Below are 141,130 nucleotides of genomic sequence, written 5' to 3' on the forward strand. Positions count from 1 at the left end.
TAATGGAAGCTTTTATGACTGCAACCAGAGTGCCAGTGCAGAAAACCCAGTGCCATAAACACGGTGGATTAGCCAGTGCCACCTCCCAAAAGATAGAGCAGGTGAGATAAACAAGGTTTATGTTTTATTTGTAAGATTTTGAAACTCTGCTTGGCAGGAAAAGAGCCTCCTGTCTGCTCTCAAACGTATCAATGAGTTGTTGAGTGTGTCAGGGATTAAGAGGTTGAAAAGGAGATGGCAGAAAAATTGGTGACAAGCCTTATGACTCCTTTGGGTATTTGAAGGTATCATCAGACTATCATAGATACCAGTTTTCATATCCTTTGAGGTATAGAAACTCCAGAAAGACCTCATGCCATGGACTCTTGTCCATGAATCAGACTTGGCACCAATTTTGACTTAAAATTTTCTGGAACTGGTTCCTTTTAAGATGGGAAGGCAATAAGGCATCTGGACCTTAAGAAGATCAAGAAGATTTTGACATGGTCCCTTTACCCTGCACTCAGTGATCCTATTATCCATACAACCTTTCTTCCATCTTTTTCTCATTGTATCTTGTCCTAAAAGCTCAAGTTGGTATCCTCTGAATGAAGCAAGAAGTAATACATGTTCATTTTTAACTGGGCACAGCAGTCTCCAGCCAGTTCTGTATCTGCTAAAGGGGCAGAGCTAATCTCATGGTAAAACTGCAAATGTTTCTTTTAGCAGCACAGAGCTTAAAAGTGTAAGAAAGTTCAATCAGGACTGTCTGAGACACTTAGCAGCCTTTACCAAGTCACATGGAAAACTTTTCAGGGGAAAAGCTTATCTTGAGTTACCTTCAGATAAAGATGGTGTCTTCACAGTCACCACAGAAATCCCCATCTGTGTTGCCTCTGTGAGAGGGAAACCTGTTAGGGTCTCTGAAGAAAACATAACACTTCAACGTGAGGATTTTGGAATTCCCGATTGAAAGTACAGTTTTGTCCCTGGCTTCATTTGCCTGTTCTCACCCAGGATCCCTGCTGTAATAACCATTAGTAGATAAAATGTAGAGTCTGCATCTTCCCTGCCAGGAGGCACACTGGAAGGATAACCTGAGCCAGGGGGTTCTCCTTCAGATGCTCCGAAGGAAGTCATGTAGCTCATGTAGTCTAGGCAAGCACAGCTACTAAGACAGAAAACTTCAAGGACAACAAAAGAAGGAGTTAGTATTTCTCCAGTGGTACAGAAATGCCACAGTGGGGCCCCAAGAAGCTGAGCAGATGGCAGTGTGGACGTCACCTTTGGCTTTGCGTGCACTTGCACGCAATTAGTGGGGTTGCTTATAGTGGTAAATTTTTACAATTCTGGAGAAAACACATTTTAATGGATGTGTAGACTCACCAAGCACACACACAAAACAGATTAAAAGGGAGACATATGTCATTTGAGGCCTCTTGGCTCCCAACAGTACACGTGCCCTCATTTTTAGTTCAAACTAAATTAATCTATTAAGGTACAGGAAACCTAATTTCACATCTGTCTCTTCTCAGGCAGACGCTGGAATACCAAAAAAGGCAGATAGGTCTTTATCACAATGTACAATTCAGGGGAAGTGAGAGGTATTATTCATGTGGGTGTGACCTGATGGCCATGCTGATTCACTCTTCCACTCCAAAGCCCTCCCTGTCCTTCCTAAGCTTTGCAGCACTCGGGGCCGCCTTTACAAGGGTCCTTATTTGGTGAAGAGGGATACATATTTTGGCCTACCCTCTTTCCTCCCTGCTACAAGTTATTGTTGTAGAAATGGCTCACAGAGGGGTAGTTTTTGGTTTTTTTGTCCTTAAAGATTAGGCTCCCCGCAGCTAAGAATAGCTTCTGCTGTTATGTGAGCAGCAGCAAAAAGTAAAAAAGAGTATCAACAAAGTGAATGTCACCGGAGGCGAAAGTCCCACTCCACCCGTCGTGACAGCAGTCCACTTTTGGAGATCACCGGGTGGCGCTTGGCTAATTTTGAAGCCTTGTCAGTGAGATCCACAGTTGGTGTGACAAAAGGGGTAGCAAAGCTAGGGCAGTCGTTCTGCATCAAGTAATCCCTGCAGTACTGCAAACATGCTGATAATCAGACACCATCAACCCCAGTGAGTTTTGAACTGCAACAGAGCTAGGTGTTTTGTTTCCACAACAGATGGCTTGATATGAAGTCCCCAAAATCTTGAACTGATGTATTTATCTCAGAAGATAGCTCTTGGTGTAGCCTTGCTTGTTTTGCCCTCTAACTGTTTGGGAGAGAGAACAGGGTGGATGGGCTCCAGGTATACACCTTTTCCCCATTCGCTTTCTTTTTTTTTTTTTTTTCCAGACCTTTTTTTCCTATTTCCCCTTCAGGGGTCACTACCATCCTGACTGCTCTTGGTTTGCAGCAGTTTCTCAAAGTCATAGTGAGAGAGAGACCTCAAAGGAGCAGCTGGGAAGATGTGAAGGGAAGGCTAACAAGGCCACTTGGTTGTTATTCAGAGACTCATATTTCAAATACTATTTTTCAGGGAAGAGCGGGGTGAGAAAGGCTCTGACTGTTATCGCTACAAATAAACCCTTTAAAACATATCCCAAGTAGGATTAATAAAGTCCCAAAGCAGTTCATCTGAGATATGCGCTGTCTCGTCAGCTTCAGCGTTTTTTAACACAGATGCCTATAAGGACTCAATTTCTGTAGCCAAACTCAGAACCAAGTGGGCAAACTGGTGACCAGAGCAGAATTACAATTTACTGCAAACAGCTGGTCTCACCACAGTTTTGATATTGTTTGCTGAGGCGGGAACAAATGGGACAACGAGAAGGCAAGAGGAGTAGCAGTGTCCAACATCAATATTATTGCCAAACACTTAATAACATTAAGCCCCGAGCGTGATGAGTCACTGATTGAGGGTGATGTATATGGCAGGCATCACAAACCTTAAGCTGTTCAACAAATTTGTCTACCAGCAGTAGGGATCTTAAGCCGCTCGGTCAGCTGCGACCTGGACGAAGGTGTGTGCCGTGCCGGAGCTGCAGAGAACGTAGAGCGGGTGAGGATGCTTGAAGATGGTGACCTTTGGGAAGTAACCGTGTAAGAACAAGATAAAGCCATCCTTCGTGAACATGAAGGTATATAAGGACATAAAAACAGCTCCACTGGGTCAGACCAAAGGTCTGTCTAACCTAACATCCGGACCCCAACGGAGCCCGTTGCTGGAAGCCTAGGGAGAAGTAAGAACAAGGGCAAACGTATACAATACTTCCCCTCAGTTCTCTCCCAGCCTCCAACTATTTTCAGCTCAGGAACTTCCTGAGCCAGATACAGTTTCTATGTATTTAATAACTCTCAGTGGATTTCTCTTCCGTGAACTCTCCTTGAATCCATGTAAACTTCTCATCTCCACAACGTCCTTTGGTAAGAAGGTCCACAGATTTGTTACCTGTTGCATGAAGAGCCATCTCCTTCTGTTTGTTTTTCAGCATGGCTCCTACTAACCTGATGTAACGTTGCCTGCTCTTGTACAGAAAGAGACGACAAAGCTTGCCCCATCCCTGCTCCCATGCTGCTCGCAGGCTCAGAAACCTCTCTCATATACCTTCCAGTCGTTTCTTTTCCAACCTGAAGATACCTGGTTTAGTTGGTGTGGAAACTAAGCCATAAGGTGGAACTTGTGAAGGACTGGGGCTATTTTTATGTACAGCCTCACTTGCCCTCAGACTCCAGAGGGTCTCGTTGCATCCTGCAGTTGTGAATGAAATCCTCCAGCTTGCTCAGAGCTTGAGTTCCAGCTCTACTGCTGCAAGCGTCACGTGTTGGCAGAGCTGTGGGGATATAAATAATAGCCTGCACTCAAATCCCAGGGAGGAACAGTTCCTAACCATGCTGTACTTGTGCACAAGCCATTCCTGGAAGCCTCTTCATGCTCCCATCCTCCCTTACACCTCCTCAAATTTGCCAGTAACCCATACTCCCAGCTTCACTTCTAGGGGTCTTGTGAGGTGATTCATGTCTACAAGCTGCACTTTGTAGATGAACTCATGGAGTTTCTGGCAATGACCAGCAGCTTAGCCTTTTCTCTCATTGTGCTGGCGTGTAAATCTGCTGCAGGTGCCCAGGGAAACCAAGAGCCTGCTACCTGCATAAACTTTGCTGAGTACCTACCAAAAGCAGAGCATGCTCTCTGCTCTGTGTGTGTGTGTGTGTCACGGTGACCTCTGAGCACGCCATCTAAAATAACCCCATGCATGGAACCAGGAATAGAAAGAAAGGAAGGATGCATTTTATGTAAACGTAGTCAGAAAGTCTGCAAGACAAATTGCTTGAAGTGGTTCGAAAGATGAAGAAATATGACTCACTTCCAGAGGGAACTGTTTTTGCTGGGCTGAGCTAAGGGTAGTATTGTGTCTTAGGCAAGTACATGGTTGCCATTAGGGCTTTACTGACATCTGCTTGGATGGGATGGACATCCAGTAAACTGCATAATGGGCATGCAGAGCAGAAGTGTTTCATGGGCACCAGGGGAGCTCTGCAAGCGGGGGAGGCACCTGATCATCTGCAGTGCAGATTTACACATAACTTTTGCAACCCATGTCACTAACATAAGGATGCTTGCCATGCTTTCAGCAGACAAAAGTCTATGAGCCACCTTTGTCCGGGCAAGTAGGAGCAGTGGTGTATTTAATTAAATGCAGCTTCCCACAAAGCCAGTGGCAACGCTGAGGAGGGCGAGGTGAAAATGCTCAGCGCGGGCAGCCGTGCCCTCGCAAGCTGCCAGAAGTCTCCTCTGCCCCCCGGGCTATCAGCTCTCGGCTCCTCTGAAGCATGAGGGTTTAGCGATGTTTATCAACACTTCCCCTGTGAAACGTAGCTACGTGTACCCTTATTCATCACAGAGATAGCATTCTCTTCCCAGTGTTTTTCTTTCGCTAACTCCTTGCAGCAACAAGCAATTTCACTGAATTAATCTGTGGCTGTTGACGACATCGGGTATTTTATTTCAGACCCTCTTTCCTCTCCATGCGTCATTGCCTGCTGAAACCAGGGCCGCTGTTGCATGTAGGAGAGCTGAGAGAGGCTCCTCGCGTGCGGTTCCACGGCGTGCCCCAGCCCCACCGCGCCGAGGGGGCAGCCAGCAGTGGCAGGTCCTTCCCCCTTGGTCGGGCAGGCAGTTTTGGCAACATAGACCTACTGGAAGCGTGTTGTGGCCCACGTGCGTTACTGAGCAGGACCCAGCTATCGTTCGTCGCAGGTTGCATTGCAGCAGTCCACACTCTGCATTTTCCAAAGCCCTGCTCCCATCCACATCCACTGAGGACAGGAATGCAAGTTCACCCGGAAACCACCTTTCCCTTTTAAGTGAGCGCATTTCTGAGCGGGTTTGGTATTTCCCATCTCCAGACACCGCATTTTTTCCACTGACTCTGCAAGCAGCACCAGGAGCTTCAGCAGGCGCCTAAACCCGTCAGCGCACCAGGAAGCGCAGGAAGCCAAACACCGAAGCTTCCCATCCCATTTTCGGCGGAGGGGTCAGAGCTGTCTGTGCCCCTGCGGCGCGACGACCGATTTACCGTCATCCCTTTGCTGCCCGGACAGGAAAGCGCTCGCAGACGGGCTCCAGCCCTCGGCAGCCATCCCTGCCCCGGCGTGGGCGCACCCACCGGCCGGGGGCTTTTGCTTTCCCTCCGCCACCAATTCCTCTGAAGACGACGGGTGAGCCGGGTTCGCTCGCACATGCCGGGGCTGGTGGCAGGGGGGCACAAAGCCTGCATTGTGCGCGCTCGCCGCCCTGAGAAGCGATCTAATTGTCTTCCCCGGCTTGGAGCAACAATTTGCTGGCAGCCAGGCTTGTGTCATTATATAACTGGAGATAGTCCGACTTGTAAACAGATCTCCAGAACGTGTCCCTCTCCCCTTATTTTGGAGAAACAATAAGCTCGGGGATGGCTGACACCTTGATGCTCTTTGCAAGGGTACAAACTGAGCCTTTGCAGGGAGGAATTTGTCCAGAGCATCGCCTCCTCTCTGTGCAAGGCAATGGGGAGTCAGCAGGGCAATCCCGGGACAGGCAGGGGGTTTAACAACAAACCTGGAGACCCGCAGGGCTCCTTCAGCAGCACCTCGTTTTATGCAGCGGGCTGTCCTCGGGCTGGGAGAGGAGCTGTGCAGAGGAGGCTTTCCAGCAACGTGCCAGGAGGAGCACAGGGGTTAAAGAGCAGGAATTTGATTTCCATGCTCACTTTCCCTCCTCTCCAATGCCCAGCCCTGTCCTATGCTAAAGGACTGGTGAGGGAGAGGCAAAAGCAGTCCTCCTCTACTTCCATCCCTGAGGGAGTGCATTTCCATGAATGACTTCCAGGCTGGTGAGGGGTGCCCAAAGGCATCTTCTCCCAATGCCTGCCAGAGTTGAAGCTGAAGGCACCGTATTGTCAGGGTCATCTCTGCTCCTCAAGCTCCTTGGGCTTTCCTCCCCACGGGGGATGCTGTGCACTGGGGCTTGTATCCTCCTTGGGAAAGAAAAGAAACCACTCTCCCTTTTCGAGTTTCATCTTTCTATGTTTCTGCACATGGTAACACCAACGGACAAAATTCCTACTCTGGGAAACTGTTTCTCATTGACTGCAAGGGACAACTTAATGTTCACGTTAACTTCGATGCTGGGCTTCCCAGACAGCCAATTTGCTGCCTGAGCCTGAAACAGGGAGTGAGGATGAGGCATCAAAAGGAGAAATTATTTCTTGGGCTGGAATTTCCCTTTTATTTTTCTGTGTGAAGACCAAAGATGTTGAGAGGAAAGGGCTGCTAGAGCCTGGTCAGACCCTGCCCGAAGGCAAGTGTCTGCAGTGCTACCCTGGCTGCATAAAGACTGAACCTGAATATCCCGGCACCAGAAATGGGCTATTTTACCTTGTTTAGGTCCTCCCCATACCGTACCTTTCCTCTGCTCTCAATGCTAAGCCTGCTTTTTCTGTTTCTGTCTTCTGTCTCACTTTCCCTGGGCCTCCGAAGCTCTGGGCACCTCATCCCTCCCCCGTAAAGAGGATAGAAAAATATTGGGAGGTTGCTGCTCTATTATAACTTGGCAGCTGCGAGCTCTGCGCGTCCATCTTCCTCCTCTCCTCTCCTCTCTCCCCCACTGTTAGATTCAATTTCATAAATAAATACCCTGCGTATTGACGTCAGTGTAGGCCTTGAGAAATAATACTCCTGCCGCTTTCTTTGCTAAGCATGGGGAACGGCGGGGAGAGGGAGGAGGAACAGAAGCAACAACATCGTAGAAGATGAAGTCTTAATATTCTCTTAATTGCCTCCCTCCCTTTGCAGCTATGCCCCAGCTGCAAAGAAAACAAAGATTACCATTATCGGTGTGCCCTTCTGGCTTGAGACAGGAAAATCAAGTATCCAAAATTTCTGTTCCTGGTGTTTTGCTTTTTTTTTTTTAGTGAGGGGGGATGATGGAAAGATATTCTGTCCTAGAAGTTGGAGAGGTACCCTCAGAGCTCCCTGTGCCCCTCACATGGGCCTTAAGAAAATTGTACCCAAAATACTGGCAGAGCTTGGATTAGCACCTTGTGAAATGAAGGAGATGATTCCTCCATCCCAGGAGAGAAGATGAGAGACAGGGCTGTAATTAGAACAGACATCGTCATGGGTGGCTTTGTCTGGTCATTAGGTTATGGTTTCTAGCCACCAGAAGTGATAAGACACCGTTGGCCTGCCACTAGAGGCAATGAGGCAAGAAACCTGGGTGCTTTGGGGAAAGATCTCCATTAATAAATGATTTATTTTTTAAAAATAATGTTTGTTTGCAATAACAAGCTTTGTAACAAGACCCCTGCATCTTGACTGCCTTCCTAGATTGGCACCTTTCAAGTCTGACACAGCTAAAGGATGGGGTCTTGTACAGAAGGAGCATGGTCTTCATCTAAACAAACTGGTGGGAGACCAGGGAGGCAAGAAATTGTCCCAGCACTTCTCCCACGGAAAAGCATGCAAATACTTTGCTTTACGTTATAATCATTGGTATTATTTCATCTCACCATCCTAAAATTGTGAGCTATGCCCTTTCTAAAGCTGGCCAACAAAGAAGTGCAAACATGTCCATGAAATAGAAGTGAGCGCGTTGAAACGGCAGTACAAGCTGAATGTATCTCTAGTAATTTTGAAAAGTGAAGCAGGTATTTTATTGCTGGTGACAGGGTGCGAGTTCTATGCTTGCCTCTGCTGTTGACACCTGTGAATTACTCAGATACTTGAATAGTGTCTTTTTTCCATCCGAAACTGTGACATGCTTAATGCTTTCCCACCAGTGCTGCTCGCCACGTTGCTCTTTGGAGAACACATGGACATGGATGCTCTACTGTGGTGGTCACCTCCAATCACTGCTGCCTGCTGTGCCTGTCCTGGAAACCCAAACCCAGAGCTGCCTTCAGACCACCAGAACAGCCCATTTTGAGTGTCAAGTTTGACCTCCACGTGCTGCCCAAGCCAAAAAAACACCCTCGATCAGAAATTTCCTGCCTCCAGGCTATTGCTGGTCGCTGAGCCAGAGCCTGGCAGGTTGGAAGCCTCAGCTTTCAGTCCACCGTTGGCAGATACAAGGAGAAGGCAGGGAAAGAGGCTCTCGGAGGGCTCTCTGCAAACGCTGACATGGTTTTAATGAGCAAGTGCATTCCTCGGGACGTGCACAGCTGGGAGCGCAGCGGCGAAGCGGGCCAAGATTCCTGTGAGGTTCTGTGCCTTTCCGGCAGGTTGAAGTCATGTCTGCTGCAGCACGCTGCCCACTGACAGCCAGAGCATCCTTCAGCACCCTGGGGGGGGGGTGGGTGTGTGAGAGCCACCCCCAGCCCCTTTGTGGCAATGACAGACCCCTCCTAGGACAAACCCCCCTTTACAAACCGGGGTTCCCCCTTTGCCTGCACTGGCAGCTGTGGGATTGCTGTGCTACGCCAGCCTCGGGGTGTTTTGCACCTCACCTGCTCTTTAAAAAATAAATTAAGGGGGGAGCAGAGAGGGGGAAGAAGGAAGATATCAGATGCCAGAAGGTTGTTTTAACTGCTTTGCTTTATTGATACAGCATTCCAAGTGAGAAGTGCGGTAAGTGCAGAAACGGTCTGAGTCGCACCTACCACTGAGCGTGTGCAAGTGAAATAATCCACAATATAGCAACAACTCTCCCAGGGCTCCCCACAGCCACGTAAAACATCAGTGGACAGTAACATATGCAACAAGGAAATCAGGTGTATTCTGAAAAGCTACAAACATGGTTCTTCCCTTCATTTAGTGCAGCTAGGTAAGTCACTGAAAGACGGAGCTTTTGAGAGCAGGCAGAATGAAAGGGATGAAGCTGCTATTGAGATACACAGGTAGAGGAACCAGTCTGGAGGCTCAGTCCATCCCAGTGGCACTAGTACAACTCACTGAATGGCAGGAAAATAACTCAGCTGCTTTCTGGATTAAAAAAAAAAAAAAAAAAAAAAAAAAAAAAAGGCTAAGAAATAATGTAGAAGGGAAAAAAAGAGGGCAAAGTATGTGTTGGTTGGCATGGGGTTTTTTGCCTGGTATCTCCCCCTATCCAGACAAAGCCAGAGACGCTGATTTACATCTCTTGCAAAGACTGTGCCACTTCTGTACAGCAAGCTGTACCTTTGCTCTTTCCCAGTACCCCCGTGTGTATCACACTGGGAAAATGCCCTCTGAAGAGATGCTTTATGCAAAAACCATCTGCCCTGTGGTTCCTGTAGAGCTGTGTGATAATACTGAGACCCAGGGGCCAGAGCTGGGGCTGGGCGAGGACGAGGGGGTGGCTTTCCCTGTCCTTCCTGGGGCTCTAGGCAGCTTTTAGGATTTCTCTGCTGAAATTATGCTTTGCCTTCCTCACCCTCTTCCATGTCAGCAGAGCAGCAGGTGGAGGTCCCTGGGCCAGCTGGGCTGGACATGAAGGTGCCTTGGGTGCCCTGAGCTGGCGGTTATCCCTCCCCAAGGATCACTGCTACAGCCTCCCGTGCTTCTGTGATCCAGCAGCTAAACCCTTGGAGCTGTGTCTGCATGCAGAGGCATCAGGACAAAAATCGGAGTCAGTTCTGCCCATCTACCTGAGCGAACATGACATCTTGGGTTTGTTCTCAAGCCTGCAGTCTGAAATTTCCAAAATAAGGCCAGAATTTATCTGCTGACCTGAAAAGAGGCTTTGCAGGCAACAGAAGAATCTTGAGCCGAAGCAAAGGTCCAGTTTCACCCAGTCTCCCACCCACTGGCCAGGACGGAGCGCAGAGGTTCCCGTGGCTGCTTGGGTCTCTCCTTGCCAAGTGAAGGCAGTCCTTGCCAAACCAAAAGGCAGCGTGGCACGTTTTAAACTGTCTCCTGGTATCCAAAAAAAAGTGAGCTGCTCTGGTTTGGCCCCCTGGTGACCCGCAACAAGACAGAAAGGAGAGTTAAGGGTGAGCCATGCTTAGAAACAGCATCATCACCCTTCCAGTGCTTCCAGCATCGCTGCTTTGCTCCCTGGGGGGCGCAGGCAAGAGATTTAGCTGAAGCTTTGCTTGACTTTTAATCATTTCTAAATGCCCCCCCCCATGATGGCCATTTGCACAACAGCAAAGTGTACAAAGACCCCAAAGCTCCCAAAGGCAAAATTTCCAACAGTGGCCACCAGAAGCCGTGACCCAGGCAGGCCTCACCCTTCACAGGGGACACTTTTTAGTGCAAAGAAAACGTGAGGTCTGCGGCAGGAAAAAGGCAGGAAGGCAGATACATCCTTTCTTCACCTGCAATAAAGTACATGTCCAAAGGAAGCAGCCAGCCCTGCATCTGTACAAAAACTTTCCTGACCAACCACAAAAATCCCAAGAGGAAAAACACTTTGAGAATATATTTTTTTTTTTTTTAAATTTGCTTACAGATAAAACTTAAAATAAACTGGTTTTAAACATCCATTTTTAAGTGTCTAAATGAGCAACTCCACATTAGAGGTGGAGAATCTTTTCCAGCCCCAGCTGTGCGGGGCTTGCCTGGCCAGGTCCTTACTGGAGCCCCGTACCCCGCAGAGAGACAGAGGTCTTGGCCGTGCAGGGTCTGGCTGATCTGGGGGGTCAGGGGTGCTTGGGCACTGCTTGGCCCCGCGGTTGCGCTACTACCAAACTGGAACCACAGCTCCCATCCAGCTTTTGAGTCTCTGGCAACAACCCAAACCAGTAAAAGCTAAGCAAAGCCCCACAGCCCCTGGGAAACACCCCCAAATCTCGCCAAGAATGGCTGGGCACGTGTTTATCTTGGGGTTCGGGGGGGGGGGGGGCATCCGTCATGGGACTGAGGTTTCAGGGTTGTGTTTAAGGGCACTTCACCCTCTCTTGCAGGTTTGAGCCCCAGAAAGAGGAGCTGCAACTCGCTCTCTTCCTCCGCGAAGAGTGGCGCTTGGCGTGGCCGCCTTCCCACCCAACTCTCAACCCAGGAGCAAAAATAAAGGAAAAGTAAAAGAGAAAGTCAGGCTTCATATTCTGGATGGATATTTATTTGCTTAACAGATTTTCTTTTTTCTTTTCTTTTTTTTTTCATTTTTTTCTTTTTTGGTACAAAGCATCCAGGAAAGCTTTTACTTCTCTTTTTAAAAAATAAAAACTAGGTTTCTTTTAAAAAAAGACACATGAAAAGGAAAAAAAAAAAAAAAGTCAATTATTTGCAATTGCTCTGTTTTTATTCTGCCTTCCCCACCCCACCCACTTCCCTTCCCCCTCCCTCTTAATTTGGACCGATTTTCATTCTTTTCCATATATATTTAATAAAATAAATAAAGGAATTTCTTTGTCGTGTATTGCAGTGCCATTTTTTTCTTAAACAAAGGCTTCATGGCTCAACATTGCAAGGTAATAACAAACAAAAGGATTACACATTAAAATCCTCCCCCTCTCAAGATTCCCCCTAGCCCTCCCCTCCAAACCACGAAATAGAATACAATTCAAGTAGTCTTTTTTTTTTTATGTTTTAAATGTATGGATATATAAGACAAAGCAAGTACAGAACTGGTTAACAGAGTGACCCCATTTTATTAGCAAGTGAGAGTATATCATAGGGAGAAGTAATTGATTCCCCCCTTTTTACGGTTCCTAGACAGATAATATATATTATTTTAAAACCAACCTATTTTACAGCCCTCTGCCCACCTCTCAAACCCATCCGCTCACCGAGTCCTGAGCCTCAAGCCAGAGACTTGCCTTTTCCCCCCGCCCCGTCCCGTGCGGCGGTCCCAGCCCTGCAGCCGCCTGGGGTGCAGCCTTCATCCTCCTCCTCCTCCTCCTCCTCCTCCTCCTCCTCCTCCTCCTCCTCCTCCTCCTCCACCCCGGGGAAGGGGACGGCAAGGGGAGGAGGGTGGTGGGGCGCAGGGCAGGGAAGGGGGGGGTCCGGCGAGAAGGACGCAAAGGGCAAGAGAAGGAAAAGGTGGGGAGCAGGGCTGGTGCTTCTGCAGGGGCTGGGCGCCGGAGCATCGGCGCGCGAGCGAGCTGTCAGGGTGGGGGGGAAGCGGCTGGTCCCCCCGTGGCTCGGGAAGCCAAGCTCCGTCGGGGGGTCCGTGCAGAAGCAGGGCCTCGAGTTGTAACTGGCAACACCTTCACCATTCAAAATAGTTTGTCTCTAGAACAGTTCCCTTTTAGTCTAAATTGTGGCGGTTTTGTGGTGGTGGTTTTTTTTTTTTTTTTTTTTAACAAAAAAAAAAAAAAAAAAAAGGATGCGTGTCGATGTATTTCTGTGTGTGCGTGCATCTGTGTACATGAGTAACAGCCAACTAGCTCATATGGTCATGACCAAGCTATATTTCAGAAGAGAAAAGAAACACATTTATCACACTTTTCCTAAAACGAAAAGCTAAAATTTCAAGTTCAGTATTCGCTATCTTGTCCTTCCCTCCCCACCCTCCCTTGCTATTTCTGGGTTTTTTCCCTTCCAACTTACTTTAGCACCATAACACATTTTAAACATTACAATCCCTCTTCAGATACTACACAAAATGTCCCATAAAAATAGTGCTTTTTTTGCCAAAAAAGTTATATAATATATTATATATATAAATCAACTAAATCCGTGGCAAATGTGCAATGCAGACGCCTCCTCCATTTAAAGTGAGCATCAGCTCACTTTTTTCTTTTTTTTTTTTTTTCTTCTTTCCCCTTTCCTTTTTCTTCTCTCTTTCTCGCTTTCTCTCTCCTCTTCCTCTCTTTCTCACGTCATCGATGATTTCAAAAAGGTGCAAGTCGATTTGGAATCTTGTAATGAAGCACACACACAAAAATGCAGATGGGGGCTCCTCAGAACTTCTTCTCAGGTACGTTTTTCTTTTAAAGGTGCAAAAGAAAGTTATCAAAATAAGAAAACCAAAAGGAAAAAAAAAAAAAAAAAAAAAGAAGAAAAAAAAGTGGGGTGGGAATGAGGCGAAAAAATTATATCCCTCAATATTTCTCCCCATTTTATTTTTTTTTTTTCCACTTTATTGTCAAGAAAGACACGGAATGGACTCTTCTCGAGAAAAAAAAGATTAAAAAGAAGAATTTTAACTTCATATCCTTTTTCCCTCTTGCTCTTTCTTTTGTCTTCTGGCGTTGGCACCGGGGATGTCACGCAGCGCCCGGCAGCAAAAAGTTCAAGTGCCAAACTGTCCCTTTGCAAGTACAGGCTTGGAAATACTGGGGGCGCGGGGGAACGGATCAGGCCTGGGAAACGAAACAACCCTCCCCCCCCCCCCGAAAGGACGATGCGGCGGGAGCGGCGCTGCCCGCCGCCGCCGCCATCCCCTCCTTGCTGTGTCAGTTGTTGGGTTGGGGCCGGAGCGGCGTGAGGGTGCCCCCGCCGCCCCGCTCCTCAGCTCGGCGGCCCCGGGGACGGAGGGGGCTCGGGGGGCCGGGCCTCGCCAGTCCTCCCGCCCTCCCCCGGGGAGATCAAAAACCGAGACGGCTGGTCAGGGTTCATTTCTGGGGGCCAGCCGTTTCGGGGGAGGCTCGCGCCGCCGGGGGCCTCTGGCTGGGCAGGGAGATGAGGGGACGGTGCAGCGCCTTGGCCTCCTCGGCCGCTTGCAGCCCCTCCGCCTGCCACCGGTACTGGCGAGCCCGCAGGATGCCGGGCACCTCCCGCTGCAGCCGCTGCGAGCTCTTCTTCTGCCACACGTCGTACTTGGAGTACTTGGCGTGCGAGGGCTTCTGGAAGCTCTCCTGCGAGGGGACGGGACAGCAAGGTCAGCCTCGCCGCAAGCCTGCCCACCCCCTCCCCTCCCGGACGGGGGGGATCCCCTCTTTGAGCTCCATCCATCCCACGGAAACGCTGCCCCATCCCTGGAAACATTCAGGGTCAGGCTGGACGGGGCGACCTGATCCGGTTGGAGACGTCCCCGCTCGTGGCAGGGGGTTCGGACCAGATGATCTTAAACCCAACCCAAACCGGCCTACGATTCTCTGATCCAGCCCGCCTCGTTAAAAGCTGCTTTTCTGCGGGGTGTTCGCCACGAGCCGCCAACAGCAGGCCTCTCCTGAAGGCTCTGCAGAGCAGCAGACCTCGCAGCTGGGGTTTGTCCTCTCCCACCCACCGCCTTCCCGTCTCTTCTCCCGCTGGTTAGCTGGGAGCGGGGCCGCGCAGCCCCCCCCCCCCCCCCCCACCTTGCTGAGCGCCGGCAGGCCCCCCAGGGAGGTGGCTGAGAGGTCGCGCTCGGACTTGACGGACTTGGCGCAGTAGGTTTCCAGCAGAGCCAGGTCGCAGCTCCGAAAGCAGCACTCTTCCACGATCCCCCGGTTGATCCGCCGGCTACTTCGTCCCACTGGTCTACCTGCAAGGGCAGAGACGCCGGCGTTAGCCACCAACCCGGACCGGACCCTCTCCCCGCCGCCGCCGCACCCGTCCCCTCGCAGGCATCCCTCCACCAGCCCCCAGACACCGGTGGGTCCCACACGCTTCCAAAATAGCGGGCGCTCCGCCCAAACCGGCCGCCACGCGCCCACCAACCGGCCGCGTTTCGCGGCGAGACTTTCCCAGGCGAAGGCTGTTGATGCCAACAGGGCTCCCCGCGTGCGCGCGGCGCTAATTAAAGGCGCTGTACCCGGCGGTGATTTATCCCCCTCCTATGCCTCCGGCACGGGCGGCCTTTTTTGGGCGCAGCTAAAGCGAGGAAGCTCGAGCCCAGCCCGGCCGCCAGCGCTGCGCCGATTACTGCGACCGTCTCCGATGTTGATCCTGGCAAGCGAGTTTTATTAGAAAGAAGCAGCACGGCGTTGCGGCTGCCAACCTCCCTCCGTCGGGTCGACGCTCAGGCAGGTGAATCGAACCAAGGCGGCTAAATTTTACCAGATGGGACAGCTCTGAGACAGCTGCAGAAAGAATACAGGCTCCCGCACCCGCCAAGAATAGCTATTAAAGTTAATCTTTTAATAAGGGCTCCTCTCCCATTTCTGCCTGCAGAAGGATGCGAAAGCCCGCGTCCGGCGCAGCAACAACCGAGTGCATTTCGCATCACCGCTTAAGGATGGCCAAAGCGCTCCGGAGGAAAACCTCACACCAGTTTCACCGATTTTCCTCCCGCTCTTGAAATCAGAGAGATGGGCAAATTTGAATTTCTGATGCAGAACAAATTTGCTTGGGAATTGCGACTTCCAAAACGTACACCGGCCCGAAACGAAAGGATTTTCTCCGCGTTATTGGACGCGGCATGTTATGCGCTTGTGCCGCTGTGGGGTTTGCAGCCAGGGCTCTGCACGCTGCCATGAGCACCTCGTCCCAGCGCAAGGTGCTCCAAGGAGAGGGGAGCAGAGGCCAGCACCAGCCGGGCATGCAAACTGGATCCAGTGCCACCTCCCAGCCAGGAGAGTTTGGGCACAGGAAAAACAGAGTGAGCGGTGGATGCCCGACGCTGCTCACCGTGCCGCGCCGAGCCCCCACCACGCAGCCAGCTTGGGGAACACACAAAATGGTCCACGTTGGCCCCGTGCATGACCAGCCATCCTCCCCTGCACTCCAGGTGAAGCAGGCACTCAAGTATTTGGCCCTGGTGAAGATTTAAGGGCTCTGGCTTGCAAAGTGTTGACCGATTTCCCCATCTGGGTGCCCACCTAAAATGCCGTGGAACAAAGGGCAAAGCACAGGAGTTTCCTGTGCATGCAGTGCAACCCCACATGTGAAAAGGAGCCCCGCATATGTGCGATACAAACATGTATGTGCAGTGCAAATATGTATGTGCAATGCCGAGATGAGTGTGCAATGCAGCCCTCTGCATTCCCATGCAGCCCTGTGTGTTCAGTGCAGCCCTGTGTGTGCAACGCTGGCATGCAAAACCCCACGACCGTACCTCGCCACGGGCTCTGCACTAATGAAGCCCCTGGCAGCAGGGCACCCCCTCTCTATTAAAACCACCCGCCAGTGGGGAGCCCTCTGCTCCACGCTGCTGTGTTCCCGCCACGCTCGGAGGTCGCGGGAGCAAACGTGGCATCGGGACGCAGGGCGGTGGGGCGGCTGACTCCTACCACGCAGCCTGCCTTTGGGAGTCATTTCAAATGCTCCGTTTTCCACATTCGTCCCCCCCTGCACCACCACCCTCCTTTCCTTTCTCTTTCTCTCTGGAAAAAATTCAGGCACGACCTGCCGCCAGCCCCACAGGAAGGTGAAAAGGACGGTTCCCTCTTGGTAAAGGCTCAGCGAAGGGAGCGCTGTTAGGAGTTTAAATTTCTCTCTATAAATGCGTGGGGCCAGCAGGCACGCTGGACTGGGCGCTCCCTGTAAAGGCAGGGTGGGTGTGTTGGGTGCCTGCGGCCGTCGGAGCGATGCCGGTGTAGGCAGCCTGGGTGGCGATGCCCAGGGGAGCCGGGGGAGCGGAGCCAGCCTGGGGCCAGGTGCATATATTCCTCTATAGGTGTGTATTCTATACGCACGCCCAGCGAGGTCCATGGGAGACACGTGCTGCCACCGACATCCCACGCCGCATACCGTCCCCGCTCCGCACCTCTAAACCTCAGTGCCCAAACCTGCCCGCACGGCAGGTTGCTGAAGCGTTAGGCTGCTCCAGAAAGGCATCCTGCGCACGGGCAGAAGGAGAGTTTGGAAGGGAAAGAGAAAAAATTCAAGTCACCCCCTCTTGCTAGCACATCCCCAGAGGGCTGCATTCACACTCCCGCTGAACAGAAGGTTGCACAAGTGACGACACGCACGGTTCGGGGAGAAGTTGAGGTTTTGAAAGGTTATATGCCTCCTCTCGAAAACAGAAGTTGCCCACTTGCAGCTATGTGTTTGTTTGGAAAGAAGAGGAGGGGAAAGAAACCCAGCAAGCAAAGCGGGACCATTTTCACCCCCTTGCCATCAAGGGCACTTTCTAGCCGGGGGAGATCGCTGCAGCACGTGTTTGCAAAGGGCCAGGCGTGGCCCTGCCAGGGCGGGCTCCCGGCGGGGACCCGGTGGTGGCCCAGCCCCTTGGCCAGCCGGCGGGCACGGGCGCAGCCCCCGGCCCCGACGCGCTGCCCCTTGGCTCTTGTGGCGAGCTGCTGCGTGCCGTTCCCCTCGCTGGCGGCACTGCCAGCTCCGCCGCAACCGTCCCACAGGGCACATTTCCCATTACATAATAGTCCGTACGGATCTCGCCAAATGCCGACACAACCCACTGCGGGAGAGTTACTTTAGGGGGAAAAAAAATAAAATAAAATAAAAAAAAAAAATAAAATAGGCAACCATAACAAACAGGGACTTAGTCCCAGAAAGCACCTGGAGACAACAGCGCAGGGAAGAGATGCCAGGGCACTGCTGGTTAACAGCAATATCGCTGCTGACCTGGATTGAGAAAAGCGTTTGTTCCGTAACAACAATTTACGCACGGACTGAAATTTAAAATTCCTGGCTTTTGCCCATGGGTGGCATCTCACTTGACCGCCACTGCCAAACCCGGGGAGGGTTTTGCTGCTCCGTCCCTTGCCCGCAGGGGAGAGCTGTGCGGGCAGCGAGCTGCGGCGCGCGAGCCACTTCCCATTGCAGCGGCGCCCGCCTCCTCCTGAGGAAATGCACTTCCTCTTGGCCTTCAATGAATGGCTGCGCTCTCTTTTTTCCCCAAATTGTGCTCTACCAAAACCTCCTACAGCTCTGCTGAGGGGCCAAGCCCAGCGGTGCAAAGCCTGGCTATGCAAAGCCCGGTGATGCAAAAAGCCCGGTGATGCAAAAAGCCCGGTGATGCAAAGCTCAGCGGTGCAAAGCCCGGCGGTGCAAAGCCCTCCAGCTGCCTGGAGTCGTTCCCACCCAGCAGCAGGCTACCCTGACAGGGAGAGCTGGGCATCCTGGCAGCGGTGCAAAGCCAAACCTGCTCCTGGGAGAACCCGGAGGCCGCGTACCTGCAACTCAGCTATGCCTCCGTGCCGGCGGCGGTGACACCGCCCTGGCCACGGGGGGACAGGAGGGTCCCGTCCCCGGCATCACCACCCCGCTGCTCCAGGCTCCCCACCCTCATCGGGGCCGGACGGATGCTGCGGGGAGGGGTACGCGGTGCCGGTGCCACCCTGGTTGGGTCCCCTCTCCTCTGGTCAATCAGGCAGCAAGCCGAGTGGAAGGGGACTTTGGGTGTAAACAGTCCCCGCGCCCCTGTTGCAGGAATGTCAGGAGCAACAAGGGGGCCTTTGTGCGGCACCGGGCCCCGTCCCAGTGCCCCTGGCCTGGCCCTCCCCCACCCTGGCACCACACTTTCCCCCCTGCTTTTTCCTAGTATTATTCGGAGGAGCGGCGGGCGCGCAAGAATGTGCCCCGTCAGCACAAGCGGCTGCAAAGAGCTAAATTCTTATCAGCTGTTGGAAAGGAGGAAACAGGAGCTGTTGTTTACAGAGAAGTTGGACGCCTCTCCCATTGCAGCCCCTTCTCCCCTCCCTGCCAGCGTTGCATGACAGCAACTTCACAGCCGGGGCTTCATCTCGACCTGCCCCACTTTTTTCACCCGGGGCTGCGCTCAGCATCCCTCTGCGGGCCACGCTGCCGCCCCCGGGGTGGGTGCTGGGGAGCAGGGAGAAGGGGTCCTGACCCTGCTGCAGAGCCACGGCGGGGTGCCACCACCTGTGGGCCAGCCCCAAAAGCCACGGAGGGGGAGGAATCACGGCAGAGGCGGAGAGCAAAGCACGCACGGCTCCAGCTGCACCTTGGCCAGGCGACCCCGGGATGCGGCGCAGGGCTGGCGGTGGTGCACATCGCCGTGCCCACCCTGCGTCCCAAAGCCAAGCCATCCCTGCTCCTGCCCCCGTCGGTGCAGCTCTTTTGCAGCCCCAGCTCTCAGAGGCAGCTTCAACATCCTCAGCCCCGGGCACCTGCCAGCCACAGTGCACCCAGGGGCTGGGACCCGCTCCCCACACCAGCAGTCAGATGGGCATCCCACTTATTAGGGGGTGCCCCCCTCCTCAGGTTAGGCTGCGTATGCCCCCGTCGCCAGATGCCAGGGGGGTGAAGCACCATTGGTACACTGCGTCCCCTTGCATGGATGCAAGCAGTGCTGTATTTCAGAGCCAGCTTTGCTTAGCTGAAGTGCTCCCTTGGAAAAACGCAGAGCATCGTTTAAGTACTTAAATCACCACTGCAGCAGAAAACCGATAGCAGATTGTCATACCATTTTTGGTTTTCTTCTGAGATTACCAGCCGAATGCTTGCAACAGGCCCCGTCCAGCAAGCAGGGCTCACCTTTACCTGTGGGGCAAGGCTGCCCAAGTCATTTACCTCCCATACAAACGACTGCGTTAGCACAGGCTGCTCAGCAGGTCGCACATCCCATGCTGAGATGTGTTCGTGACAAACCCAGCCTGGTTTTAAGACATAAACACACGACCGTGCAACATAACCATGCCCTACTGAGCCTACACGGTGGCAATAGTGTAGCCAGGAGGGTTTAGGAGTGAAGATGGCTGTGGTCAGGAGAATGAATCACTTTATGAGGCCAACTGATGGAGGTAGAGGGAAAAAATCAGATGAGCTGGGGATGTCCCAACCCTTCATCAAGTAGAGCCGTCGCCCAAACATCTTCACTCCTGCACAGCACAGGCTGGTCAGATGCAGAAGGGGTTAAAATATGGGACTGGGGGGACTTTGCTTCATCCCCCAGCACCTGTGCTCTCCAGAAATATTCAAAAAGAAGAACCAGGAATGGGAGAAGACCAAAAAAAAAAAAAAAGCAAGAATCCCCTTGCAAGCACCAGACAGGCCACTTGGCACCAAGCGACTTCTCTGCCTTCAAAAGTGTTTTTATTTTGGCCTGGGCGGCTGGGTTATTTGAGGTGAAAGGAGGTCAGTTTGTCCGTAAAACAAAAGCCCCATTCCCTTTCATCCCCAGAGAGGGGGAGGAGGGAAGAGAAACCACGGGAGGGAGACGGATGCTCCTCTATATATAGAGGGAGAGGAAGAGGTGTGAGGGCAGGAGAGGAGCTCGCCTCCTTGCCACACCAGTAAGGCCAGTGCTGGACCCGCTGCCTCGGCCGAGCTCCAGCACAGGGCTCGTTGGCGGAGGAAAGGTGGAAGGGGGAGATGAGAAGAGGAAGGGCAGCTGACGTGCAAACCCTCGCCGCTTGGCTCGGCGAGAGGAAGGAAACGCGCCCAGGGCGTCCCCAAAAGCGCCGCCTGCCCGCAGCACCCCAGGGGACCGTGAAAACATCCTGCTGCTCGGCCGGGCTGGGGCAGGGTGGTCGCCCCCAGCTAGCTGCAAAGGCACCCGCAGCCCAACTGCACGCCCCAAATTACACAGCCCAAACCCTGGCTGCTGCTGGAGGGGGGGGATCCCTGCGCCTCTCCCCTCCCAACCTCAGCAGGCAGCCTCAGCTGAGCCTGGCTGAGCATCCAGGCTGGGAAGGGACGTCCAGGCTGGGAAGGGACGTCCAGGCTGGGAAGGGACATCCAGGGTCATCTTCTAACTTTGTAGTGCCCCGTTCCCTGCCCAGGCAGCCTGAGATGAGGGGGAGGCTGGCTCCCAACTCCACTACTCCACAAAACACCCTGTTACTTGAACATGACTTTTTAATTCCTTTTCCCAAGGCAGAGGCAAGACTGCCAAATGCACGGTACCATGCGCAGCTGGCATCTCCACCCTCTTCCCCCCTGCTTGGTTTTGCATCTCTCCTGTGGTCACTCTGGCTCAGTCCTCAGTGGGCACCAAGACAGAGGGGCTTCCCTCTCCCGAGCAGAGCAGGGGACCGAAACACCAGAACAAGGCGTCACGCTCGAGGCACCTTTACCCATAGATTACTGAGCATCCATCACTGCTGGTTACTCCTCCTCCTCCCTGTTTACCAGCTAAGCCGTTGTGCTGCTAATGCCAAGGGTGCAAACCCCCAAAGCATCCTGGTGGAAAGCCCGCTCCGGCCAACTGTCCTGCAGCCACCTGCACGCTGCGGACAACAGCAGCGCTGCATTTTTTGGCACTGCAAAAAGAGTAAGACATCACTCTTCGGCGACAGGTTCACCAGCAGGTAGCCAGGAGGCCACGAAGCGTATTTAGGGAGTGGCCTAGAAGCTGTTGTTGTACCCAAGGAAAGCCTGACCAAAAAGGGGGAGCGCTCAGCTCCCTGCTCTCAGGAGGCAGCACTTAGGCAGCAAGGTTTAAAAAGAAGCCAGGGCCCAAGCTCAGCAAAGAGCTGCCCGCAGACATCCTCGTTATCTTAATGACTTGCCCTCGTCTCCGATGAGCCAACCACCTATGGCTCCCTAGCGATGTTTGACTTTCCCGTGCATCAAATGCAGGACCCGGTTTCCCCCGTGGGGCTAGACAGTCCCCAAAATCGGCGCGAGGTGGGTGCGCGTCACCCTGAGCACGTCGCTTTTCTCTCTCCTCTCCTGGCCTACCGCCACGGGCGAGGCAATCCCAAAAAGCACCGACCGGGCTGGGAAACCCCTTCCTTTCCCTCCCGGCCCAGCTCCATCGAAGCGAGGGGTGCGAGGGGGAGGGGGGGGGGGGCAGCACCCTGCCCGCTGCCCGCAGCCACCCGGCACTTACTGAAGTAGAAGCCCCTGTCCCCGCAGACGAACTGCAGCGTGTCCACCAGCTCCCCGCCGCAGAGGGTCTCCGCCGTGCCGTACGCCGCGGCCGAATCCAGCGCGTAGGCCAGGAAGGCCAGCAGCAGCAGCAGCATCTGCCTCGCCGCACACATCCTCTGCACCTGGGGACAGAGGCACAGCGTTAGCGCGGCGCGCGAGACCCCTCTGCCACCTCCCCAGGCGATGCTCCCCCCCTCCCCAGCCCGCAGCACGCCGCGGGTTCCGTGCCCGAACGTGCCAGGCTGCTGCCGGGAAGGGCCGCCTGCGCTCGCCCTGCCGCTCCGGGCAGACAAGGTTTGCATTGAAGCAGTTTTTCCATTGGAAAAATCCCACTTCAGCCTCCCTCTGAAAGGTTTTTATTCCCCCTGCTCTTTCAGCAGCGTGATTTTGTATTTTTCCCCCCCCCCCCCCCTCTTTTACATGGGAAATCATTCAAATGATTATCCGGAGGTATGGGTTTTCCTTTCATTTCTGACGACAGGTTTTCGTGCCCTACCTGAACACGTGTTCCCTCAAAGCGGAAACAAATGAAGTTGCAAACTGTCCTAGAGCTGCTTTTGAGGAAAGCTGGGTTTTGCCAGGGAGCAGCGGCCTTCGCCCCGGGCGTGCGAGAGACTGGCCCGGCCAAGGCTCAGGCAATCGAGGGGCTGATTGCACAAGCCGTGTTTGCTGATGAGAGCCGGGACCGAGAAGCCATCCCTCAGGAGCGGAGCTGTCCCATGGGAAACACGCCTGCAGCATCACCAAGGAGGGCCAAGGCGGGGTATCAGCCAGCGTGGAGGAGTAAAAAAGAAACTCCCTGGATATTTGCTAACTAACCCAAAGATTTCCCCTGACTCATCTCTGGCAAACAGCTTTACCTCCGTGTTGGCTTCTGCAGGTGCAAAGCGAGGGTGCTATTGCCTCACTGGATGAGGCAAAACCCACGGGTGGTTCAAGGCATCATAGTCCCCCCAGTGATGAGCATCACTGAGTATATACAGCCAAATAACGATGGTGGCCAGACATGTCAGCTCAAAATGAAGAGGGGAAGTGTGGCAAAATAGCAGCCAGCGTGGGGCAGTGCTAAATCTCAAGCGAAGCAGCCCCTCTCCCTGCTAACGCTCAGCCAAGACACTGGGTTTCACAGCCAGCCTTCATCACCATAGCATCTGAGCAACTCGAGAATAATATCAGTTAATGAATATTACCTCACCCCCCCGGGATGCTCGGAGATGGAGCCAAAGCCCAGGATAGATTAAATGACTCGCCCAAGGTCACGGGGGAAGTCTGCAGCGCAGCCAGGAAATTAGCCCAGCTCCCCCGGGGCCCCGCTACGGTCCTGCCAGCAATAAACCCACCCTTGCCACCAATTTTTTACTAGCACGTAGCTCAAATCGTCGCTGCTAGAAATGTGCCGTGCTTACAAGCCGCGAGCTCTTCTGAGCAGCGGGAGGACAGGGATCAGCAGCAAGAAAAGCCAAAACGGAGGCTGAGAGGTCTGGGTGGGCTGAGGGGGACATCTCCCCCCGGCATGAGCTTCGATGCCCATCGTATCGCTCAGCCCGTGCTGGCAGAGACCAGCAAAATCCCTCCAAGGGCTCTGGCCAAGAAAGGCAGCAGCCCTGGGAACAAACTGGGATCAAACCAGCAAGTGATGGGACCGGGACCAGCTTTTCCAGTAGCACCGGTCCCTTCGGCTCCACCGCGGGGGTTATGGTCTATATTACACGAGGAGCAGAGGGATGGCACCAGGCTGTGATTGCACCACACTGCCAAGCTGCAGTGTTTTGCCACCAACACCTTTTCACCTTGATTTTTTTTATCAAGCGGCCGACAGGTTTTAGTGGGCCTCCCCAGCACGACCACAGTGTCACACTGGCTGCTTGACTCGTGCCCCCAGTATAGCAGCATTGGCAACTGGCTCTCCAAATGACAAGAGACCGATGATCCCGCTCCCTTTCCTTTTTTTTTTTTTTTTCCTCCCCCCTTTTTCCTCTTTTTTTTTTTTTTTTTTTTAAACATGCAGCTCCTGATTGCTGGTGTCCCCGGGGCGCAGGTAGCGCGGCAGCTCATTGCTGGGGCGGCAGATGCGCGCCAGCCAGCGCCGCCGTCCAAGCCGCTGATGTGGGACTTCAAGACACCCAAATAATCCCCCATCCCCAATTAGGCTCATGCTGGCTGCGAGCACTGTGGCTAACGAGTGGGCTGCGTGACAGCCCCCTCCAAGCCAGAGCCGGCCCCCCAAAAGGGGCTTCCTTGGTGGCACAGGTGACAAACGCAGTTTTTCCTCCCCGTTCGGTCTAAAGAAAGGGGTGAGATGCTCTGAAGCAAGGGGAGAGCAAGGTTTTGTTGGCGGGGCGATATCTGATGCTGGGGAGACCTGATACCTTCTGTGGAAAAGAACTTGTGCTCCTCGGAAAACACCCTCTCCTGCGCAACCTGCACCGCAAGCACAAGGTGGCCCCTGGCAGCCTTCCCTGCGAGCTCTTTTAGGTGCTCAGCACCCCGTAACCCCGGCCAGGAAGCCCCCCCTGAAGCTGCAAGGACAGGGACGGCCCCAACGCTGTCATCCCAAGCCGGGCTAACGTGGTGGTGTGCGATGCAATGAAGTCCCCCCTTTGCCCACGCATCAAGCGCCAGCCCTTTCCACCGCGGTCACCTTGGCGTCTCCCCACTCCCTCCAGCAGCCGTGTAACGAGAAACCGGGCAGCAAAGCAAAAAGCATCTTTATTTACTACCCAGTGCTGCAGTATCTCTCCAGCTTGATGGAGCCGCAGCCCAACCCAACCCCGTAAGCTCCCCCCCTCTCTCTTTGGCCCTACTGACCCTGCAGAGAAAAAGCCCCCAGGCTTCACCCAAAGGCTAGACAGGCTACCAGGGTGCCGTCGCCGGCTCAGCGCATCCCGATCACCTTTCAGCCAGTCCTTCCCCTCTCCTGCTCCTCCTTAGCATGGATGCTTAGCAGGCGCCGCTCCCCAAAACAGGGTGGCACGGCACAGCTGGGAACCCGCAGACCTGGCACAAGCACCATGCCGGCTGCACGGGTTGCATGTGGCTTCAGTTGTCATAGCCAAATCCCGCTCAGCATCATCAACCAAAGCCCTACGAACACCTCCGAGCCTTCATTCTCCACTGGAAATGTGGGACAGCACTGCTTTTGGTTTCTAGTCCAAGCCCTAGGACAGGGACAGGCCCCTCAGCTGTGGGACGGGAGTAAATTCACGCTGATGGGTGGAAAAGCCTTCAGGTTTTTATTGGAAAGCCTCTCTCACGTGAGATGTAACGGGAACAGGGCAGCGAGAGGTAAGCAGGGTGCTTCCCTAATGGGCCGGGTCCCGACTCTGCTAGGAGAGAGGCTATACCCACCCAAGTCTGATTCTTGCCAAAGTGGGTTGAATCAGCCGTGCCGGCTGCCGTTCCTCCTCACGTGCCGGCGGAGAGCTGACGCCTCAGGATGCGGTTTTCACCGGGGCGGTGGAAACGGCAGCACCGGGTGCCCAACAACCCGAGCGCTGAATTCCTCCTAACGAGGGCTCAGACCCCACACGGTGTGCAAGGGGGTGATGCAAGAGCAGTTTCTTAGTTGCACGGGTGCACCGCGCCGTCCTGGGAATCGCACCTGAAGCTCCCCTGATTAACCCGCATTCCAAGAGCGGCCTTCTTGGCGTGGGAGAGGCTCAGACAAGCCATTGGAGCATGCCGCTGGCTTCTCCTTGCCCGGAGAGGGTCTGCTTTGCCCTCCATCCTCCGTGTCCCTCTCCCGCCTGCCCCTGCATCCCCGGGTCCCGGCACGAAGCCAGGCTGCCGCTGGAGCCAGCTCGGCCGTGAGCTGCCGCAAGCGGAATGCTGCCGCTGCCTTGGGACTCCCGTGTATTCCCCCCCCCGTCCCCCCCACCCCCCCGCAGCACGAACTGCTGCACCCATGGCCAGGGACCCCCAAACAACCTCTCGGCAGCCCCCAGCCAGCGGGGACACACCAACAGAGAGGGTCCTCTCCGAGGGGGCTGCGGCACGCTGGGAGCCACCCTCCCGCCTGAGGCCACTAAAGGATTTTTTCAGGATTTGCTGCAGAATCAGCTGGATCGGCGATTTCTATCCAGCTGCTGGGGAGTCGGGGGCCAAGAGGCCACGATGTGCTAAACAGCCCAGTTGCCAAATCTCGGAGGACAGCTCAGGCATCCCTTGCATCCAGCCTTGTGCTGAGCCAACCAAACCACGGTGCCTCTCTTGGGCAACAACCATCTCCCCAAAAACAGAGACTAAAACCTCCTGTCTGACCTAATTCCTTCTTCAGTCTGGCCTTCATTACAGTTTAATATGAACAGAACAACGTAGGAGGGAATTGACAGATGGCCCAGTCTACAAAATTTGGATTTGGACAGCAAAAAGAAAAAAAAAAAAGAAAAAAAAAAAAAGAAAACAAACCAAAACCCAACAAACTTATTTCTGCGTAGAGCAGTGCAGCATTTAAAAGGAAAGGGAGCACGGCGAAAAGTCATCAGCCCAAACCCAGAGGCGTGCACAGGAGGGGAAAACCCCAGTTTGCACATCCCAGCCTCCATCACCCTCCACCCCTGCCCAAAAAAGCGGCCAGACTGATGCTTGGCTACTCCGACCATCGCCCGTGGGAGATGCTGAGCATCCCTGTCCCTGCGCTCCTCCTCTCGGTAGGCAGCCCCGGTGGGGGGGGAGCGGGGAGCTGAGCCAGTTTTAAGTGTGAAGGGGCAGGAGGCGGGAGCGTGCCAAGCTCGCACGTGCCAAGCTCACGCCGCCCCGGCCCACGGGCAACCTCACGCAGGGCGCCGGGCCACGGCACCCCGAGGGGCCGAGCAGCGAAGGGCTACGGGGAGACGCAGGTGCCTTGGCAGCCGAAAACCAGCCAGGGGCTGCGTCGTGGGCAGGGGCACGGGGGAGTACCCGAAGGGAGAGGAGCCACCCCGCGCTGTGCCGCAGAAGAGCCTCCCATTTCGTCTACAAGAGCAGGGAGGAGATTTCCAACCCACAGCCTGGAAGAAGCTGCAAAACACAAAACTTTCGACCGTCAGGCGAATAAAACCGACCCGGGGCCAGGGGTTTTGCTGTTTAGCTTGAAAAAAAAATAAAAACCCCTCCTGCTTCTTGGCACCTGGCTCGCATGACATTCATATGGCTGAGGTTGGCAATGCTGCCGCTATTTTTAGCCCTCGTTTTTTTGTCTTCTCTGCTTGTCCCCACCAGCAGCCCACTCCGTCCCAGGCCGGGGGTCACCTTCCCGCCTCCCATCCCGACACCTGCCTCCTCCGCCCGCGGGCCGGGGGCCGGGGCAGCGCGGCTGGACGTGCCGCAGAGAGAACCACCGGAGCTGTGGAAAAATCAAGCTGAAAAAGGTGAATGGGGTATTCAGTACCATTTACTCACCCCACTGGGGAGTAAGAGCGTATTGCACAAATTTTGGTATGCAGCCCAGAAACATTTGATTTATTGCAGAAAAAAAAGGAAATGCAATCTTGCTTAACTCTTCTAAAGACAGCTGGCAGGACCCAGTGAAGGGATTTAAGTCCATTTTAGTAGCCTCACTTAACTCCTTTCTTTATTGTTCCTCTCTCCTTTCTGCATTCCCATCCAAAACCTGGAATATATCAGGGAAAGTTAACAGCAAGTTAAGCTGTTAAATCAGAAATTGTGGTGACTGGAGCCTACTGGCAAGTGATATTCCCACAACACGTTGAACTTGCTTTATGTCTTGGCAGAGCGGCTTTAACCCTTCCAGAGCCGGGCTGCAACCCAAGGCAGATTTCCTCCCCCAGTGCCCCCCACCTCTCCGGACCCCTCCCGCAAACGCGTGGAGGGAGGCCGGTATCTCTTTGCCCCGTTAAGACACACAGCAGCCTTTAAAAGCGAAGACAATCCCAAGAAGGATGGGAGAGGTCAGTCCCAGGACACGAGCGGGGAGAGGGTGGGCCACTTACAGTGCTCATATGCACTGCTGGAAACACACCAACTCCTCGGTCCCTCTCAAAATAAGACCTCACCTGCTGTGCTTGCTTTATTTAAAAAAAGAAAAGTAGAGAAATGCTTTCCTCCGGTGCTCCGTGAGGCGAGCCGGGCTCGCGCCGAAGGCTACAGGAATCAGTGGGAAGACACGCACTGACACCTCGGGGTTGCCTGGTCAAAGCAGCGGCCCTCCAGCCGGGCTGCAAAAAGGATCACCTGTCAGAAAAAGCGCTGGGACACACACGCAGACACATTTCGGCTCTCAGATTTCATGCGGCGGTGGGAGGGGACCCGCGGTGTCAAATCTTTTATCCCTTAATGAATTTTCACAGGAGCCGGGATCGCCCCTTTGAAAGGCTGAGTGAACTTGTGTGGGTGTCGACAACATGGAGCAAGATTTACAGCTCTGACCCATTCACCCCCACCAAAATTGTCAAGTTGGGTCCAAAACAGCTCAGTGAAGCTCAAATCAGAAGTGTCAGTCAGTTTTATTCCTCCAGATGTCCTTAGCACAAAGTCACCCTCACAAAACCCCACGACCCGGGCTCCTCAGCTCCACTCTAAATCAAGGCAAGAGGAGGAATAAAAAAACCCAACACGCTGAACGCTGCGAAGTAAAAGGAAAAACCACACACACAGACACACACGCAGGCACACAACCTGACAACAAATAAACCCAAAGAAAACCAGGCCTCGGCCTCCCAAGCACATCCCGGCATTTGGAAGAAAACTACAGACTTTGTATAGGAAGCCTCGACTCAAGGACTGAAAGCAGCGGTTCTCCCGAGGTGTCTATTTAAAACCACCCACACAAACCTTGTTTTCACACTCGATTGCTCCACGCCGCCTGAGCGAGACCTGGCAGATCGGAAACCCTGCTAAAGTACCACTGGCTTGAGGCAAGGCAGCCACATCTGCTGGTACAGTTACGCTAAATCCGAGTTTCCTCATGTGCCCCAATTCCCTACTGCTCAACAGAGTGCTAAAACCTTTCCAAGTTGCGCTCTTAAAACAATTACTGTAGGGAAAAGCAATTGGGAAGGAAGAAGAAGAAGAAGAAGAAAAAAAAATAATACCAAAAAAAAAAAAAAAATCACACAAAGTCGAAGGCTGCATGCCAACCATTAACTCTCACTCCATTTTGGCTCTGCTTTCTTGTTTTTCCTCTCTGTATTTTTATCCCTCCGAGACCGAACGCACCGCAGTGTTTTGCAGAAGAGAGTTTAACAACCTCCCCGCTCTCCGGGGCGGGAGAACCGAACCGCCCGTCCCTCCCCGCCGCTGCCACCGGCTCCCCGCTCCCGCCTGACCCCGCGTAGCCCCGGCCCCTCCGCGGCTCCCCACGCGGGACCGCGCCGCGCCGGCTCCCCGCCGCCGCTGGGGCGCGCGGATTTGCGCGCAAGCGGTCCCGCTGCCAGCACACCCCCCACCCGCGCCTCCCCCCCCCCCCCCCCAACACACACACAGCAAGATGCTGGGGCGTGGGGTGTGGGTGTCCCCGCAGTCCCTGCCGCCGGGACGCGGGGCGCCCCCCCGGGGATACCCCCCGCACCCCACCGCAGCGGGCCGCCCCGCCAGCCCGCGGCTGGGCCGGCTCTCGGGGTCCCTCTAGTGACACGCGTGGGGGACGGCGCGGCGCGGCGCGGCGCGGCGCGGGGGGAGCCCTCCTGGCTCTGCCCGCCGAGGGGCAGCGCGGCGCGGCGCGGGGCAGCGCGGAGCGGCGCGGAGCGGCGCGGGGCCGAGCGGCGCTTACCTTGGCGCTGCCGCTGCTGCTCTCAACTTCGGGCGGCGGCGGCGGGCCGGGGAGGAAGGCGGGCTGCCGGCAGCGCTCGTCCGCGGGGGCCCCGGCGCTTGACATGCTGCTCTCCTGCCCGGGCAGCGATCGCGGCTTTGGCTCGCCTTCCCCGCGCCCTGCCTCGCTCTCCTCGCCTCGCCTTTTTGGTATGTCAAGTTCCTGCTTGATTTTGTCTGAAGGATGTTATTTTGTTACGATTAGGTATTTTGTTATTCTAGAGAGCGAGCGAGCGCTTTCCTTTTCTTTTTCTTTCCTTTTTTTTTTTTTTTTCCTCCTTTTTTTTTTTCCTGTTTTTCCCCTCCTCTTTTTTTTTTTTTTTTTTTTTTTTTTTCCCCCCCTTCTCTTTCTCTCCTCCTGCTTTGGCTGCCCCTTGGGTGGCTCTCACTTTTGTGTTTACTGACTGCGTCCCCCTGGCCGGGGCGGAGGGGCCGGCTGCCTGACTGCCCGCTGCTCCCGGCTGGCTGCCCCACGAGCGAGGAGACAGGCAGGGCGCTCCGGCTGCCCCCCTTTTATACCCCCCCAATGGGCATGCTCTGACTTCCCCAGCGAGCACCAGCCCGGCCACGCAGCCAATAATGTTGCAGAGCGGTCTAACCCCCTCTCTTCCCTCCCTCCCTTCCTTTCTTCCCTCCTTCTCCCTCGTAACCCTCCGGAGTCCAGCTCGGGGAGGGAAGAGGGCACAGAAAGTTTCTGCCGCACGCTTTCTTCGCAGGCTGCTCCCGAGTGGGGGGCTTTGACCCACCCCGGCTGGCGCGGGGGGGGGGAGGGGGTGGGGGGGAAAGAGGGGCTGCTCGCATCCCCCCGCCGCCCCCGCAGGTGAGGGGCGGAGGTGGGGGGTCCGCGCCCCGAGCCCCTGCCCAAAATGCTGGGGGGCACCCCCCGAGCACCCCTGGCTGCTCGACGGCGAGCCCCAGGCCCTTGGGGGGGGGGGGGGAGGAGAGGGGATGTTGCGCCCTCCCGGTGGGGGCCGGCTCCCGGGACACAGGTGTCCGCGGGGCTCCGCGGAGAAGCCGCGGCCCCGCAGGGTCCGGCCGCGCGCGCCCCCCCCCCCCGCCCCGCTCCCTCCCGCGCTCCCACGCCTGTTCCCGTCCCGCGTTCCGCGCCCCAGCGCGGGCAAACGAGCCCCCCGCCTCGGCACGAGCGAGCCCCTCGCGTCCACCCGTGCGTGTCCGCGGGTGCGGACGACGCGGACGCTGCCCCTCCAGAAAGCATCGGGTCTCGGGGTTCGCACCCCGCAGAGCCCCTTCCCGGAGCGGTTCCTCCTGGCCGGGTCGCTGCTGCTTCCCGTGGGCTCCTGCGAGCGAGCGGAGCCGCCGTGGAGGGACCGCGGGGACTTTTCCCAGGCACTGTCATGCGTGTCCGGCAGTGCCCGGGCCGGCCGCACCCCCGCGCTGCTGCACCTGGCAAAACTCGCCTTCTCCCCAAGAGGGGTCTGCCCCCTCTTGGAAGGGACCCCCGCTCGCTTCCCGGCCACCACCCGGGTGCCCACGGGCAGGGACACACAGCCCGCGGGGGTGCCCACGGACACGCACCCTCCTTTGGAGCCGAGAAGAGCAGAGCTGCCCGAGGGCAGCGCTTGCCATAGGTAGTGGCGTGAAAAGGCAAAAGGATGCGGCAGCCCTCACCCCAGCACGCAATAAAACTTTTTTTCTTTTTTCCCCCTCTTTTCTTCAAGTTGGCTCTTTTTTCTTTCAAGGATGGGGGGCTTGGCGCATGTATCAGCAGTCGAGATTGCCCTGAACATGCCCAAGGAAATGCGGGGAGGACTTGTCCTTTCTCACTAGGCTTTGGACATCCTTCCCTCGCCAGCATCCTTCTGTTCCCCGAGCCGGCCTCCGGGCTGTGTCGCTGCGTATCACACCCAGCAGACCTAGTGTCGGGGCTGCGGGCTTCAACTGGGACATCGGCACACCTGGGCGAGAGAGGGGATGCTGAGGAAGCGGTTCAGTGCACACCAGACTCAAACACAGGCATCAAATCTCAGCTCCTACACTGATGCTGAAGCACGTAAAGAAGTGGCCCGGCCGTCAAAGAGTCTGAGCATCTGCCGGCATGTGCCGGGGCTCCAGACTTCTCCCAAAAAGAAGCATCTCCATCACTGCTTACCTTGGGCTTTAGGAGTCTCTCCTAGATGCCCAGGACTTAGTAAATCCCAGCCGCGGGTCCTCGTAAGAGCTTGGTCTCCTTAACAAAGAACAACCGACCACCTTTCCTCACTGCAAAAGCAAAACCCCATCAAAGGAAAGGACCCAACCTTGGCAGGGGTGTAAGCAGGGCTGTAAGCTACTGCTAATAGCTGAAGGAGCCCAGCTCCCTTCCCTTCCCCCAGCTCACCACAAGGACCTCCTGAGAGTAGACAAAAGAAAGCTTGGAGGGTTAATCTCCCTGAGAAAAACAAGTGATTTTCCAGTAAACAACTGCAATAGCAAACAATGGGGGTGAAAAATAGCAATCATAAAAAAGTCTGCTCGGAGGAAGAGGCAACCCAGTAAGAGAGGTGTCTCTCCAGCTGGGGGAAAAACAAGGCAGCAGTTTGGTGAAGCTGCAGCAGCAGCAGCAGCAGCAAAATAAACCCCACAAGTTGCCACTGGATCTACTTGTGTTTGTGCCTTTTGATCTTTTAATTGCTTCTTAGTTATCCTTCAGTGCAAATAAATAGTGCATTGTGTCAAGAAAGAGGAGGGGGGCGGGGAAGGGAAGAAAGAGACACAAAAGAAAGAGCTGTTGCCCAGAAGAGAAAAGGAACAGGTTCTTTCCCCCCACCTTTAAAGGAGTGAATATATCTGTATTTGGGGGGGTGAGAAGGGGGAGAAGGGGATAGGATTAGAAATCAAAGCGAAACTGGAGAGAAGCACATTAAGCCTCGGGCATCCTTACAGTAGGAAGAAAAGAGGGAGGTGGTAAAACCCTCTGGGAGTTTATTCGGTGAGTTATGAGAGGATCCACGAGTGTAATATTGTTAAAGGTCAGCCTAAACCTAATTTAAACTAGGGATGTGTGACCTCCGCCCTTCATTTAATACAGTCACAAGGAACATTACACTGCAGATAGCTGGAACAATAGCTGCCTCCACCCCAAACTCCAGCCCCTGGCATTGCCTACAAGGAGGGCCTGTGAAGGAGAGCAGGAGGAGGACCAGTAAAGCCAAGGACGCGGCTAACCTGAGGATGGGGAGGCAGAAAGAGAGGGAGAGGAAGGCCTCTGGACCACAGCACTGGCCGCTGAGGGGCTTGCAAAAACACAGCATCCCAGGAAGCATTTTGGTTTGAAAGTGGAGGGGGCTGCAGCAAAAGCATCACCCGAAACCATTGGGAATGCAATAAAAATAGCCCAGCGCGTCTTGCATTTGCCTGACCTACGTGGTCATCGGCGCAGCTTGGGAGAGAAACCGCCGTCGTGGGTTCCCATTAAATTCACAAGGAGCAAGGACAGCGTTCACAAAACAACACCAGCCAAAGCGAGTGGAAACTAAATGAATCTAAAGCAGGAGCTGGAATAAAAACGGCATCTGAAAGGTGCCCTGAAATGGCCAGGGGATGCCCGGGACTCGGAGAGAAAACCTCGGCTGCTGCGGTGGCTGTGGAGGCATCCGGGCAGACGGCAAAGCCCCATGACGGCTCTGCCCATCTGAGCTGATCAAAGCGGCTCGTGGGTGGCCACCAACACGTGGCGATGGGCTGGAAAGCTTTCCAGGGAAAGGGGGAAGAACAGGAAAGCTTGGGCCAGCCTGGACCTTTCAGGCAGGGATGTGAGCTTCAGCAAAGGCAGAGGAATGTAAATAGCTGCAGAAGTGCAGTGGTCGCGAGCCAGGGTAGATGTTAAGGATGCTGCAGGGGAGCTGAGCCAAGCAGATACCTTCAGGGAAGGGGACATTGACGTGACTTTTCCTTTCCTCTCCACCTATAATCCGAAGAGGGGAGAGGTCACCTAATCCCAGCCCAACCAAGACACCCTGTGATGCTCGTTTGGCTTACTTCACAATTAAACCACAAACGACAAGGTGAGCAGAACAGGGATTTGAGGCGCATGGCTCGGGTGCTGTACTCACAGCATCACAAAGGTACCCCAGTTTGTGAAGCACCTCGTGTTCTTCACATGTCAAGGGTGAGGACGACCTGGAGAAAGCAGCCTGCTTTACTGACATGCTCAATAGATCTGGGCACTGCAGGTTGAGATGTCCAAGATGAGACAAAAGGAGGGCAAGGGAGGGACATGGGTTTGGGTCTCCGGTCACTGAAGACTAGGAGGAAAAAGTCATCCCTAGTGAGAATGGAGAGAGATTAGCCGGAGTCCTATACACAGCTGTTTAATGGCAGAGGAGTAATTGTACTTGGCCCAGAGCATTTTTCAGTGGCTTTAAGAAAGTGATACCTTTTGTTTTGTACAACCCAGGAACCTGGCAATAACACCGTGTCCTTGCATGCTGCTAAAATATATTGATCCTGGGGCACACTAAACTGTTGGAACAGGAGAGATTCATTGGCGAAAGGGGATGTGATATATAGAAGGTCCCTGCATGAAATTGAAGTCAAAGAACTAGGAGTGGGAGAGATAATTCACCTGGGCCCCCGGTCAACAAGGATCAGACAAGAGCAGAGGCTGGGCAGATCTGTTCAGGGCTTCTGGCACCCCTGTGTGGGAAGACCATCCTGGAGCCGTGATCCCAGACCAGAGGGTTTCTGCTGCAGAATTGTTATATGGGTAGGAGAAAAGCAGGATGCCCTTAGACATCAGCAGAGTATGGGTTTTTTGGCATGTTCAGAGCGAAAGAGGGACTCTTGCAGCAACTCCCGCACAGGTCTGCCGATGCCTTGGAACACTCATTGGACTTAGGCGTTCAGGAGGGGTGTTGGCAGCTGCATCCCGAGGACCTGGAGGGTGCTGAACATAGCAAAAATGAAGTTATTCCAAGGTAAGTTATTACACTGTGCCAGAGGAATTTGTGACAGCGGTAAAAAACACAAGTGTTTTCACCCCTGTTTATATGGAGGACAAACTGCATTTTTTGTGGGCTGGACAGACTCGGTATTCCTGTCGCGTCTTTTAAAATCCAGTGTCCGCAGTGATTAGAGAAAAGCTCCAGCCTGAGCAGCCTCGCTTGTCTCAAGAGGCTGTGGGAAGAAGGACTCAGGGTAGGGAGGTGTCACAGTGGCCGAGGGCGAGGTAGGAATTGAAAAAGCATGAATGATGTTCAGCAAGTGAAACTCGGTGGGTCTGGTTGCTGGGATGCTGTCTGCAGTGTGGCCCCAAGGAAGAAGGCCAAAGGGTCCCGGGGTCAGACGATCCCAGAAAGGGAGAGGAGTGTCTCTCCCCATCATCTGTGGAACAGAAAACATCTCTTGGTCATCCCCGGTCGCCAAAGTGGACTCCAGCTCAGCTAACAGCTTCCCAAATGGAATTTCCAAGAAGGGTGGAATAGGGTCGTTAAGGAGAAATGCCCACCTTCTCCCCAGCTTCTTTTCATTGCAGAGGGAGAGTGGAAGGCTCCAAGTTTTGTCTGATTATTTGTGCCAAAAATGTGCAACAAATACAGTAGCAAAGAAGGAAGATGAGTCTGTGCCTATATTAACAGCTAAGCACTTCACCATTTCCTGTTTTCCTTATTTATTTTTTTTTTTAAAAGCATTTCCATTAAAATACTCAGTGGAATGTCATGGGGAAGAAGAGGTCCAAGCTCATTTTAGGACCAATGAAAGCTCCAGCAGGTACAATTAGTTCTCCCAAGCACCAGGAGATGAAGTTGGCTCTGCGTAGCACTGTGCAAATATGGGTCCATCTGCAGAGCAAGCTCCGAGTCAAAACAGCTTGTGAATGAAAGACATTCGGGATGCGGTGGGAATCCCGTTGGACTAGAAGCTTTTGGGGGAAAAGCCTGTGCCCTGGCGCTGTGTCCCTGCGGGGACAGCCTGACGAGGATGCTCTGGGAAGGCAGCACCCTCGTGTCCCCCGGGGAGGAGCTGAGCAGCGGGAAGGTGGGCTGCAGGGATGCCACCCGCCTCCGAGCAGCAGCACGCCATGCCCTCTAAGGGTGTCTGTGTCTCACCCCCCCCAGCACGGCACCCTCACACACACTGCTTCCCTCTGCCCTCACTTGGAAAACACAGGGTTCGCCCTTAAAAATGTTTTATCCTGCTCCCAGGAGCATCAGTATGAACTGGTCAGTCTGGCTGCGTGATGCTTGATTCATGAGTGAAAGCAGGAGAGCTCTTAATAAATTCTTCTTCCTCAAAAAAAAAAAAAAAGAGACACAGCAGTTGTTGTTGAGCTCCTCTCCAGCAGCTCCAACAGAGCAGCCGTCGCTGAGTGGCCGGTGGCAATGCCTGCGACGGGCCGTGCCGGGGGTGGATGCTGTCCTTGCACTGATTTTCCCTTGGTGCAGCTTCTTGGAGAGCTTCCCTTCGGCCTGGTCGTGCGGCCAGCTCCCTCAGCAAAGCTGCCCAGGTGAGAGGGGCGGTATTTCCAACCCTCTGCCATGTCCTCCGGCGTTCGCTACTGATGCAGCTCACGTATTTCAGATGCGCTCTTTGGAGGCACGTGCTTTGAAAGCCTGTTCAATACCCTGCAGAAAATCAGACACAAGTGCCAGCTGGAAATATCACCCTGCGCTGGGTTATTTTTCCAAGTGCCCAAGAGAGGCGATGGCACTGAGCGCAGAGGGGGATGGATTTGGGGGGAATATACGCGGGGCCCTTATTTGCCACGGAGAGGTGGAGTGGTGCAGATATGTCTCTGTTGTGTAATTAATGGCTTTGAAAAAAAAAAAAAAAACCCAGCCTGTTGGCTAAGCCCAAATACCTCTGAGGGGTTCAGGAATCCCAGCTATGTATCTTTCAGGCGTTTCTTCCTCTGTTTTTTTTTTTTTTTTTCTTTTTCTTTTTTTTTTTTTTTTTTTTTTTTTTTTGCATCGCTGCTGTGCTTCAGTGCAGGTCTTTGTTTGCAGCTCTCATTGTCTTAGGGCAGAGGGTTGGGTGGCAGCATCTTCCCCAAGCCAGGGCTTCACACCTTATCCGGGACCCCCATCTCCACCTCTGGTTGCTAGCCTCGGCAGGGTCCACCCCATCACTCCTTAGGGGCTTTTTGGGCAAGATAAAAGGGCTACCGGGCCCAACCAGTGGTACCTTCAGGTCTGAGCCGAGCAGCAAAGACCCCAGAGGAGGATGTGGGAGTGGGGGGGGCCACAGGCAGGTGGCTGTGGATGTGGGGAGAAGGGGCAGGGTGGGATTCAGACAGGGCCTGAGTGCAGCCTTCCTCCGCCACTGCGTCCACACATCACCTTGAGCAAGTCGCTTAACTTCCCTCTGGTTTGCATCCCCATCCATCAGCTCGGGGCAGGAATAAACCTGTCCCCCACTGCCCCATTCCCTTAGGGACTGGGACTTTCTATACCTACAGCTGGCAGTGGACATATGGGCATTTGCATAAGGTCCCCCCTGCCTGCACCCTCCCCTCCTTCCCACTCCTGGAGCAGGTGACACGGGGACACCCTGTGCCCGCCTGTGCTGCCACCATCCCCTCCAGACCACGCTGCCCTTGCCACGGGTGATGGACACCCACGGGTAGGTAGGAGGTGGGGGCAATTTGTTTTCTCGCTTAAATAAAACCTCTCATAATCGTAACGAAGCAGGGGAGGCAACAGCACTTGGCAAAGCAACTTACGCTAAGTGCACTTCACCAGAAATGTTTATACTCCGCCGCTGACAAATCCGCCGAGCGCGGCGATAGTGTGGCACAGAGCAGAGGCAGCCGAGTTGGGGATTGCACCCCGAGCCACGTCCCAGCCAAGGTGGGCTTGGGGATGTCACCAGCTCGTCCTAGCAGGAGGCTCCTGGAGGTCTCTCACACGGGGACAAACGGGTGGAGGGACAGCAGAAAGTGCCCCGGGGACGGCTTTGGGCTTCCTGCGCCTGGCTCCACCTGGGCCCACGCACCCTCGGAAGCCTCATCTCTGCTGTCTCCTGTTGGCTCTCGGGGCTGTTTAACCTCCCAGGGCAGGTGTACAGATGGGGTTGGCATCTCCAAGTAGTGTCGCAGGGCGGAGAGGTATAATGCAATCCTGTGTGATGGGGGGAAGCTTTTTCATGGTGCCGGTTGCGCTCCAGAAAGGCTCTGGTGGGAGAAGAAAGGGGTTTGTAGAGATCCCAGCGCTGCTGGAGCAGGAGGCCTCACAAGGTAGGACCCTTGGGACTGCCAAGCTAATTACTAATTACTAGAAAGGTAACACCCCCCCCCCAAAAAAAAAAAAAAAATGCATGTAGCTTTTCAAAAGAGCAGCTGGTATGCTTGCATAGCACGTGCAGGCGTGCGTGTGTGTGCACACATGTATTTTTGTGCTGAGGGGGAAGCGAGTGCTGGGCTAAGTAGGTAGAGCCAAATGGCAGGTGATTCAGATGCTAGCCCCTATTTCTGGCACCACTTTGGTGGTGCCACTCGAGTCCCCATCGCTTCATCAGCCGAAGATAACAGGCTCCAAAAAAGGCCTTCCATGGTGCAAGCCCCAAAGTCAACAGGCAAAGGGTTAACCGAATTCCCAAGGCAGGTGGGAGCGCGAGTCAGGCTGGGTGATATCGCAGACATGTTATTTGAAAAGCTAAGAAATTGTGGAATTCCTCACCTAATCCAACTTCCCCACAGTTTAAAGAAAACTGCAACACAAGATATCACTATGGCCAAGGGAGACCCCCCACGAACCTTTCCCTGCATAATCCATACGTGGATATAAGCGCCGTCAGCCGCCTCCCATGGTGCTGGGCTTCTAACCCTCCGCGAGTTTGCCTCTGGTGAAGCTGGTGGGATGCAGTCCCTACAACCAACCCTCCAATGCCTTGACCCATACGAGCTGGAGGTGGCCTCTCCATCCCTTTGACATTGCTTGCGTGGGACGCATGGCCCTCCCTCACCCTGCAACAGACCCTCTGCCCCCGTCGAAGCTGAGTGCAGGGCAGCCAGAGAGCAGCTGAAACACCTGCATGAAAAAACATTCGATGAGACAACACAAATAGTAGGGGAAATAACGCTCTCAACTTCAGCAGCCCCCAGGTTAGGGCATCCCTAGTTATGCGAGGTGGTTGCAGCGAGTCTCTGTAGCTACACAAATACCTGGACATGATTAATGATTAGCAAGTGTAATTACAGCAGTGGAAATTGCATCCCTGGTTCAAATCTGCCTGCCACTCCTCCCTTTATTTTTCCAGGTGGGTCTCTCGCTGAGCCATCTCAGTCCATCAGGTAGATCTTCATGCAGAAGAAAAATTTTTTTTGCCTGGAAGTATGTTGCATAGATATTTGTTTAGATTTTTTTGCATTAAAGGCAACCATTTCAAATATGTACAGATCACACAGGTGTTTTTCAGTCAAAACAAGCACAGTAACCACAAGAGGTGCCAGACTGGAACAACCTCTTCTCCACTAACATAATCGGAAGGGGAAAAAAAAAGAAAAATATGTTTTCCAGAGATAGAATGAATTCCTTTGTCTCTGCGTGTGATATAAGGAAAGGGAAAAATCTAGCAACGGATAACGGACATCCCCTAAAAGGGACTTTTAGAGGAAACTTTATTCCCCTCCAAGAAACCTTAGTGCTGGGGCTGGGGAATGATTTTAGGCCAGATCCACTGGGTCCCAGTCCAGGGCTCACAACTGCTGTTTCTGATGAGCTGCCTCAATATCGCTTTCTGGGTGAACTCCTCTGTTTCCAGCGAGTCAGCCCAGGGGCTTCAGGCTCACTCGGGCAGGCTGAGTACTGCCGTCACTCCCTAATTAACTTACACGAGCATCATCTCGCATTTGCCCGAGTCACTGGGGTGTTTCAAGGGCTCCCATCCCAATTCCTTGTTGAGACCCCACTCGTGTAGTGCAGCAGGTCCTGCCCCACGCCAGAACCATCTGCCTCGGAGGGGGGCAAGATTTCTGGGGATTCCTCAGCGGTCCCCCTACACACAGCATCACAATCGGGGCACCAAACCCCTCCGGTGGCTGGTGCCTGTTTCTCGGCCGCTTTCTCCCACCCACCGCCGCCCTCGCCGTTCCCCGAGACCCACATGAAAGCAGTAATAGCACTGTCGGGGTATACAAAAGTAAGAGATGACTCACTGCAAGCCTTTGCTCCCACCTTCGGGAGGCAACTAGATAGGGAGCAATCTCCTGGGGAAGGGGGGTGGAATTTAAGTCAGACTGATTTTTTTTTTTTTTTTTCTGAAAACCTTTCTGCAAGCGCTTTAGTCTAAACAACTGGCTTGAGCTGTTGGCATTTGGCTTTTAAATTAAGAATGTTTTTCTGGGTGTGATTCTGCCAGGATGACAAGAGCTGGAGCCAGGTTCCGGTCTTGGGAGAGAAACCAGGACCCAGATCCCCAGAATAAAATGGGAAACCGACCCTCGAGCTTCACGAGTTCCTTTGAAGGGTCTGCTCTGGCTGATGGGTAACTCATGGGGAGGTGAGAGCCAGGGAATGGTGCTAGTTTGCAAGTGGGCTGTGTGATTTGCACAGGGCCACCGCAGAAGTCTGGGGCATGAGGAAGCGATTTCCACCGTGCTCGGAGGGGTTTGGTGGTGGTTCCCACCTTCTGGGATGCCCTTCTCCCTGCCGCTGCCCTGTGGCCTCCCGTTACCAAACATGCCAGTGCCTGGGACCTACCTCTCTCTTCCAGCACCAGGATTGATCCTGGGATGTTTTTAAAAGGCCACCTGCTAGGGGCAAGAGCACTGCGAGCTCTTAAGCCCAGAGGGAAGAAAGAGGGAGCGCGCTCGGAGGCAGCAGCATCCCTGCATCCCAAACCCGGCTGCCGCGGCACGGGGACGCCCGCAGCCGTGGGGTGGGAGGTGGAGGACACCGACACGAGGCTGCAAGAGCCACTCAGACCGGACACAAGGGGCCGTGGGGTGCGAGCACTTCATTTGGTTTAACCCGGCCACGCTCCAGCCGGCTTCGGTGTTCGGCGCCTGGCTGGGAAGGCACCGCTGCCACACCTTTACCCAGGCAGCAGCTATTTCTCACCTGCCTCTTCTCCAGCTTTGCTGTGGGGACCCAGCCTCTCAACAACAGCTTTTTTTTTTTTTTTTTTTTTTTTTTTTATAATAAGGGCTGCTTCAGGGCTCTCTGACAGACAACCACTTTCCCCCGGGGCTTCCTCCCAAGGGCTGTTCCCAGGCTCTGCAGCCGCCCTGCCGCCGTTTGCGACTTCATCAGGGAGGAAAAGCAAAGCATGCAAGCCAAGAACTCAAACGGAGCGGGGAAGGACAGCCCAGTGACAAAGTCAGGGGACCTGCAGCCCTGGCAAGAGGTTTCCCACAGGACCTTCACTGGTGCATTGAACCTCGCTGGGTTGCAGCATCTCCGGTGTGCTGGTGCTCACGTCTCTGCTGGGCTGCCCACAGGATACGTGCTTTGGCCATCAAAAATAGTCACATAAAATGGTTTGCAGCACAGATTTTGTTACAGAGGCACGGTGTGGTAGCCGAGAGGAAAGGCATCGCCTCAGAGCTCTCACCACTCTGGGGGATGAAGTTTTCTCCTACTTCTGCACCAGGCATTGGGTGTTGTCAGAAAGGGAATTTGTATTTGCACCTGTAGATGATATTATAGAATAAGACTGACTATAGAGGGCCGCTCATATTTAAAATGTATTTGTTGACAGCTTGCTTGTGCTTGCTGATTTTGAGCTAACTGTAACAAAAGTTTGAACAAATCTGCTTGAGCTATTTTGCACTGATTTTTTTTTTCCCTACTCCTTCACTGAACCCACTGCAGCTTTAGCCACCCCATTTTCCTGAAGGCCTCCTGGTACTGGTTTGCTGTGAGTGAGACAGGCTCAGGTTTTGAAGGACTCACCCACATCAATAGCAAGTGCTGGCTCTCCTCTTAGATTTTATTTTGAGTAGCTATAGACTGGAGATACCAGGGTGTCTTAGGTCAAGGCATCGCCAGCTAAAAGCTGGGACCAGCTAACAGCATACAACATAGTTGGTGAGACAGAGAGTGTCTTCTGCTGCAGAGCTGCAAGAGATTTCTCTCAGTCCGGGGTGAAGATTAATTTGAGAGCAAGTGCAGGGAGGAGGGAAATTTTCCTTCCTGGGGATTTATTCTCCTCATTTGATCCTGGCTTTGGGAAGGGAACAGTAACGTCAGCGGGCTGCCCGGGCTGGTGGCAGGGATCACTGCCTCATCTCAGCTGTGACAGGGGTATGGGCTGCAAAAGGGGATTGTTTTCCAGCAGAGATCTTCGCTGTTCATGGCTCTGCCCTCATCCATGTATTGCTTTGCTCTGCAGAGGAGCCCCTCGCAGCAAAAGCAACGCTCCCCAGTGGCTCCCACACCCTGTCTTTGTAGGGTAGGTAAATACTCACTGCCACCCCTGTCTTCTTCTCGGGGGACGAAGCAGAAAGAGGGGCAGTGGGTCTGAGGCACTAGCGAGAGCAGCAGGCACATGGTAAGCCTCAAACACAGGTTTTGAGTGGATAAGGGGGCATTTACTACATGCCATGGCCAGAGAATTGTACCCAGATGCTCCCAGAGCCACCACCTGATCCTGGGGTGAGCAGCCAGGTCCCACTGAACAAGCTTCAACTTCCACTGATTCAAGCGATGCAAATGTTTTGTGTCGATGGCTGAACTGTCCCACTGACTAGCTGCCTCTTGCCCACCAAACACCACGCCAGTCCAGACGGGCTTAACTTCACCTTCCAGACATTAAATCTCATAAGGCATTTGGCCGCTCTGCACCATGATGACTCTTCACACCCACCATCTTGGTTGTGACCAAGTCTCTTTCAACCTTTTTTCAAGATAAATAGAGCTCTCTAGTAGAAAGGCAGGTTTCAGGCAGGTCAGGTCATGTCATGTCATTCCTGCTGCTCTTTTCTGCTTCTTCCCCCAGCTTTCTTTCATCCCTGATGTATTTAGTGGTGAAAATGTGGCCCATTGTCTTTTATCAGGCTTGCAATAGGCTTCACAAGGGGTGTTAATCAGCTGGTGGTTGTGCTCACCATACACAACATCTTCCTAGCACTCAGCACTCTGCTTTCCCTACATAATCTCACTCTGCAAGTGATTTAATGATATATTTATCTCATCCACATCAGGATCCCCTTGCGGGCTTGTCCTAACTCAATCCCAGAGACACCTGACTTAGTTACTTTACTCTCTCTAGTTACTGATCTGCTTACAGACAAGTTGCAAAATTGCCCGTTGGTGCTTGAAGAGCCCCCCTTTAAAAACCTGGAGGACCCAGACAGTTAGGAGGGGACTGGGCACAAGTCTTTTCCAGTGTGCATTTGGGTAACTAATTATATTTCTATTATTGTATGTGAGTGGAGAGGTCGTCCCACCACTGAGGCATTTAATGGAGAATAATTTAGACCCTTTTCCTAAGGTAAGAGGCTGTTATAGATAGTGGCAGATGTTAAGTCTTTAATTCACTAATGTAATACAAATCAGCTGTGTGTTGTTCTGTTTGGCCTAAATTCAAATTAAGCTCTGCCTGGAATGCTTGACTGTTGGGCAGAGCTGAGCCTGAGCTTCCCACAGGTCCCAGCCCACCGTGTCCCTCCCGACTCTGGCAGTGACATGAGGCACAAGGACTGAGCAGGTGCGGGGATGGAGGTACAAATTGCTTTGGAAATAAAATGCTATAGGATTGATTCCTTAATAATTGAGTTGCAGCAACGACTTCAGTTGGAAAGCGATTGTACGAGTCCAAAGGCAGAACTAAATTAATGGGGGAATTTCACTTGACAGCTTGGAGCAGGCATGTCAAAATGACCCGAGTCTAAAAGGCTCGAGCGTGTCCCTCGCTGGGGATCCTCATGTCTGGCTCACCCGGCACCAGAGGGGTTTGTGGCAGATCCATTCCCCCATCCTCTCCCAGCTGAGCATCACCAGGCTGGTGGCTGAGCCAGGGTCCCATCACTCCGGCCAGGGTTTAATAAATTTTCCCGCTGTTTCCCAAGCCGTCCCGGTGCGTGGCTGGAGCTCTGGGCGCTCCCTCTGCTGGCTACAACATCATTTCATAAGCCCTCGTTAGGGCCTCGGCCCCGCCGGGAGGAGATGCGGGCTGGGGTCGTGGCTGTCCCCAACGGCACCAGCGCCGATCAAAGCCGCGTCGCGGCCGAGGGGGATGACTGTGATGCCATAAAATACTTCATGAGCCAGGAGGGAATGAGGATTTGAGCACCAGCCCCATGGTAATGCTGGGTGGGGAGACGTCCCAGCTTAGTTTGAAACATTAATATTTATATCCAGGATATATATCTACTCTCTGGCAGTCCTTCAGTGCCAGGGCGAGCCAGAAGAGCCCAGGGTTTTGTTGCACAGCACAGTCTCTTTGGGGCAGGAGGTTGCTGCAGACCAAAACCTAGGTCTGCTCAAAAGGGGATTTCTGGCTCAAAAAAACCATGCCCGTCTGACACTTCGTAGGTAAATGCTGCATCAGAGGAAATATTGGGCAGGTAAAGTTTCCCCAGAGCATATGGCACAGAGGTGCAGTGCAGGGTGGCAAGTGAACTGGTGGTGTGGGTGCTTCAGGGTGTGAGATCTGGGCTGGTTGGTGGCTCTGGCTTCAAGAGCTTGGAGGTTCAAAAAGGCACCCGGAATCCTCCTCGGAGAAATACTACCTTTAAACAAAGACCAGAGCAAGAGAAGCAGCAGCAACCCAACTCGTCATCACTCCAGGTCCCTGGCCATGACAGCGAGGGTTGGCATCACCGTCGGGAGCACCGTGGGTGGATGGGCTGTTTGCTCCTGTTGCTCCAGCCACCTCCTTGCTGCCCCAGCTCCGTTGGTCCCACGGCCTCAGTGCAAAGTCCTACTCCAGCATCACATCTCCAGCGAGTTTTTCTCCAGCATCTTGTATGGTCTGTGTTGCTTAATCCTTCCCTCCTATTTTTGGGGGTCCCCAGTGCCCATGCCACCTTGCCCTGCCCTGGATGGTGCTGGACCCAGCTGTGGGCTGCCCTGCACTCCATCCCCTGGCAGCAGCTGGGACTGCAGGAGAAGGGAAAGCCCACGCAGGAATCTGGCTTCAACAGATTCCCAGCATTTTTGTGGTGCCCTATTTGGGTGACAGAGCCACAGATAATTGCTTCGCTCTGAACAGATATGTGAAACCTCAGGATCTTTTCCAGGTTGTGAAGCCCAACAGGAGAGGATGAATTTCTCAGGAAAGGTTCCAGAAACTAAATCTGCACACAGGCTAAAAGGAAGAAATCAGGATGTAAAAAGCCTTTTTGGAGATGAAGAAGGCACAGCGCAGCAAGGTTAGCAGGGGCCAAGGTGAATGGTTTGAAAGTCGCTCCCTGTGTTCTTAAATGGGGAGCACAGCAAAATGGGGCAGTCAAAGCAACAGCTCCGTGGGGTGAAGATTAAGGGCAAGCATCTCGAGCATGACATCAGGGCTCTGTAGCCAAAACCATCAAGGAAAAACGGGCACGGCGTCAGTGCTTGGTGCTGCTCAGTGACCCCGGGCTGAGGTCAGCGATCTGGCAGGAGGAAAGGAGCTGCTGGAGGAGAGCTTTCCGAGAGGGGCTTCAGCCTTCGGCGGCCCTCCCACCTCCTTGGCGTAAGCCTGGCTGAGCCAGGTGCCCCCCCCCAACCCAGCTGCACAAGCCGAAGGGCGACCTCGTCCCCTCCCCGCCACCGCTTCCTCCCCACCGATGCTTCAGTCAGCCAAAACGCACGTGGGTGCACAGGGAAGCACTTTGGACACCTGCCTCATCACACCTGCACTGCGACCAGGACTGAAAAAATAATCTGTCTACATTTCATCAGAATTGTGTGGGGTCAGTTTTTTTCCCTCGTTTGGGGTTGAAATTCATTATTTCAGGACACGGTGTCAGCATTTGGTAGAATGAGGCCAGTTTTCGGTTGCAGACATTTAAAAAGTGACTAAAAAAGCAATTTCAGAAGCTTTTACTAGGCATGGGCCAGGTCTCGAGCTGTTGCACTGTAATTTCTCTCTCACCACTGGAAGCCTGTGGGCCAAGACAGCATTTAGTGGGGATAAGTTTTAAAAATCCCCCCAAACGTTCCCATACCAGGTAGGAAAAGCTGGAAAATTGGGTGTGAGAGATCTGCCGACATCTGCAGAGCCAGGACCCTGCTGGGTCCCAGACTCCAAAGTGGAGGAGGTTTCTGATAAGTGGAAAAAAGGCTAGAATTTTTTTCCATTGAAACTTCCACAGAATGGTTTATCATCGATGTAGGGTGGGTGGTGTCATTTATATTTGCTTTTCCGTTCTCTGATTAGAAAAGAAGAAGCTGCATCATTTTCTGACAAAAAAGTTACATTTCAGAAGTTGGCAGTTCTGCAAAACACACCCACCCCCAAAATCTAGCATTACAAAGCCCAAATGACAACAACCTGGAAATCAAAAGCCTACTTTATTTCTGTTATCCCCTTTCTACCAAAATCTGAAAACATTTTGTGAGAAATTTCAGTGTGAGCAACCACAAGCTTCCTGGAAATCCTGGCATTTACCGGGCAGGAAAAAAGTGCCATATTTTGGCCAGCTCTTTCAACAACAGAAAGGAGATTGGAGGAGCCCAAATGGTTCATCAACCTCTCTCACTGCTGCTCCTGAAGCTGTCTGGAGATGGAGGGAAAGGAGTGAGGCTCGGATCGTTTCCTTGTGCGCTCCTGTGGGCTTGCTTCATTTCCCGTTATTGTCCCGGGTCTGCTCCCGCCTGCTCTGCCCAACAGGGCCGGGGGGACGCGAGAGCCAGCCTGGCATTGGGCTTGGAAAAAAACGGCCTCCTTCCTCCCCCCGGCACGCAGGAGTAATTCACCCAGAGACAGTGCGCTGGCAATGACTTTCCAGATCAATTTATAGCCTGACCTAAAGCTCTCTTCCTGCCCAGGGTGAAAGGAGAAAGAAGAAAGGCTCTTTTTTGTTCAAAATATGTGTCTTTGGTGAGGTCGGTCTAAATCAGAGGGAATTTGAGGTGTTAACACTGAATCTGCTCAGCGCATGCTTTCCAACTCAGTCATCACTGCAAGTCAGTTATTAAGGAATCACACTGCAGATAAGGAGAGAGACTGTGAGCAGGTTTAAAGTTTCCTGAAAAGTTGATAAGATGATTACAAAAAAAACCCTAAAAATCCCAGGGTATAGTCTGGCTATTTCTTACATAAAGTGAATCTCTGAGTTCCCAGGGTAATAGACAGCATTCTTCTATCTGTGGCTTCCTGGAAAAGGAAATAATACAGTCGGATTAGCTCCGGGAAAGTGGCAGCCTTCCCTTCCTCTCCAGATAAGCTGGAGCAGCGCAGCCCATCCAGCAGCCCAGAGGACATGGTCTGTCACCCAGCCCCCCGGGACCCCGCCGGTCGGTGCCCCACATCCCCTCCATTCCCATTTCTGTGCACAACACTCCCCCTTTCCCTCAAACCGGAGCGGAGCCCTTTTTGGTGAAGGTTCACGCACACGGGAAACAGGGGCAACTTTGGTCCTTTCTTTTCTAGGCAGCGTTAACAACTCGGCAGCCCAAAGAATTTGTCTTGCAATCCCCTCCGCGTCTCAGCTTTCCATTCTCTATTCAAGCAGCATGAATGAACCGAAGCCTTTATTTGCATTCTCTTCAAATTGCCCTCCACCGCTAGCATGAGACCTTTGGAAGTTTGTTGCGAGAGCAGCAGAGCCAAGATATTTTAGCCGGGCATGATGCCCCACCGCTACCGCAAAAATCACTTCAAAGCAACTGCTGAGTCAGAATAAAGGGGGATGGATGCATTTGCTTCCCAAAGATCACAATGCAAAGCCTGGCAGGAGGAGGAGCGGGGAGGGAGGTCAATGGATGCAGCATTCCCTGTCCCTGAGTCACTTCTCCTGCAGGAATTCATAAGGTCTGGCATCTCCCAAGCACGTCTGAGAGCAGGGAATGACCTGGACAAGGGTGCAGGGGTTTGAGGGGGCCTTTATAAAGAAATTCCATCCTGGACCACAGTTAAGGACACCCTGGGCTATTGCCTATCCTCAGGTTTGTGTGGGGTAGGGGGCTAAAGCTGCCCGCCCTGCCACAGCGCAGGGTCAGCAAGCTGGCAGCATCACGTCAGCAAGCCAAGGAGCCGTGTGCTCCAGTGTGGAAAGTGCATAGGGTTGCCTTCAGGCTTCCTTCCCTGGAGTCCCAGAAAAAAGGGGAAAAAGTACCTTTCTTCTCCTTTGGTCTTCACCTTGCTGCAGCTTTTAAAAAGTGAAAAGATAGCCCTTTATGCTATTTTCAGTTCTGGAAAGCAAAGTGTATTCATAAGGACTTTTTTTTTTTTTTTTTTTTTTTTTTTTTTTTTTAAGGCTTTCTACAGCATTTAAATTGATGCAGTATTTTCTCCTGCACCTCCAGGAGAGCGGTGTAGCTCACTGTATGCCGTATGCCCCCGGAACAGCTCTCACTTTGGGGAAGAAGGGAGCAAAGGCAGCCGCATGTGCTCTGCACAGAGCTCAGAGTGCCTGGATCCCCAAAGCAGATGTGGGGCCACCCCTCCCTCCCCAGCCCTAGGCGGTCACCATTCCCTCCTCTTCCCTTCTCCACCAAGGGACCTGCCGACTTCTTTTCCCAGGAGGCACAAAGGCAGAGGAATGATGGGGAATGTCCATCACAGCTCCTTTCTGCTCCTCATCCTTCTCTCTTCTACTCCAACACTGGATAATCACTAGCTGGGCTGCTGGTGTGTCCAGGCCCCCATCTCACCCAGCATCCAAACCTGCCGAGAAAATACCAGACTGCATCTTGAGCTGGGTAGAAGAGGATGGTCCTGCCCCATCTTAAGATTTCAAAACAATTCCCACTGTGTTTGTTGAAACCTCCTGGAATTTTTCAGCAGAAGGAGATGAGTCCCACCCCAGGGTAGCCCAGAGCCTGGCAGTTAGCATGTAGTCTTGGGCAATCAGGCGCGGAGGGCAAAATCCCTGCTCTGATGCCCGCAGAGCGGGCACCTGAACCTCCCGCCTCCCTTCATCCCTTTGAATCTTGCCTTGTTAAAACCAGTCGGGTCCTGTGGGAAGTGCTGGTTTTGATGAATAGACATTTTCCGGCAGAAAACGTGGCATTTGCAGTTTCCCAACCAGTCCTAATTGAGAGCATTCAGAAAAAGCAAACAAACAAACAAGCAACCCAAACAATGGCAGAAGGCAGGAAGCGAGCTGGGCACCTCTGAAGAGCTGTCCTCGCCCGAGCATCGCTGCCCGGGCAGGAGTGCCAGCAGATAAACAGCTCGGGGGGGGGGGGGGGGGGGGATGCAGGAGCCAACATGCTCTGTTGCGGGATCTTGACCTTGCTGTAAGTTTCTGCTGGTCCCTTTGGTGCTGAACACATGTAGGCTATCTCTGTAATGCAAGATGCAGCTTTGAAATTATGAGTGAGGGCTCTAGACTTCTGCAGTCTGTGTCTGTTCTTGACATGACCCATGCTCCCCATTCCTAGGGAAGCCAAAGCTATCTCCACAGATTTGACTATATCATTCTTCTTTCAGCTGCTTCCATCACCACTGTTCAGCACTTGGAGAAGTGCTACGACCACTCTGGCAGTCAGGCACTTAAGGCTCCTCCTACACCATCTCTTTTTCTTCCAATATTCATACTTCCAACTTTTCCCATCAGCAGACCTGTACAATTTTGTCAGGTAGGTACAGAATTAAATCTCAAATTTACACTAGAAAGTCTCAATCTTGTCTCAGAAGAGCCTCTGCTCATTTGCTTTCCATGGACCCCTGATGCTGAGTGCAGGATCTCAGGCCTAGGTGTGCAGGACAAGTCCGGGTGACGCCAACAAACAAGTCTTGGTTTTTCAGCTGTGGAGGGGAGAGCTTCTCTTGGATGTGCTTTCCCTCCAGACCGTGCAAGTGGACCTGACGCTCTGCCTTTGGGCTCAGGACGGCACAGCCTTGGGGTGGGGGGATGTATAGGATTGCTGGAAATCCATTGAGTGCCTGAGTATGATGGTGGCCTTACCATGTGCAACAGCTCTGCTATTTTTACTGGAGTGACACCCGTCCTGATCTCATGGGGCACCAGCACAGGTAGGAGAATTGTTTCTAGAAACCACCAGAGCTATGTGCTGTGAGGCTTGGTGGGAGACAAGTAGCTCAGAAGCAGCAAACATCTTGCCATGCGTTCATAACCACAAGATTTTGGCCCAAGGCTGCCTGTCACAGTTGCAAGCTCTGCTGCTGGGAATATTCAGCAGGGCCGAGAGGAAGGGGTGATGGAAGGGGATGGAAGGGCGGTCAGGGGGAGCAGCACTGGTGTGGCAGCTGCAGGAGGGGGCTCCTGTCACGGGCTCTTGGATGCATCAAGGGAGCCCGTGTGGAGGCTCATGCTTTCTGATTTCCTATTTTATGGCTGTGTCTCCTTCTCAGCGGCTCCTCTGGCTGCTCTTCCAGCCCTTCAGTGGTTTTGCCAGTTTTGTGCTCATGATAGGAGGGGGAGCAGCACATCCTGGCAGGGATGAGATAGCAGCTTCTATCTGCTTGGCTCCGATGGAGGCAGTCAGATCTGGTTTGGGAAAAGAGGCTCTTAAAACCACAGCCTCCTCTCAGACCAGCTTTCAAAATCTGCTACCAGCAAAATGCAGTCCCAGCCACTGCTGCCACCTCTGCCAGGCTGCGCCCATCCCACGGAGACCTCCTTCCATTACACTGGTGGCATGGGAGTCCCTTGGCAGAGGGGACATGACCCTTCCCCACACTCTCTGCCACCCTGGCCAGCTGGCATTGCCGTGGCAGTTTTTCCTCCCAGAAAGTGGCAATTTAGGGACCAGGTGCTTGAAAGAAGTTTGCAGCAACAGGAGCAGGGATGCTGCTCTGAAATGCCCAGCTCTTGGCCGATACACTCAAAACTCCTTTTGGATTAAATCCACTTTCTGAATGTGACTTGTCAAATACTTGTGAACAACAAGCACGTCCCGCAGCAGGGACTCCGCCTGGACCTCCCACAAGCAGAAGGGGGAACTGGACACTCTGTCTAAATTGGTCGTGGCAGTCATTTTACCACGATTTTTCTGGGTACAATTAATAGGTGACTTAATTCTTTGCTTAATCCCAACTGTTTCCATTACGCAGCTGAGGAAGTTCAGTCTCCCAGCTGCCTGGCTATATTTGGGCTGTGAACTGCAGGAAGTTGATCAGCATGACATTGCCACAGATATTTCCCCCGTAATGTTTCCCTAGAAAGAGAAATCTCGTTCAAGCCTCTCTGCCCCTTCCTCCTCACCCCCCAGGTACTGGGGGTACTGGGTGCTCTGCATACCCGCTCTGGCGCTGCATAATCCTCCTCCCTCCTTCCCAGGAGGTTCATTTGGATGGCAGAAGGAGAGCGTGAAGTGATGGCTGGCCCCAGGACCCTTTAAGACTGCTTTACCCGAGCGCAGGTGACAACACCCTAAAGTAAACATCAGTGCCTCCTCCCCAAGACGTGGACGCATGAACCAGCACAGTTCTTCGAATAGACCCACAACATTTATTCAATTGCTTTGAAGGTGCAGTAGCATAAGTGCGTGTTTCTACCAGTGGCCCGCGAGCTCTCCGCCGCTGGCCTCGCCGCTAGTTGCAGTAGTTTTCCAGTTGGTAGAGGGAGCACGTGTTGTGGCAGCATTGCTCAACGATCCCTCGCTTCACTTTCTCAAACTCCTCCTGATGGAAGGGCAGCTCTCCTACCTCACCATGCAGGGGACCGCTCACTGCCAGGGAAGAAAAGGATAAGTTGTGGGACATCACACAGCATCGGGACTGGCTGTGGAGCCCTGCAGACACCCCCTTTGCAGACACCACATTTTTAAGCCAGAGTTGGCTGGAAAATGGGAAGTTGTAACTTGTAGCACCTTCAGGTTCTGTGTTTCCTCTTCCAAAATACTCATATGGTGCTCAGAAAGAGCCAAGCTGAGTGGATCTCAGCAGTGTGAGGGCCTAAGGGCTACAGGGCCTTTACTGAGGGAGGCGTGTGGAGAAGAAGAGCAACCCTGCACCCTCCCTGGGGTGAGCAGGTAGTAAGCAAGATGATAAAATGAGCTGGTCTGCTCCAGAGAGATGAGTTGCTTGGGACTGCAGCCCCTCCTTGGGCAGTTACCCACTCTCCTGGGAGCCTGGGCAAACAACTGGGATGTCCGTGGTATTACAAGGACAGTCCAGTCCTGGGGCTGGGTGCATTTGCCAGCTGGTCCTGAACAGCCTGCTCCTGTTGGCTGCCTGGATGTAGCCTTGAGCCGGCAGCAAAAGCATTCATGTGTGTCCGTGTTCACAGCTGGGGATGAGTTTTTAGAAGGAATTGGGGTATTCGGACACAGACAAAACTCAACAGAATGTCTCCTTTGCTGGTGGCAACTTGAAAACTTGTGGACAGAACTATTCAGGTTTTAGTTGCCCAATGAAAATATAGAAAATGGCAAATAAAACAGTGATTTTTCCTGTAGGAAGAAAAGATCCCCTAACAACAAAAAGAAAATGCCTGGAAAGTGAGAATGAGATGTGGTTTCTAGGGCAATATGAAAGTACAGCACAAGATGCAAAATCCCCAAGCCCCCAAAGCGTGATGCAATGAACAAGGCACAAGAGTAACAAGAAATCATTATGGTAGTGTGCTAGGAGGAAAATTTAGGAAAGCTTTAGTCCAACATTAAGTAGAAGAGGAAATAGCTAGTCAATGTTTTGTGATTTACTTGTCTTCATCCTTCAAGCCAGCTGTGAGCAAACTGTAAACAACCAGTTTGTGTGGCAAAGAGATAGCAGCTCAGGCAAAACTCCTGGAAAAAGAGGTGGAAAGTCCTCAGATGCTTTCAAACCGGTTGGCCCTGATGAAATTCTCCTTAGTATTTAGGGAATTTGGCTAACGACACTTCCAACCCATTTATGGCGGTCTTCAGAAATAAATAAGCAGAGAAAGGAGCAACTAACAGCCCAGCTGGCCACTCAGAACAAATCATGTCAAACCCTCTGCTATGACATTACCTTGCTTCACCTTCTGAAGACCTCTAAGACTATTTCATGGGATGGTTACATATGCAGGAGAAGGATAGGATAGAAATGAAACCAGTGTGTGATGGGAAGAGAAATGTTGGGAGAGGTGTATCATGGTCAGGGGAGGTTAAGTAGTGGTCCATCTTGAAGCGAAAGGGTAGAAATGGCTGGGATTTGGCAGGAGTCTCCTACATCTATTCACAGTCTCTATTAGTAGCTTGGAAGAGAGAAGAGGGAGTGTGTTTGCTGGGTTCATAGAGGAGCCAAAGCTGCGAGGAGCTACAGGTACCAATCTCCAGGGGAGACATCATCCTTGCCTTACAGCTAGAGTGTTACAGGTCCTGGCCTCACCTAGATACAAGCACCATGTTGAAAGGCAGCTCTCTGGACTGTCTCATCCCACTTGCATTACCATGCAGACACAAAGTGCTGGACCAGGGGCAATGACTCAGCACCGCAGGGTTGCGCAGGCAAGGCTGTCATCTCCTGCATCCTGGCTCTTGCACTCATCGGTGGTCCCCCCCTAAGGAGGGAAACCAAAGCAGCTCCACCAGCAATTCACCACCGTGAAAAAAAAAGAGATGATATAAATCTGTGGGGGCTGAAAACCTCTTGAAAGTCAAGATTAGTACTAAAAATTACCTTTGAAACTATAGAAACACTGAAAAGATGGGATGCTGTTCAGTAAGAAATGGGAAAGATGGTAGAGGTAGGCAGGAAGACTGTGTTACACATCCAGGACAAGGGTTTGACTGTGGTTGCCATCCTTCAGGGACTGCTGATCCACCCAAGGGAGGGCCAAGGTATCTGAGGGAGGCAGTGATCACCATCAATCAGCGGTGCAGTGCTGTTTGAAAAAGGCAAACCACCTGTGTAGACGTGAACATGGTATCAAAAACGTGCAATATTGTTCTTCCAGTCTGCTCACTGTACTTGGCACTGGCAAGGCCTCAGCTGGGGTCCCGTGCACTTCTTCAGGCATCACGAGTCAGTAAGGATGTGGACCAAATGCAGAACAATTTGCATGGACAGAGGTCTAGAAAATATGACCTAAGAAGGTAGTGGGGGGAGTATAGAGGGGATTTAGTTGAGAGCAGGTTAAAACTAGACACGGGAACAGTCTTCAAATATTTCATAAAGCAGCCATAAAGAAGAAAGGAGTAGACTCTTCCCCATGTCCACTACGGAGAAGACAAGAAATAATTTACAGCAAAGTATGTTCAGGTTAGATATTGGGAAGAAACACACAAGAAGAAGGTTAGTTAGTCATGGAAACAGGCAGTTTCGGAAGTCAGAAGAAGCTTTCTTACTGGAGGCTTTTATGAACATATCAAACAAGTATGGGTCAGGAATAGGATGGGGACAACTGATCCTGTCTTAGGGTGGAAGGTGGCTTCCTGGGCTCCTTCCACCTTCATTTTCTATGAACACTGCCAGGCTGGTGTAATGGCCACACAAAGAACTAGACAAGTTTGAGCGTTCAGGCACAATTCCTTTTGCCTCATAAATCCTCTTTCCCCGTCTGCCCTCCCATCTGCCTTTTTAACCTGCAGAGCTTTTCATTGGCAAGGCGATGCTGTTGGTATGTTAAAGGTATTCCTGGCATTCCCCATCAAGGACATTCCTGGTGTCACTGTCAAAGACAGGCGGTTGTTACATTTTGCATCGCAGAGCATGCGACGGCATCCACGGCCAGCCTAACTTACCTAGAGGCTGCTCAACGTCCCGTCGGGCTTTGGGGGAGTAGAAGAAACCCCTCTCTCCACACACCAGGTAGAGAGCCTCCACCAAATGGGAGCCGCAGAGGTGCTGGTTGGCAGCCGCGTGGCTGGTCCCGGGGTCGGACAGAGCGAGAAGGGCCAGGAGAGGCAGCGATCGGATCCAGAGAGCCATGGTGGGCAGGGTGAGGCCTAGGGTTAAGAGGCAGAGGAGACACAGGGAGGTCTAGGAGGGAGAAACAAGCTGTCATCAATTATCTTATGTCCTTCAGCTCCTTTGGCATGAAAATGGGACCAAAGTAGCAGACAGACCTTCTAAAGATGCCCCGGCTCGAGGGGGAAGGAGAGCTTTCTGCATCGGCTTTTACAAGTCACAGTAAATGACTAATGATTATAACCAGAACTCTCTCTCCGTCCACAAGCACACACCAGTCCAGGCCTCCCTTCTGCCTTCCCCCAAAAGGCCAAACTGGACTGGAAGAGCCATCTCACTGAGCCCTATGGCATATGTGCCCGGGAGAGGTGAGACCAGCAGACACCTTCAGAGGAAAAACCCTCTCTGACAAGTCAGAAGGGGCCATTATTTATGACAATGGACCCAAACCAGCACAACGTACTCAAAGACCTCATTTTCCTGGACTAACAAGCCAGCAATTGTCACCACCGTTACATCAACTTAAGAAAATAGCTCTGCAAAAGAGGTAGAAGCTAAAAGGGCAGCAGTCAGACTTACCCAAAGAAGTGGCAGCAGGAGATGGAGAGAAGTCTTCTCTGTCAGATGAAGACTAGTTGGTTGGTAGCAATATCCCCATTCTCTCTTTCCCATATTTATATGCTTTACACTAGCCCAAGTGACACAAGAGCTAGCGCAAGCCCAACCTCCTCGATGACACTCTAGCCAAATTTTTTGCTGCTTGTGCACATTAATTGCCCTCTACGTAGCATCCACAGGTCTTTATGCAAGTTAAGACAGAAGCAACAGTTTGCAGTTTCCATCTCATTTCATCTGACTTGTTTTTGCTTCCCAGAAGCTCTGTCCTGAGCCATCAGTGACCCTTTTAGCAGGAGATAATGGTGCTATTACAGCTGCAATGATTATTAATGACCCTGATGCTGGCAATAGGCACTGCTGGCATTGAAGTGTCTCGACAGCTGTTTCTAGAATGTAAAATTAAAGGCAAACATGTTAATCTGTTTGATTAGTATCACCCTGGAAAGTATGCAGTGATGGGACCAAGTTGTTGGTGAGACCATGCTACTGTCAGGTGTTAGAGGAAGGAAAACACATTATTGTGCTGAGGCTATCGGCGGCCCCACTCCCCGGCCACGCGACGCACAGCGAGGCACACGCGTCCACAGCTTGGGCTGGGGGAAGAATAACATCTGCATTTGGCAGGAGACCTGGGGTGGTCATGTTAGCTCAGCATGGGGCCAGAGTTACAGCATTTGAAATTTTAGATGTGAAAAAAATCAGCCTCGTCCCCTTCGCTCACTGAAAGGCAGGTCGCCTCCCTCACCTGCCAGATGCCCCTTCCAAATTCCTGTTTGGGATGAAGCAGAGCAGAGACTCATTCTCTGCCGTTTGCAGGCGAGTGCTCTGGGCACCTCAGCTCTTCTCTCTGGGGCTCTGCATGAAATTGTGTCTTTGACACCAAGACACATTTCTGGTAAATCCCAGGGAAAACCAGGAGGTAGCTGATTATCTCCATTCTGGCCAGTTCACTTTTAATAGGAGATGATGAGCCTGGGTTGTACACACTGACTTTCATGGGCCTGATTTGGCAACTGATCTAGCTCCCTCTATTTCACAACATTACCCCATTTTTTTGATACCCGTGCGCTCAACTTTTCTGCCACCAATAGCATGATTACACCTTTTACTGCTTAAAGTAAGTATACTTTTTTTTTTTTTTTTTTTTTCCCTCCTGCCTGAAAAGGACCATTTTAAATGCTGGGGATGAGATGATCTTCAAACCTCTGATCGCTCTAAATTTTGAGACTAAATTGTTCAGCACCACCAAAAATGAGACCTTTTCACCTTTTTGAACTCTGCTGCTTGTTTAACTTAGAATTAGCCTGATTCTCCATGCACAGGATAAATCAGAAGGAAGTTCACCGAAATCAGCAGAATGCCTTGAGACTCAAACCAGACCCTTAATTTTTTGAGTAGCCAAAGCAATTCCATCCATCAGCATCTAGGAGGTAGGAAGTCCCATATGCCCCTGTCATGGCTTTAAGTGCAAAGTATCATATGTTTGCTAAATGACTGCGATTGCAAAAAAGGCTCGTGAGAAGTGCTAAATCTCTGATGAGCATACAGGGAGGGGACTCATTTGCTCAAACGGATGCAAGACAAGGTTATCAGTTACATCCCCTGCCATGTAGGTCTTTTGGCCTCCCACTAATAAATCCAAGTCATGATGCTCAACTACAGTTAATAGCATTTCTGCACAATGTGTAACACTATCTCTGTCTCCCTTCGCTTCAAAAAAGATATTGGATGTACTTGAATGACCTAGTGGTATACCCATGAAAAGGGTCTCAGGTTTCAGCAAGATATGAGTACAGGGTATTCACTTACTCAGACTTTCTTTCTACCGGGAGAAGATGAGGAATTAGCAGCTACACAGGGTAAAACCTGGCATTTTACCCCATTTGAAGTAGGTTGTCAAAGCCAGCAGCGGAGGCCTTGTGCCCCTCATGCTTCCTCCAGAGCAGGGAGCCTTAACCCAGCATCTCACACGAAGGGGACGACTTGCAGAATTACCCGACAAACCCCCTTAGCAGTCGTTTTCCTGCGGTCACCGATGGACCTCAGCCCAGTGGTCGCCTTGGAAAGGCTCCAGAGAAGGGTGTTCCCCAAGTTAATCACACACTGAGATTTGCCATTTAGGGTTTTTCCTTCTTGCATTTTTGAATGTTACCTGAGCTCACCTGAACTCACGTTCTATTGACAGTGGGACTTTGTAAGGAGGCTCCTCTATCCACTATCTTCTCCCTTCTGGGTGCCTTCCCTGCTGGGCTTCCCCCTTCCACAGGGCTTACCCCACTGATGTAGCAAAGCAAGCTGTTTTATTTTGCTTTGGAAGTGCCATGTTCTTAGTCTGTTGCTCCTCTTACTCTTGGCTAACCAAATCCCGGAGGTAGCTTCGAAAGCTTGTGGCATTTCAGCAGTATGCCCCAGCAGGGGAAGGGCTGACTGTACCCGAGCAGTCAGGAATCCCTCTTGGCTCGCTGTAGTTTGGGTGCAGAAATAAGCCAGAAGATTTATTGGAAGGAAAAAAGATATCATGCTGGCTCAAAGTTCAGCACGGGCCAATTCTTTTTGCAAAAGTTTCCTTCTATGATTTTTTTTTTTCCCCTTCCAGAATATGATCACTTTGATTATTTATTGGAAACTGTATTTTCTTACCATAAATGGTCCTTTGGAATATGAAAAATGCTAGCAGTGATATAAATGGATATAAACTGCGGAAAGTTTTGTCTTAGAGGGAAAACTCCCATGTCAGCAGCAAACTGAGGGGGCCAACAGGGGAGCCCATTTCTTGATGGAAAAGCTTTTTCTACAGAAAAATCTCAGCTCGCTCCTTCCAGGTTGGGCTTCCCTGTGATTTTCACGTGATTAGGCAGCAACAGGCCAAATGCTCATCTATTGTTGCGGCTACACGTGCCTCTCATGACCCCTCCTGATCCCCAGCTCCACATTGGGCTCCCTTGGCCGAAGGGTGGGAGCATCTGGGTGGGAGTGGGATGCTCCTGGCTCCTGCCCTTCATGCTAAGCCACCTCTGGACGTGACTCAAAGCCACCTCCCTCCCTCACATCCCCCCGACCCCGAGCAGTTGCATCAGTGAGAATGAGGTTTAGGCAATCCCCAGTGTCATGTAATCAAGTTTTACAGTCTGTTGCCAGCACAATAAAATCTTTACTACTGTAGATGTCTAGCATTTTCGAACCCTGTCCTGAAAAAATAACAAGCCTGCTATGGGGGAAACTAGTTAACAATTACAAGTTTGTGCAAGTTTTACTGACAGCAAAGGTCAGGTCTGGAGGCGAGCGAGTTCTGAGGGAGCACCTGGGGACCCCGAAACACCACCCACATCCCTGCTGCTGCTCTCACGCTCGGCAGCCACCACTGGGGCTGCTCTGCCCGTCCCCGGGTGTGTGTTGCCCCAAAAGCAGAGCAGAGAGCAACACAGCGTTTTCCCTGGCAGTAGAATTCAGTGGCTTGTGAAACAAATAGCCCCAGAGAAGGCACTGCCTGCCAACACACCCCTGGCCTGCGCCAGCAGCCTGCCGAAACACAGCACCCAGAGTGGTCTGCACCTCCAAAAGTGTCTTTTGGGGGTGGCCAGCCTGTGAGAGGTGCCCCAGCGTGGCCACTGGTAGCTGAGGATCTGTGGTTGGGGCGATGCATTCAAGCACACAGGCGGTTTGAGCTACAGAGGTGTCGCTTTCTGCTTGGCACGGGGAATTGGGGATCCCCCCCGGGGCCCAGCGGTTGCCCCCTCCAGGCTTTGCTCCGCTCCCCATGCGGGGTGCAGCATCCTCGGTGCTCCTTGTCTCCGCGTGGTTTCCAGCACCTGCGGAGCGTGCCACCACGCCACCAGCAACAGCGGTGAGATGAAGGGCGGGGAGGTGAACCTGGCACCGAGGAGGGTGCTTAATCATGGGAATGCTTGCAGCCAAATCCTGCGACGCCTGCGGAGATACGTGGCAGGTGGGGCGGCTGCCGTGGGCCCAGGGGGGGAGAGGGGGCTGCTCTCGCAAAGGGTGAGGCTCTGCGCCTTATCTGGAGCCACACAATGAGAGCTGCCCTTGCTTCAAAAGGGGCATTGTGCAAGCAGGGAAGGGGGCCGCTCGCTGGGATACGAGTAATCTCAGCTGCTTCTATAAACTAATCCCGGCGGCCGCCTGGGCGCAGGGCATGTGAGCAGACCCCATCGCCCCGCCAGCCACCAGGCCCAAGGGAGACACTCCTGCCAGACCGTGGATTTCACAATTTTCCAAGCTCTTCCAGGCCGGGGACATTATCTTGCTGCTTAGAGCACAAAGGGTTGATTCATAAGACGGAGGGTGTAACCCAAAGCCCAGTGTAACCAACCAGGTCTGACCCATCGGTTTCCATCACCTTCGGGTTAGCTGCTAACAGCGGAGAGGGTCATGAGGACATCTGCACCTCTGGAGATGCAGCTCACTGGTAGAAGATGCTCCGGGGAGCAACTGAGAAGAGCCCGTAGTTTACATCAGAGGACAAGGGAGTTTCCCAGGTGTGCGGTGGCTCTGAGAATGGCCTCCTGTGACCCAAGCCCTCTGGCCACCCCTCCTGAGCGCATCGTACCTCTCAGCAGGGAAATACTGACCTTTGGCCAGCCCAGATCGCCGGGAACCAGGGAACCTGCAAATTGGTTTGGCTGCATGCTGCTCAAGCTCCCCTGGCCTCTGCAGGCTCAAACGTTTACATAAGTAGAGCTGCCCAGGCAAAATAGACCAAATTTAATCATCTCTAGAGTAAAGCTCCCAAAATCTTTCCCATCCACTTTGGGAAGAGCATACACAATATTATAAATATAGATGGAAAAAACAGGTATGGTCCTTTTAACCCCATCACAATGTTACTGGCCACTTTTTTGTTTTTTTTGAGAAGGTAGAAGAGAAAATAGCACCTAAAAGCTTCTAATAGTTCCTAGATACAGCTATTAGCAGATGCAGCAGAACAAATTAGTTTGTTTATCAATGAGGAGAAGAAGAAATCTGTGGCTATTAATGGCCCAAGAGTAATCCTTGGCATAGGTAGAGAAACATTAGAAGAAGTGATGACACTCTGCTAGAGGACAAGTAATGAACGACTAAAGTAACAAATAACCCACAGAGTGGAGAAGTGCTGGAAAAGTAGCCTGATCAGCACCAATCCAAAAATACACGTTTTCAGCACTGATGCCACATCTGTCCTTCCTCATGTCATGGAAGTCCATGAGAACAACCAAATCGCATCTTGACCTGGTCTTTAGGAAAGACCATGAGAGGGGCCACCGAGTCCATCAGGGGGTTCTTCTCCAATGTCCACAACTGTAGGCACTAAAGTCTTCTGGTGCCACTACCATGGCTTTCACAGCAGGTGGCATCACAGGCATCACTCGGAACACAAAGGCATGGATGACCTGCAGCAGCCTTTGGTAAAATAGAGAAGAAGACGACCTGGTCCTTGGCTATGATGCGGGAAAGCATAGGCAGGCCACCAGAGCTGCAGACATAGTAGAAAGTGATGGGTGCTATAACCAGCCGAGGCAGCGAGGCAGTAAAGAGAGAAATGCCAAAAAATGACGGAATGGTTCTTGCTGGCTCAGACTGGATTTGTCCCCTGCTGTAAAGTTGTCTCACGGATTGAAAATAAATGATCGTGTCACATCTGTGTCTTCTGCCACTGCTCATCTCTGCAGCTGTGGGTGTACCATGGACATCCGCCACAGTTTCCCCAGTGACAAAATTGAGGGCTGCAAGTTATACTGTAAAAGGATATTGTGGACCAGCGTACTCATTCTCTCACCACGCTTTCTGCTGAGTTTAAATATGAATCTTTGAGACCCCATTTTCTAGAATAAACTTTAATTTTAAAGCCGCTGTTTTGCTACTAGGGTGCTCTTTGAGATTTTTGGCTAACGCTGCCCTGATGCCACCGCCCTGAAGACCCACTTTCCTCCAGGAGATGTGGCTTGCCATCCAGAGGTGCCGCTCGCTCCTTGCCCTTCGCAGGGCGCTCTGAACTGTAGCACTTCAGATGCCACCAGCTGGGTTGGGACCCGAGACAGGAGCTGTGATTTATTCCTCCTTCCCCCTCACTCCTACGGTGTCACCTGCCTGGCAGCTGGTGTTTCGCCAGCCGGCACAGCTCTGTGCCAAAGGACCTTTCCTAACGCGGCGTCTGGCAGCAAATAAAACCCAACCCACCGTTGCTCTTGAGAGCGGTGGCTGCTCCCAGGCATCCATCTCCCTGGCGTTACCGCCAGCTACGCTGGTTATTCCTCTCCCCCGGGATGCTCCGCAGGGGCCGGGAGGTGCCGAGGGCTTGCAGAAGGGCTGACCCCCTCCCTGCTCACGGGCAGCCGGACCCCACTGTAGAGTGCTCTGATCTCCTCTCCCAGAGCCTGGGGACTCCCAGGTCCGGTATCATTAATTATTGCTGGGTAAGTGGATTGTTTTGAGCACTTAAAGCTACTTTAAGGATTTGGATACACACCGGTAACCGGTCCGTAGGCTTGCCTACGGGTTCCTAGACAAGGAGGTGTAAATCCTACTGATAAGGCTTGTTAGTGTTAGGGGGCTGGGGAGGGGGAGGTGGGGGGTGTCTGGAGCCAGGCACGGGGCTCTCCGGGGGCTGGGAGGGGTGAGCTCGCTGCTGCAGCCCCCCTCCTCCAGCCAGGGAGCCCCTGGCCCGGGGGGAGGCACTGGGGTGCTGCGGGCAGTCGGGGTCAGGCTGATTTACAGCAGCGGAGGAACCGGGGCTGTTAATTCAAAGTTGCCGCTTATCGGTGTTTAGAAAGCAAGCTCCGATCTGTTGGTTAGCGATTTGGCCTTTGCTGTAAATAGAGGGGCCCCGTGCTTTGCTCTGACATTTTTGTCCTTATTATCTTGTCTCAGCCTCCAAGGGAGGTGGGAGAGTTATTTAAGGCTGACCTTAGTGGAAGGAAAATGAACAACTCCCTTACCCCACCCTGTTTTTCTCTCCACCGTCCTGGGTAACAACTGTTGCACTGAACTATCTGTGCAAGATACTTAATCCTCCACCATCCCTGCCAATATTTTGTAGATCAATTCACCCTGCTGTGCCCAGAGAAAATAATCACAAAGAGACCAAGTAGAACTAATGTCAGAAGTGAAAAAAATGGATTTTGCATCCTTACCCCTCCAGGAAAATCAAAGAGAATGGGCCTTAACCCCATCAGGTGCAAGACCCTGTCTGGTCTTGCATCGCTCTGGTTCAGGTCTAATTCAAACCTGTGTTTCACATGAGCTTCAAAACCAGTTGCTCCATCCCAAGCTAAACCTCAGAACACCACATAGAGAAACACATGATAGTGCCTCATTGGAGCTGGAGGGAGTATTTCGGATTTGGGGAAATTTAGATCAGGACCCAAACCCTCTACAGTTCTGGAGGACAGGATCCAGCGGATGCGTGAGGAGTCTGGGTGGGTCCCTGTTGGGATGTACATGGTTTTGGGAGTCTTGCAGTACAGAAGTCAACACGTGCACATGCTCCCACTGCTCCTGGGTGATAGAAAACATGTACAAGATGGTTGAAGCGAATTCGTTAACAGAGACTTGAGGAAACCCTTGTTCATTTGAAGCAGAGCACTTGCAAGTTTGAAAAAATATCTAATCTCCAAAAGTTTATTTTATTGACCTGTCACTGCCAACCCTACCAGCTGCACAATGAGAGTGCTGCGCGGCTGTGGTAGCACATCTAGGGTGCAGTCACATAGGGTTTTAAATCCCTTACATAATCTATGCAAAATTCTCTATTCAGTGTAAAAAAAAAAAAAAAAAAAAAAATCCTGATCAGTTTTCAAGACATTTCAGATACCTTCTGCTTTCAGCTGTGCCAGAAAAAATGTCAAAAGATCATCTTTCCCCTAGAAAACCTAGCATTTTCCCAGACATTGTAGCAAACAAGAGTAGGAAAACCGAAAACAAATTCTTTGCAGTGGCAAGTGCAGTACCTTTTCTGGTCCCTGGGGAAAAAAACAAGTCTGATTTGAGCTGGATTAGCAGCATGAATGACAGCTCAGGTCAGATGCAGCCTTATCCGAATCAATTCCCGTCTCCGGGGGGGCAGGGGGTGTGTGCACGCATACCTGCGGCTATAGGATTTGTAAATAATTGAGTTCTTCTGATCCGTACCATCACAGCACAAGAAGAAAGATTTGGTCCTGAGGGGGCTGACAGAGGTTCAAGCCCCAGATCTGCCACTTAGACGCTTCTTCCCAAAGCTGTTTAGGCATGTAATTACTTTTCAGGCTCTGCGCCTGGTCTGAGGCTCTCTGATTCTCTGCCTTCTTTTATCTGTCAGCCTTTTACAGGGACAAGAGTACTCCTCTACCTCCCAAGCGTGTAATGAAGATGAATTCATTACAGCTGTAACACTTTAACGAGCACTGCGAAGATACAGGGTATCCTTACAAGTCCTAAATTAGGAAACTCCCTCTCAGACAGTGCTGGGGTGCCTGGGTGCGTGGTCCAGACCTGTGCCGGCAGTACATTAATCCAACCTCTGCCCATGATTCTGGAAGGGATTTAACCAGAGAAAGAGTCTGGGTTTCACTGGAAGGCCAAGCTTGCAGCACTGACTGGAATTAGTTTCCTTAAACATAAGGATAACTCTGGAACAGGAAACACTCATGTGGCCTTGGGCATCTCTTCTGGTCTCCGGGGGTGCATTCCAGCTCCTGGGCATCCTGTATCCCATCCACCACTCCCACATGGAGGCAGCAGACTCCTTAGGTCATCTAAAATAGTTTCTGTGCTTAAGCAAGGAGGATCCACTCCTCATTACTCTTAGAAAGCTCTTAGAAAGGCGTTCAACACATTTAGGATTGGGGCAGCATAGCCTGGTTACATGCAAACCAGCCTATGCAAGCAGGCACAGTGCATACACCGGCGTTACTGGAACTGAGTAGAAATAGTGAGAAGTGCTGGGAGAGAAAGCACGTAGGGAAGGCGAGCCCCCTGGTGTGTTACTATTTAAAAGAGACCTCCCAACTACTGTTCCATGCATAATTGTGCAATTGGTAATATCCTGGCAAAGAAAGGCTTAGGTCAGCTCGTCTGCAAACAAGGGACCGTTTTCTACCCCCAAGTTAACTTTTTGCATGAGCACAAGTTGCAGATCTCCTGCCGTAACGGGCCGCGGGTCGGAGTTCGCGCACTGCCTGCCGGCAAGGCGGCCCGCTTGACTGCGGACAGCAGAAGAGCCAAACTCAGGATGCTAGACCAGAAATAGATTTTTTTTTTTTATTATTATTCTTAATATCATGTCAGCAGCAGCACGATTCCAAAATGAAAAATAATTCTGTTTCGTATTTCTTTACACAGAGAGACAGACAGAGAGATCCACCCACAGCAGCAGCAGCGACAACAGCGAGAGACCGCTCAGCGAGGCACTGGGACAGGCGGATACCAGGGGGTGTGATGGGGCCTGGCTCCGAGGAAGGCTTTTCTCCTTTCTTCTGCCCTCGCCAGCCCATGCTCCATCTACGGGAGGGTTTAACCTGGGCGGACCCATCACCTTGGCTTTCTCCAGGTCGCTTTTTATAGAACTTGCAGCCACCTTCGGTGAGGTCTGGGGAAACGGCATGAAGGCTCCCACGACCCACCCAAAGGACATGAGCTCGCGCTTAGCTCTAAGCAGCCACATAATCCTACAAATCTGCTCCGCTGTCAGGAAAAGGGCATTTATCACATCTTTTGGTGAAGGGAGTGACTGGGTAGATCCTCAAAGTCTTTTCCTCTGAGCGATCTCGTTCAAGGCAACTCTACAGATCTGACCAGCCTTGTGCACAATACTGAAGGGATACCTCAAGACAAAATTGAAAGCATGGGAAAAATCTAAAAAGACTCGGGAAAAAGCCTAAAAACAGGAATACTGGAGGGCTACAGGAAATCCCAACAATATCAGAGATTACAGCAGGGGCTGTGGGCGCCTCTCCAGCCCACAGGAAGCCGATGGGTGATAGAGACCAAATGTTCCCCGATACGGGAGAGCGGATGAAGGGAGACTCGAGGACACGCCGGCTCTATTAGTGGGACCGGTATGGGAGGCGGCAATAATCCCTGCCGACCGAGACAAGGCAACATCAGAACATCAGCTGCTTCAACAGGAAAATTGTGTTTTGAAGGAGTCTGTCAAGTGACTTGAAATAAATTTGTCTTTAGAAAAGGAATACCATCTAGTGGCCCAAAAAGGCAATAAAGAGGTGCAATGGCAATTAGAGAATCAGATGAATTTAGAAAAAGAGAACGAAAAACTGCAAAAGTAAGGAGGGGGATTAACATATGTAGTGCAGTGATTCACCCTGGAGCAAGGGAGAGCTCAAAAGGGACCTGATCATAGTAAATGCGAAGCTAAAATTAGACACTTGCAAAAGCAGATTGGGATGCAAAAATTAAAAATAACTGCTGTAGCTGCAGGAAGTGGTGGAGAGAGCTGGATCAGGAGTCATCAGAGGAAAATGATTTCAAGGATGATATGGGCAAATGGGAAAATAAAGAGAAGTTGAGAATAGCAGCATATCCCACAAAGATTACAAGTGCCATCCCAGGGCAGACAGGTACAGCAGATCAAACTGCTGTAGTGGTTAAAATGAAAAAAGTGACGCCGGGGCAGGTAGATGCAGATATGAAGCCACTGAAAGCAAGCACAACAGTAGAGTGGACTGTAGGACTTAGAGAAACGGCTTCAAATTTTGAATTAAATGGAGATTAAGCAGTAAGTTGAATAGAGCGTGTGCTCCACCAGCTCCTATTCATTGCACATTGGGCATCTCCTTAATGAACATTTAACGATGCCATCATGGGCATTTAATCAAGCTGCCCAGCAGAATGGCAAGACAAGGATGCAAATGGCAGCACCATCAGTCCATAAGCCTGAAGGAGATGGGGAGTCTTCAAAGAACTGGTGGGGAGCTGCTCGAATGTCAACAGGACATGATATCACGTACCAACCACCCACTCCCAACGGAGCACAGGTATTTCCATTGCCCCTGGCAGCCCCGAGGCTGAGTCAGGCTCCTTGGACAGCAGATGAATTAGGAGAGCTAGCGGCACAAATGCACCCCCACGATTCACAGCAAACTCCCATATGGCAGAATGCAGGGGAAGAAGCGATCTACAGAGTTGCTTTCACATTAAGAGACAAACAATATACTTTTACTTGCATCCCACAGGGCTGAGCACCTGCACCGCTGCACATGCTTGCATTAGGAAAGCGTTTGAATGATGATATCTGGGGGAAAAAGAAAAGGAATTGTCTTATCTGGATGATATTCGGGGGACCGCAGCTACAGAAGAAGAGGTACAAGAGAGAAGTGGCTGAATTTTAAAATTAATAGACCAAATGGGATTTAAAGTCAATTTGAACATGGCACAATTAACACAACCCCAGGTTAACTGCTTGGGAATTGGAACTGGTGAAACAAGAAGATGGATAGATGCTAGAAAGGTTAAGCTTTCTGTGAAATAAAGACTCCCACTGATCAGTCCCAACTCTGAAGAGTGCTGGGAGGATTTAATTTCTTATGGCAGCATATCTATAACTGTGCTGGTATCTTATGGCAGCGTATCCATCTTTGCTAGTACCAGCAGAGCATTATGGAAATGACAGAGAAAGAATCAGTAAGGGAGCTGGAGCAAAGAGCAAGACAATGCTTTATCTAATGTGAAAGAAGCTGCTTGGAAAGCTCCTGCACTAAGATTCACCGTCAAAGGAAAATTATTTGTTATAAGAATTTCAACACAAGCTGATTCTGTGGAAGCAGTACTGTTACAGAAAATTAGTAAAAGAAAATGGATATCAGTAGCATATGGGTCCTCCCCTCTACAGGGGCTGGACCAAAATTTCCATGACCATGAGAAAGCCTGGTTAGAGTCAGTCTGGGCTCTGATGGTCTCTGATGCTTTCCCCCTCTATAGCCCAGCTGTATCTCAGTCTACTCATACTCTGCTCATAAGCACAAAGAGAAGGAATGGATATTAAGGTGGATATCCCATTAAAGGAAACCAGTAATAAACCCAAGGTATTGTGTACTCATGGGAGTGCTAAATTTGAACAAGGAGGAAAAATAATCCAAGATACTGCTATTAGTGGAATGAGGGAACAAGTAGTGGGGAAACTAGAGAAAGGATCATGCCAAGGAGCTTACAGACTGTCAGTAAAAGACAAACCCCTCTACACAATGTCTCTCTACAGATAGCTACTATGCTGATAATAAAATACTGGATGCATGATAGGGAGAATGGTGATGGCGAGCACATAATGGGACACCCATGAAGAAAACAGGTTTATTTTATATGCTTAGAGGGAGAGTGGGAATGAAATATATGTAAAGGATGTTAAAACACATGGGAAGACTGAAAGCAATACTGAGAAACAATTTAGTGAGCAAGTAGATAAATAGACTCAGAGTTTGTTTACTGCAGCCTCAAGCAGGAATCAGCTAAAGAAGGGATGGATACTGTGGCCAGCTGAATGAGAGCAAGTTATCTTACACTGTCGTAGTAAGTTACATAAAGGAGTACAAGGTACTCTGAAAAGAGTGCAAAGAATTTATATTTGGCCCCAAATGAAGCAGGAAATAGAGGACATAAATAAAAACTGCATAGAGTGTGCAATGATGCAAAAGTGGACTAGCAAAAGAAAGCTGCCAACTCGACTGCACTGGCTAAGCCATGGACCTTGACAAATACTGCAAAGGGATCATCCAGATAAACTGTCACAAATTAAAGAAAGGGTACCGGGATATCTTTGTCACCGTGAATATCTTTCCAGGATGGGCTGAGGCTCTTCCACCTAAAAGAAATATAGCCGCTGGAACTGCAAAAAGGCTGTTAAAGAAAATTGTCCATCGGTATGGAACAGCAGCTGAGAAAGGATGAGATGAAGAGCGGAGGGGGTTGTAAGTGAAGTAACTCGAGCCTTAATGAGTAACCTGGGGATTAAGCAAGGACTGCATATACCCTACCACCTGCAATCCTCCAGACTGGTAGAAAGAAATGAGTCAGACTATTAAAAATAGACTAAAGAAAATTGTAGGACAATATCCAAAACGATGGGCTGAAAAGTTAACCTCAATATTAGTAGCTTTAAAAAGCAGTGACAGAGTAGGGACTGGTTTACAAACCGACTGTATTTTGCTTGTATAGCCCATTCCTTAGTGGCCCTTTGTCCAAGACCCTAAAATATTATGGCAGGATAAAGAAGAAAACAAGGCTCGGGTAGAAGAAGCAACATGAGAAAAATAGGTAAAATGAGAAAGGAAGAATCTAATTCATATCTGCCTTATGAAATAAGGGGCCAAGTAATATATTTGAAATCAGATAAAAAGGAACAAGCCTTAAAGACCTAATGGAAGGGGACCTATTATGTTACTAATAAGTTCTCTAAAATATTAAATAGATGAGGGCAGTGGTAAATACAAACGGGTTCATGTTTCTCAGATGTCCCCCTAAGGGGCCAAAAAATTCTGGAATGTGTCATGAATTTGTCAAGAACACAGACACAGAAAACGCCCCAAAGAAGACCCTCCGGCGCCTGCTCCGCCTGAGCCCCCGCACTCACAGCCCGCCCCAGCGCAGCCTCAGCTCTCGGAAGCAAGGGGGTGCAGCCCGCGGGGTGTTTACCTCCCGCGGGGCTCCAGTAGCTCTGTTTATATGCTTGCATACTAACGGGGCTGGTTTATGCTTCAAGTCTTGCTTATTTTCTATTTTCGTAGGGCAACAGATTTTACTACAGCTCCTCGAACAAGCAACAGCTGACAGAGTCACTGAGCAGCAATGCAAACTCCGAGGCAAGGCGGAGGAGTTGAGGGCCCCTGCAGTTGCAAGGATTTTTAACTTGGCTTTTCGCTCCATATTGATAGCTTTGGTCTTTTTATAAATTGCATTAATTTTAGACATTTAACAAGGCAGATAATGACTGTGGAGTGCTTTGGAGAACTAGAGGCAACCACCTTCAGACCTTTATGGGTTTTGAGGCCAGATCAGAAAGCGAACGCCTCCATAGAGACTCCCTGCTCAGTCCTGATCAAGAGCCTGGCGTCGCTGCAGGGTTTGCAGTATCCTTGCCGCACTCCCGGGCAGTAACCCAGGAGCTGCAGACTACCAAAGGAGAGGAGGAACAGCAACCTGCAGGCCAGCAACATGGCATTGCTATTGCTAACAAGGCCATAAGCTTGTTAGTACTAACTGTACAGGCTTCATTGTAACATCTTGCCTGTTTGGAACCTTATTTTCATTCTTTTAGTCTGTTTTACTGGAGTCACCAATACAATTTTCATGGCTAGATAGCTAGCCTATTACCTAACCTGCCTCGGTCTTGCATAGCTTGCTCCAACTACTTAATCTAATAGTAATAATTTAAGACCCCAAATTAAAAACTGTTACAGCTCTTAAGGGAGCCTTGAGAGTTCCAGCTCAGGATCTGGATCCACCCAGATTGGGAAATCATAGCTGAAGCTTTGGAAAAAGAGCACTAGAGTTACAATAACTGAATGAACTCAGTAGTTTTTATTCATTTACGGGACAATCCTCTGAGGAGGAACAACTTGAGGAGAAGCAGCTAGCCCTAGTGTTGAACTGCTGATTTCACTAATGGCATTTTTAAGCAATTTAGGAGGAATTTAGGAGGGAGGGGTCAAATAAGAAAGGAAACCGAAAGAAGGGATTGAAGCAGGTGGGAGACTAAGTGCCGTCAGTAGCTAAGTAGTTAAAAATTGAGAGGACTGGGGGTTAAGCATATGTATGTGAAGGTTTAAAATGGGCTAAAGTATAACGTATTGTAAACTATTATGACTGAGACACAGTAGAAGTAAGACTGGAGAGGGATGGTATATAAGTATCAGAGGATACTTACACTTAATAGGAAAAACTTAACTGCTAAGCCTCGCATTTCTTTAAAGAGGAAACTGTAAAAATCATATGTAGTGGATAAGGCTGGTAAAAGCCTATGCATAAATGTTACAACTGGTCATGCAAACAACTGTGTGTAATTCTCCCCTTTGCAGTCCCCCACAGCTGTTTAGCTGCCTCCACGCATCGCAAGCCCAGCTCTGATACTGCACAGCTGCATAACCTTGGGCCAAACTTCTGAGGAAACCGCTAAGCTATGAGACAGCATGCAAGAAGATAAGAAGGGCAAAAGCAGGGGGAGGACAACTGAGAGCTTTGGGTTAGATCAAGCCATTAATATCTACAGCGAAAGCTGGATGAAACTGGGTTTGAGCATCCTACCCATATGTTACTTTCCTCAGAAATGGCCAGCAATAGCATTAGTCGCACACCTGAGCTACATCAGGTGACAGTGATATCGGGCTGTCTAAGAACAAGATGATGCTGTACCTGTGTAATAGACTGGAAAAGTGAAAGCATTTGAAATCCTCCCAAGGACTGGCAAACTCAGGACACCAGTGGCCCCACTCAGTCTGCAATAACCAGTAAACTCAGGGCACCAAGAGGCTGCTGAGGCTGCCCAGAGCCACCAGCACGCAGGGACATGGGTAGCTGTGACTGCTATCTGCTGTGAAGGATGGCAGCTGGGCTCTTGAGCACACCCTGCTGTGGGAGCTGTGAAAAGAGGGCTCGAAGGGGGTGCCCACGCTCTGGTCTGGGGTGGGCAGGGCTTGCTCTGTGGTGTTTGTGCCGGGGAGGATGCGGGTAGATCAGGGCTCCTCTGTGCCAGGCAGGCAACTCCTTGGCTTGGGTTCATTTAGAGGTTGGGGAGAGCTTTGATGCCTCTTACAGCCTGGTGGGGTGGTGCAGCTCAGGGGTTCCTGCCTAAGCATCCCCCTGGGTGAGAAGCTGAGGGAGGCTGGGAGCTGAAATTTCAAACCTCATGGGGTTGGTTCAGGCAGAAAAGCTTCGAAAGCAGCTCTGCATTTTCCAAATGTATGAGGCTGTAAGAGGCAGGAGATGGTGGGGACTGAGGGTCCCTCATGAAGTTGCTACAGGAGTTGCTCTGGGGCGAAAAAGGCAGATTAATTTATTCTCTCAAACTGCAAAAAAATAGATATTTTCTCTCTCTCTCTTTTTTTTTTTTTTTTTTTTTTTTTTTTTTTTTTTTTTTTAAATAAAGAAGCTTTTCTCTTCCTTGCACCCAGGAGCCTAGCACACAGCTCTTGACTTCAACTCTGTAGCTTGGCCATGGTTTTGGTCTGTGCTAAGCCTCTTCCAGCAGTCACTAGAAAAGCTACCCGAAAAGCCAGGAGGCCTTGGGTCCGTCCCTCTGCCCTCCTCCGAGCTGGCCCTACATACAAAAGTGGAAAGCTGTTGGGGTCGCGTGGTGACAGGCAGCGGTGCAAATGTTTGGAGAAGACAGGTAGGAGTTATCAGCTGGGAACTAGGCGAGGGCAGAGCGGGCGGTTTTGGGGCTGCGAGGGAAGAGGGGGAGGAAAGAGCCCAGTTCTTGTATTAACTGATAACATTGAGGGCGTTAATCAGCGAGTGAAGCTCATCCCTTACGCTCTCCAGGGAGTGACAGATCGTCTGAGGGCTGTCCAGGAGCTCGATGCTGTGGGTGTAGGGCTCGTATTTCACCGAGAAGGGCCGCTTGATGTGTGCCGCATAGCTCCTGCAAGGAAAGCGTGCAGAGGGCTCGGTACAAGAGATGGGGCCCGAGCCTCCCTCCTACCCATCACCACCCACCCAGATCACAACAGGTTAACGCCTCCTTTAGGCAGAGCTGCTAGGTTAGCACAAAGGCCCTGGTTTCCCACCTTTCCAGATCCACACTGCGGGAGTGGAGATCCGTCCTGTTCAGCAAGGAAAGACCGTGAATTTCACTGTGGGCTTCCGTGGGCTGAACGCATGGGCGTGCATCAGACTGGAGGGTGCACTGGTACGCTGAACTGGTCACCTCTGTGGCCATCACCAGGAATCCTCTACTTCAATTTCTTTTTTCCCTTTTCAACAATGCCAAGGAGCCTTAGAAGCTAATTGCAGGGAAAGCCCATGGTGTTACAGTATTATATTCCTAGATCCTTTCTGACATTCATCTATTGCCTAATCTCTGCTTGGGGAGGGGGAACTAACTGCAAGCCGTATTAAGGACAGATTTGATGGGAAATGGCTCAGACCAGGGCAGGAGAATGGGAATAGCATCTTCGGAGCCGTGTGCTTGAGCAAAGCTGTATTCCTGTACCCAGAGCCAACGGGAGTCTAGATCTCAGTGATGAGCCTGACTTCACCTGACACCTCTCAAGAGCGAAGACCTTGTTGCTCCCTTTCTAACAGAGAAGTGCATGGTCAGGTGAGAACAAATCAAGGGTAAGGTTTCCCCAAGGTTGATTGTGCTCACCTCCAACGGTAAGATTTGTACACTTGACAAGGTAGGGTGGTTTGGTTTTGGTTTGTTTTTTTTTTTTTTTTTTTTTTTTGGCGGCTGTGTAAATATGGAGCCGGGAATCGATATTTAGGTACCACGGCTACAGCCGCATCCTGGAAAGGCCTGGGAAGACGGGGGGACAAACAGCACCAGCAACAGGCACGCTCCTGGCCTCTGCTGAGGCTTCACCCTTTCGCTCCTGAATTGCTTGGCTTAGGGTACCCTCTTGTGGCTACCGCGGGTCTGCGCGGGCGCGGAGGCGCGTCCCCCGCCCGGCTGAGACGCCCCTCCGGCCGGTGCTGCGAGCGGCGGGGAAGCCCCGTCCTGAATTGCCGGGGCTGGGGGGGGGGGGGGGAAACACCTGCCAGGGCCATGGGGCTACGCGGTCAAAACCGCAGGCTTGGAGCTTGCAGGGAGCTGCCTTGCTTGCTTGGGGAAACAAAAACCGAGTGCAAGCGGCGGGGTTTTCTGCACGCTCAGTTGTCCAGCTCCTAAAATCCGTGGCTCATCTCAGTTCTGCCAGGGAGGGTCCGGCTCACCTCGCTTATTCATGCCATCAGCCACAGTGACGGTTCGCACCGCAGCTGCTAATGGCTGGGAAGCTGCCCTCCCTCAAGGATGTGCTCCCTTGCTGCCTTTTTGAAGCATGCAAGTACGGCATGGGTGCCTGGAAGGGCACTGAGGGTATGCGGCCACCCTAGAAAACCGGTGGGAAGTTTTCTTTCTGGGAAAAGAGGCTTTTCCGGAGGGATAACACTGATAATCAGGTCCATGGTGGCAGCTGCCAGTAATGCAAAAAACGTGTAAATGCTTTCACTTCATAGAGTAACATCTGTGTGGTCTCTGAACTCTCTACAGAGGATCATTTACAGTGCTTGTCACTGTCAAAACCCTCTAGCCTAATCTTGGCTGTGTAGTTTTCCTTTTTAAATGCAAGGAAATGACTCATTAGACAACAGTTGGGTTTTTTTTCAAAGCAGCCTAGTGCGTGTGAGAGGTCGGGCTCCCCAGGTGCTTGCTTTTGAGCAGCTGGACTCCGGGTTGCACGAACAGTGCAAGTGAGGGTAATAAAAGCAGAAGCTGAAATATAGCAGTCCTCGCCTCATTGTTTATATGAAATATCCCACTTGCAGGAACTGCAAAGTCATGTACAGTGTGTAATACTTCATCTCATCCTATCCCTTTCTTAAACTAAGACAAAATCATATAGCTAAAGTTTTCTTCTGCCAGTCAAATGTTAAAGGACTGAGCTTTCCTACTGTAGGCAATTCTGAGTATGCCCAAAAATGTGCTCTTCTGAACAGATGTCTGTGGGTAGAGATGCCCCTCTGCATCCTGTTTGCAGTCCCATGGGATAAGAAAACGAAATTACACTGGTAGGATGTTGTTCGGGGTCTGCTAACCCATGTTAACCAGCCTAGGAGGCAAAAGTTCCTTCTTTTTCCATGGATAAATCTATCCATATCAAGCAAATCTTTTTAATTTCTGTATGAGCTACTAACTATGCCTGGGGGGTTTTTTACCGCTTGAATGATAAACGCCCAGCAGCTGCTCAGAAAGACAAACATTTTTCTGCATCCTAAATTCAGAGAATGCCACCGTTTCGAGCAGCTCTTCATGCCTCTCCTAAAACTTTCACCCACAGGGCAAACTTATGTACACGCAGCAGCCGGTGTTTGAGAAGGACACACGCTGGCTAGATGCTCCCATGAAGGACAGCCAGTACCTGACCTGTATATCCCTTGGCCACTGCAGCAAGAAAGCAGAGAGGGTCCTGGTGCACGGTTTAGGTCTCCCATTTCTGGACCACCAGCCCTCTGTTAGGTGGCTTGGGCTCTCCTGGGAACTGGAGACAGTCTCCTAACTCCTTCCTATGAGAACTAGGCAGATGAGCTAGTTTTGTCCCTTCTCTTGCTCCCTTAGTCTTGTCTCCATTCCTCCACACCCACGCCCTTGAGTCCAGCATATCTTGGGGGGGTGGGGTGGGGGTGGGGGGGTGTGCTCTTGGGCAAATCCAAGGGACTGAAGTTGGACCCTGTAGAACATGGAGAGTCACTTTGAAAGACCTGACAACAGTTTCCAGAGTACTTCTGAGACCTTGAACTGAAAGCAGCCATGGTGTCAAGCCCTGTTTCAATATATCACAGCTTCATTTCCTTCGGTTTGGGTCTCTCTCACTGCCCAGTCCTACCTCAGTTTACTTTTGGCATCGCTGAAGCTCTCAGACACAAAATATACGGGCTGGTAGTTCTGGTCCTGGTAGGGCTGAACAGCAGCAGCATCGGGGTCAAAGTCTCGCACCTCTGGTTCATCTGACAAGGAGTGCTATGGACACAGCAGAAAAATGCCAGCATGAAATTAAGGGCATTGAAGACCACATAAGTGATAGGCAGAGGTGGAGAACAGATCGGGTAGCTGTGCAGAGGAAGGAAGTTTTTTGCTGTATAGGGTCTAGAGCAGAGGGGCAAGTTATGCTGGGACTTACTATAAGCTCCCCGTAAGAAGACAGGAGGCCAGCTCCATAGGCTTTGACTATCCCATTCTGTCTGCAGAGCCCAAACTCCACCGTAAACCAGTAAAGCTGTGAAAGGAGAAAGAAAAATGCATAGGGGACACAGCTCCTCCTCTCCCTGTCACTTCTGAGCCCTTGCATCACGGCCGGAGCCTGAGGTTGTTTAAATGAACAGGCACCTGGCACTTTGTCCCCTCTCCTTACCCTGCATCCGTCGCTGCCAGAGCAAAGTGCTAAACTAAGTTGCTGCCAGGACAGGACAGGTGGAAACTGTGTTCCCGGGTCCCCGGCACGCCCGGCTGCTGCTATTTGGTGCCCTTGGAGCAGGATGGGTCACCTTGCCGAGGGAGAGCCAAAGGAAGCGGATGTCATTTAATCCCATCCCAAAGAGTCCCAGCAGTACTGTCATTAGAAATACGATGCTTGATGATACCTTGGTGCCCGAGAAAATTGGGTTAATGTGCAAGCGAGCCCTGCTGTTTAACTGATCTCCGCTCTGCACAGTCATCATGAACGAGCAGGGCTGGGGCAGCTCAGGTGGAGGCTCTGAGCCTGCAAATCTGGGGAGACCAGGTTGGACCAGTCCCCTTGACACTGCAGAAGTGCCGCTGGAGGGGTCGGGGCCCCCACCCAGCAAAGAGGAACACTTACCGTTGCGAGTTTCTCAATTTCTTCATCAGTTGCTCCCAGAGACGCCAGCCCGATATCCTGGGAAGAGAAGGGAAGGGGTGAACACCAGGACAGATTCGGTCTGAGGGACTTACATGTGAATTCCTCTGTTTTATTGCCCCGAGACAACAGGTATTGTCCTGCGCTGCCATGCATCTACTGGGGCTTCATTGTGCTCAGACCAAAAATGCTTTGCTGCAGAGTCTGATTTTTTTACTCTGTATTAGGATTCTCAGTCCATCACTAGGGCTCCTGAACATCGTGATTAATAGAAACAAATCCCAGAACAAGAAAGGTTTAGGTGACCAGACTGGAGTTGTTTTGGGTTCCCACCTTGTGCCTTACCCTCTCAGGGATGAAGAGGCAGACAATCACCTTACCTGGGAGAACTGGGCAAAGGTCTTATCGGCCAGCATCGGGACATGCCCCAGCAGCTCGTGACAGCAATCCCTGCCGATGCCCAGGGGGAAAGGAGGAAAACACAGTCAGCAGTGGACAGAGTTCGTCCGTTCAGGAGAAAGGCTAATTGCTGGCCAGGTGGGATGCCCGGGCAGAGGTGGCCGTCGGGGCCGGGCGATACTCACGGCTCGGGGGAGTGCATGGGCGAGGACGCGTGGCGGATGTACTGCGTGCACTGGAAGACGCGGAAGGCCAGGCTGGCGAGGAAGTCCCGCGCCGACAGCAAGCCAGCCACCGGCCGGAGCTGGAAGCCGGTCCTCTCTGAAACAGCGCATACCGTCTCTGCGGGGGTGCGGGGCCCACGGGCTGCGCTGCGCCCCGTGTTCCCAGCACGGACAGCAAAAGCATCAGCGCTGGAAACTAAAGGGCTTCTGCTGTGCCAAGCCTAATCTTTTTGCTCCTCCTAGGGAGCAACAGCTGCTCATTAGATGCTCCGTGGGATCGTCTGACTACGGGCTCGATTTTCAGCTGCAGCCCATCGTGTTCAGCTGCAGTCCCCACCGCCCGGGCTCTACCCCTGTCCTCCATGGGCAACGCACAAGACTCCATCAGCTCTCCTCCCACATCTCAGCTCAGATGCTCATCCTTCAGGCTCAGGTTTCCCAGCAGTAACTGCCACCACTGTGCTGGAGCCCTGGCAGACCCTGGACCTGGGTCCCCCCAGGCTCGCACCCACCTTTCAAGAAGCGGGAGACCTCCTCCAGCTGAGGGATGTTGTTCTCATTGTAGCCACAGAATTTCTCCAGTAGATTGAAAGCTTCAAGATACTCCTTGCAGGCGTGGGTGGGGTACAGGCTCTTCAGGGTGCTGTACACCTCCTTCCTTCAGGATGAGAGGTGGAAGGTGTTCAGTGGCCTAATGTGTCTAGTCCTCTCCTGTCCTCTGGCTATAAAGTACTCATACCTCTATGTTTCTTGTTCTTTTGCTTTTCTCCACCACTAGGTCTGTGTCTGTGCACACTGATAGGAGTGTGTAAACTTACAGACACACACTCAAATGAGCCTGCAAAGTCAGCAGTTGTATCTGCGCAGAACTATTTCTGACCTTGAAGGTCAGAAGACTGTATAAAAGGTATTAACTGGAATTAAAATATTCCCTGCAGGTTAGCTCCTGAAGTTGCACAATGAAGACAGTCAATATAACCAGGAGATGACCTTGTTTAGGAGCCTGTGCACTTGGCTCGTATGAGCTGGTCTCGCTTTCAGAGACAATCCTGCAGCGACACCCCTGGAAATAATCACGTTCAAAGGAAGCGTTTTCCTAAGTGAGACCAGCGAGGTGCCATGCAGATATCCACCACAGACCCCACGCTTCTTTCTGCAGCTACAATAACTACCCTTTGTTTGGAGGCTGCTACTAAGCCAGGTCCACTTAGAGAAGTGGGACTCCAAATTATCTACCTCACTCTCTGGGGATGCTCCTTAGGAGGAAACTCCTGGGGGCTGCAGCATGGAAGTGCTCTCAGTGCAGCCCCGAGAGAGGAGAAGACAGAGCATCACTGTTTTGGAGGTAGCTTGCTCTCCCGAATGCAGCCCTTTCAGTAAGACTCCATGCAATGAGTTAGTGGGTTTTATAACAAGCCATTAAGTAGGATGCTTGCACTCCTGGTACATTTTTCAAGGGGTCACGCCCTAACCGTTTAGGTTTTGATTCCTAACTTCTAGTGGTAAAGGTCACAGATGAAATCAGCGCTCACCAGGTAGCAATCTCCTCCGCCGTGTACTCCACACAAGGGATCGGGTCCCCGCTGCAAGGCAAAGGCACCGTTACTGACAGCAGCAGAGCACAGGCCAGGCTCCTCTTCCCTTTGAGAAGGAAGCACTTTGGAGAAGCTCTGCATGATGTTGATCAATCTTCTTTAAACCAAACAAGGGGGTGAGACAGGAAAGAAAAAACCTTAGGACCGTGCACAGGTGAAGTCAATACATAGACAGAGGGAAAAACATTAGTCTAGCCAGAGGTTGTAAATGAACAAGAGATGAGTGAAATCTTAGCTGGCATAATATTTTCCAGGAAAAAAAAAAAAATGGTATTCGCTGGAAAAAATTGAAACTTTGTGTGAAAATAAATTAAATTCATGTGCCTGAACTTCAGGGGGCTGATTGCTCCAAGAATGAATCAGTGGCTGGGAAATAAAAGCAGCTAATAAGGAAAACTGAATGCATGTGAACTGCAGAAAAACATATTGTTAGTAAGATAAAGGATGGCCGGAAAATAAAATCTTAACATTAATGTAAGTAGGAACTAAAAAAGATTGACACTCTTGCCTTTTCTGCATCATAATTGACAACTGTATTTCCTAAATCCCTCTGTTCTGTATCTGAACAAATGAACTATTCACATATTACAGCAATAAAGCATAGTTCCTTTTCCATTAACAGCCTGAAGGGATGCTACACAGTGGCTCATAAATGCTAACCTGCAGATGAGATGTGAGAGAAGACATCTCAGATGGGTGCATCACCTTGGGACTGTATTTGTTCCTGTGGCCATCAGGACTCCCCTGCTGGCACAGTGGCTTTCTGTGCATTTAGTATTAGTACAGGATAAAAACATTGGTGGCTATTTTCTGGGCTTCAAATCTGCGAAGAACATGAAACCTAGCAGAGCAGAAAGCCACGCTGGGATCACACCGGTTGCAGGGGTAGCTCAAGGAAGTGACCCATATAATTTCCATAGCCTGCTTCCAGCAGCTCGCTACAGAAATCTACATTTAAAGTCCTGCTCGGAGAGGAAGATGCGATGGTGGAAGGCAGTGTTACTGAATAGGATCTAGGGGATATTTTACAAACCCGACTGAATATTAGAGCTCTGTTTGATGTTGTAGTGAAGAGGCTGAGTGCTATCATTGCATATATCAGAACAGAAGTATTAAATAGGAGTGCAAGAGATAGTCTTAAATCTATTTAAAGACAATGATGAGACCACTACTGGAATCTATTTAATTTATCAAAGAGAGTTAGGAGGTGAACCATTCAGCCTATAAATACCCTCACAGCAAAAAAAAAAAAAAAAAAATCTGATAGCAGAATTCAATATAGCAGATGAAAAGCATGTATGATCCACTGGGTGAAAGCTAAAGCTACTGAAGTTCAGTTTAGAAATAAAACCCACATTATTTCACAGCCAGGATAATGAACCATTGGAACAAGTTTTATGGGCACGTGGTAGCCTTTTCAGTACTTGCAACACTGAAGTCAAAAATAGATGTAATTCAAAAAGAGATGCTACATTTTGAAATCAAGCTTGAGGTCTGATGGAATTATATGTGGCTTTTGATATGCAGGAGGTTTATTCTGGCTTTATCAATGTATGAATTAATGACCACAGACATTTTTTAATTAAAAAGAGACTGGAATACATAGAGAGAAGAGAGACACAAAAAGAGTTGGCAAGGCTGAATGGGGAGACAAAACATAAAAGAAGACAAGTCTCATGCAGTTAGTACAATTACTTCCCAACAGGTTGCATTGGCATGACATTATCCCTGCATGGATGTTAGGAAAGAGACTTACTGCTTATAGTGAAAAGCAATTTCTGCTATCGATTTCCTTCTCTGGCGATATACTGGGTCAGAGTAGCCCTGGGATGACAAACAGGAACAGAGACAGGATTTTTAATCAGTTACTAAAATTTCTCACCCAACAAAGTTCATCACTGGCTGGAGAAACTTCTCTCATGGTGGTGACTGCACTACAGTTCCCTGAAAGGTGCTCTCCAGCTCCCGCCTTCCGAGGGAAGGCTCAGGACTCCAACGTGAGGATGTGCCCACACAAATTCACTCACCGGGTGATCCAGGTCCAAGTCAGGGTCAAACTTGGTGACCAAATGATGGCACTTGTCCAACTCACAGATTTTCCTGGGAAACCAGTGAACTGTGGGGAGAGCGAAAGAGAAAAACTGGCTGCGGAAGCGAAGATGGAGCATCCCCTGCTGGGAAAGGGTTCTGCGGTTGAATAAAGCACATCTGACCTGGTGTACCAGATGCACGCACACACAACAAACCGCACATGACACAGCTGTGCCTTCCGAGCAGTAGTCCCACACTCTCAGTGCTCTTGTCCTAAAGTCAGGTCTAATGCCATGATCTGCATCTCGTAACTTCCCTGCCCATGCCTCAGCAGAGTATTTTGCGACAAAAGTAAACAAGAAGATGAAAATTTGACTTCACTTAAAGATTCTAGACTTCACATTAAAAACAAATCCAGAGATCCAACCGGTTGTAGGGTGACCGCTGCAGATCTCTAGGGATATTTTACAATGAGAATCATCCTGTCTTCAGAACAGGATGGCATGGGCAATGTCTTGTAGTTTAATGCTGGATCTGTACAGAGTTCCTGACACAAAGGTAGGAAACTACTTTACTTTTATAATATAAAACACTGGAGTAGGAATGGGGAACTCTGTAGAATAGGTGTGAACAAAGCATAAAATTTCATCTCCTATCTCTACTTTTTCAAATCTGGCACCAGAAGAATAGGCGATGGACTCTGGAGTCTGTTGAAAAATGGACAAGGAGGGAAGAGCATTCAGGTGTCCCAGGGGCAGCCTTTTCTGTTTTTCTCAGATTCAGTATACAGCAGCCCTTCCCCTTTTCTGGGAATAACAAAGCCTCTACCCTGTTTCTACCGCTCAGTCTCTCCACAAGAGTGAAGCAGTTTGTAAGTTCCTTACATTTGTCTTCCTTAGTGGTCCTCACGTCTTCTGCCACCCTCTTGATGGAGCTCATGAAAGTATTGAGGTCAGAGCTGTGGACTTCACAGCGCACAAAGTATTCCAGTTCAGCAGTCCCTTCACGAGGCTTTCGGCTCAGTCTGGTCTCCAGGTGGTGAATTTTAGCTTCAAATGTCTTTCGGGAGATGGAAAAGGAGAACAAAATCATTAAACAACACTAGAAACACCTGCTGCTAATTCCCAAAGATGCCCATATGGATATATCTGGGAGGAATTACTTGTCTTTTTCTTCTCTTTTTTTCTCCCCACTGGGATAAATGCACTTACCCACTGATTCCACAGTTGTTCCTTCTGGACAGAGGACCAGTGGGGCTGGCCAATAACAGCCAACAGGGCAGCAAAGAAGATCGTCCCAAGAGGGGGAAATCGGTGTGGCAAAACGTCACTTCCCACGACCCCCTCTGCTTTAATCTCCCACTGAAGGCCGTTTTGGTTGGGGGGCGGGGCGGGGCTGGCGATGACGTGGAGGGGCGGGCAGTGGCCACGCGTGGGCAGGTGGCGCTGGCCGCGGTGCTGAAGCGGCGCCGCTCGGCCACCCCCGCGGTGGTTTGGGGCTCGCTGTCAGAACTGGCATCATTTGGGCTCGTTATCAAAATTGACCTCCCCCGAGGAATAAGAAGAATACAGTATAGAGCCTGTAGTCTTCTTCCAAAGGGCCCTGGTAGATTTGTGGATATTTTCGTTAGCTGGGTGAAAACTGGCAGTACAAGCCCGAGTCCCTGGGCAATGACCCAACCCTTCCAAAGCCTCTGCAAGATCTTGGGGAGAGAAAGGGACATGGTTTCTTTTGTTAATCAGAGGCAGAAAGATGAGAAGGAACAGACGCGTTGCCATAGGTAAATTAAATTAAGGACCGTGTTTTTTAATGTACCTACCAACTTCACTATTACATTGTCCCCTCAACAATCAATACCTTTGCATTAATCTGACAGCCGTGATTGCATTACCTATGCTTTGGCTGCATGTAACACATACAGAAGAGTGAAACCAGCTTCCCTGCAGCATGGTTCATGATGAGGCAAATGTCATTATGCCCGTCTGCTTTCATATCTTGTACCTGCATTGCCAGAGGGATCTGGGAAATGAATCTTCTTCTGTTGTGGCTTGACATGCTTGTCTTTTTATTATATTTAAAGCTCTCTCTGCGACAAGCTCAAAGAGCTTTTTCACTAGAAAACCTCTTGATGCAGCAAGTAAATTGCTCCAGGAAGAAACAAATAATATTTGAACATAAGCTGCCCTTGATTCTTGCATGATGTTTTAAAAATTGTTTAAATTATAGACTTTAAATGCAGCGCAACATAAAATCTACCAAGTACAAGAGCCTATACCTCTATGTTTCATACCCGATGAGCAGTCTGTTGCATTTGAAATGTTTGTTACACTGATGGATTTTTCATGTCTTATCTGTCAGCTGTGCACTTCTAGGAAGGAGACCCCAACTATGGCATCACCAAGGATTTTGTCTGACAAGTTCATCTTAGAGATTCTTTCAGTCTCAAGACAAGAACCGAATGTTGCCCAGAAAATAGCTTTTCTTGCAACAGTCCTCTTAGAGGAGATGCAAGATGCTTTGTAATTGCTGAATATCTTAAACACTTTTCATAAGATTATGAGAGATAATATTACGTGGGCAATGAATAGCTGGAATGCTCTACAATTTCAGGGAAATACTTATCCCCCAAACACACTTTTTGTATGTTTACAGCTGTTAGGTAGTGGGTTTGCTGTATAGTGTTGCTGGTGATCTGGTTTTACCCCAGAAGTGGTTGCATTTAACTGGGAAGAAGGAGTTCTATAATTATAATGTGTATTGATATATGATCTAGCAGCATGACCATGTGACAAAAAAGGTCAACCACGTACTGAACGATAGTAGCAAGACTGTAGACAACAGGTCAAAGGAAGTTCAAAAGAAGATTCCTCCTCTCTGTCAGGGATGAGGGAGACCACAGCTGGAGTACCACGTGCTGTAGAAGAAAGACATTGATGTGCCGTAGCAGGTATAGTGGAGGGCTGCCAAGATGTTCAGGGAGCTGGAGCATAATGTTATATGAAGAAGAACTGAGGGCATTTGATTTGTTCAGCCTTAAGAAGTGAAGGGGTAGGGGAGATCGGTTCACTCTCTACTAGTACCTGGTGGGAGGGTATAAAGAAGACAGAGCCAGACTTGTCTGAAAAGTACACAGTGGGAGGACAAAAGGCAATGAGCACAAGCTGGAAGCAAGGACATTAGAAAGAAGAAGAAAAGAAAAAAAGCTTTTTACCATGAAGGCAGTCAAACACTGCCCAAGGGGTCCAAGGAGGGATCTGTGGGATCTCTACCTTGGTGATATTCAAAATGCAACAAACAGCTTCAAGCAACCTATGACTGGACCTGCTCTGAGCAGGAGGTTGGACTAGAAACCTGCAGAGGCCTCTTACAACCCACGTGATTGATTAATAGGAACAGATTGTCCTCTTCTCTCACTGCTGAAGTCAATTAAATTAAACTACTGTAGATAAAATATGTCTCAGAACCTCAGTTTGCAAAACTCTTTTGAATCCTTCTGGATGAAAATATACTACATAAATGCAAGTTGTTGTGTTTTGATTGCTGTATAAATAGGCAGCACTTATGTCAGTCTTTCCATTCATGGTACTGAGATCTTAGATAACGCAACATTATTTTGCTGGCTAAGGGCAAAAAGCTTAATTAGTTGCTAGTTTTCCTTGATATTAAAGCCATATACAGGGAGCATCTCTGAGGGGAACCAACAGAACCTTTAACATGTGAATCAAACTCACCCCTTAAGTAGAGAAGTAATTTTGAAACCAATATACCAGTTTTACACCCAGGGTGAAGTTGTTCTTGTAACACTTTAACCAAGGACCAGTGTGGCAGTGCCATTCAGAGACTGCCAGGGCCTTGACCCACAAGTAAGGCAGGCTGGGTCCGTAGTCATGCAGGGCACACGGCTTGCTTTGAGTGTGGGATCAGAGCCCCGCGCACGAGGTTGAAGTGCTGAGCAGTGGAGGGGGCTGTCAGAGTACACTACAAGTCACAAGGGTCTGGAGTGTGGGTGTGAAACTGTGTGGCTGGCCTCAGTAACTAAGCAAAGTTAAGCCCAGATCTTAATAGCACTACCTGACAGAGGTATGGCTCATTCTTAGTGGAAAGTGAGGTCATGCTGGGGCATGAGCAAAGCCTGACTGTGAGGACATCAGACAATTAACTGATCACTTGCAGTAGGCAGCCTTAATCTGAGTCTTCTTTAGTAGTCTCAAGAGATATTTCTCACAGAACAGCCACAAAAGCTGTAGTGCGTTCCTTGACTCCCATACAACAGGTCAGGTACTCACCTCAAATACCTTAAGTGCACGGGACAGAGGCGAAGTCTTGGCTCCCTTAAGCATGAAGAAGAGGTTCAGCATGGCTCTCCCATCCTTCTCCTCGAAGACGATGGTCTCTGTAGACTCTGCAGCATCAGTGGCTGCAGCTGCAGCTTCTCTTTCCTTCCTGGCATCTTCAATGAGGCTTTGCCGTCTACCAATGAACCGTGGAGACTGAAGGCAGAACAGAAATAAGTGACACTTCTGATAGAGCTGTAGGGGAGTTCAGAGATATCCCTGGTAGCTCAAGGATGTGTGACCGATTTGTCTCAGCAGCGGAAGAAGGGGAATGTTGAACTGACTTGCCTGGCTTTGTAGAGGAAGACCTCGTGATGAGGACTGAGGCTTTAGAGCTGAACTTTCAGAAATGTGGAGCTTTAAGAAAAATCTGTGTAAAAATATCTTTGTAACACGACTGGAGGGTAGACTTGTCCCCTCACCTTCCCTAGCAACAGTTTTCAATATCCTTCAAAAAATAAAAATCAGAAACAACCTTATGCAGTTTTCAGATGTCTGATGAACTCGGGTGGACTGGCATTAGATAAACATGAAGTCATCTGAGAAAATTCATACTATGAGATAAAGCTGAAGCCCACAGCTGCAGCCTACCCAGGAGACATGAACTGTTTGCAGGTGTATTAGCAGGGCAGCTTAGCTAAACTGCTCCCAGGATCCAACATGACATTTTCTTCTGACACTAGGTGGATGCTTGCCCGCTGAAGTCTAATTAGAACCGCATCCATATACCCCAGAAAATAAATTCCTCCCGCTGAGCTATACATTTGTTTTGTCCCAGCACACTCATGCAGATTACTCTTACTTGGAATTGCACCTAAAATGCTGCAACTCTGTGCCTGGGGTCACGTTAGGTCACTCGTTTATATTTATAGTGAGCTATAAACTATTTTAATCACTGCTGTTTCTTTTGTTATACAAATAGCTCATATACTAACTTATTTGTTCTTGTTCTTTTTACAGCCAGATTTCCATTTAGAGGCAGCTCAGCTGGTTCCAATTTTCTGTGTTCAATACCCAAACCAGATGACAAACCCTCAGAACTTGCTATAAGAAACCTGGGGCAGCACTGAAGAAGGACCAGCACATAAAGCCATCCAGCACCTGCATATAGAGCGGGACTGGCTGCAGTTTTCCCTCTGATTACATCGAAAATATCTAGAAAAGAGATAGATGCAGAGCATTGCTTACCTTGTGAAAATCTGGAGAATGTTTTCCTTTTAAAAGGACGGCCTGCTCAACTACTAAGCCCATTTTCTCTCTGATTCTCAAAGCCCACCATCAGTAACTAACGTTTCCTGTGAAAATCATCTTGGATGCTTTAGCAATGGAAAGCTGACATTATAAATGCAGCCTGAAAAATGCAGCACGTCTAGGCACCAGCCTACGCGCTTCTAGCCGGTCCTTTTTTTAATAAAGATACCCCTCTGAAACTATGTTTGCTGATCCTCAACCCCTTTATTCCTTGTGGCATAGAAAAACACTTTCTAACAAATAAGCACAGATTTCTGCTTGTCTAAATTAATGGTATTCATACCCAAAGAGAGAAGATACCTAATAAGTATGCTCAGCCGTAACTTTTAAAATCTTGTGTGCGTGTGCTCAGCTTTAAGTGTGTGTTTTATATCAGAACCGTGTTCAAAGCTAAGCCGATGTTTACTTTGAAGTGCCTGCAATAAGCAGGGCAAACAGCCTTGTGCTAGCCACAGTGTCGGGGCTCTGCAGCGGTCCCAAGCCAGGCAGTGCATTAGGCAAGGATGTTTTAGCACACAGTGCCCGGAGGCACAGCAGGATTTTACTTCTGAGCTGGAGCCAGGGAGAGAAGGGAAATTAGACCCCAATTTTTAGGCTGTAAATCAGGTTAAAATCCAACTGGGAGGCATTTAAATAGAAAGAAGACTGGTGTGACTGGAAAGCCACACCGGGAGAGGCAGCCTCGACCAGTCAGACCCGTGTGCTGGGACTGAGTGGCCCCTGGCAGGCAGGAGTTGGGGGGATTTCAGTCCCTGTCAAGGCGTCCTGGAAGCTGCTTAGCTCTATAATGGCATGTTTGCGGTGGGTAAATTAAAAAAAAAAAAAAAAAAAGGGCTGAGTTTTGTTTGGGAGAAGAGGGCTGAGAGGGATCTTCCTGCCTGCACGCTCGCCATCTCATCATCCTTTCCTCTGCCCCTCACATCTACGATCGTCAGGCTATTACCTCCTTTTGCTGGAAATTAGGAATCTGGGATATAAACTAACCAAACTGATCTCTCATGATAAATGCCTTCCTTTCTTCAGAAGGCGCCTTTACATGGTATTTCCGAATTGCCTTGCAGGCTAGCTATCCCTGAGTGCCTATCTAGCTACAGTGAGAACTTTAATTTGATTTTGCAAAGCATTTATTTGCCTAACCAGGGCCTGAGTTTGATACGGTCATTCACCTCTTATGAAGAGTTAGTTCATTTTTCCTTCTTCGAGTCTGTTACAACTCAAGGTGTCCAGCCTGAGTAGTGTCATTAAAAATACTGTGTTCTGCGTTAAAGTACTTCAGCATTTTTTTCCTGGCTCATTATTTGCAGTGAGTAGGAAGGATTGTAAAGACTATTTCCCTCCCTGCAGCATGGGGACAGTAACGTCCCACCCCTGCTTCCCTGGGTGCTCCTTCCTGCTGGTTTGCCTCCAACTACCATCTCCTGCCTGGCTCTGCTTGTGTGCTCTGTAACCAAATGCTGCTCCAGCTCCAGTCCCAGGGTGTCTTGTAAAAACTATTAACAGCAGAAAAATTAAATATGTAACCAAAGATTTTTCCCCATTGTGAGTTTGATGTTTGGCTGGCCCAGCCAATATGTAAAAAACCTGCCAGTGTAGATGAGTTCTGGGATTGCAAAGGTCTTTTTTTTCCTCCTAGTTTGCACCATTTCCCCTGCAACAGGGTGCTGGTCCCTGGGGATTTATGGCAAGGGAAGACGTCAAACCTGCTGGAGCTGGTGTGGTGATGGGCAGGGGCTGGGTGGCCGAGTGGCCATGGTGACACTGACACCATGGGGGCCAGGGACACGCGATGTCACATACAAATGCAGAGTTATGCCTCTTGCCTTGTAGAAGCCAGAAAATTAAGTGACAAGGTTGTGGAGATGTCCTCTGCTAGGTGAGAGCAAAGAGCAAAGCCTTTCATGAAGACCACTCTCAAAGGGACCCTCACAGGGCTCAGTTTTTTGTTGTTTTTTTTTTTTTTTAATTTTTCTGAGAATTTCCATTCAAAGATGGGACGCAAAGATGGGCTGAGGTTTTATGTTCGCCTCAGGCTGGAGGAGCCGCTCACCCCAGGCAGGTTGCCACGCTCCTGCCAGCACACCTGGTGAGCACAAATTCCTCTGGCCCCTTTGTCCAGTGGCCTCTTTTCCATTGAACACGAAGCAGCACCCCAGAGTGTGTAACAGCCAAACACTCTCCCCTTCTCCAGACAGCAACGAGCATCTCAAATACTGATTTGATGAGCAGCGTGAAAAATACCAGGTTTTCAAGAACCACTTAAGCGTTCATTATTTTGCCAGAATGAAAATGGTTGTGTGAGAGGGAAGCCTTCCCTGATTTCCATTTATTAGAGAAAGCAAGCTTACCTCCTTGTTTCCTAAATGTTTCCTTTCCTTTCCAGCACACTCCACTCCAAAACACCTCTCTCTGCCTATGTAGTGGCTGGTTGGACTGAGTCAGAGCATCACAGAGAGTTAAGAGGAGAGCAGGTAAAAAAGGCAGCAGGCGTAGGGGAGGGAAATGGGGAGCTCTTGGTGCTGGAGTCACCCTGCGGACATCTGCCAAACACATCTGCTCCCTAACCCAGCTCGATTCCTGGGTTTCCTCGTCCCGAGCATCCTGAGGAGATCCCCTCCCAGTGCACCCGCTGCCACCGGCTGCTCCAGCTTCTCCAGGGTCGCCCACAGCAGCCTGGCCACATCTCTGACCCACAGGACTGTCCCATGCCAGGAGTCTCTGCGTTCCTCCTGCCTGCCCTGGCATTTGGGTTCAGAGGTGAAATGTCCCTGTTCCTACAGCCAGTCCAATGGGTTGGCCAGACTTGGCTATCTAAAGGCACTTGGCAGCACAAAAGGAAGTTTTCCTCTCCTTTCCCTGACCCATACAGGTCTGGTGTGTGCAGAAGCATTGCCCAGGCTAAACCCAGGGCTGAGACCACATCAGGAAGGGCTGGGGAGAGAAACGGGGGAAGGATGGGCTGGGAGAGAGCAAAACTGCAGATGCAGCAGCAGCAGCAGCAGCAAACAAACTGATTATATTGCCTGTGCCTCATATGTTGTCTGAAATAACAGCCACACTTTTTCATTATGCGGAACAGGTGAAATCTCTGCAGTTTATTGCCTTGAAACCAGGAAAGCATTAAGATTTTCAAATTGTCTTTCACACAGGGGATTCCTTGTTATTCCTGCCTTAGGTCTAGGGGTTATTTACCTTGCTTTGGTTGGAGGGGTGGGGGTCGCATTAGTTCAAGCTTTCGTCCCCCTAAATGTTTGCCTTTCACACATACCAGTATGTAGAGAGAACTGTTTGTGTGATTCCCCTTTGCCAGCCTGGTGCCCGGAGGTGCCCGTGTGGGGGAACTCCAACAAAGGCAGTGTTGGTCCATCTAGCCCTGCCTGCCTCTGCCTACGGCTACGGGAGAGGCTGCGGCTTTCAGAGAGGGAGGGGAAGAAGTGGGGTAGGGTTGTCTTACCATGATGGCCTCAGCTTGCTTGGAGTCCAGCTCCGACACCGCCCTGCGGAAGCCTTTGGCTGCAGAGGTGGAGATGTTCGGGGTTGGCATCTTTGCTCTTCCACGAGCTCTGCTCTCCGCTTTCCAGCTCCTTGCCAGCTTTTTATAGGGCAGGGCTGACGTCAAAGACTCTTTCAAATCTTCTCTCCCCCCCGCCACCTCCCCATCACCACCTCCCTCCTTTCTCCCCCTCGGGCTGAGAGGAGGAGGGGACATGAAGGAGAGAAACGTTTCTGTCCCATTAAATCTAATCGCTACAAAGATTGCAGACACCCTGCCTTCACAGACCAGACGCTCCCCCCACCTGTTTGCCTGCACCCAAAAGATTTCTACTCTGTTTTTTTCCCTCCCTTCTTCTCGATGGAGTTCATTCTCATGCCGTGTTTCAGTCCATCTCACTTGCTTTCCCTGCTTGGGAGTTGCATGAAAGGATTTTGATCTGTGAAAGGATGAAATAAAAGGAAGGAAGAGATTCAGTCCTCTCTAGCCCTTTTTTTCCCCTTGTTTGCCTTGTCATTGAGGCAGTAAAGGAATAGGAAAATAACACTGACTCCCCCAAGGCAGCCGCAGGACTGGATGCCGTTCTCACGTACATACCTCCTGACACCCGGCTCCTGCAGACACTGTGCATTTCAGTGCTCTCCCACCAACTCACGTCTTGGTTTGGCCACATAACACTGACAGCAGGATGGCAGAATCAGGCCCCTGGAGTCCTCAGAGGTGAAACAGGCTTCAGAGAAAATAAGCTGGGAAAACCCTCTCAATCCTGCCTTCCCAAGGGCTTTGCTCCTCTTGCAGTAATTCTTAGGAGACCAAATTCCCCAGGACAGCTGGGACTGTGGCAGCAGGTGGCAGCTCAGGACCCGTCCCAGGACTCTGCTTTGCCGCAAGAAAAAGTGGCCTTTTCCTCCCAGGCAATTTGCAGCAGATCTCCCACCCCAAACAAGCGCTGTGGGAATGCACGGTCCTGCTTTGTGTGAGCCGCCGTCGTGCTGGGGACAGGCCACCGGCTGGCACAAATCCCTGTGGCGGGGAAATCGGTGGTTTCATGGGCCGAGTGCCGGGGAGCTCACCCACAACCTCGCTGACCGTGGCATTGCTTTGGGAGACACCTGCTGAAGACACCTGGTTAGCGTTGGTGGCTCGTCCTTCCAGTGGTGGGACAGGTGAGTTTGTGCCAGCTTGCTGATGATTTTTTCCAGTGCCAAAATCTCTGGAGGCTCAACGTCCCGTTGACCTCCTCAAGGCTGCAAAGCTCTTGATGTTTGCCATCTCTTGCAAACACCAGGGAGCAGCCAGCATGACCAACGCTGCCAGTCCCACCCAGGCAGCTTGGGAAGCCCCAACTGGCCAAAGGGTGGTAGAACGTGAAGCTGAAGCAAGCAGCTGGCAGCAGCTGAAGATTTGGTCCAGTAGTGAGCCAAAATAAATTACGTCAGGTGGAGCAGCTTCTGTTATTGCGGGTGCTGAGGGCACCCTGCCGTTTGGTACACTGGAAACCAGAGGAAGGAGTTAAGGAGACATCAGGGCTCCTCTGTTCCCAGCCTCTGCGTCCTCCTGTGGGGTATCACCTCACCACACCAAGAGCAGCCCTCACTTTTGCTCTCATTTCATCCCCAATCCCCTCTGAGTGTCCTAACTTTCTGCTAAACCCTAGATTCTCGAAACACAAGATAAAAACCCACCAAATTGATGGAGGGTAATGCTGCCTGGTGTTGCAGGGCCTTCTCGGGAAACATTCTGGGGGCAGGTCCCGAGCCATCCCCACTGCCCAGCAGCTGGGCAAGGAGAAGCGCTGCAGGGTCAGCCACCTCCAAGCTGCTGGGGTGGCCTTGGGAACCCCTTTCCTGCGGGATACGAATTAGCGCAATTCTACAGTTGATTTTTTCTGTGCCACTGGCTGTAAAAGACTGTGTCTAAAAATAGATGTCTGTACCAACGAATGTCTGTCTCAACTTTTTTGGACTGTGTCAAAAGGACTGTGTTGAAACTACCAGCGGATGCCTGTCTCAGGATTGCTGGAGCACCACTCCTCCTACTGCTCAGAGCATCTGTTCGACCACAAAGCCACGCATTTTCTGATGACAGAGGAGTCTAAAAACTCTAACCTTACCCTTGCGCGTGCGCCCAGACCCGGGGACAGAAAAAGCCCCTGGAAACTCCCCCTTAGTGACGGTATTGGGCATGTGCACCACCGCGGAGTGGTGGGCGAGGTTAGACGATGCTAATTGCTTCTCAGGTGGAGCGACGACACCTCAGTAAAAGAGCTGCGATGACCAGCATCGAATGGAATTCCCCACCTGACGTGAAGTCGATTCAGACTGACGGGACGCTGCAGCGCGGTGGTGGTAGCTATTGCGCTCTTCCTTCCCTTTTTTGTTTCCTTCTCTCTCTTTCCTGCATCTATATGAATATTTTTGTAACTATTAAACTTATTTTCTTTACGGCATCTGACCTCATTTGTGTCTTAATCTCACTCTGGGAATAACAAAGAATCTCCCCAGACCGGACCATTCCAGTCCTGGGAACCGAGTGAGAAGGCTGGACAAGCTGGGGTTTGAGGAACATGCCCCGAGATACCAGCACTCACTCCCACGCTGCCGCCTTAGCCAGGAGTCCCACAGGCTGCACTTTTCACAACCCTGTTGAGCCCATTTTTTCTGGCAGGCGCATAGAACAGAAGTTCTTCAGCATTGCTTCGCGCTGCCACCGAGACACCGCTGTCAACCGAGGAGCGACGGCTGTCTTTGACGGCCAGGCTTGCCGACCTGCTCGGGAATGGATTACCTCCTAGCTAAGGGAGCAAAGGGGTTTGGGGATGGCTGTGGCACAGCATTCATTTAAAACACAGTCCAGCTCCTACTGAAGTCAGTCTTTCCATGAAACTTAAGACGATTAGGATCTCATGCACATTATCACCTATGCTGTCTCATGTTTCCACATTCTGTCCTGACATTTCTGAAGCAAGGCTTTTCTCAGGGATCTCACAGACAGGACTTTCAAGCAGTATGATGGCCACTCCCCATGCTGAAACATTTCCATCTTACCCCAAACACACCTACAGAGTGTGGTGCCCACCCCAGACAATCCCACAGAAGCCAGTCACAACAGTTCATCCTGCCTTTTACCCCACAAGAGATCTGGTCCTCTCCAGACACCAAGGGGGGAAATCCTTGGAGTTTTGTGGGGTTTTAAGCTTATCTTCAGTATCCATTCTGATATAGGGGGGATTAAAGACAAGCAGTAAGTCAGTAGACTTGTCAGAAACAGCTCCTTCAAAAAAGTAGATGTCTGTCTTAGGTTGCACCAGTGTCTTGACTTAGGAAGGCTGAATCCAGTCTCCTGTTCTTGCTTCCTCGTATGTAGGAAGTAGATCTCATATGGAAATATATAAGTTAAAAGCAAACTAGGACCATGTTGGTCATCTGAAGATAATCTATGAAGACTGACAGGAAGAACCGAATCCAAAAGAGGCCACAAAACTAAAATTATGTATCTTTCATGTTATACATCAGTGAAGAGCCCCACTGGGGATTCTGTAACTCCGTTAATGCTGGTAAAGTAAGCATATAAGGAAAACAAAGAAGATGCCTCTTTCAGCCATTGCCTGTTTGCTTTGCTGAAGAAGTTGCCCTATGGAGCCTTACAGCCACGTGAGGCCATTGCATGCAATGGCGGCGTTAGATAATCTAGGATAGAGCTGCAAATATGTTAAGGGCAGAAAGCCATAGTTAGGCTAAGAACTCAAGAAATGTTGAATTAAAACTGTTCAGAGATTTCGCTAGTGTGATACACTGCTACCATATGAGCGTTGTCAATGAAAGGCCTTGCCTAGATTGGGCCAGCTTCACTGGGATCTCATGTGTGAAGGAAAAACAGACTTGGGTAGGAGCAGAGTTATAAGGATTTCATTTGAATGTTTTTATCAAAGAAACTTTTAATTCTGGATGAACTCTTCTGGATTGTACTACCTTTAAAGCAACATGTATAAGATGGAATTTCAGCATTTTTATTTGAGGTTTTCAGTTCAATTTTAGGAAAAAGACAAATTTCAAATTATTTCATTAATTTTATCGCTTTTGCTTCATACTGTTTTCTTACCTTAAAGTCAGAAAGAGAAACCATTTTGTTAGACCTTTTATTTTTGGTAACTGACTTAGCTTAAAGGTCTCTTTAGAACAGCATTTGCTAGGATGATAAACCTAAAATCAGCCATCAAAGGAAGTTCCAGTTATCCCAATTTGTAATCAATTTGCTGAAAGGATAGCCTTGAAATGTCAGTTCATGTAAAGAATTGAGAAAAATGGTAAAGTACTTTAATAAATATGGGAACAGAACAAGTCACTCAGCCTTCCTGCAGGCTGTAACGTATTCAGAGAGATCACATATGAAGGCTCTTCTGACAAACAGTGGCTTTAAAAAGCATCGATAACATCAGACAAATTTGCAAGACTATTGGATGAATAGATGGAATTTCTCTGAATGTATTTTCTGTTTTCCTTTTGTCTCATGAGGTATTGTTTCTCTCCTTGTGAAATCCAGCACTTTATTTAAGATCGTCAGTTCTACTTAGTTATCTCATCCCAAAGCCCTTATTTTTTAATCCTTCTTCTTCATATGGATGACAAATTAAGCCTACAATTCTTCTTTAAAGCCTGCTAATCCGTCACTGCCCATCCCTGTCTGGTGTCAAGAGTCCTACATTGTACAGAAACACTCTCCAGCACGGAGGCTCCACGAAGCCAAAATGAAGTCCTACCCGCCATACAAACAAGGGCAAAACTTCCAGATTTCCATGCATGATGGTATGACTTTCTCTCTCTGATAAGAGCGGAAAAATCAGGTTGGTTTTCCTGTCCTGGAGGAACTGATGGAGGTGGCCTGGGAGAAACCACGTGGCAGCGGGTTCTCCTTTCGGGCCCGAAGGTGGGCAGTGGGTGGACGTCCTTCAGAGCGGTGTTATCAGCATAGCTGCAAGAGGACAGGCATTTCTTTTTCCCAGCCAGTCCAGTGCAAAGCTCCTTAATGCATTTTCCACCTGTGTCCTTCCCAGGCAAAGTCCCACCTTTTTGGAGACCACCCACAGTGTGAACATTTCCATCTCCTGCTGTATCTACATCTATAAACCTCCTGTTTGTGTCCTGCTGCTATCAGACATGACTTCTGGAGGGGGGGTGAGCCTGTTTGGTTAAACCAAGCCAGGCTTGTCTCAGCTTTTGTCATGTTTGACTAGCTACCAGATTTGCTAATGAGGAAGAGGAGCCTTTAGGAAGCTTTATGAAGGAAATACAACAGATGGATAGGTCGTCATCACTGCTTTGTTTCTCACACTCCAGCCACATGACCAGCCTTGAATGTGTGTGGGTGCCATGTGTATCCAGCTGTGTGTTTTAAGGGATTAATCTGACATCAAGCAGGAAGAGCAAACACTGTTTGGACACTGCTTTGCTGCACTAGTCCCCAGACAGAAAAGCCCCTAAACTGAGCAGCTCTGATTGTGCCTCGCTCGAGGGTAAAACAGACCCAAAAATAATCTAGAAATGGCGTTAAGGTGCAGAGCGCTGCTGGTCCTCAGGAGGCTCGTTTCAGCTGCCACTGGATGCAGGACTGGAGGTGCAGAGGGGAGAGCAAGATATTATCTGCTTTGGCTGGATCCATCTGGTCATTTTGTGCATCCTCCAGCTTTGCTTGCAGTAATCACCGTTCCCGAGCACCTCGGGGTAGGGGGCCCCCCATCTGCCAAATCACCATCCCTCATCGTGGGAGTTGGAGAGATCTCCATGCAACAGCCTGTGGTCTTGATACAAGTCCCAGTGTGAACCAGTGGCAGAGGCGCTTGAGCCCAGCCTGGCAAGGGTGGGGGTCTCCCCAGTGGCCCAGGGAGCTGCAGGGACAGGGTTTCCACTGTGAGAGTGCCCCACCAAAGGGACGGTGTACGCTGATGTGAGGGCGAGCTGCCATCCCCCATCACAGCCCGTCCCTGATGGCCATGTGGGGTGCCCAGGCCCCCTTGTTGCTCTTTCTCCCACCCATCCGCTCTCTCTCACTCTTCCCTTCCACAGCCTGAATAATTACAGTCTGCCATGCAAAGCAATTACAGGGGGATTAACCAGCTCCATCAAGAGATGGGGTTTTTTCTCCCTTCACAGCTCCATTCAACATCCCTGAGTGCCACAAAGGAGTTTAATAACCCATAATGACACCTCAGGCCTCCACATCATTGCAGCCTCCCTAGGACTGGGGCAACGACAGGAGGAAAAAAAAAAAAAAAAAAAGATAATTAAAATCCTCATCTCCCTCTTAACTTTGCAGCCTCCTATTATCCAGAAAACACTGACTTTCGTGCTCACGCTCTCTCACAACTGATGAGCCTGGGGGAAGGGGGGCTGCAAGCAGCAGACATGTGCTAACTCCTCAGTAAGGGCAGCGAGATGTTTTCTGCCACCCTGGGAGCAAAGCTCTGCCAGATCAGACAGTCCTGGCCCTCCATTCCCCCCACTGCAGAGGCGACCACTGAGACATGAAGAGCCTCGGTGCACAGGTTGTTCTTCCAGCCAGTGGGTAAATTCCAAGGCAAACTCAAAAAAAACAACAACATTTAAGAAAAAAAAAAAAAATGGCGGATGATATTACTTTCCTAGAGAAGATGGAGTAGGTGCCTCCAGTGCCTTCTTGCCTCAGTGTGCGCCGGTACATTTTCAGTGTAGTGTACAGGACAGATCTGCATGTCACAGACACAAACCAATGACTTAAGGATCAAGGCCAATACCCTCAGCAGCTAAATGCAAACCTCTGTGTCTGAGATTTCACATTTCAGAATGCTAGATTTGTCTTTAGCTAAATCTGAGAATATTCCTATCACCCGTAAAAACGCCTTCCCACCGCCAGTTTCAAAGCATGGGGCCACAATTCTGTTTTCCTCTCCACATTCAGGTACAAAATTTTGTACTCGTGCTGCTTAAATTCTGCCTCAAAACCCATCGAATCTCCTCTCATGGGTCAACAATGAAAATGCAAGTCTGGGAATTTTTTACAGCAATCTACTTTTCAGAGGAAAATAACCTGATTTCCAGCAAAATAGTGAGCGGTTTAGGGAAAGGGTTTTCAGAGGGAAGAGAGGCTGCTTGGAGAGGAGAAAAAACTCAGCATCTCCCGAGAAACTGAGAATTTAGCCCTGAGTTTTTGGAAGCAAAAGCACCAGCAATCCCTTTCTCTTTCAAGAAATGGATCTGGAACAGGAAAGTGAAGATTCAGAAAAATTGTATTGATGATTCACCTGCCGCTACAGAATCCAAAACAATCATCTTGTCTCAGATCAATGAGGAAGCACTTAGGAGCAATTTTCTCTTTGGAAATGTGGTCAGCAAGCAGACAGTCAGGAGCAGGTGGCGGAATAAAATGCATCATCTCTTGGAGCATGCCATTTTGTGAGATTGTAAAATTAATTGCTGACACCTCTGGCCCACTGTATTTCAACTTGTAGACAACTTCTTTAACAAAGTGATCAAGGAATGTCACCTTCATGCAGAAAGGTAGCCTATGTGTATTGCAGCAGATCTCCTGCATTTCCAGTCCTTGTGATTTTAATTTATATGCCTGTGATACCCAGTATTTTACTCCCAGCTCCTGGAGTCAGGTTTCTTTTTTAATAAAAATAATAAATTAAATGCAGCCCTTATGAGAAGGGAGGAACGATTGAAGAGGTGTATAGGAGCTCACAGAGAGGTGGAAAAACCCCCCAGAAACAGTAATTGTCATATGAAGATCTGGCACAAAATTTTTGAACATTGAGTTTGACAGTGAATTTGCTTTTCTTCATTAAAAAAAAAAAAAAAAAAAAAGAAGTTGCACGGGTAAACAACTGCCTGAAAACATCAGAAACATTATGACAAGAAAAATCAAATGTCCAGTGTTAATCCTATTGCCAACAACCAGCACAGAAAGCACGGGGCTGCCTTTCTCACTGCTCACCGCATGGCCTTGGGCAAGTCGTTTAACTCACTGCCTTCTTTCCTGCCTTCTGCCTCAAGGCTGGTAATTGCTGTAACCTTCAGCTGGGAAGAACCAGTTAATAGTGGGCAATAAATGCAGAAATCAATGGAAATATTTGGCTGTCGCTTCCTTTCTTGCCTGTAGTCTGATTGCCCATCAGGCCTTTGCGTTGCTGAATAATTGTGGAAAAGACACCCATGCTGCCGCTTATTTCTTCTCCAGACCCTTGGAAGTCCCAGCACTAAGAGGTTTGCAGTGACCTGGCTTCTCCAACTCGTTCTCTAGATAAAAAGAGAAAGTTGAGGGCATGTCCTCATTTATTGCCAACTTCATTAAGTCCCAGTCCTACTGTATTAAGTCATTCTTGAAAGTGGAATTTGGGGCACTTAGCCTCTTCACTGCTACTGACCATGGTGTCTGGCCCGATGTGTTTAACCCTCTTGCTCATCCACCTGCGCCATGGAGTATCTAACTCATGGCGGTATCAGAACGGAGAAAGACAAGCTGTGGTGCAAAGTTCCCAAAGCAAGTTCCCATCACCCTTTCAGAAAGACTGGAAACACTTCATCGTGTGTTGGTGTGGTTTTAGTACAGCCAAAGCCGATGGCGTGGGACCAGAAGGGACTTCGACCCATTGCCACCAGTCCCCTGTGGTTGTTAGGAGCTGTAGTGTGGTTGGGATGGATCTGGACCCCACACCTCCTCCTGGGCCATTCCCCTGAGCGTTGTCTTCCCCTCCGTTTCCCAGTCACCCATCCCTTGCTGCTCTAGCTGTGGAAGCAAATGGTGCTAGAAGCAGCCAAGGATTTTCCGTCAGCGTTTTGTCAGTGTTTGCCCAGTGCTCTCCTTTCTCATGAACATGTCACTTCTTTGACGTAGATACACCTCCTTCCCCCTCCTCTTATCCCTTTTCTCATCTTCCATAACGGCAGCTCCAGGTCAGCAGGGTGGACCTGCAAAATGCAGCTCAGTGTTATTTCCACATGACGAGAAAATCGACGACTTCTTACCCACTCAGTTCCCTCTCTCCTCAGGCTCTGGAAGATAAAAACCATCCGCCTGTCAAACAAAAGGTCTGATGTGATTTTAGCATTAAGAGTCACACAAAGGGTCTGAGACCTATGAAAATGTCACCATATTGACTTCATACAAATGTTTATTCATCATTTTGTTTACAGGCAGAAAGGCGTTTTCAGCATCGAATGGATGAGATCTATTATGGAAACACAATCTGTTCTGAATTGGAAATTGTCACCAGCATTTCATCATGAAGTCAATGCTTCCCTACTGATTCACATCTGCTTGGGATCTCATCTGTTATTCCTAACAGGTAGTCATCAAACAAATACATGGGAAAGAGTATGAGAAAATATTTTCCTCTCCTTTTTTGAGGATGAATGTAAATGTATCACCCATGGCAAGGTTCATTCCACCCAGCAGGCTTAAGAGGATGACTCATCAAAGCCCTGTGCCTCTCTTCTGGATCTTCAAGGTGTATCAACAATATTTTATTGAACCACAGTCACGGAAAGTAAAGAAAGAAAAGAGTGAGATCCATAGTGGCACAATATGCCTGACTTCAGTAATTCTGCCATTAAGCTACTGGGATGATGCAATGAGAAAGCAGGGTCTACAAGATTACATCTCCTATCCTCCCAGTGATAGGACTGTCCTCTGCACATATAGATCTTAGTGAAAAGGAGAACAAAAAGGTAAGTAGCTGAAAGTTAGGCAAAGAAGAAAAGTTCAAGTCAGCAGTAGGACATATATTTTTAATAGTGATGGCGGGCATTGGGAAAGTCATGCTCCCCTTTGCTTGATGTGTGCTAACCAGAACAGGTACCTCACTTGAAGATTGTGTCAATCGAACAGAAAGGCAGGACAGGGTAAGACTAACAGGGACGGCACAGCCAACGTGCTGTGCGGGAGGAGATATGACTGTGATGACCCATCGCCTCAAAGCACAAAGCCAGAGCAGGGGTACCTACCGTCCCCAGCTAGGAAGACAGGGTAGACCACTACCAATTCCCACCAGCCCAGCATGGCTGAGGTCGTTCTAACTTGCACCCAGCCAAGACTGATCTTGAAAATCTCATATTTTTAGTGAGAAAAGACAGGTAAGAAAACACCATCCCTGCAGAGCAAGTCTTTAGCCTTCCTACATGTACCAGCTGGGAAAACGTGTGTTGCTGCATCACCTAATGTGATGGAAATTATGTTTCAAGTGCTCATCCTTCCCCCTTCTCCTGTTGGTGCAAGCAGCGCCTGCCTCAGGAGAGTTAATAGTACTTTCACTTATTTAATTTACATCAGGGATGTGCTAGATGACAATGAGGCACGCTGGCACAGGAGGAAAAGCACCACAGAGAAGAAGAGGCTAAAACCTCCCCAGATCTTTATTGTTCTGTCTCCCTTCCCATTCCTACCCCCGAAACATTGCCAGAAGCAAACAAACGCCTTTCTGGGGGGAACCAGTACGTGATTTTCTCCAGCAATCTCCTCTTTCTCACATTGCCTCCCTGCCTCTCCCGTGGGTTTGCCTTCCCCCAGCTCCCCGTCCCCTTCCTCCCGCCTACGTCTGACCCGCACAGCGGCAGGAGCCCGGCCGTAGCCCGAAGGGATTTGCCTTGTGCCTTTAGTGGGATGGCGTTTGGTTTCCCTTATCTGTCCTCGGTAGGGCCATGTGTTTTGTCTCTTCTTCCCCGCCTTCCAGATTCGCAGTTGAGGGCAACAAGAGACAAGGGGTCCTTGTAAGTGCCTTATGATAATTGCAGAGCAGCAACTGCTCTGAAAAGCTAAATTCCTCCCTGACATTTCCAGTCTAAAGCTCCCACTGACTCAGCTGCTGCTTGTGATATTTAAACAAGGATTATCTCCTTTTTTATTCTTTTCTTTTTGATAATAGGATGGCAGAAGGTTAGTTTAACACTTTCCTACGATTTGTTTGGCTGTTACAGATCCAGCACTCTTCAGGACTGTAACCAAATCTCCACTTCCCAAGTCAGTCATTTGGCATGACTGGGATGAACAAAGACTCCCACAACAAAAAAAACAAAACAAAAAAACCCCAAAAAACAGAAAACAAAAAAAACAAAACAAAACAAACAAAAAAAAAAAAAAAACAAAAAAAAAAAAAAAAAAAAAAAAAAAAACAAGAATCTTTCCCTGGATTGACATCTTTTCCAAATTTTTATTCATCACGAGATTTAGCATACTGGGTGTGATTTAATGATTTATCCCATTGGCTTCAGCAAAACTGCACCCGACTTATCCCTTCTGGTCCTCAGGTATTCCATCTTACAGTAGTTTTCTGTATACTAAAATAGATTTCATTTTGTATGGATGCTGAGTAGCATCTCCACAGAGGAAGCTTGAAGAAAGCTCAGGGCACTTTTTGATCCCCGAAAGTCACAAGTGTGGCAGCACTGGGGGAGAACATGCACTAATCAAAGCTCTCCATCAGTTCAGAAACCACCTGGCAGGGGAGCAGCAGCATGGCAAGTAATACCCCATCAGACCTCCCCATTTCTGTGCTTCCACAAGGCATCCAAAAGGCAGAAAGTCAGTCCCCCTCGTGACAACACGAAAGAGACATCCAGCCCCAAGTCTTGGGTCAAGACCCAGCTTTGGGTCACCCCTAGCGAGCCCTCCCTGCCCCGAAGGATGCTCCGGGGCACACAGGCCAAAGGGCTCGCTCTCTGGGGGCTGCAGGGTGCTGCAGCCTGCTTGCCAGCGCTCAGAAATGGGAGTGGGATCAATGTGCCTGATAACCTGTCATTACGGCACGTGCTGAGCCAGACCAGCCCTTCCAGTGCCCTGCCATTAGCTAGCTGTTCATTCCTGAAATTGGCCAAGAAATTGCTGAGGATGGGGCGAGGGGGGAGCCAAGCAGGGGGAGCAGGGTGGGCCAAAGCTGAGTGCAGGACCAGATTCTTACCCTGGCACCGGGGTTTTGCAAATGCCTGAGCGAAATCTGAGTGTTTCTCTCTGCTCTTCAAAGAGATGGGGGGCTAGGAGGCGGTAGGGGGGCTTTCTCGTGCCCCATGGTGGAGGTTAGGGTGGGGCAGACAGGACAAATTTAAGCAGTGCAGACATGTTTGAGAGCCTGGAGAAGGTGGGCTAGACCCAGTGGAGGATGGGGATGGGTGCAAGGGTCTGTCCGTGCGCACGGGCGCCCGTAGCACTGACAGTGGTGGCGGGGGGCGGCGGGGGGCCCCCCACGTCTCACCACAGCCCCTATCACGCTGGCGCAGTCAGGCAAAGCAAACACATCCCTACACGGAGGGAGGTGCTCCCGCTGCCCTGCCGATAAGCAGCGCAGGGTGGGCGCAGAGACGGCCGCCTGTCGCTCCCCCAGCCCCGTGACGCAGGGCTGCTTTTCTCCGGCGGTGCCTGGAGAAGGCCTCCGTTAAGGCTCTGTTTGATCAGAGCCAGGACTGCTTGCACTGGAGGGCAATGCCTTCAGGCACCTTTAAATGAGCAAATGGTGCAGAGGTGGTGTGGCCCCGCTGCCTGTTTTGGGTCACCATCCCATCCTCGTCATCCCCCCCGCTTTCCCGGTGCCAGACCTTCCTCACATGGCAGCCCATGGTCTCAGGGACATCATCCAAGGCAGGGGCAAAACAGGTCACGCCAGACCTCGAATGGGCAGAAAACCTGGTCTCCGTCTCCATCTCGTGGTCCTCCCCAAATTGAAGCACCTGTTTCCCCTCCTGGGGTGTCCCCATGGCAATGGCAGCTGCCAGGCAGCAGAGACCCGAGCGTGAAATCCAACGCTGCTCACGGTTTTGCTCCTTGAGAATAAAGCTCCAGAGAAAGAGCGTGCTCTTCTCTTCCAGCACAACTCAGAGAGCTGGCAGTGGGGTATGGCTGTGTGCTGCCTGAGCACAATACCTCCTCTCCTGGCACTATTCTCTCTCCTGGAGAGCAGCAGGCAGCCACCAAAGCACAGCAAATGCAGTGCACCTTAGGCACAGAGTGACAACAGCAGCTCGGCTGCAAGGGTGAGACTGGCTATCCTTAGAGCATCTTTCCTAGCTTCTTCTTCTGCCAAATTAACACCTCCTTCTGGTCCAGATCTATCTGAAAAGCCATCTGTGCAAGCAGATCTTACATCATGTTTGGGGCTGGTTCCGAACTCCTCTATCAGGGAAGTCCATTCCCCGAGATGGAAAACATCTTGCCTGTAGTTCCCACGGGTCTCCTTTTGGGCCTTAGTCACCTCTGCATCCCCAAAAAGGAACAGGGGGATTCATCATGCCCAGGAAGAATTTAAAAGTTAGACTTGAATTGAGGTTAGCCTCTGTTCCCCAGATGGCTTGTGACACACTGGCTGTCCAGATGCTCACGGTGCCCTTCAGAGGGACCTTGGCAGGCTGGAGAAGTGGTCGGATGGGAACCTCAGCAAGTGGCAATGCAAAGTCCTGCCCCTGCAGGGGAATAATCCCACACACCAGCGCTTACTGGGGGCCAACTGGCTGGAAAGCAGCTTTGCATGGAAGGCTTTAAGGGTCCTGGTGGACCTGGCTGGGCCCAGCCCTGTGCAGAGGCTCTGCCTGAGCTGGACCAGGCGATCTTGAGATCCCTTCCAACCTCAACCACTCTGCCATTCTGGGATCATCAATGGAGAGAATGGAAAAGAAAAATAAAACAGTAGCCCTTGAAAAAGATCCTCTTGGAAAGCCCACCTCGAAAAAAAAAAAAAAAAAAAAAGAAAAAAAGATTCTCCCTCCCTCCAGCTGTTAACTGGACAATGCACTTTTCAGTCTGCTGGGAAAATTTTTTTCTGAGGACCACTTTGTGTTCTTGTAAATAATATGACAGCTCACTGCCTTCTAATTGCCATGACACGTTGGAGTTGCTACCGGACCGACCGCAGGGCTCCTGGCTCGGGTGCCTGATGCCTGCGGGGCAGCCACGAGCCGTGGGGATGGAGCGACGGCGGGGCCAAGCGAGCATGAGAACGGGTGTCTGGCTGCTGCTTGTGACGTGCCTGGTGGCCTGTCACCTCCGCTGGCGGTGGCACGGAGTGACTCAGCGCTCCAGGCTGGCCCCACGCTGAGTCATGGCCCGGGAGCCGTCGCTGGCACAGGCAGACCAGGAGCCGCAGTGGCTCATGTGGCTGGTGCTGTCTCCAGAGAAGGCTCCCCCTCTCCTTCCAGAGCCTCTCCAGAAGATGGCTGATACTTGTCCATCTCTGCAAGGTGCTTTGGAAGTCCTAGAACAGGAAGGTGCTGCATTTCTGTTCAATCATAACATGAAGAGTCATATTTATGTCCTTCCTAAGGCCCTCCTGTAATTAGGACACCGTGTGCTGCTCCCTTCCCTGTCTCCCATAATGATTGCCCCATCAGGCCTCTGATGAGCAGTAAGCAAATCAGATTGTGTTTCCCACACAACCTGATGCCTCACCGGCTCTCATCATCTCGCCGTTGTTCTCCTGTCTCACTGTAGGTGGTAGGATTGACCACTGGTAGCTCAGTCTCTGGGCTTCTGTTCTTGCTAGCAAGGCCTGAAAAGCAGATCCCCCTTCTCCCCGCGTCCACAGCTGTGCAGCACACTAGACGTGTTGTATTTCTGCCCACATCCCCACGTGCGTGGCTGAAACAAACTCCATTCCGGTGTTTTCCTGAGAACTGGTGGCCTGGAGAGGTCTACAAGGTGGTTCTGAACCTGAAATCTCCTTCTGAGGGCCAACTTGCCTTAAAACGGGAGCTAAAGCTTGTCTAGAAACCTATTTTGTATGCGAAGCAGATATAAAGTCCTATAGCTATCTCCACCCTGCCTTTTGGTCGGTGATATCGAAACTCTGTTAGGTCTCAAAGAACTGCAATCAGAGACATGGCTGGGAAGAAAAGAAATCCAAACCATCCTCTCAGGTCCCTTTTCCACTGTGACTCACCGTCCGCAAAAGGCATGGGTCATAAATGTGCCTGATGTTGCGCGTCTCTCCTTATTCTTCCTTCAAAGCCTTCTCCCCGCCCCAGTGCGAGCTGCTGGTGCTCAGCCAGGGGTTGAACTGGGACGCAGAAAACCGGAGCTGCTCCCACGTGCCCTCACACCAGGCAAGCTCTGCGTGAAGGGGGGACTCATCAAAGGACGACTGCAAAACCTCAGCGGCTCTCAGGTCTGCTCCTCTCCTCCTCTGCGCTGACAGCCGCTTCTACCAGGCGATGTCCGTACGGGTGAAGTGGTTCTCTGAAACAAGAGGGGCTTGGAACAGCTCTCCTCCTGTCGGTAAACACTCATTTGTTTAATGGGTGGAGATGGGCACGAGGGAGCCTGAACCCTCATTCCCTTGCCAAATTTCCAGGAAGCCGAGCGTGCTGACTCCAGCTGGACGCGCAGCCCCAGCCCACGGGAGCTTCTCCTGTCCCTTCTCTGCTCTTGACAGCGTGTTCGCTCGCCCTCTTTCTCCCTTGTTTTTACCCTCTCGTTCGGATCCTGCTTGGCTTCAGGGCCACTGTCCCTGCGGATGGGCCCCTGCCCCTGGCTCCCCACCAGCCCCACCTGCAGCCCCGGGGGATGTCCCAGCAGCAGGCAGGGAACGGCCCCAAAGCGTGTCCCATGGCAGGGCAGGACTCGCAGCCTCTCCGCTCCCTCTCTCCATGATCAGAACCCAGGCCACCCAAAAAGTGCCCCCGTTCAGACACCTGTACAGAAGGGACTGATCTGGGCCTGATTTTTGGAAAAGCTGGACACTTAGGTAACATTTGAAAAATTATCTGTCCACTGTGAAAAATGGGGTCACAGGCTCCACCTAAAACTGTTTCTAAAATGTCCTCTTAATGTATTTTTTAAAACCTGCTTTTTCCTTTCTTCCCTGTTGCTCCTCTTTTTCTTATAACTGGAGGCATGGGGCAGTCTCCCTTCACCGCATTTCTTTTCAGCATTAAACAGTGAGCTCTTGAAGTGGCTCAGGGATGTGCTGGCATTTTGCAGCCTTTTATTAGGCAGCGGTCCACTTATAGATGCTGAAGAGGGCTTATCCGCTGCGGCTGTCAGAAGCAGGGAGAGGCGAGGGGAGGGTAATTGAGGGTTTAGACAGCGCTTCGCTCCGCGAGACACCTACCATCAAAATCAGGCGGGTTTATTGATCAGCCTCTCAAACGGTCTGCCTCTCCTATTAGCCCTTTCCTGGGCAATGCACAGGGTATTGAAGAAGTATAGATTTTTGGTCGCACTTTGCAGTGACACCAGAGGCAGCTGGAATTGGGAGGCATAGGAAAATTGGAAGACGTGATCTCTTTATGGGAAAAAGACAGGGTTGCTGCCCCGGTGCAAGGGCAGGTCTTCATGGCACCATCACCTCGTGGGGGACAGTGCATCCGAGCTGGTCTGGGACAATCCCATGGCAAACCCCTTTAAAATAATGAAGCCTTAATTTAAAGTACCCTAAACGACAGGCTGAAAGCTTTTCTGTTTAGGGAGGTGAGGTGTTAAACTGCACAGAAGAGTTAGTTGTGTGGTATAGAACTAGCCCAAAGCAAAGCACATTTGGTAAAAAAGAGGACAGCATCCCCTCTGGCCAAAGCTTAACCAGCTGTCTGAAAGAAAACGATGGTGGCTGGTAAACTCTGCAGACAGGGAAGGAACTGGTGGCGCAGTGAATGCTGAGAGATCTGTAGTTGTCAGTGGCGTGTGTTTGAAGATGAAAACCAGATTAAATAGATGACCCTTGCAAGATGGGGACGGTCTCTGCATGTCTGAGAGAGTCAGGAGGGCGTTGGTGGCGAGGAACCCTTGGCAGGGTGCACCGTGGGGGGCTGCGAGGTGCAGGGGTCGGAAGGTGCCACCCCAGCAGCGGGGAGACCTTTGCCAAAATCCTCCTGATCCTGGGGGCTGTTTCCCTCGGCGGGTAGCCCCAGCCCGCTGCGGGGCCGGGGGTGCTGTGCGAGGGGTCCGCGCCCCGCTTCGGGCCTCGAAGGCAACGGGAGGGTGGGCAGGAGGGACAGGCTGGGGCACAAAAGGGACACGGCATCATCTTGTGGGCTCGGCTGGCGAGCTGGGCTCTGCCGGTGTCCCCACGGCGGAGGGGGTCCCTGGGGGAGGCGAGGCGGGGTTGGGGGGGGAACACCCACAGCCCGGAGCGAGGGGATGCGCGGTCGCGGAGGTTTCGTGGCTCGGCGGGGACGCGCCCACGGGGGGCCGGGTCGCAGTTCGGCGGCAGCGCACCGGGCGGCGCTGCGGGAACGCCGGCGGCCGCGGCATCCACCCCCCCCCCTCCCCACCCCACCCCACCCCACACCCCGCCCCCAAACCGGCACCGCCCCCCCCGCATCGCCCCCTCTACCCCCCAACCCCCCGCATCCCCCCCACCTCTTCACCGCCCCCCGCACCCTCCGCACTACCTCCACCCCACCCCCCCGCACCACCCCCCCACCTCCGCACCGTCCCCCCCCACCCACGCCCCCCCCACACACACACACCCCAGCACCACCCCGAGCCGTGGGGAGCTGCCGGCCGGGCTGGGGAGGAGGCAGAGCCCCCCCACCTCACCCCCCAGCCCTGCTGATGCCAATCCCTGCTGAAACAACAAGCCACTGCAAGAGTTGGGGACAAGCCAGGGTGACAGCAGCGGGGTGTCCCTGTTTGGGGGCTGCAGCTATTTGTGCTGGCAGTGTTGGGGTACAGCTGCAGAGCCCCCCCTCCAGGCCCACACCTGCCTACACCCCCAGCATTTCATGGTTTACTGCAGTGTCTAAAGACAGTCCCTTTTTTATGTGAAGTTGCATACTGCGAATGCCCTAGGGCACAGCTTCTGCTTGCGGAATTATTTTCGCAGGGAAAATAACCCGAGGAATTAGTTTCTTACTTGAAGAGTGACAGATTTCTAAAGTATAATCAAAGTATCGGTAATCCTATGGAGGTCTGAGGTTGACAGTGAGCTCCAGTTTGTGACAATCTGCCTTAAAGTTTCTCAGGAATTTTGACCTGAATTCAGTTGAATCAAAATTCCTACAATATTCAGCCAATTCTTCCCCTTCTGCTCTTCCCCTTCCCCAGGCACCCCATGTCCTTGCTGGGCTCCCATTCTTTCCGCTCAATACAGAGAGATGGGTGTTCCACAGGTGAGAAGTTGTTCAAGAAGGTGTTTGGGTGAGGGTTTACGGCAGTCCCTCCCCCAGCTGCCGGGTGACCCCTCCATTAGCCCTAAAATGCAAGAGGGGCTTTTTTTTGCCACTGAAGGGGATCCCATCGCAGCAGCCTGGGTCCCTCCCCTCCCTCAGGGTGGGCGGCTTTGGGGAACCGAGCCCTGACAGTTCAGGCTCTGAGGGAGGTGAGCACCCACATCTACGTCTCGGACACCCCCTTAGTCCCTTCCTGTTGGCTGTCACAGCAAAGTCCCCCGAGTAAGGCTGTGGCTAAACCCTGGTTTAACACTGCCCCGATGAGGCCAACAGCCCCGGCCTGAGCACATCCCCAAAGGACACTTTAGTGACAGCCACAAGCCATTCCCGGTCCTACCCCTCCTCTCTTGATGCTCCCAGCCCTTGGCAACACAGTCTGAACCCTGAGAAAAAGCAGCCTTCACCCAGAACATAGATATTCCCGGTTTTTGCTCTTTTGGGGGCTACGTGGCTGCAGCAGCTCCCTCTTCCAACGCAGCAGGACTGGAAAGTTTTCTGCCAGGACACTGGCAGAGGCACCAGGGCTACTATTGGCTTCAAAGTTTGGTGGTTTTTTAAAGACGCTTCAAAGTTTTCAAGGCTTTCAGCTTCAACCACGCACCCAGTCTGTCCCACACCGCTGTCACCACGGCAGGATTTGAGCCCTTCTTGCTCACCGATGCATTTCTCAGCCCCTGCTACTGCACCACGCACCCGTTCCTCGCTGGTTGCGGCGTTTCCCGGTCTCAAAGCGTTCATAAGATTGTAGGAAACCCTGCCGTCATTTCTGGCGGACAGACACAGCCAGCACAGGCTGCTTCTCGCTGTCTCTTTGCGATGCTTCTGCTGGAGCTACGGGGGGGGAGCGCAGCCCCTTTCCTGAGACACGACTTGCAGGGAGGTCAGGTGGGAGGGAAGGAGGGGAATCAGGAAAAGGAAAACCACGCCAAGTTTGCCATGAATGCGTCGGTGTCACGGTCTTTTCTACCGAGCAGAGGGCCTGCTGGGAAGCATGCAGCTCCCTTGTCACGCTGCCCAGGAGAGGGGACAAACGGTCGCCCGTTAACATCAGCTCTGGCTGAGGAATGTGCATCTCCCCAGGGAGGGGTGGTTGGAGGTCCCCGCCACACCAGCACCCCCCAATCCCCCTGCCCCCCAGCATGTGCTCCTTTCTTGCACCTCTGGGGGAAAGCAAAGAGCTCAGGCGCTGAAAAGGAAAAGGCTGCGGTCCAAAGAGAGCCATGGTCCTCGCTCTGCTCTTGCTCTGTGTTTGCACATGGAGTATCTCCATCCCAACAGCACTTTCTTTGGATGACCCGAATAATCAGGTTTGGAAACTCTCAGGCAAGCGTTGACAAGGTCGCCTTATCGGTGACTCGTTCAGGGGAGTGGGAAACAGAATCCAAAAGGAGGAACCTGTTCATAAAGCTGTGTTCAACAACTGTGTTTTACCGCATTGGTACCTGTGATCAATCAGGAGTGCAACCGGCACGTTTCCAAGTCAAGGAAGATGTACCGGCTGTCCAGCCTGCAGGGCAGAGCCTGTCACATCCCATGTGTTTAGCCATCATCTCCTCTAATACATCACTTGAAGACAGATTCTAGGTAGTCCCATAATAAAAGTAATAGCATTAATTATTATAATGAAGAGTAAGTAGGACCTGCTCGCTTTAGAGTTGGAGGGGCAGGCAAAGTTTCCAGGTTTTCAGAGAAGCACGTGGGGCACAACTAGAAGCAGCAGGAAGGCAGCAGAGGCTGCAGCGGTGCTGCACGGCGGGGGGAGCGCGTGGCGGTGCCGGGGCCCAGGCGTGTGTCCCGGCCCTGCCGCTGCTCCGAGCAGGGATGCCATCCGCCGACGTTTTACCCAGCACGTGCATCCTGCAGAGCTAGGGGCCGGGATCCGCCACGGGGAAAATTCCTGTCCTGTAGCGGGTCTCCCGCAGCACCAGGACACCACCTTTCTCGTCACCCCCTGCTGATGCTTTCACCTGAGCGACACACTCATCCTCGCCATCTGCCCCTGCTGATGGTAATACAAGCCCGCTGCTTGGTCCACGCGATGGGTTGAAACCCAAAGGTGTTGCCTTTGCAAGGCTGGGGGGCGTTAAGCGTTACCTCTGCCACGGCCAGCAGACAGGACTTGGACAGGTAGATGCAGCAAGACCTCTTGTTTCAGAGGTGCCCCTTTGCAGAGACGGCTCTGTCGAGGAGAGCTGTAGCTGAAATGCGGGAAGGGTGAGTTCCTCCAGCATTTGAAAACATCTCTTTGGTCAGATCTCTCTGGCACCTGCAAATGTGCCAGGGCAGCTGAGTGCCGCTTCTGGAGACTGCTCAAGCAGATGCTGTGCGTAGAAGGATGTTCTGGATTAAAATAGCATCCTGCCTCCTTGCCCCTGGGCTTATTTGGAAGGGATCGTGATTCCAGGTGATCTGGCAGACTTTTGGCCTTCAAGAATTTCTGCTGGTAATGTATGGCTTGCACCAGAGCAGACCCAGCTGAAGGAGCACAGGGATGCCAGGAGCTGGACACCTCTTCTTGGGGCCTCTGGTAGCTGCTGCCTGCCAAACAGAAAGTGTGTGTTACAGAATCCATTTTAGCTTTCTCTTCCATGCCACCATTTCACCCCTTTGTCACCCTTTGGAGAGCTGCTGGGAACACCAAAGATTTGAGAATATTTAGTTTTTACTTCCCTTGGTCCTAGGCCTGAGCTAAACCAGGAGTCACAAGGGGGTTTCCTGGAGGTCTGCCTTTCTCTTCTTCTCCAAATGCTCTCCTAGCTTCTTCACAGGGATCTTGCTGCAAATAAACCGCAACTGTAGCACCAGCTCCAGCAGCCTCTGAAAGGGAGGCGAAAGGGGGAAGGATCCATCCTCAAAAAAGGAGAAAAACAACTCAGCACATCTTTCAGGCTGTAAATGGTTAAGTGTTGAGAGCTTGGAAGAAGCTTGCAGACTTGCCTAGAGAACTTCACAGGCACAAAATGTGATTAAAAGAGCAAAATGACAGCTTGGCACTGGAGGGCTTCAGAAGTTAGAAGAAATTATTTTTTAAAAAATAAATATATAGATCCATGAGGAAGTTCCCGCAATGGCTGGGAGTGAAAGCCTGATCCGCTTGCAGATGGTGGGGTCATCTCCACCCCTCGCCCCTGCTCTGCCCCTGTTTCTCTCACTCCCTGCAGTGGCTGTGGTGGGTGGGTGCCCTCCGAAACCCCGGGGGGGGGACGGACAGGGAGCTTGGCAGCTCCTTGGCCATGGTGAGAAGTGACACCTGGAGACAGAAGGAGAAGGGGAAATGTCAGGGTGTCACCCTCCCGGGGCCTGGGGACCTGTTAGCCATTGGGGGGGGCTCAGGCAGGGGGGGAGCACAAGCAGGGTGGCAGCTCGCTCTCTGCTCGCCCTTTCCACCGCCCCGGTCCGAGAGCAGCTGGGGCGGCTCGGGATGCTCGGCTGGTGGGTGCACAGCATCCCGTGCCCGGGGGTGGCTGAGCTGAGCTGAGCCGAGCGACACCCGCGCACAGCACTGCCCTCCCCGCCACACCATCTCTTGGCTAAGAAACGTTATTTTGCCACCAAGCATAGGAGGGGCCCTCCTGGAGTTGTGCTGGAGCTGGGAGGGAGCCCAGATCCATTGCCAGCCTCTGGAGCTCCTGTCAGGAGTCCCTGTGGGTTTCCCACTCTACGCCCTGTGCCCTGAGCATCAAACAGCCCCAGGACCAGGCACACCAGTGACTTCCCCAATGCCATGCACCTTTACATCATAAACCAGCGGAAGCATCGTGTCGTCTTCTAAAACCGTATATTAAATCCCACAGGAAGGGTCCTAGCAGTTTTAAGGAAGCAAAGTACAGCGTGGGTGCTGCTGGAGTATAACAAGTACTTCTGGCAGCCTGCAAAATGTGTAAGCTTAGTGGTTGCTCTTGTCCCCAAAAGCTGCTTTTCCCCCTCTCCCTCGCTCGCAGGCAGCACAGGCAGTTCCCGCGCCGCTGGCCGGGTGCTAACACCAGCTGGCTGTTTGGACGCTGCGATTCCCAGGGCGTCTCTCCGAGGGTGTTTTGGACCCCAAAGAGGTCCTTCCCATTACAGCAACTTTTAGGTATGTTGCCCGATCTGCGGTTCAAGCAACTTTTCCAAGTTCTCCGAGGCTTTCCTCATCTTCTAGTGGGAGCGTGCCTCTTTTGCAGATTGCTCTGGGGTTGCCGGAGCGGGCGCAGGCAATGCACCCCGCAGAGAGGTGCTTTGGCACCCAGATCCTGCTTGCTGGCCCCGCCAGGCCAGCCCTCTATTATGGTGGTGGGTCCTGCCTTGAGGCTATGGGGACAGCCTGAATTTGGGAGGTTCCCCCCCCTGCACTCCGGCCCCCACAGCGTGGGGCAAGGGCACAAGCTGAGGGTCTTCCCAGGCCATGGGGAAGCCAAAAAGCAGTCTTCCTTCCTCTCAGCCTCCATAAACTGCTGGTTGTGCTAGGAACTTGGAGCATGGTTGTGCTAGGAACTCGGAGCATGGTTGTGCTAGGAACTCGGAGCATGGTTGTGCTAGGAACTCGGAGCACGGCACAGGGAAGAGATTTTATGCCCAGAGGCAAAAGCTTTCCTCCCTTCCTCCCAGGGCATGCACTTTCCCCTCGATCCCAACAAAACCCCTCATCTCACAGCCCTGTGGGTCACCCAGAGCCTTCCCACGCCAGCACATGGCTGGAGTAATAAAGCCAAGAGCCGCTTGTGCCCGTTAGCTGCCAGCATCACTTCCACATTGGTGCTGGGAATGGCACAGAGCCCTGACCGGCAGCATCTCCGCAAGCTCTGGCTTTAAGGCTCTCCATCTTTGGGGATGTTCGGGCTGTTTCAGATGGTGCTCAGGGAGGGGAGCGCAGTTTCCCTCCCCCCCACAGCTGGTTGGCAGCTGGGTGCTCAAGCCTTGGCCCCAGCCCGGAGCATGAAGCCTTGGCCCCGGGGCTGGAGGTGGCTGCCCCCAGCCAGTGCTGCTCGGATCAGGGTGAGATACAGCCTCCCCCGGGGCGATGCGTTTTTGCGGGTGCAGCGCCTCGCAGAGCGGCCGGAGGAGAGAGGTGCGTGGGGAGAGCGGGTTTGGTTTTCTTCTGAGCCAGCTCCGATTTTGGAAAAGTTGCGTCTGCATTTCAAATCTGAAAGCATTCCCTCCCCTTCTCCAGGGGCCTGGAGTGCCCCTGCGTTAACCTCTCCCGTGCAAGGAACACCACCACCACCCCACCACCACCCCCCCCCCCAGGTTTTGAAACTTTAATGTCATAACCTGTTTGTCCTGTTCAAAGCGCAGGGTAGGGCTGGGGAGCTGACAGATCCTGAGCAAATTATGCCTCCAGCTACCCCGCGTCCTCATGGCTCAGCAAGGGAGAAAGAGGGGGAAAAGCAAGCCTTAGAGCCTCACATTTTTCTGTCTCAGGGTTCTTTTTTCTTTTTCTGTCTCAGGGTTCTTTTTTCCTCACCCCTTCAAAAATAGCAGTGAGCCAGCATTTGGATGTAGGTCTCAGCTCTGAGAGGGCAACTGGGTGATGTGTTCAGCAGTGTGTTCATCTGAAGGTTTTTCTCCCAGACCTGAGCCCCTGTGTGAGGGCTGCCCATAGCGATCCCTGAGACGAAAAGCCTCCCTCCCTATCTCCAAAATCAGGCTGGCATCTCTCATCCTGACCTGTGTCGGCAACTTCTGCACGCAAAGCTGTGGGGTTGCGAGTGCTCCGGCTGCTCGGCACTGGCATGCCTGCCTGGGCAAGAGGCACACGGGCCAGCGGTTAGGGCTGGATACCGAAAATCCCCTCCTTGCTTCACCGTCCGGCTTTGCATGCCCCTGCCACCGCTCATCCTCAGGCAGACCCCACTAAAGGCTTTGAAGCACAAGAGGTTCTGTGGTGCCCTCGATGGCCACACACCGGGTGCGTGCGCGTGCCGTGTTGCTTTGCTGGGGGATGCTGAGCTTCGCTGCTCAGCCAAACGTCTGCCTGGAAACACGCGATGTTTCCGTATCTACGCTCCTTCTATTCAGGCACGGTATACTTAATGGGGGAGGCAGGCAATACCTGGATGTGATGCTGTTGGTATCCAAAAAATAAACAGTCTAGAGAGGGTTAAATCACATTTTTATGTCATCGGTGCTGTGTCCATCACATGTCTTCTCTGGGATTTCTATCATTCCAGATCTCAGAGATATTTGGTGCAACTTACCACTTGAAACAGGATGGGGCTTCAAAACTTTCTTAAAAAAAAAGAATTTTCATCTGTTTCAGGCATGACAGAATCGGTCAAGACTACTTTCAAATACTCAAGGTCCTACATATTTGTAATATATTTCCAGAAGTGAGGGATTTATGTTTTGTTCTGTTCTTTCACAGTGCAGATAGTGCCCGTGTATTGATTTGCGCCTGGACGTGATAAAGCCTGTGCCAGGCTCCAAGATAAACGTGGTCGGGAGTGGGGCAGCCCTGAACCCCTGGACGCTGCCCAGGCTGCGGGACTTGGTGAGCCCCCGGGTGAGGTCAAGTGTAATCCTCTGCCCGTTTGCTGGTCGGGATCCAGCCTGAACCCGGTATGAGTAAGATGTCTGAGCCGTTGGCCAGAAAATATTTTAAAACCCACTTGAAGTGGCATTGGGCAGTTACATGTTACCACACTTTGTTTTCTTCTGCGAGTCCCTACGACTCCTTTTGGAAAGGTGGTTTTAACCTGAGTACAGATACGAAAGTCCTTTTGCGCGCACGCAGGCACGTAGAGAGGTGAAGCCGTAGGACTTGGCACCTCCTGGGGAGGTGGCGTGCAAGGCTTGGTGGCTCAACACGTGCCCGAAACGGTGCCAAGCCCCTTCGCCTTTCAGCAGTGGCAAACAGAAAGCCGAGCACCGCGGCCACCCGACAGGAAACATCTGCAATCAGTGAATCATAAAGCAAGCCGGTCGTGTTTTATCCCTTTTCTTTTTCTTTTTTTTTTTTTTTTTTTTTTTTTTATGACAAAAATAAAATGATAAGTTCACTTTGAAACTTGTTCTTGATTTTAGCGCCTAGGAACTTAAAACAAACTGGTTTATGGTCCCCGTCCCCCGTCCCCCCCCCAATATCTCTGCTTGCAGGTGGCAGAGGCAGGCTCAGCCTGATAAGATTACTGATGGTGAGGGGGTGGCAATGCAGTACTGAGCAAATGTGCTCATTAAGCAGGAATCTTGAGAAGTTGGGGATATTTGCCTAATGCCCTCCTCCCTGTTGTGTCAGGGGCCAGGCAGTGGCCAGGGTGGCACAGGGAGGGGGGAGCAGAGAGGTGGGGGGCAGAGCCAGGCTGCCCAGGCTTGGCCGAAAATCAAGCAGGCACAAGGGGAGCGGGATTCAACAGGTCCCTCGTCAGCAGGATTGCAACCCGGGCTGGGTGCAGGTCCCAAAAGGTCTTCAGGGCTGGTCCGACAAGCCTAAGCTAAGCACCTACATCAGGCTGGCTTTGGGACTGCAGGTCTGAAGAGACCACTCCGCAGAGTACCTCCAGATTTAGGGTCACCGATGCTCGTGCAGAGCAATACTTGCTTTGGGGTGAGCGTGTGATAAACGTCTTAGTCATCGGGCGCAAAGATAGGGGAAAAGGCCTGCAACAAGCCATGCAAAAAGCATGGCTCTGTTCCACCTTTATTTGAGGACCAGCTGTTAAGCAACCAATTTTTGTTGGCCTTTTAGTGGTTTAGTGGTTGCACTAAGCATGCTTCGCTCTTGCCTTTTTCTTTTCAGGAGGGGATAAAACTGTCACCACGAAAGGAAATGAGTTCCTTGAACTCATTTCTCTGTTTTCTGCTTTTTGGCCAATCATTTTTGTATGACTGGATTCAGAACTTCCTTCTTCCTTATTTATTGTTAATTAAAATAATAGTAACTGCCGGTTGCCAGGGTGGAAATAAGAGGAGGGAGGCACAAAATGACTGCCTATCAGGGATGGGGTGTCCTCTCCCTCCTTGCTCTGCCCCTTCCCTCCCCTGCAGAGAAGGTGAGACAGCCGGGGTCCCCAGGGCTTGCGGGCTGCTCCACCTTCTTCAGTTTGGAGTTGGAGTTTTACACATCGGTGGTGAGATATAACCCTAAAGAGCATAAATGTGGAAGGTTTCAGCCGAGCTAAAGGGATCACAGGGCAAACAGCTCGAGGTCAGAGAGGGCACAGATCTGGGAAACCCAAAGTCCTTCATGAAAGAGGATTTCTGGTGTCTGCAGGGGTTTGATCAATAGTCAGCAGCAGTAACATCACCAAGAAAGAAACACCTGGAAGTTTAAAGTGGGACTTCTACAATTTAGAATATTTATAACTTGATTTGATTATATTTCTCAGCTTGGCTCCAAACTTCCTTTGGGAACGTACTGAAGGGTAAGGATAGGTCCCAGTCTCCCGGGGGCACCCCTCTCCATGCAGCGTGTCCTCTCTCCCGGGCAGCCTTCTCTGGCCAAGTCCCGTCTGTCAGCTCCATTGCAATTGCTTAGGGCAAAAGATAACATGCAAACACGTCGTTAGTATTCAAAGCGCCCTGCAATATCAGCTCGTGTAACCGCTATATAACAAAGCACAAAGACCGCAGATTACAGCCCGTGACACCGGGCATTGCCCAGCCCTGTGACTTGCCCGGGGAAGCGATACCAGATGTAAACACGAAGGCAGCACGATCTCTTTTGCATGTTAACCGAGCAGCCAGGGCAATCATGGACATGGGCAGGCCAGCTCGGTTTCAGCGAGCCTCCTGATTTGCTCCCACAGCCCAGACTGGGAGATATTTTACCTCTGTGTCCTCCAGACGTGGGAGGCTTATCCCCATACTGGCTCAGGCACTTTTCCTTCACCCACACAATCAAAACTATCGAGGTTTTCCCCATCACCAATCTCTCAGCGCAATGCACTGTTCAGCACTCTGAAAAACTCACCTCCACCAGCAAGACAGCTTGAGTGGACGGGGGGAGACCTTCCCAGGCCCCTTGCCAAAAAAAAGAGCGGCACCTCTTTATACGCCATGCTGAGGGTTGCACGACTGAGATGCAAGGTAACAAGGCAAAGTGTCTTCTAACATGATGAAGCACAGCCCCTCAAAGATAAGAGGCAAACGAGGAAGGATGTACGGGAACGGTGCAAGTGGAGGGTGGGGAGGGAGGGAGGGAGGGAGGGAGGGAGGGAGGGAGGGAGGGAGGGATGGAGGACTGGGCTGAGGTGGGCAGGGGAGCACGGGGCAGGACGGGGTGGGAAGTGCAGGGAGGAACGAACGGCACAGACCTGCTCCTTCCCTTGCCGGAGCCTTGGTCACGGCCTCGGGCTGCCCAGGGAAGTGAGGTACCTCCTGCAGCAGCGGAGAGCACTGCGGCAGCAGAGCCCCCTCGCTCAAAAGAGCGCCGTGTGCTAGCCGTAAACAGGGTATCAGTTAGGCCCTTCTAGAAAACAAACAAAAAACCCACCCCAAGTGAAACTCTCTGACATTCCAGAAATAACAAATCTGCATCCCTCAATGCCTAAATCACACAGGCGGGAGCTCAAGCTGGAACACGCTGGCTGGTTTCTGCCCTGCGCCGTGTTTTAGCCAGCTCTCCAAAGCAAACCGAGAGCCCCAGCTCCTCCTCCCAGGGAGCTGAACAGCCAGCAATAAAGAAAGACGCCCTAAATTACTGCGAGCAGAAGAAGTCTTGCTCAAGGCTGTGCGGTGCCTCAGCGGGGATCCATGTAAAGCAGCCGGCGTGAAAGGACGTGACACAACCTGCCGCAGGAATTGTACTGAAACTCGGAGCGTGTCGGAGCAGGAGAGCATCAGGGCAATGACTGATGAAGATTAGCCTAGATAGCGAGGAGGAATGGTATGTCAAAGAAGGAGGGGGGAAGCGATATGGCTACGGGGAAGGGAAGGCAGGGTGGAGCCAGAGATTTGGGCTGGTGCCCTGCCAAGGTACATATATGTTAATTGAGCAATCCTGTTCCTCTGCTCCCCTGGCAGGTAACAAAAGGCCTGCACGCCTCTGTGGAAAGGGTGGGTGAGGAATGGTCCACTGGCAGCGTGGGGCTGGTCCCCAGAAACCCCCTTGTCAGATGGGACCCCCCCCCCCAACCCTGGGATGGGTCAGGGTTCACTGCAGTTGCTGGCAAACCATAAGGGAGCTGCCTGGAGTAAAATAAACTAAAACAAAACAAAACAAAACAGAACAGAACAAAACAAAACAAAACAAAACAAAACAAAGTAAAATAAAATAAAATAAAATAATAAAATAAAATAAATAAAATAAAATAATCAAATCAAATAAAATAATCAAATAAAATTTTAAAAATTAATAAAATAAAATAAAATAAAAAAGATAAAATAAAATAAGATAAAACATAAAATAAGATAAAAAATAAAATAAAGTAAAATAAAATAAAATAAGGTAAGATAAAATAAAATAAAATAAAATAAAATAAAATAAATAAAATAAAATAAATAAAATAAAATAAAATAAAATAAAATAAATAAAATAAAATAAAATAAAATAAAATAAATAAATAAACAAAAATGCTTGGTAAGCCAACAGCAGGTGCATATGAGTGGCTTTCTGGGTTGCTGAGGATGAGGGAGCTGGCCAAGCACTCATGCTGCAGCAAGGAGAGCCTGGCCACTGCCTCGGCAAGGGCCACCACTTCGCCCAGACAGACACATTTACACCCACAAGAGCAGAGCTGTGTTGCCACTGTCCCCACCGCTGTTGCGCAGCAGGACCCCGGTATCCTCTTCTCGGTGGCCTTCAGCCCCGGAGCTGCTGCCTCCATGTACGCGCTTTGTCTCCTCAGCCCAAGGGCTGCACCAAGCGGCGAGTGCTGTTGTGATTTTGTGGCACAGAAATGGGACCCAGGAATGTGCCCTCTCTAAACAGGAGCCGTGCTCTGCAGCACCGGCGGGCTCGACGCTGCGCTCTGGCACAAGCAGCTTTACCCTCCTTCGCAGCTTGGCTCACCAGGCTGCAGCGCTCCTCTTCTGGCACGTACCTTTCTCTGTAGGTTGGCTGCTGGTATGTAAGAGTAAAGCAAAGCTGCTTGAATGTCCCTGGTGAATAAGACAAAGGAAAGGAAAGCCTAGGCAAGGCTAGAGACTCACGATCTAAAATTAGGGTTTTATCAAGACCGGCAGAGGCCATGGCAATCTTTGATGCTCACCCCCTCCAAACCATCTGAACAGCCAACCCAGACTCACAAGCCAGCACACAAAAGACAGTGAGGGAACCCTCACCTGCCTTCGTAACTTCTGTGTCTTCCCGCAGACTCAAATCTTCTTTTAAAAGTCTTTCTTCCTAATCTTCATGGCTTGAGCAGGTCTTTGCATGGCCCCTAAAGGTGCCGAGGGCCTGGCAGGAGGGTTTCAGAGCAGCCCAACACCCCTCTATCACAAAGCTGCGATGCTGGTGCCTGCTGGGCCCCAGGCTGTCCGCCCAGAAGGAGGATGGCGAATGTCCCCAGGGCTGGCTGGGGTCTAGGGCTGTCCTTGAAGGGCTCTCACAGCCTGCAATAGCACTTGAGCCACACTGTTGGCTCTCCCTTAGGCGTGCACTAGGTTTTGTTGCTGTTGGTATTGTTAGGTTTATTTTCTTATAACAAACCCTAATGGCACCGTTAGGATGCTAAGAAACACTCACCCCTCCCAGCCAGTGAAGAGAAGGGTATTAATTTGCTGTGCTACCCGCCCGCAGCCCACAGATCACAGCTGATCCTTTCTGATGGAAACCCAGGACTGGGAGCCATGGAGCAGCAAGGGGCAGGTCCTTCTGCAGGAGGAGTGGTGCTGGGGCCAGCCAGCGGGTTAGCAAGCACAGGATGAATCCCCGAGGCCTCTGCTGCTCTGTCAGGGAACCACGCCACAAAGCGCAAATTAATCCCAAGTAGCAAGGGTTCGGGTTGCGGCTCCCTTTCCATCCTCCCAGGGATTTCTGCTGGTGTCTGCGAGCTCTAATCAACTCTTAAGAGCACTTACCAAAGAAGTACTTGCACCTTTCTAAGTATGTATTCCCGATGAGAGGCGTGCAGGGCTCTGGGAGCCTTGCTGCCTTTCCGCGCTGCTGGGAAGCACTGGGATGGCTTTCAAGGAGAGAGGCTGCATCAGGCTCACTCTCTGCTTTGTTGTTTGCCCTTGCCTAAGGAGAGCTAAAATACAAAGAGGGCACCCAGAAACCAGGCATCTGCAGGTTTGCACTGCTCCATTCCTAGGAACAGTGTAAATCACTGCTTTGCTGGTGCCTGGCATGGGTAGGGCGAAATCCATAACACCTTGCAGCAGGGATGCCCTAGACCAAGGGGTGTCCTGGGCTGGAAGCCCTCTGACTGCGGTGGGAGATCAGTGCAGCCCCTGGTCCCACCTCTCGCCTGGTGTGAGCGTAGGCTACCAGCTCGCTTGTACCCACAGGCTGCTGAAAACGTATCTCTGGGAGGAACAGGTAGCAGAGTGAGTTGCACTCGGAATAAGACATGACTACCCTGTACGTGACATTACTGGGTGTCAAGCACAGGCTGCACAGGGCCACTGGCATCTTCTCAGCCAACCCAAGTCCACCCAGAGCAGTGTCAGCCGTGACTCACCTCCACACGCAGGATTCCCACTGTCCTTTCACCAAAGCGCTGTGATCTGTGACACCCAGGAGATGCACCTTTTGCACATGCCTGCCAGGCCCGGGGTCGCTGGCGGGTCATCCACAGGTTATAACGTGCAGGTGCTGTTGCACATTTCAGCAAACAGTCCCTTGTCCTTCTATGAAAGAGCCACCATTAGACGTAGCTGACGCCCAGCATTTGCATGGATTTGATTATGTGGCAGAGGAGGCTCGAGCCTTTCTGTTGAGAAGCCATAGAGACAACGTCTCATTTGCCTTCTCTTCCCGTTCACTTCCTGATTTTGTGCAAAGTAAGGTTTTGACTGGTGGTGCAACGAAAGACCCCCTTGGCAAAGCGTAGCCCAGAAGGAGTGCAGACTGGGGGAAATCCCAGCTTTGCCGTTCCTGCCATTACCCTGCGGGAGGGGCATAAATGAAGATCCCTCAGATAGTTCTGTCATGCTGGTGGATCTATTTTGCCATTCGAATGCGGAAGAGAACTGGTGGTTTCACATTAATGGGGTGAAATACGGTCTGTTCCTTGAAGACTGATGCAAGAGCAGAGCCTTTAAGATTTCTCCTTTCAACAGCTACACAGCGCCTAGACAAAGTGGGATTGACCCTCAATGCAAATCATGGGATACTGGTAAAACAGAAACACTTTTACAAGAAAGATTTTAGCTATAAGCAGGAAAGAAGCTTGTTTGATGGGTAGAAAGCATGAATATGAGAAATCAGGTGCAGCGCTTGAGCACCATGGCTCTGCTTACGTCCTGCTTTGGTTTGACACCAGCTCTGCTCTCCCTGCCTGAACTTCTGATTTCCCACACGCACATCTTTTCTCTCTGTTTTGTTTTCAGCTGAGAGGAACAACGGCAAATGGTCATAAACCAGCAGGGTGGGAAGGGAGAAGGAGAGAGGACATGCACACTCATGGGTGGTGAAAGCACCGGTGCCATTATTAGCCCCACATGTCCCACAAACAGAGAAATAGTGTGGAGCAAGATGTTAGCAGGTCACCATTAGCGGGGGAAAATGCAGCAGGACAAATGATGATCATCCTCATCCAGGGACCCAAACATGCGAGTCACCCATACGGCAAGTGCAGCAGAGACACAGAAGCAGTGAGAGAGCCACTGGAGCTCTTATTAAAGTAGCATTCAGCAAAACTGTACAAAGCTGGACGTTAAAGGGTAACTTTAAGTGGCACCAGACTCTGGGCAGTTGAAAGACGGACTGTTCAAGCAGTGTGGGTAGTGTGTGCACAGGGGCCAGTGCTTGCTGCACAGCTCTCCTTTGGGACGTGCATATTTTGTGACCACATTTGAGGCACCTGTTTTTTGAAAAGTCAGCCCTGGGGCTTTATTTTATAGCTGCCTTCAGTGATAAACACTACCTCCAACCAGCCGAAGAATGTAGCTATGAGTGCGGCCAGCTGTGAGCAGAGCAATAGCTCATGAAGTCTCTCATACTTTGCAAACAGAAATCGACCCTATCATATCTGTTGGTATAAAAGAAAGCCAGGGCAGGGGAAGGTGAAGTCCCAAAGACTGGGAAATAAAGCAGTGGTGTAGTGTGGCACCGTGGTTGCAGAATTTTGGTACACCGGTGACCTGTGCACAAAAGAGATCTCAGGAGCCACCCGCGGGGCTGGATTTTTCACCAGGCACCAGAGCAAGTACAGGGATCTTTCTGAAACTATCCCATTAGGAGGGCTTGAGCGCAGGTATAATACAGCTCCCGTAGACGAGGTTTCACCCACTGAATTGCACCAGTTTGACCAGGCTGCTGGGGCCTTTCCTTACGTGCCTCAAGCCAAGTGCAAGGAGGTGGCGGGACTGGAGCCCTGCTGCCCCCCAGCCTGCCTGCCCCGGGGTGCGCCTGCCTCTCCCTTCGCCCGGCACGACACGCGTGCAGTGGGAAATTGCCTGGCTTTGGCGTTAATTGGAGGGAGATTGTTTTAAAGGACTTCTTCAATTTATAAAACTGAGTCACGTAGGAAACTTTATATGTGCGCACAAACACACAACAAAGCTTTAGAAGCCTTTGGAGCATTCAAAAGAGGTTCAAGAGCTGAAGTTTTGACTTGGGTGCCTAAAGACACAGACAAGTCAGTACCTAAAAATGTAGATTATAATCTAGTAGGCTTCTGAAAAGCTCAGTAGGTGCTCAGCGGCCATATGGGCCTGAATCAGCTAACAAACCCAGCCCTCTGACAGCTTTGCTAATACATACTTAGACAATATAACATGTCTGAAGAAACATTTTCATCCATGTTACAGCATCAGTACAGCTCTTTTGAAGAGATCCTTTAAGTACACAGGTAGCATGGGAAGAATAAAACATATTGTTATGGCAGGAAAGATTATTGCAGAAGGAAAAAAATGACTGATTCTTGTGAGTGGTCCTCTGCCCTGGCAATGAACTGCAGCTGGGGGTGACAAATTTCTCTTCTCTGAATCATTCCTGGGTCACGTTTGTTGAGCTCTCAAATCAGAGAAGCAGAATCTCATCCCCTGCTGAGGTTCTTCCTGTTGCTTTGATTTGCCTCACTCGCACAACCTTTCACAATCAAAACTCCAACTCCTGCTCAGCGATGCTCCCAAGAGCTGGCCTGGAAGAGCTGCGTGCTCAGCTTTGAAGTGTTTCTTGTGAGTAAGCTTTATCCACTTTGGCAATGAGGATGAAAATCATGCTTATTCCGGTCTTGGTGTAGTCTACACTAAATAATAAATTCACAGAGCAGTTATTATGGTAAATTTGTAAATGCAATGGAAGGAGGTGTTTTGAATGAGTAGCTTCTGGTATTTGTGCTGTCAACAGGGCTTTCCCCTTCTGTTTCCAAAGAAAGGTCTCAAGGTAGGTCAAGGTCTGGGCATTTTGGGGGCTCAACCTTCACCCCTTCTCGCAGAGGTTATCGCCAGGCTTCTAACAAGCCACGTTGCCCAGGTGAAGCAAATGACAAACATCTTTGCTGACGATTGGTGGGAGGGTGGTGGTCCAGCATCACTCCAGCAGGACAAGGCTGAAGGAAGGAAGACCACTGGGATGGTGGGATGGGGTTTAGCCTTCCCGCTACAAAGTGGAGTCCATCCTCTGGCTCAGGGGTGACAAGTGGCACATCCCCAAGGGAGAGCTTATGTTGCCACGCAGCAGCATTGCAAGCCATGCCGTCTGGGATGGAGAGGACTTACGAAGCCTGGAGACACCTGTGAACTCAGAGGAGCAGTGAGGGACATGGGGACACCAAAGGCCACGTCCCCCTCGCCCAGGCCAGGGAGGCTGAGTGGTTGGGAGGGCCAGTGGTCAGGAGGGCCAGCCAAATAAGTTAAAAACACATGCACTCTCTTCGGACTGACTCTTGTTTCCTGGAAGAAGTTTTATTGCCACTGAAATGCTTCAAGCTTTGTGAAGCCTTTGCCAGCTGGAATCGTCTCTTTGCACCTGTCTTTGTGTTTACACAAATCCCTTCTCTAATAGAGCTAATCACTCCGCTTTGATAAATCTGCCAGGCCCCCGATACGAGCTCCCTCGGTGCTAAACAAACAGACCATTGTCTCGGCGGGGCCAGCCAGCCTGTTAATGGTTAAACTGGGAGCAGGCGGGATGGAGGGAAAGAGGCACTGGCCACAGGCAGCCTTTTTTTTTTTTTTTTCTCCCCCCAAATTTGCAGGTCACCCCATCCTTTGTGGGGGCTCACAGCTCTGCGTGCGTCCCTGCTGTCGGCTGGGGACCCGAGCGTGGTCTCTGGCTGCGTGGGGACACACAACTCGTTGGGGAACATCTAGTGCCAGGGCATGGGGTAGGATGGCCGTCCCTGAAAGAGAAGTGATGGGGCAGGGGGAAGCGATTTTAGTATGCGCAGAGGAGGACATTAGGCAGGAGAGAAAAGAGGAACAAGCCAAGAAAGTGAGATCTAAGAGAGTCCCGAGTGACTATTAAGAGGAGAAAGTTGGAGGTAGAAAACTGAAAGCTCGGGCATAAAATGAAAAAATCTAGTTCTGAAGCAAAGGACAGGAGACACTTGACTTCAGCAGTGCTTTCCTTCAGCAGCTCTTCTCCAGCTTTGGAGACCTGATCAACTCCGAAACTAATTTCGGACTAATACAACACCAACAGAGCACCATGTTGTTCCCAGCGCCCTGCTGCACCCACATAACCCTAGTTTAATGTGGGTGATGCCGCCACGAATACAATTTTGCTGCAGATTTCTCTCCCCTGAGGAAGCTCTACAAGAACTGTTCCACACCACGGGGCCTTGGCTGGTCGTTTTTCAGTTTGTGTTGCCAAACCAGACTTTTTTTGGACAGTTAGCCACCTCCAGTGACACGGGCTACCTAGACTCTTCTGCAGGCATAAGATGAGCAAATGCAGCTTTTTTGATGTGCTGTCTCATGGCAATTGAGCAATGCCTGGAAAATTTGTTCATGTAGTCCAGCTCCAAGGTAGAGCAACAAACAAGCATTAGCCGCCGGCCCTTCAATGGTATTAGCTGCATCAGTAGGAAGATCTTTGAATGTAATAGCCAGGAAAACTCTTTAGCGAGCTGTAATCAGCCCCACGGTGTTCAGATGGAACCGGTACACCCTTTACACCAGCTAACAAATCCATCAGCACCAGTGGATGATTTCTTGATTGCTTTGCTTGGGCCTGCTGTGTGCCTCGGGGGAAGCATTATTTGTTTAAGCAGAGAGACAGGAGGTGCCCCGGAGGCAGCTCGGGCAGCCACGGTGACACTCCAAGCACCGGACAAGGATTCAGCCTCGCGTCCCATCTGCATTTGCATCGTGTCCAGCCTAACCTCGTCCCCACCGCTGTCACACAGCCCCATGTGCCTTGATGTCCTTCATGGCTAAAAGGGAAGAAGCAGCTCCCAGATTATTGTTGCTTGGAGTTGCTGTGCATAACTGGTGCCCTTAGGGTCTCGACCTAAAATGTGTGCACTGGTGTGTCAATGCTTTAGCTCCTTGGAGCCACGCTCACGAGCGGCAGAGAGCTCTTCAGCCGAGGTTGGCAGAGGTTTCAGGCTGGGGAGGGAAGGAGGGAAATGGCACCAGAGCTGCCACAGCATCATCCAAGCGCCGGTGCTGCTCGCCGGAGGTGCCACGCACCTGAGACTGGGAGAGTAGCTCCCCGCCGGGAGGGGTGAGGTGGCTTGCCAGGAGATTGCCAAACCATATGATTAGGAACTTGTTCATGCACAGTCTAATCCCTCTCCACTGCCTGTGTGGGTGCAGGAACCTTGCAGCTCCTACATACCCACCCCCAGAACAGGACAAAACTTGCGCCCGGGGAACTCAGCGATATAGCAGAGCTGCGAGGTCAGGAGCCTGGCAGCGCCCGGCAAGGGATTACACACGGTACACGGAGAGAAAACAATAGCAGGAACCAAGAAGGGATACAAGCCACTAAGAGGTTTAAACCACCAAGAGCTTTAGAAAGCATGCAGATCCTCGTGCGTGGCCCGGGAAGGAGGCGGCAGGGGAAGGCAGAGCGGATGTGGGGCTGGCACCCACGGGGTTTGGGCGCCAGGGCTGGCTTTGCCGCAGCACCCACGGACTCGCTCGCACGCCCTGCGCCCGGCAGCACGTCCCCTCCTGCCTCCACGGGCCTCCCCGCCTGCTCGGGGCACGGGCACACGGCCGCACACGCGGCAAGAGCGATTTTTTTCTTTTCTTTTTTTTTTTTTTTTTTTTTTTTTTTTTTTGCTTCTCCTTCCCCAAACAATTAATGTCAATGTGGAGAGGCAGGTGCTCCTGGCGCGATGCCCTCCGTTTTGTTTACAGAACACTCCTTGAAGATTATTCGTGTTGAAATCTTTCGGCTTTTCTCTCTCTCCCTCTTTATTTTCCCCTCCCGTTCCCCCCCCCCCCCCCCGGTCTTGTTAGCATTCTTCCAGCCGGTTTTCGTGCCCCGCGGGCCCTGGGCGACAAGCCCGGCTGCAGCCTACGAGGCGGCGGGAGCCCGGGCAGGGCTCGGCCCCTCGCTCTGCCCCAGGCTGGGGGAGAGCGGAGAGGGGCTCCTCCGGCAGCGTCCCCCCGTTTCTTTGTGGCAGCGGGGGAGCGGAGCGAAGGGGGCCATTGTCCAAGGGCTGCTGCTGACCCCGCCATTTCCATCTGAAAAGCCGCTTTCATGTGGAAGGGACAGCTCCCCATCCCCTCTGCCTTGCCGCAGACCCCCTTCTCTCCCGCTGCTCCCCTTCCACCTTTCTCTTCTCCCCCGTGCGCTCAGGCTGCCGGCCCCCTCCTCATCCCTCCTGCCCTTCCTCCTCTCTTCTTCCTCCAGCCCCCTCCTTGCGCCATCCTCCTCCTCCTCCAGCTCAGGGAGCACGGGCACGGGTTGTCCCTGGTGAAAGAGAGGGGAAGGAGGCGAGAAGAAGTGAGGCAGCCCCAACCAAAGCCCTCGAGGGGGATGCGAGATGCTCGTCTCTCCCTGGAGCATGAAAAATCCCAGCTGTGGCTCTGCAGAGCTTTTCACTTGCCTTTGTTACTCATCTGGGCCATAGAAATCTTTCAGCGATGTTTATAAAGAGATAGCACGGGGTCAATGGAATCAGCATGGCCTCTTTTCTTCAAACCCTCTTAAAAGCATGCCTTTTTAATGGTAAAATGCATGAAAAATTAGATAGCTGGCTGTATCACCTTCCTGAGAGGTATGTATAGCAAAACCAGGGATTTACCAAAAGCAAAAAATCGCCCAAGTTCCTGCATTAAAAGTCTTTATTGCCTCTCAGATCCACTCACTTGAGTTCACATTTCTACCCATTGCTCCCACCAGGCACCAGGCAGGTGGGGGTGAGGCTTCAGGAGCACCCCTCACTCCTGTCCACCCCTGCCTGGTCCTCGCTCTGAGTTCTCCTTGGGGACCCTGGAGCCACCGTCACAGGCCCGTGGCATTTTGGAGTGAGTCACCCGGGTGAGACAGACAGATTAGAGAACTTTATGGTCGTCTTCTCACCATTTCAAAACAGAAAGCAGCCAAAACAGGTTTGAGGCAGCGTTTGAAGCTTGCAAAAGATTTAGACAAAAGGCAACAGTGCACTAGTGTTTTTTTTTTTTTAAGTGAAGAAAGAAATTGGTGGCACTGAAACCTGTCATAAAAACTCCCAGCGACTTCACCCCCACCAAAATTTCACCCCATGTGCTGGGGATGGCTCTGCTCAGCAGCAGCCCATGCTCCTCCCTGTAGGGCAGAAGGGGGTTTCTAGCAGCTCCCCGTCTGAAGGAGCTTGTCACAAAATGCCAAGCGAGCATCCCTAACACCCACTCAGGGGGAGAAGGTGACCCTGATTGGCATCTGCATCCACTCAGCTCCTCCTTCGGGCTCCCAAGCAGCATCGCCAGGCTGAACTCTTGTTCCACCCAGTCACTGAGTTCTGGTAAGCAATGAAGGATGTTCCGGATAAACCATTGCAGTGGTACAACTCAGCCAAATATTTCTCTGCCTGTAAAATAAGCAAACAAAAAAACATTTAAGTTGACTGGTAGGAAAAAAAAATGGCACACTGCAGAATAAACTCCTGAGGCATTAAGAAACCACATGGAGAAACTGCCCAGCATAAAATGAGACACGCAAGATTTTATGCTTTGCAATGTATAGCCACCACATGAGCCCGACAGCTGGGTGTAGTGGCAGTGGAGAAGGGATTTGCACAAATCGGTGTAATATTTCCAGCTGGGTCTTTAGCAAGAGAAATGTTTAAATCTTCATCTCAAAATGACAGGCCCAATGACTTTCTGTCACTTCGTTACGGTCGCGCTGCTGTCTCTGCTGCTGCTGTCGTTGGTCCTAGCCCAGCCGCCAGCATTTCTGCCAGAGAAAATAGGTCTAGTTGTATTGATTTTGGTAGTGCTTTGTCTCATTTACCCTGCTGAACTGGGTTCAACACCTCTGGCAGGTTTAACACGGCAGAAATGTTCCACCCAGCCAGGCAGTAAGGGCAAATGCCCTGCGAGCCCCTGGGCAGCCACCCAGGAGCCAGCCGGGCAAGGCTCTCAGCTCAACAGCTCTCGAGCCACCAGCAGCTCCCCGGAGCCACCGTTCCTCCCTGCCAACGCCAGGCAGCACCCCAACATGCAATTCCACGGGGCAGATCATTTTCTTTATTTTTAGCTCTAAGTTTCATTTCTGACTCATCCCAGAGCACCGCGGCTGAGCCTCGGTGGGGGATTACTGCACGACTCAGATGCTCAAAGTCACCTCCTTCAGCCCGGTGCCCCCGGGCACCCCGTGGCAGAGCGAAGCCCCCAGCAGCAGCGACGCTGCTTGTCGGGTGGCGTTGCTCACACAAAGCACGCCGTGCTTCCCCTCGCCACCACCAGATCTCCCCCGCTCCAGCGCACAGGCACGGCATCCCTCCTCACGCCGGAGCCAGTGCTCCCTGCCCATCATTTATGTAGCCTTCCTCTTGCAATCCTCGCCCTCTATTTTGCAGAGGGCTGGGGTTTGAAACAGGCCGGTTGCACTGCGGAAAGATTTCTTGCTGAGCAGATAAATTCATTTTCAGACCAAGATGCTGGTCCTCATTGAGGAAGGCAGCTGTAACACCTGGAAGGAAGACCAGCAAGGCGTGCCAGCTGCCGTGTCGCAGCTCCCACCTCCTTGGCTGGTCACAGCAGGGGAGAGGAGCAGCCGTGCCGGCCCTGATAGTGCTGCCCACAAAACACACAGGGGGAACCAAGGGGGCTCAGCCTCCTCTATAGCCCTGTGTGACAGAGCAACGGGGATGGGGACAGGGACCGTGCCCACAGCACGAGGTCTGCATCTCTGCTCAGCAGTGCCAGGGGAGCTGCATTACGTGTATACAGCGCGTGCATAGCGTCTGCTTGCACGCTTGCAGGGGTCTCAGGGGTAGGTGTTTTCTGGGAGGAGAAGCTGCTGATGTTGTGAGGTTTCTCAGGGAGCTCCCTCCACCTTCGGCTCCTCCAGGCTGCACCCCACAGGCTGAGGCTTTAACCCTGAGGTCGGACGGTTGGGCAGGTCCAATCTGCGCTTTTGAGCAGCCATCCTGCATCTCCTTCAGGCATCTCCTTCGGGCATCTCCATGCCAGCGCCAGGACAGGGCAAGAGAGGTGCCCATTACAAGGCCCTCGACAGCCAGACAAGCAACTGAAGTATTTCAAGAGCAGCTTTCTTTTGAAACCAGAAAAAAAGCCAGCGAGCAGTTTCAGCTAACCCTCCTCTCGGCACGTATGTTGTTTGTGTACATGCATGGCTGGCTGGCCCTCCACATGTGCATGGGGGAATGTTAAACCCCCCCAAAATAAAGAAGAAATCAGGGCAGAAAGCCAATCCCCCAGGGAGCAATGGAAATCGGTGGATGGGGTTTAGCTGTGCATTTTTTTTTTACACAAGAAAGGCGGCTTTGCAAAGGACTTTCTAACTCATCGTCTGGGCCCAAGACTTCCTTGTTAAAGGCTGTTGGGCTTGTTGCAACATATTCCAGGTGTGTAAGTGATGCCCTGCCTTGCGCCTTTCACAGCACAGGGCCCGGGGCCTTGAAGCGAGCAGGGAGGAGGAGGGAGGGAGAGGTGCGTGTGTTCAAATTAAATGAAGCAGAAAGAGAAAGCTGGAACCCGCAGCGCCTGGGGCACCACTAATTGAACAGGTTGAACCTGATAGCAGTGCAAAGGAGGCAGCAGGAGGGATCTTCCAGCTCTCTGCCAGTGGTGTGGAGCCTGGCACGGTTCAAGAAGCCAAGCTTGAAAAGCTCAGGTGGTAGTGGGGGGGGGGGCAAGGTGAGGAGGTGGCTTATTTGGGGCTGGAGGAGGGAGAGTTCAAAAGAAAAAACTAATTCTTCATTAGCATGACAAAGGGAGGCAAATGAGAGAAAGGGCTGACATACTCTTAGTCTGCTTGTTCCTGTGGTCCCTAGCTCCTGCCCAGGACTTGGTGGGTGCCCCCCTTGCTGGGACCACCTCTGTCCCGCCGAGGGACCTGGGGATGCAGAGATGTGCGATGAATAAGCACAGAGCCGCTTGGCAGCCCCGTTCCAATGGGGCCTGGGGGCTCCTCCCTGGCCCCCTCCTCCCCAGGTCCCAGCTAACGCTACACGCAGCACCCGCTCCCCTTCCTTCCCCAGCAGTGCCCCGGTTCCGAGGATGTCACTCAAAAGCCAGGGCACTTGGACAGCTGTATTCTCCTCACCTTAAATGAAATAAAAAAAAAATAAAATAAATAAAAAAAAAACAACAAGCAAACAAACAAACAACAACAAAAACAAAAAGCAACAACAACAACAAAAAACCAAAACAAAACAAAACAAAAAAACCCAGGAAAATTCCAATTTTCAGGGTTTTTTTTCAAAATAGCCTCACCAGACAGTTGCCCGAGGCTCGCCAGCTATTTATCCCAAAGGGACTCGAGGCTGGCAACATTTTCCTTCCAGCTTTGGTTTGAAGAGTCAGCCAAAGGGGGTGGAGGGAACCTGTGGGACAGAGAGGTCCTGGAGCAGGAGGGCTTGCCCTGGGAGAGAGGAGGAAGGTGGGGAGCATCCAGGCAGCCCCCCGGGTCCCTCCTCTGTCCTGGGCACACCACGAAGGCTGTCACCTGTTTTTTAAATAGTGGCAGCTCATTGGGAAGCTGGGAAAGAGGGGAAGAGGCAGTCAGAAATGCAGGAGCTTTGCAGTCCAACAGCAATTCTCCATCAGTGCTCAAGGGTGCCCGGCAAGGACTTGCCTTCCTTTGCAGCAATGATGGACGGTGATGACCCTCTGTTTAACTAGCGATGCTCAGAAAATTAGAGAGCAGCTGGAGCTCTGGCCTCTGCCACCTCCCAAGCTCTGGGATTGCTATTGCAACTCCCAGAGTGTCCAGGAGCCATCACCCATTGCCACTGCCCAGGCCTGCAAGCCACGGGCTGTGGGGCTTCACTCACTCATCCCCCGGCTGCCTCCCGCCCTACAAGGGAGCCACATCACCCCTCTGTCACCTGCAAGGGGCTCCCTGTCACCCTGTCCTACATGGCATCCACTGGAGATGGGGCTCTGCAGCAGATCGTGGTGGCCTTGCATCCTCTCCTACTGTCTGCTCCTGTCTTGGCCTTGTTCAGAAAGAGAAAAAGTTCCCTTGATGGGAGAGAAATGGCTCCCAAACTTCCAAATGCTTGCGCTTTTTCCTTTTTTTTTTTTTTTTTTTTTTTTTTCCTGCTTCTCCCTCCCTGTGGCTTTCTGCATCACAACCCAATGAAAAATAGCCTGAGGGGAGAAAACATTGCATTGAGGAGACAAAACCTTTGCTACTAATGGCTCTGGAAAAAAATAGGTGATGTGGTAACTCACTGTTCTATCTGGACCTGGTTCCTAGACACTCTGTGAGCTCTGCGGGTCCCCACTGGTGTCCCCATGGCAGAAGTGGTCCAGTGTGGTCCTCAGGACAAGACCCATGGACACACCTCCGTCCCCCGCTGCTTAAAACAGGGCAGTTTGGGGGCACCCCAAGGTGCAAAGGACAGTTTAGTGGGGAGCTGGGCTGAGCTGGCGGTGTTTTCGTGGGTAGGGACTCTGCCTGCCTGGGTGCTTGCTCACCGGACAGCACAATGACTCCACGCTGCTAATTCAGACCTGTAGACATTACTGCAATATAAACTGCAAATAGTAATTAATAAACATGCCGGAACAAAAACGTTCTCCTCGTTTAATTAACATCGGTCTGCAGCAGCTTTATCTTGGGGTGAGCGGCTACTTTGTTGGTGCTCTGCCTTCCCACTGTGCCTTGCCCTCTGTGGCTGGGGTGGGCAAGTCTTCACTGTGTAAATGGGAAAGTCTCTTTTTTGCTCAAGCTCCTAGCGAATAACTGTGAACCAGCATCTTGCCGACTGCCTCGCACCTGAGAGAAAGGCTACGGCAAGAGAAATAGCAATTGGAGAAGCCCAGTAGCGATCTTTACCTCGCTGGGAGTAGAGGCTGAGTACACCCAGGGAGAAGCGTTAGAGCCAAAGGAAGATAAAAACTGGAAAACTTTTGGGTGAGCAGGTTTAGAAAGAGGCTTATAAAATAATGCACGGCTTGAAGTGAGAAGCTGGCACCCCCCCTGGAGCATGGGACACCCGTTTGTATGCTCTATGCAGTTCCCCTAAGGAGCACGGCGCTGCAGGAGTGGGGGGGTTGCCTGGGCCTCCCCAGCATAAACCAGGCACTGGCTGGCAACGTCCGAAAAAAACATCGGATATAGCTTGGGAAGTCACAGGCATGAGGTGCCGAGTCCTCGCCCCCCCACCCTGAGGTGACAGCCAGCTCTCTGAGGGGTGCTGGGTAAAGTCTGTGGAGGGGGAGACCCACCACCCAGCCGCCCAGTGCAAATGTGTTCCCAGTTAGGGCCAGGCACCGGCCACGCCGAACGCCAAGCTGGGGCAGCTGGAAGCAGGCAACGAGCTCCAGCCTTGCTCGCAGCTCCCTCCCACCCCACTTATCAGGGGGGCTGAAGGCTCAGCCCTTGACCCTTCGCAAGCAGATGGGGAGGAAAGGAGTCCCTGCGGGCTCACACGGCCCCGGCGGGAGCAGGGTGGGCACTTGCCTGCCCTGCGCTCCAATCTCTGCTGCTTTGAAGAAGCTCATCTGTAATCTTTATGAGGCCTTGGAGATAGGAGCACTTCGGGTACACGCTAAACCACGCTGACCATCTGCTCCCCTCTCCCTCTTCCTTCCCCCCAAATCCCTCCCCGCTGACCCAATCCAAGCTGCAGCTGGTGCCGTCGCAGCGAAGATTTATAGGTACCTGCGGACAGCGAGCCAGGTGAATCCAAGGTCCTGGGCTCCTTCCTAAGGCACTTGGGAAGGAGGTAACGGAGGGGAGGAGAGCAGAGGGACAGCCTTGCTGTGGAGCCCAGGCAGCATCCACAGCCAAAAGGGCAGCAGGACAAACGGATGAGCGAGGTCTGCACATGGGTGTCTCTTGTTTGGCCTCAATCAGCCATCCCCCCGATGCTTCACACCTCCAAGAAATGCCCAGCACCGCTGCGGGGCTTCCTGGGGAGGTACGGACCAGAGGGGCCATCAGAGCTGGCACCAGGGGCCAGGCGAGTGAGCGTGTAATTTCCAGGGTCTTCCTGCTGCCTGTTCCAAAAAGGGGATGTAAAACATACACAGTGAGCAATGCGGAGGGCAAAATGGGGGGCGTAAGGGAAAATGGAGGGCTCCTGCCACCCGAGCTGCCTGGCTGCGTGGGGCTCTCGGTCCGAGCTGGACACTGCGGCAGCCCCAGAGGCATTTCCCAGCAGAGCTCACCCCCGACAGCCCGAAGGGTTTGGGCTTGCCAAAACAGGGCCAGGACCGGGGGTGCTGTGGACCGGCGTGGTGCGGACAGGCTCCACTGGCCGTGCCCCCCGCCCTCCGCTGAGATGCAGGAGATAGGGCTGCGGCTCGCCCCGGTACGCCGGGGATGCAGACGTACATGCAGGCTCTTGCAGGCTCAGGCTTCCTGATGGGGATCTGCTGTTCTCCTGGGTTTTTAATGAGAACTTCTTGTAATCGCCCCTGTAAAACTCAGGGTGGGGAGCTGTTACTTATTAACGTCCGTTGTCTCCAGGGAGAGTGGAACGCGGGATCTGCTGGCAAAATCAACGTCGGATGGGCTGCAGCAGGCCGTAGTATGGCAGAGAGGGACGCACAGCCTCGCATGTGTGTACCCACACACGCACACCCGCTCATCCTCCGACTCTCTGGTGTGAGATGCCATCGCCAGCCTGCCCCTGCCACCACGTCCTTGGGTCTCTGCGGGCCCCTGACGTTCTTTGCAGCGGCCCGCGGAGCGGGAATGATAGCAGAGGTGGAAAAGTCCTTTCTGGTGATTAATACATCATGTGTACAAAGAAGGTCTGTGGTGAACAGAGGCTGGAGCCTGGATTAATTGCATACCTTGAAGTGGAGAGATTTATGTAAGGAAACAGACTTGGCGGGCTGCCCCGCTTCGGGCTGTGTTTACCTGCCTGCGCCTCCACACCTGTCGTGCTGCAGCAACAAAATATTATTTAATAACATTTGAAGGGAGATCTTAATAGCCGTGCACCCTCCCCGCCTCGCCCCACCTCCCCGGGTGCCCTGGTGAAGCTCGGCTTCACTTTTCCAGCCCCTTTGGCAGGGTCCTCGGGTCAGCCCCCCCGGTCCCCCCCCCCCCAGCGCTCACCTGCGAGGGGCAGCCCCGTGGCACCCTCCAGGCACCCACGGGCCGGTGGGGTGGCCGGAGAGGGGGGTGAAGCAGGCTGCTGCTGGAGGCCAGCCCCCGAACCGACGCTCACCCGAGCGGCTCCCCCAAAATCCACGGGCAAAGCGAGGTTTCCTCCCCCCGAGCTTGAAAGCACCGACTGGATACAAACATTTGCATGCATGCAGGACTGCATGTGTGTGTGTGTGTATATATATATATATATGAACAACACAGTTCAGAATGTCCATTCAAATAAGAGACAAATATTTGGTAAAACCCTGTTCAGAAATGCTCGAGCTTGAGGCCATTTCTTGAAAGGCATTTGGTTACTAATTGCAGTTCGTTTGTTAATTTGCACACTTATCAGCAAGGGACAAGACCAAAAAGGGCCCCGCGGGCCTCTAATGGGAGCACGTGCAACTTTATTTCTTACCATCAAAGCTTCGTGGAGATTATAGGCAAATGAGGGAGTGCTAAGGGCTGTTGGAGGAGGGAGAGGAGACGGGCATCCCACCTGCCAGAGCATGAGCTCTCCCACCAGAGTTTCCCTCCTGGGATTACAAGCCCTGGGTTGGTCTCTACTGAAGGTACTGGCTGTTTCACACATGCCCCTGCCAACGCAGCCAGCGTGGGACCCGTCGGATGTTCCCCCCGGAACCGACGGCCCTGCCAGCCTGAGAAATGCCAATCCCAGCAATGAGCCACTGCCACGCAGGCAGGCAGACGAGTAAAACCCTCACCCAGAGGTGTAAACTTTGGCCTTGAACACCTCCAAGTAGAAAATACCTTGCGTCAACGCGGAGCGCGGCAGCGAAAGGCCGGGCGTTAAGCGCAGGTGTAGTTCAAATGGTCCCGTCGGCTTTTCCTCCCCAGCCTGCCGCAGCGTGACAAACCGCAGCGCCCGGGAGCCCCACGCACCCCGCTGAGGATGGGCCGAGCCCAGGGCACCGGCTCCATTTTAACCGGGAACTTGGAATAAAAAAAAAAAAGAAAAATGACAGGAGGCTTGTTTTCGTATAGGTGCGGTACTTCTGTCCCCACGGCAGGCAAGGCGCACCGTGCCACGGCGGGGCAAGCCGCGCTGATGTTTGCCAGGACGTCAGTCTGCCTTCAGCCAGGCAACCCCCAACGGATGCACTTGGCGATGGCAGAAATGGGAGCACCTTCCCTTTCCCCTCCCCTCCGGTGGCAGGGATGAACAATCTCCAGCTGAAAGCTTTGAATGAGGTTGTGATAAACTGAGAAACCATTGCCATCACTTCTCGAAAGCAAGGACTGTATTTCATCCTGTGTTAGCCCAGCACGAGCAGAGCCAGGGACACCTGATGCTACCCAGACAGGAGGGAAATCAGGGAGAGGTCAAGTGAAACTATCCCCTGCAATAATCACCCCACAGTTTTACACAGTTTTCTTTTCTCCCGCAAAGCAGGCGAGCCAACTCCTTTTGGCACCGCCGTTGCCCCTAACCCCAACTGTCCCAATCCTGGTTCCCTCCTGCATTATTGAAGAAAAGCACTGGGGTTTGGGGTTTTTTTTAAATCCCTGCAGAACCAACTTCAAAGGAGTGACTGAGACCTCACCATTTCAATATGAAAAGACCAGGAGACCTGCTCTCCAGGGCTTTCCCCCCCTCCCCGCCCCGTACATACGCATCCCGCCTCATTTCACCCGATAATCTCAGCGGGGGGCTCTGGAGGGGGATGGTCGGGGGGGAGTGGAGGGACAAGGTTCCCCAAGGTTAATCGCAAATTGCCTGCCGCATTCATCGCAGCGGTGCCTGATTGATGGGCACCATTAATCTCTGCCCAGAGACGCTGGAGGTAAGGCAGGAGCACCGGGAGGGGGCTGCGGGGACGGGGAAAGGTGCCAGGATGGGAGCAGGGACACCCAGCCAGGGCGGGTTGGGAGACACAGAGCTGCCACATCTGCTTGCCTACACAAAATATATATGATAGGGCTTCTTTAAAGGCAGAGGAGTGTTTCTGTCCCTTCACTCACTGAGTCGTATTTACGTGCCCTCCTGCAATGACAAGGGCAGAAGCAGAGGCACAGAGGAGAAGGTCTCGCCAGCCCTTTGAAACTACCCGTGGCTTCCAGTGGGGGGTAAGGATTTGGGATTCTGGCAAGGAGGAGGGCTCAGGTCAAGGTAGGGGTGGGCTTATCCCGCAGCCATAAGGCAATTAATAGACTTTCCATTTTTTTTACGGACTGAAATCCATCTGAGATTTTTATAGGAGCAATGAAGGCAGTAAAAGCCACCCAAGTGAGGTCAGATGAGGGTCTCATGTGGGCAAGTGACTCCATTTAGAGACAGGATACCAGCGTGTGCATTTTCTATCATTCCTGGCAATTTAATTTACTTTTTTCTTTCATACTGGTCCTAGGTGATGCTCACATTTCTAGACAGGCTGAGGCTCTGCCTGTAGTAATGGAATTTGCAGCGGTGTTAACTACCTGGCTGCAAATGATAGCAAGGGCTTGCAGCAGGGCTTGACGTGCTGCAATGGAACCGGCAGCGTTAGGGAAGCAAGCCCTGCTCTCCACTGCAGAGCTGCGAGCCGTGCTCGGGCAGTGTGCCATGAGGCTTGGGGTGATCTGCTCATCCCGCTGCAATTGCTTCTGCCATGGGCTGCAGAACAGCTCATGTTGGTAAACGAGCTCCCATTTCTCGACTGCCCTCTTCGTCCCACCTCCTGACGTCCCTTGTGTTGCCCACGGGAGTTAGTGCCTCAAGAACATGCACACGCACCAGTCCTTCTCCTAAGCCTCTTGTCCGAAGCAACCAGAAGGAAAGCGTGGCTTCTAACAGAAATATCCAGCAAGTTCACTTCTTAAATTGTTTCCCATTAAACAGCTGTGTGACATCTTCAGGTTTTGCTCTTGCGATGTCCAAGGCCAGTAGCATTTGAATCCCATATGCCGGCTAGGACATGAAAAACGTATTACTCAGCTTTTGCTGGATGACATTTAGAGTCATTTAAATTTGAAGGCTTGATGGCCAGTGGATGAGGCTGTGGGCTTTTTCGATCTGATCCGTTTGTAGATCGGGTATGGTGACCACCAGAAATAAAGCGGGGCCCATTTCTGATACTGCCTTAGATAGTACAGATGCGATGCAAAGGCCACCAAAAGCTACAGTAACCTGGGCTTCGGTGAACTTTGGGATGAAAAAGTGTTATTCCAGAGAAGACTTCTTGGATGGGAGGGGGAAGTGCTTGAGGCTCCATGAGCACTCAGGTATATGGGGCAGGAGGCAACTCATCTACCCGTGACCACCTAAAGCTGGCTACGTCTGGTACATCTACTCACCACAGACCCACCTACGGGTGATGTTTGACATGGCATCACCCAGGGTGGTTGATCCCATGTCAAACAGTCATCCTACGGCAAGCAGAATGAATTGCTCTCAGAAAATGCCTTTGTCTTCGTGGGCTATTAAAGCAGATGACTAGTCAAATGACTAACTTAGACACCGCACTCCTAGATGGCCAAAGGGAGATATCTGGGCTGGATTTTTATCCTCTCCCACTGCACCCAAGAGCGCCTGTTGACTTTCAAATGGAGTTTCTGCAACATCCACTGACAGAGAAGAAATCATCAGAAAATGTGGTTTTCTTTGATTTTATGATATGCTTTCCATAACTGAGGCTGTCAGGCTTGTGGACACGGTTGTTTTTTGAGTCTAGCTATCTCAGATCCCCAGATAGGGCTCTGTTATTCAGGAGTTATGCTGAAATAACTTACACTACATCAGTTATCTCCTCCCAGCAGCACTTCTTCCTTTCTCTTTGCTCCTGGCCATGACTGTATTTAGCTCTTTCACAAAGAGCATCTTTAGCATAAGAAATTTCCCCCCAGAGAGTTAATAATCAATAGCTACCTTACTTTAAACCCTTATTTTAATCTGAATTACATTCCCTGTGTAGACCAGCATTAAAAAAAAGATAAGAGATAGACGTCCCTGTTAAAGTGAGAGCCACCATAGTCCAGTTGCTGTGGGTCTGGGCACCTCCAGCACGGTCCACGGCTCTTGGGGGTCTACGGAAAAATTCAGCTTTATTGGGAACCTGTGCTTCGGCTTGCTCACCGGCTTGGGCAGCCTGGGTGAATCGACATCTTTTACCATCACCACCTCACTTTTACTTCTGGATCTTACTCCTGCCTTATGAAACCCGCCTGTTGAATTGCATCGACGGGGATAAGGGTGGGCTGGGCATCTCGGAGCGGGCAGCTTCTTTGTGTGAAGGAAGGCATGGTCCTTGGGCCTGGAAACATCTCTAAGTCAGGGTTGTTTTGCCATCCTGGGTGCATGTTTCAACGGCAACATTATTGTAAAACAGCTTTGTGTTTACTTTGTGTACAGAAAAGATAAAATCAGCATTTATATGCAAACATGAACCAACAAGGAATTTCAAAATCCTGCCATTTCACTCCTCTGAGAAGGAGAGCCAGGGTTATTGTGTAACCAGAAACATCTGAAAGCTGGGGATTTTCTGGGTCTAAATTCAATTTAGATTTTAAGAGGCTAATTTAGGATCTGACTGTATCACCTTGGGCAGCCAAAATAGGATCTGAAGCACATGGAGACAGGGACTTTGGGGTGGAGAATTCTCTGTTTCGGACAACCTGGGGCACCGTGTGGATCTGAGCTCTCCCTTTACAAATAAAGATGGTGAAGTAACACGAGCCAGATGCTCAGCCAGGGTGAGGGACCTGAGCCCAGCCTGGTGTCCCCAACTGCCCCAGGGGACAAGGGGGTGTTCATGCACCCACCCCAGCCCTGCCTTTCCAGGGCAGCCAGTGTGCGCAGCTGGAGCAGCGCTCAGAAGGGGCACGGCTCCTTCAATATTAAGCCTGGAAGCATCAAACGTGCAGAATAAGGGCTTTTACTGGGATTTCATAGCTGGAGCACTGTATCGTGCCTCTATGCATTTGCGATTGCTCAGGGACACATGCCAGGCTGTGGTGGGGAGGTGGGGGACTGGGAATACAAGGTCCACAGCAGAGCGCTGCTCATGGTTTTCTTAAAGAAAATACCCACTGTAAAAAACTTCAGGGCACAGTTGTTATCCATCTCATGGAGGTCTTGATGTCTGGTGAGTACCCTGGGGAAGAAGGCTGACTCCATGTCAGGCAGAGCTTTAGCCCTGGGCACGCAGTGGCCAGCGTGGCCCTGCCTCTGGCTGCTCTGAGCCCTGCGCCTCTCCCTCTGCCAGCCCAGCTACCCCAGGCCCAGGGCATCGCTTCTAAATACCTTCAGCAGCTTTAAAAATGAGACGCAAGGAGAACGCGGGGTGACAGATGCTTTTTTTTTCAAGGGGAAAAATAACCCCTGTGAACAAGTCCACCTTCCTCACCACGTCCAACGCCATGTCACCGGTCCCCATGGTGGGTTCAGCTTCCCGTGGGCAAATGCATCCCTGCCTGGAAAGTGGGAAAGCAAAGTTCCCTGTGGTTCTTAGGTGACCCGAGGAAGAACAAGAGGAGCGGTGAGACTGTGTGCGGGGCCCACAGAAGGGACCCCATTGCACCACCATCCCCTGCAACCAGTAAAGGTGAAGAGGTGAAGCCCCCATGCAGGACCACAGCCCCTGCAGGTGACTGAGCTCCACAGAGGCTAATAAAGATTGATAAAACAGCTGGAGGAACCAAAGGGAAACAAATGCCTGGGGGAGAAAAGCCAGGAGGGAAGTGAGCAGCCCACAGATGAGCTGTGGGTAGGCTCCTGCTGCTCCCAGACCAGCAAAGGGTTTTTTTTTTCTCCCCCAACCAACATCCCCAGTGCAGGCTGTGAGTGGATATTTGCTGTTAAAGGCCTGTGTGCCCATGTGTGAGTGCCCTCAGCCACCCCAACCCAAACCCGGCTCTGCCCCCTCCCACAGGGCTGGCTGCTATAGGCATTTATATAAGGTGGAAAAGGGGACGCACTCTCTTTTGGGGCCAAATCTGCAAAAGCTCTCTGCCACTCCACCTCCCTGCAGGATGTTGGGCAGGTTGATCCACTCCCCCCCCCCGGGCACACACCACCCCACTAATAACTTCCCCGTGCCCCTGGGGCCAACCCTCTCTCACCAGGGCTAGTGCAAAAGGGAGCATCTGCCCCAGGGCCAGCACTCTCCCTCCCAGCTTCCACCCTACCCTCACTCTGGGGTTTATTTTCCCCGGGGGCACAGGGATAAATGGGGATAAGGAGGTAAAAAAGGTCGCCTGGGTGGTGGTCACAAAAGGGGACATTGTGCCTCCAGGGAGGGGGCGGAAAGGTCCGGGGACACGGGGGCACTTTGATGCAGTCTGGATGAAAGCAGGGAGGGGAGAGAGGAGGGGGAACAAACAGGGGGAGGGGACGACACCAAAACCCCAAAGGCAACAAAGCTTCTCCCAGCTGGGATGCAAGTCAGGACAGTCCCTTTATTTAGATGGATAGAGCTGGGCACAATGCAGGGCAGCCTGGGGCCACCCTGTCCCTGCTGCCCCCCCCCCCCCCAGCCCTTTCAAGCCCTTCCTCCCCCCTCATCCCATCCCTCCTCAGCCTCTCACTTTCTTCCATTTTTCCCATTTTCTTTCTTTGCTTGTCTTCCCCCCCACTCCATCTCCCTTTTCCAGCTTTCTCCCGTGGTGAAAGCACCGAGAAAGAAAGTGGGGTGATATATGATGCGATGTTAATTTTAAGCAGAGGTGGAGAGGGGAAGACCGAAGACAGCGGTGAAGGAAGACGGGCTCCGGGAGCCTATGAGGAGACGCCCTCCGTACCCACGAGCCACGCCATCGGGGTTGCAGCACGGTTTTCGGTCCCCGGTGCGAGCTGCAAATCCTATGGCAGGGCTGAATCCTGGGCAGGGAGCGCCTGGGGCTGTCCCACCACACAGCCCCCTGCCCTCCGAGGTGCTTCAGGAGGGTCAAGCTGGAGTATCACGGCTACCCCCATGGCTGGAGGAGCCTGGGGACAAGCTGTCCCACGCGCCCGCGCTTCTACAGATGCTCCCAGCTGCTCTGACTGGGTTTGCTGGGGGTGATTTGTGGCTGCAGCCCGGGGCATTGCCCCTCGCATGCCCAGGCTCACTCCTGGCTTCAATCTCCTCCACGTTTCTAGCCCCTCGGTAAGGCAGAGGAGGTCCAAAGGCCTACAGCCTCAAGTCGAGACACGAGGCGAGCAAACAAAACCAAAACCACACCACACACGCTATTTCTTCCAACCTGCCGGTTTTCAGCTGGCCACCTGACTTTTTCTAACACAGACTTGCTAGCACATGGTTAAGAGAGAAGCAGAGCCCAGGATTTTTCTAGTAGCTCAGATGTCATCGTTGTACTTTGATGCTATAATTCAAAGATGCTTCAAATTTTCCAGAAAGC

The 141,130-nt window shown here is 51.5% G+C and overlaps 3 protein-coding genes across 3 annotated transcripts; all 3 read right to left on the bottom strand.

Annotated features, from left to right (window-relative positions):
* Positions 1–12,673: 12,673 nt before the first annotated feature.
* On the bottom strand, positions 12,674–30,226 carry IGF2 (insulin like growth factor 2). Its single transcript, XM_042785614.1, has 4 exons — positions 29,682–30,226; positions 21,933–22,095; positions 14,611–14,777; positions 12,674–14,169 (listed from the first exon to the last, which is right to left on the bottom strand). Exons 1-4 carry the CDS (start codon positions 29,784–29,786, stop codon positions 13,927–13,929), a joined length of 678 nt encoding a protein of 225 aa, XP_042641548.1. The 5' UTR covers positions 29,787–30,226; the 3' UTR covers positions 12,674–13,926.
* A 20,918-nt stretch (positions 30,227–51,144) lies between these two features.
* On the bottom strand, positions 51,145–55,187 carry INS (insulin). The gene is given in 3 exon segments (XM_009976199.3): positions 51,145–51,384; positions 54,364–54,567; positions 55,109–55,187. Coding segments are annotated over 3 exon segments (420 nt in total). The 3' UTR covers positions 51,145–51,247.
* A 9,180-nt stretch (positions 55,188–64,367) lies between these two features.
* Positions 64,368–89,031, bottom strand: TH (tyrosine hydroxylase). Its single transcript, XM_032984909.2, has 13 exons — positions 88,928–89,031; positions 84,178–84,381; positions 80,776–80,950; positions 79,888–79,976; positions 79,617–79,684; positions 77,798–77,848; positions 76,778–76,923; positions 76,227–76,362; positions 76,023–76,092; positions 75,625–75,681; positions 74,947–75,042; positions 74,653–74,786; positions 64,368–71,708 (listed from the first exon to the last, which is right to left on the bottom strand). The coding sequence occupies exons 1-13, from the start codon at positions 89,015–89,017 to the stop codon at positions 71,549–71,551; spliced, it is 1,476 nt and encodes a 491-aa protein (XP_032840800.1). The 5' UTR covers positions 89,018–89,031; the 3' UTR covers positions 64,368–71,548.
* Between the last annotated feature and the right edge of the window lie 52,099 nt (positions 89,032–141,130).

The sequence above is a fragment of the Tyto alba genome, unplaced genomic scaffold (assembly GCF_018691265.1).
Source record: "Tyto alba isolate M040663 unplaced genomic scaffold, T.alba_DEE_v4.0 Super-Scaffold_8, whole genome shotgun sequence".
Classification (NCBI taxonomy): Eukaryota; Metazoa; Chordata; class Aves; order Strigiformes; family Tytonidae; genus Tyto; species Tyto alba.

What these genes read in the sequence shown, in the direction of transcription:
- IGF2 (XM_042785614.1), bottom strand. Translation starts at nt 29,786, where the DNA reads ATGTCAAGCGCCGGGGCCCCCGCGGACGAGCGCTGCCGGCAGCCCGCC. An exon ending in GGACAGGGGCTTCTACTTCA is followed by an intron (nt 14,778 to 21,932) that starts GTAAGTGCCGGG and finishes CTGCCCTTGCAG; the next exon opens with GTAGACCAGTGGGACGAAGT. An exon ending in GCCTGCCGGCGCTCAGCAAG is followed by an intron (nt 14,170 to 14,610) that starts GTGGGGGGGGGG and finishes GTCCCCTCGCAG; the next exon opens with GAGAGCTTCCAGAAGCCCTC.
- TH (XM_032984909.2), bottom strand. Translation starts at nt 89,017, where the DNA reads ATGCCAACCCCGAACATCTCCACCTCTGCAGCCAAAGGCTTCCGCAGG. An exon ending in ATTGCTTTTCACTATAAGCA is followed by an intron (nt 77,849 to 79,616) that starts GTAAGTCTCTTT and finishes TTTGCCTTGCAG; the next exon opens with CGGGGACCCGATCCCTTGTG. An exon ending in CTTCTTACGGGGAGCTTATA is followed by an intron (nt 74,787 to 74,946) that starts GTAAGTCCCAGC and finishes CTGTGTCCATAG; the next exon opens with CACTCCTTGTCAGATGAACC.